General features: G+C 37.6%; 1 protein-coding gene and 1 long non-coding RNA gene across 2 annotated transcripts; both read left to right on the top strand.

The window, feature by feature from the left end:
- Nucleotides 1-21392: 21392 nt before the first annotated feature.
- LOC123312769 lies at nt 21393-114285 on the top strand. Its single transcript, XR_006537680.1, has 4 exons — nt 21393-21800; nt 62092-62124; nt 97161-97214; nt 114243-114285. It is a non-coding gene; the product is annotated as an uncharacterized LOC123312769 (long non-coding RNA).
- Nucleotides 114286-130481: 16196 nt separating this feature from the next.
- Nucleotides 130482-133358, top strand: LOC123312762 (early growth response protein 1-B-like). The gene has a single exon (XM_044897234.1). The coding sequence runs from the start codon at nt 130610-130612 to the stop codon at nt 132077-132079; it is 1470 nt and encodes a 489-aa protein (XP_044753169.1). The 5' UTR covers nt 130482-130609; the 3' UTR covers nt 132080-133358.
- The last annotated feature ends 10821 nt before the right edge of the window (nt 133359-144179 follow it).

The raw sequence follows: 144179 nt of genomic DNA on the forward strand, positions 1-144179 counted from the left end.
TCATCAAGAGTAGCTGGATGATTTTCTGAACTTCTCAGCCTTCTATTGAGGTTGTGCCAAACCTGCTCAATCGGATTGAGATCTGGACTTCTTGCTGGCCATTCCATTCGAGAGACTTCAACCTCTTCAAGGTACTCCTGAACGATGCGCGCACGATGGGGTCTGGCATTATCGTCCATAAGAATGAAATTTTCACCAATGTATGGGGCAAATGGCACTACATGCTCTTCAAGAATGTTCCTTATATACTTATCAGCATTCATAGCTCCATTATCAACGACCACTAGGTCTGTGCGAGCAGTCAAAGATATTCCACCCCGTACCATTTTCGATCCTCCTCCGAAACCAGTAGTATTCAGGAAATTGCACTGAGCATATCTTTCATGTGGACATCTGTTTACAAGGGAACGTCGATCACAATGGTAGAGGCAGAATCTAGACTCATCTGTGAAGAGAACTCTTTCCCAATCGGCCTCTTCCCAATGGATATGCTCTCTCGCAAAATCCAAACGCGCCCTTCGATGGGCTGGGGTAAGAGCTGGGCCTCTTGCCGCGACACGAGGCCTTAAATCATATTCTCTGGGGCGATTTCTTATTGTCTGAGTGCTAATTTGCGCCTCATGAGTTTGCTCAAACTGAATTTGAAGGAGGTGAGCGGTTGCAAACCGTTGTTTCAACGAAGAAACTCTCAAGTAACATTCTTGAATGGCAGTTGTTACCCGTGGTCTTTGGACATTCATACCAGTCTCCCTGAATCGCTGCAACATTCTGGACACACTTGTATGGGAAACTCCAAACCTTTCTGCAACTCTTGTGTATGTCCCTTCTTCTCGCAAAACTACCGCTTGGGCACATTCCTCTTGGGTCAAATTGCGTGATTCGCGTTGCATAGCGATCGAGTGTAGAAAATCAAACGAAAGAAAAACTATTGATCACTAGAATTGATCGAGAACAACTGATTTTAGAATGGAGCCAATAGATTCAAAATCTGATAATATCATCTTTTTTTATTCCTGCTGGGAAAAAACATCTGTATTGAAGAAAACCGTTGAAAGTGGATAACATATGCATGCATAATTCTGATAAAAATAATTATCATTGAGAGCACCTTCATTTGTAGAATGAATTTAAGATTTCCATAATGTGCGTTAATTTTTTTGCGCAGTGTATATGAAGGAGTATGGCCTCCTCGATCAACCACAGCCTAACAAAGCCTTTGCATACCTTCGATCAGATTGGTGAAGTAGCCTTGATCGATGTCTCCCCACAGTTGCGGTTAGGTGTCCACAAGGCAAGAATTCTTCTCTTGATGACAAACCTCTGGTCTTGAAAAAAGTCAAGAAATTAAAAAAAATTTGTTGCTTTGGCTAACAATAGCGAAGCATTCTGAGTCTGACACCAGGTGATCTACCCTAAAGTCCCTAGGACTTCCTCAGTGTCTACGGCCATTCTTTGGAGGAGATGCTCCTCCATGTCTTCTCCACCAAGATGTGACTTCGAATACTTCACCTCGCTCATCTAACGGCAGGATTTCCATGATTTAATTAACCCAACCAACGTCATCGCATAGTGACGACTGTCGTTGGCCAGTTTTGACCGATATCGATAAATAATAAAGCCAGTCCTATCTCCTCGTCGACAATTCGACATCAATGAGTACAATATTAATCATTGACGTCAATTATAACATACCAGTTCACGTGACATTTGATCTCGAATCGTACGATGTATCTAAATATTTCTACATCGACACGAATTTATCGTCGTCGGGAATGAATGAATTGACATTCGAATTATTATCATTGTCGACGGTATTGATGTCTTAATTTCGAGTGTTAGATGCGAAAAATCTTGACCGTAGTCGCCACGAGACTGGGAAACGCAATTTTTCAGATTTGGTGGAATGGTGAATGTCCAGTCGAATTCGAATTTGAAAGATGGTACTCTCTCTCCATGCATTGTTGCTCCGGTAATGTTGTAGCAACTTGTTTCAGCAAAGTCTGGCGTCTAGATGATGTAGGAAGGGTTATACATATACAGGGTTAGTCTATGACTCGTACAAATATTTTAACAGTAGATTCCTGGGGTCGAAAGAATCACTTTTTTTCTATACCATGTTTTCCGATACGGCCCTTATAGAAAGATATGGCCATTTTGAGTTTTCATAATGAGCTGTGCCAGCCCTAGAAAAACAATAGGAAGTTTCGTGTCCAAAAATCTGCTAGAGAAGTTCTTGCTTCAGGGTAGAACAATTACCGGAGATTACTATTCGACATTACTGACCACTCTGCTGCAAAATGGATCCACAAATGTTTAAATGTTGACCGAAAGCGTGTAAGGGTAGAAGCATCGTGTTCGATCTGTGAAAACGATGTAGACTTCTTTATCCGAATTGTTACTATGGATGAGATTAGGGTACATTTCTACGATCCAGAAATAAAGCAACAATCGAAGAAATGGCGACACTCTGGTTCTCCAAGACCTAAGATGTTTCGTGTCCAAAAATCTGCTGGAAAAGTTCTTGCTTCAGTTTATTGGGATTGCCATGGAGTAATCATGATTGATTTTTTGGATAAGGGTAGAACAATAACCGAAGATTACTATTCGACATTACTGACCACTCTGCTGCAAAATGGATCCCCAAATGTTTGAATGTTGACCAAAAGCGTGCAAGGGTAGAAGCATCGTGTTCGATCTGTGAAAACGATGTAGACTTCTAAGACCGAATTGTAACTATGGATGAGACTTGGGGGTACATTTCTACGATCCAGAAACAAAACAACATTCGATGGAATGGCGACACTCTGGTTCTCCTAAGAAGTTTCGTGTCCAAAAATCTGCTGGAAAAGTTTTTGCTTCAGGTTTTTGGTATTGCCATGAAGTAATCATGATTGATGTTTTGGATAAGGGTAGAACAATAACCGGAGATTACTATTCGACATTACTGACCACTCTGCTGAAAAAAATTGAAGACAAAAGGCGCGGAAAGCTATCCAAAGGTGTTTTGTTTTTGCAGGACAACGCCCTTGCACACAAATCTCATGTTGCCATGCAAAAACTTCGTGATTTATGGTTTCAGTTACTAGAAGACCTCCCTTATACACCAGATTTGGCTCCATTCGACAATCATCTTTTTCTTCAACTGAAAAAAAGTTTAAAAGGTCGTAAATTTTCTTCCAACGAAGAGTTAATAAAAGCTGTGGAGGTCTGGTTTGTAGAGCAAGAAGAAATTTTTTTTCTAAAAAGTCTAGAAACGTTGCAGGTTCGCTGTAATAAATGTATCCCATTGAGAGCAGAATTTTATTTAGACCCGTTTGCACCAAACGCACTTAGTGTTAAGTGTCCCTTAAAATGAACCCTTAACTTCAATTACGTTGCACCAACTGTTAAGTGTCATTTAAATGGCCAAAGCTAGCCTTAAATTCAAGCGCTCCTGTAATGACCACTTAGATATTTAAGGGCGGATTCTAACCTAAAATAATTCGTTGAACTCATAAACTAGCTGCAGAACTGCTGTGGTTTTTCTAATAACAATTTATTTGACAATCCATTTCATTATCAATCATAATGCTAATTCAGCAACAAAACTTGTCACTCTTTTATAATAATATAATAGTTTACTTGACACTGACTCACAGGACAATAAAGTTAGGTTAATGAAATGACAACGATCATCGGCAACCGGCCAACCAATGAAATGGCTTTATTGGACTAGGATGAAGTTGCACCAAAATAAAAAACTGAAATATCACTAGATATAAAAACTTAAGGGACCCTTACTTAAGATTCTGTTAAGCCGCAGTCGTGCAACTGACAATAAAATTAAGCGTCCATTAACTTTAAGCTACGCTTGGTTCTAAAGTAAGTTGGTTCTATAGTAAGCTAAGAATTTTTCATATATTCTCGTGTGTATGTAATAGGTATGCAATTGATTAAGAAACCTCTCTCTCTCTCTCTCACTATGTTACATTATACATAACGAAAAGAAGTTGTCCTTTGGTCGTAGAAGAATTTACTCTTTTCGGTGTCCTACGAAAAACCGATTCTGGCATAAACCAGTGGCGTTCGTCCATCGTACCGTTACGTAGACGACAGTCGACAATCGAAATCTCGGATCGAAATAAATGGAGCCCCCTCCCAATGCCGCGCTTGTTGACACGAAAACAGCCTCTTCTTTCCGCGCCAAAGGGGGTCGTCTCACCCTCACATCCATCAACGGAGCTACCTCAGAGCTCGGTTCTGCTATCCCACGAACGGACTCTCGCCGTCAGGTGCTTGTTAGTTAAGTAAATACACGCGGTCTTCGCCTGCCCGATGGATATCCATTAAAAATAATGATCCGAAGCTCAAAGTTCACGCTCGTACACGTCGGCATGGTAATTTGTAGACGATATATGATCGAACGTACCTCGACTTAACAATAATACGAAAGTATTGTAGTTTATGTTTCCTGGAAGGTTCATTTCGCCACCGCTGGAAACGCTTTGAGGTATACGGGCGGAAAGTATACTTGTCCACATTGATATTTCTATCGATTTCACGAAATTTAATAAGGTGTGGATGACGGGAGGGGCGTTAGTAGAAAGTTTCGTTCTTTTTTTCTTGTTGGGAGATTTTCGGTCACTTGTACAATAGTTGGGAACCCAAGAGGGAAATTAGGGATTTACGTCGGGATTTACTCGAGCATGTCAGATTAATATAAAGGGAGATTTGGACCCTCTAGAGTACCTTTACCCAAAATTAGACCTGTATATATAGGGTCAATCGTCTAGGACAGCCTGCAGAATAGTAAAAACAACTCGAGAGAGTCAGATTAAGATAAATGTAGTTAATTACATGTTGAAAAGTTTATATCCTCTTAATCTGACAATTTGAGCTTGACCAATATGTGTGGGAGGGCGCCAAACTTCCAAATAAAAAACTTTACGTGTACATTCTCGAGCGCGGTACCTTCTTTTTTCATTTTGGAGCTTATGATTCAAGAATAACAGAAAGAATATAATCTGACTGTTTCAGCTGGCCGAAACAATAAAAATTGGCCATAAAAGTCACAAAAATCAGTTTTTTCTAATTATCTCCTCTCCTGGGCTTCAAATTGTTTTTGCATTCATCATAAAAGTTGTAGAGTGTATCATTTTCAACAAATTTAGTCCGAAGCATTTTTTTCTACGTTTGAACTTTTTTGAGATATATGGGTTTCTACATTGACCTTCCGCATGTATGGCTAAGCTCCTCGCCCTTATCGTCCTCTAACTCGAAAACGGTTAAGAGTATGTAAAATTGCTTTAGACAAATGTTGTATAGAATTTCTTTATCTACAACTTTCATAATGAATACCAAACGATCAGAGGTACAGGAAGGAAGATACGTAAAGAAATGCCTTGTTATCAACTTCAAACTGTCAGATTTAGAAAACCCCCCCTGATTGGTGTCAGAATAATGCTTCAAAACGTCTGCAACATCGAGATTAACTATCTGACACGCTCGAGTATGTACAATTAACGATTTTTTCGCATTTTCGAAATTTTCCAAATCTTCCGTACGGCCAGTCCCACCACGCAAACTGTCAGATTAACATGAAAATATCATCAGAGAAAATATCATCTACCATCTAATCTTAAAAATTCACTAGGTGTCCACGACGCTAGAGCTAATCCTGATTTAGTTTCCGCTTCGGAAAGCTCTGAAAGCTCCAGAGTGGGGCTGCTGCGTCGGTCAGCTCAGAATTAGCGTATAGTAGTGTAAAGTTGACATCTGGAATCAATCGATAGCGTAGTTCTAATTAACATATCCTCTAAAAATCAGACACACTCGAAAAATTTTTCACTCTTCCAGATGCTCAATTCGGTAGATTTTTTCTATTCAGATTACTGTACGCTACGGTGCGCTACCTGGCGTGATTTTTCAAAACACTATTTAGTACTTAGTTCGGTGCACTCTCTCTAGGTTTTGCAGCAGTGCAAACGATTCACTATTGACCACTTCGATGCTATTCTAGAACAATTGAGTTGGTCGATCGTCCAGTTTGTGTGCTCTCTTGTCGTGTACATTGGATATTTCTGGCGACATTCAAAACCTGCTGTGTTGGCAGGTTTGGTGGATCCGACCAACACTCCCAACAATCTCTAATCTGTAGTACTCAGTTGTTTGTTTACGTCAAGAACTACACAAGATTTTTGGTGTTTCAATGAGAGATTTCATGAATTTATATGAAGCTCCCCATAGGTTTATACCAGTGCATTTAAGCTACTTTCTTCTGGTCCACTTTTGGGGTAGATTCACTTCTCATCTTTTCGTCACTCAATAGGCGAATCCAGTTAACCCTATGTATTGATTCATGTATATTACAACATTACTATTTATGAATTGAGGACTAACAACTGGTATTGCTAGTTGGATTCCGCCATTGCCATTATCTTGAAGTTACAAGAAAACTAATGATTTTTCAAGGAACCTCAACAAACTTGTATAGGGTGCGGCAGAGCCTATTGACGAATTTGGAAGGGTCATTGCTCCGGCTGTAGTGGGGATAGGTAGGTGTGGAAGGGGCCTTTGTGTTTCTTAGGGTCTGTTGTTTTTATTCCGCATCACTTCGCCGATCATAAGCCCGTACTTTTTCGAGGAAACAAATGTCAACGTCACAATAAATTCCCAGCGTTACGTTTTGATGTTGGAAACCTTCCTATAACCTGAATTGAGAAAATCTGCTGAAGAACACTATCTGTTTTCAATAAATGTGTACGAAAACTATATTTTCTACATCTTCGAATAAATAACACTGTTTTTCTCCAACTTTTACCATTATTTTAACCCTTAAAAACTCGTCGATGGACTCTGCCACAACCTGTATTTCGAAAGATGGCAATTCAACAACAGTTCATTGTGGAGAAGCAATCAAGCTATTAGAATAACCCCAAAGCTTACCTCGCCTGCATAACTGGACTACATCATCTGAACACGGAGAGAAATATCTCTAGAATCGAAACTTCATCAGCGTTACTTCAGCTTCTCGCAATTGACCATCTAAATTGAACCGGAATGGAAATGAAGGGGTCGATAGTGATCAGCCAACTGTCACTATCGTGCCCTCGAGATTGGCCACATATAGCCACAACTCATTAGACGGGCCTCTACGGCATACGCCTTATAAATCAGCTGTGCTATCTGACCGATGTCATACGACACATACGTGTTAGAACTACATATGGAGGATGATATCTCGTGGACGACGTAGACGTGGTGTCACTTCAGAAATTGATGCCAATGATCGGTGGCCCTCAAGGAGAAGACCTTGAAAACTCTTCTGAAATTCAATTCATCAAAATCATACAGTTATCCAGAACAATTTTCCAGAGATGATCTCTATATCTACCAGGATAAATTGAAAAATTCTTAGCCATTATAGAACCAAACAAAATTTCGATGTCAAAACATTTTATTACTCAACATATTCTTCTCTTAATTTGATACATTTATTGCAGCGAACCTGCAACGTCTCTAGACCTTCAAAAAATGTTTCTTCTTGCTCTGCAAACTAGACCTCCACAGCTTTTACTACCTCCTGGTTGGAAGAAAATTAACGACTTTTTAAACTTTTTTTCAGTTGAGGAAAGAGATGATAATCGGATGGAGCCAAATCTGGTGAATAAGGGGAGTGTTCTAGTATTTCAAACCCTAAATCACGAATTTTTTGCATGGAAACATGAGATTTGTCTGCAGGGGCGTTGTCCTGCAAAAACAAAACACCTTTGGATAGCTTTCTGCATCTTTTCCCTTTAGTTTTTTCCCGTAGAGTGGTCTGTAATGTCGAATAGTAATCTCCGGTTATCGTTCTACCGTTATCCAAAAAATCAATCATGATTACTTCATGGCAATCCCAAAAAACTGAAGCAAGAACTTTTCCACCAGATTTTTGGACACGAAACTTCTTGGGTCTTCGGGAACCAGAGTGTCACCATTCCATCAATTGTAGCTTCGTTTCTGGATCGTAGAAATGTACCCAAGTCTCATCCATAGTAACAATTCGGTTTAAGAAGTCTACATCGTTTTCAAATCGAGCACAGATCGAAAGCGATGCTTCTACTCTGGCACGCTTTTGGTCAACATTCAAACATTTGGGGATCCATTTTGCAGCAATTTTTCTCATGTCCAAATTGACGTGAACTATATGATGAACGCGTTCGTATGAAATAGTCAGTGCTTCAGATATCCTTTTTAGCCCAATTCGAAGGTCTGATAAAATCATGTCATGAACTGCATCGATATTTTCGGAGAGTGACACAGAGACTGGCCTTCCCGATCGGTCATCATCTTCAATGGAAAATTTACCTCTTTTGAAGCTTGCAGTCCAATTTTTCACGGTCGCATATGAAGGACATTGATCACCAAGCATATTAAGCATATCTTCGTAAATCTGCTGACCTCTTAACCCTTTTAAATACAGGTACTTGATGATGGCTCGATACTCCAAATTTTCGATTTTCACAATTCGGTGGACATCTTCTTTCTTTCAATTTATTGCGTAACTCTGGTTTACTTTTTTGACCTCAAACTTCACACTGTCACTTCTATTGAGTTATTGTTCGTCGCTATGGTAACGCAATATTTTTTATGCATGGAACTAGTCTAGGCTAACTAGATATAACACATCCTCGTATATCTCTAACATCGTTAACACTGTTGACTCACCCTGTATAATTCAACCATCTCCGTGTCATTTCCCGTTTTATACAGATGCCAATAAGTTATGGCCTATATTATACGCAACAGTAGCTTTCAGTTACGCAAATCAAAGCTGAACATACATCTCAATAATCCTCGCGAAAAAAAAAAAACAATTACAAATCCAACAGGAATTATTCCACAACGGAACAATGACCGACTGCCCGAGGTCCATGAAACGCGAGCACTTATCTTACGCACGTCTAAAACGGAATGATTTGTAACTTCACCAGGAGACATATTTCATAGGTGGAACCTTTACTTGTCCTATTAACTCATTAAGGTCCCCATTTTGCTCGGATAAATCCGACGTTTTTTTCCTTAGCGAGTGAGTTATGAACTCCCGGCAATTATTTCATATCTGCGCCGCTGGCAGATGTAAAATCTGGAGCTTGATTTTTAAATAATGCAGATAACTATCGGTTATTACCGACTATTATTTCAATTAATTACCATTTGCATTTTAAATCCGCGATATTTACTGCGCGCTTGTCAAGAAATCCTGAATAATTTTTTCGCCGAGATGTATATCGGAATTTTATACAGGGAGGTCGATGAATTATGGACTCTGAATCAAACTCTCGGGTTGCTTTCTAGAACTGTCATTATGGCAAAAACTTTCGACATAATGAATGCAAATGCCTTTAATTGAAGTTTTTTGTTGCTTTGGTTCGTGAAAACTGCCAGAATATATATTCTTCTTTATTCTTGAATAATTTCTTTCGCAATACAAGTTTGACGAACTTGATTTTGGTATGACCGGATTCTGGGATAAAAAGAAAAAGCTGATTTCAAGATAGAGCCTCTTGGCAAAAACCAAAATTAGAATTCTTCTTAATTTTGTCTCGATAAACTGTGAGTTCATTTTGTTGCATTCATTTCGGGACACCCTGTAGACCATTTCCTTCTGCAACCACAGCACCATTCCGATCCTCAATCTCGACCAGAGTCGGGAGATAAGTCCTTCAAACGCAGCCACGATAATGAAGAGCATGCTTACTCTGCGATTATTATTAATTGGGTTTAGTATTTTTTTCTTTGACGGTGCAAACCCCGTAAAAATCACGATTTAGCTATTATCGTTTAATTAAATCGATGACAAGGACTAAAAGAAGTTCCATTAGATGATTGAGTTGCGAGAGTACTTTGCCGAGAAGTGGAAAGTACCGAGAGATCGAGATAGCCGTTCCGATGATCGATCTCTTCCCGACCGCGCGATCCTGTTTTTTGTTCGCGTTGCGGGGTCTAGCACCTACACAATGCCGGCAGACAGTACCTACGTTGCATAAAGGTTGATCGAACGTTCAGTGAGAATAGCCATTCCATATCCCTATTCCTCCCAGTATGCTCCATCATCTTCCCCTAATAATACAGTTTTCTGTTCTGTGTCGTTCGATTCGAATTTTCCAAGCAGTATACAGGGTGATTCAACGCGATAACCTATTAGACGTTCAAAGAACTCATCAATATTGTCTTCTGAAAATTAGCATGCAGGGGTTTTCGACCATTTTTAACTGAACCCATCTTTTTCAGGATTTTTCGATGGTAAGGTTTCGAGTCGTTTATCTCTCATTGAAAGTAACCGTAGATGGAAATATGATACATATTCTGAAAGAGCAACTCTTCTAGTAATAAATCTAAGAATTTGATCCATCTCGGCGCAACCGTTCGGTCTTGAAGAATTTTTAACTGAACCCATCTTTTTCTCATAATTTTTTGGCTTCGAAGTTACAGATCTGAACTTTCTGCAGGCACTTTTATACTATATTTTTAATCTACTGACGAAAGGTGATTTTCTAATTCGAAAAGAACAAATTTCAGAAAAGTTCGCATTTAAAAAAATGGAAGTTCGCCTAATGATTCGAAATCAAAAAACATTTCGAGCTCGTCAGTGGATTCTACGTATAAAAGTGCCTGCAGAAAGTTCAGATCTGTAACTTCGAAGCCAAAAAATTATGAGAAAGAGATTGCTCTTTCAGAATATGTATCACATTTCCATCTTCGGTTAGTTTTATTGAGAGATAAACGACTCGAAAGCTGACCTTCGAAAAATCCTGAAAAAGATGGGTTCAGTTAAAAATTCTTCAAGACCGAACGGTTGCGCCGAGATGGATCAAATTCTCAGATTTCTCACTAGAAGAGTTGCTCTTTCAGAATATGTATCACATTTCCATCTACGGTTAATTTTATTGAGAGATAAGCGACTCGAAAGCTGACCTTCGAAAAATTCTGAAAAAGATGGGTTCAGTTAAAAATTCTTCAAGACCGAACGGTTGCGCCGAGATGGATCAAATTCTCAGATTTCTTACTACAAGAGTTGCTCTTTCAGAATATGTATCACATTTCCATCTACGGTTAGTTTTATTGAGAGATAAACGACTCGAAAGCTGACCTTCGAAAAATCCTGAAAAAGATGGGTTCATTTAAAAATTCTTCAAGACCGAACGGTTGCGCCGAGATGGATCAAATGCTCAAATTTCTTACTAGAAGAGTTACTCTTTCAGAATATGTATCACATTTCCATCTACGGTTAATTTTATTGAGAGATAAGCGACTCGAAAGCTGACCTTCGAAAAATTCTGAAAAAGATGGGTTCAGTTAAAAATTCTTCAAGACCGAACGGTTGCGCCGAGATGAATCAAATTCTCAGATTTCTTACTAGAAGAGTTGCTCTTTCAGAATATGTATCACATTTCCATCTGCGGTTAGTTTTATTGAGAGATAAACGACTCGAAAGCTGACCTTCGAAAAATCCTGAAAAAGATGGGTTCGGTTAAAAATTCTTCAAGACCGAACAGTTGCACCTAGATGGATGAAAGTCTCAGATTTCTCACAAGAAGAGTTGCTCTTTCAGAATATGTATCACATTTCCATCTACGGTTAATTTTATTGAGAGATAAACGACTCGAAAGCTGACCTTCGAAAAATCCTGAAAAAGATGGGTCAGTTAAAAACTCGTCCTAAACGGATGAAATTCTCAGATTTATTACACCCTGTACATTTTCCAATTGAACGTCTCACCGCAATCAAAATAAAATATAGTGAAATAGAAGCTCGCTATCTCCTACTTTTACAATAATCCAAAATACAAAAACCGCCATAGGGACACGATCAAGATAAACCGATATAAGATCCGACAGCGGCCCAATGTAACGTTCCTTGCCGCACAAATAACTTAAAAGGTGCACAATAACATAATAAGATATACTCGAGGGTCCTGTCTGGGGCTCCTTTCTGTTGCAGTAACGCGTCCCGGATCCACGTGCCCCATTCTTATGTGGGACCTTTCACTCTCCTCCTCGAGACGTTTGTTGTTCGGCTCATCGGTTTTTTAACGTACTATTTTGCCGCGATTTCTCCCGTTGTATCATCGGACACTTTGCATATGAATGACGCAGGGGCGGGAGGGTGCCCGCAGAATTCGGTGCGGGGGAGATCGGATTGCACCGGATTTCGTGGTGTGGGGGATGCAAGAAGGGAGAATTTCTACTTGGGACCTAGTTATACAAAATATTTTTTTTATCGGTATTTTGGTCATAATGACAATGATGTATATCTTGATAATACTTCTATTTCATCCGGAAGCAAGTTTTTATCAAGTTCAATAATTTTTTTGTCCATGTTTGGGGAGTCCGGGAGAGTTAAACCCCTTTTCACTCTGAAGCCACTTGAGTTGTATCTGTAGATGGAAGCAACTCATTTTTTTGCGTGAAGATATCATGCCCAAATAGGTAACGATAGATAACACAGGCCAACAAAATGAAAAAAAAATTTGGTGCCGGAAATCTATTTTATCTATCTGATTTTAGATGTTTTTAATGTGCTGATTCCAAAAATGCCACCAGATTTCTTTCTATCAGCTCTAGTTTCTGAGATACACGTTACAGGTTAGCTTAGGTTATTGACAGTTCAAAACGTAGTTTGAAATGTGTTTTTTTACATAACGGTAACAAATATGGCTCAACTCCTATTGGTCATTCTACTACCATGAAGGAAGAATATGAAACAATAGCATTAGTTTTGAGAAAAATTAAATACGAAGAACATCACTGGTCAATTTGTGTTGATTTAAAAATGATTAACTTCCTCCTTGGACAGCAGAGTGGTTATACAAAATATCCTTGTTTTTTGTGCCTTTGGGACAGCAGAGCTAAAAATGAGCACTGGGTTAACAAAAATTGGCCTTCAAGAGATGTCATGATTCAAGGAATACAAAACGTGATCAACGAACCTTTGGTTTCAAGAGAAAAAATCTTACTTCCGCCCTTGCATATCAAGCCTTAAGAAGCAATTTGTGAAGGCTTTAAATCGAGATGGAAATTGTTTTGGGTATTTGTCACGTAAATTTCCTGGCATTAGCAAGGAAAAACTAAAAGCTGGTATATTTGATGGTCCTCAAATAAGGCAACTTGTTAAAGATCCACAATTCACCACATCAATGAACGAGACTGAATCTAACGCTTGGAGTTCATTTGTTCAAGTAGTACAAAATTTTCTTGGCAATCATAAAGCAGAGAATTACGTAGAATTAGTGGAAACTATGCTTTCAAATTTTAATATTCTCGGCTGTAACATGAGTATAAAAGTTCACTACCTCCACAGCCATCTAGATCGTTTTCCAGAAAACTTAGGTGATTGTAGTGAAGAACAGGGGGAAAGATTCCATCAGGATATTTAAACTATGGAAGATCGTTATCAAGGACGATGGGATAGCCACATGATGGCGGACTACTGCTGGAGCCTTCAGCGAGACTGCCCTAGTAAACTCCATTCTAGAAAATCGTATAAAGGAAAATTTTTATGTGATTAGTGACTAATGTAATTATGTAAATTAAGTTTTTGCAATAAATACTTAAATCCATGTGTCTTTGTTTTTTTTAACTGTCAATAGTAATCTTATATATTATAATAGTTATAACCTAAATGATATACACAATTTTTTTTAAAATCTCAAAAGCAAAATCTGAGAACTTTTTTACATTCTGCATCCAAAAATAACTCAGGAACAGTTAAAAAATCGCAGGCACCAAAATGTGTGTTGGCTTGTGTAATAGTAGAGTGATGATTAGATGAACATGAACATCTATTCATGCAGTTTCCGAATCTTTTCTGAATTGGGTAGTGAAATTTAGGTATAGAACTTAATTTTTTATCTCACATTTTTCTGCTTTTGTTTTTTTTATTTCGGATGAAATTTTCTGATAACTTGGAAAAGACTCCCTGGATTTTCTTTCTCTTCTAGGAAAGGATCAATTTTTGATGTGCGAGCCGCCCTTCAATATGAAATATTTCAGCTTATTTTATCAACAGTTTCATCTCTTACAATCCACTACACTCAAGGGGAAGAAGGGTTGTTTACTGGGGTTTTACCCTAAGCTTTTGTATTTCATGGTACCCCGTTACGCTAACCTCTGCTAAAAGTGTTTATATACATGCAATACATATTTCATAGAACACAAAAGATGTACGAACACAACTGTGTTCTTCTTCAATATAAAACCAGCGACGCTGCTATGGACCATTTTGAGGGGCTCCAAGATTTCAAGTAACCATTATGTATATCTAAGCTCAGGAATTTTCAAAGATTTCTCCGAACTCGACAATCCAATGTGAAAAATTGATGATTTTGGCTGAAGCATGAATAGACACTCAAAAAATGATTTCTTTTTCTTTGGCTTTCAGGGAACGAGACAAAAACATTCGGGCTTCAGCCCCGAAGTCATCTCAGATCAATCTGAGATCGGGAACCGTTCCTCAAACACCCGACGAACATATGTTCCTTTCAGAGGACATAAATTATTTTTTATTCTGTTTGTGCGCGTGCCTTCGGGATCTATTCAAAACAGACAATAGACTCAGCGATACCCTCCAACGACCCGTAAAAGAGCAAACCAAGAAGGCAGCAGCTCGTAAGAAACGCGGCGGTCCAGCTGAGATGCGCTCGCGCCCGCAGCCTCCCCGTGCCGACTAACGAGAAGGGCCGTTGCCCATAGCACGCTTTGATGAATCGTACAGTTTTGTGAATCGATGATTTGTATTTGTGTTTCGTAGGAGGCTAAGCCTGTTTCTTGCGGGGTTCCTTTGACCGGTGGTCAGTCGTGTATTTAGCGAGCTTGTTTGCAAGCTGTGTTACACAATTTGACGAATGTTAGTCGCTAATGCCCCTTTTCTGGAAAACGTGTGGATATTGTCGTGTCGAATTTGGAGATTTACGGGTGATTTCTTGGGTTCGGGGGTGTCAGAATAGCCGTCAAGAAAGTCAAGAAACATTTTAGACCGACCCTTTTTGGTATTTGTTGATTGGGGGTTTATGGATGATGTACAGGGTGTTTCGGCATTACAAGACTCTTTCTCAGGAGTGAATGAAGTATTCAAGGAGTCTTGTGAATCAATGTCTGCATATATACTCTATTGACTTGTATTTCAGCAGTCGGTTGGCCATGAAATAATTTTCTCAAGTTTTTGTGACTAGAACGGAGTAAGGTTGGCACTCATGAAATGTCGTTAATGTCATAACGCCGTTGCCACAACTAATATCAATTTTTATTACGAAAATGCCGAAAGTGATTGAAAAAAGAGACAGGGTTTCAGGAAGTGCTATTTAGAATTCAGGTCCGCTCATTCAAATAGTTAAACCTTGATATTCTAAAATCCACAATACGTCAGTGGGTAGCGAACATATTCAATGTAAAAGAATTTATATAATGTTTCATCTGAATCTAAACGACTTAACCACAATCAGAAAGATTGTGAATGAAGAGGATGACAAAGAATTTCCTTCTATTGGGAGACCCAAAAAAGTGGTGGCATTTGAAAATTTTGTGTTTGAGTAAATTAATGCGAAAAGTTTACTACAGGATTTTCGATGAAAGTCATTGTAGAATAAGTTTCCGAAAATTGATTTTTCTATTTTTCATTTGACTTGTCTTATACATTGCAAGTGTTTTAAGGTACCAATAAATACCTAATTATTATTATTATATCAATTTATTAAGATGAACAGCCACAAATACGCGCCAGTTGTCTTGTTAATTGTCTATTCATGTGAAATTTTTGTTCAAAGGTGAAGTTCATCTTGACTTGAAACTTCCTTATATTGATGCAAGATGATTTTTGTTGAAGAATTTAACATTCTTGTAATTATCTGTTAATTTCTTCGGGAGATACCCATTCCCAACCACAGCAACATATGCATTTCATTTTCGGGTTAATATTTTTCAAATCTACATCTGGTGTAACGTATTCAAACTTTAGCCAAAGAAGATAACGAACATTCACTCTCCTCAAGCTAGTGCATATTATGATATTATAGTGATCTCTTGTATTTTCCATGCAAATAACTGGATTTGGTATGCCTTCAATCAGTTTGTATAAACTTCAATTATGTTCGTCACATATTTTCCGAAGAGATTCGACATTGTGATAAAATACGTAATAACAGAAACTTTTACTTTTTACGTAGAACGGGCAACATAGCGGTGATTTGAAACCCAAAAATATTTCGACAAGCGTCATAACTCTACATTTTCATACTATACAGAATGGAATGTGACAAATTTCCATGGCCAACCGAGTGCTAAAATAAAAATGAATGGAGTATAGATACCTATCTATACGAAAAATGGTTGTCTACTTCTACTAATTAGTTGCCTATTTCTATATCAAATCAGCCACGGGTTTCATCTCCGCAAGTTTCACTTTCCAACCAGACGCTACCTCGTAATTATGGTTTGTTTAAGTCAATAAGAATAGCCAGAGGGCGCCACGCACTATATATCAACGTAAATTGGCAGCAGCGTTCTATTCTTAAAAGCGTCGTTCGGAGGCATGTGATTGTGATTGTGATTTACTATAACAACGTCCAAACCGGGATCGCTCCTTTGAAACTTGCGGCAAAGCAAATAGAACACAGACTGCCACGGCCGGCCGTTTAATGACTATTCAACTTGGAACACTTCGCGGCATAATCGGGAACAACCATTGTACGGAGTCAAATTTCACGTCACAGTTCAATTTTTCATTGGGGATTTGCTTTTTGGATAAACTGTTAGTATAATTACGAGGATATATTGAAAAATTCTTAACCTACTATATAACCAAACAAAATTTCAATGTCAAAATATTTTATAACTCAACATTGGAATAGTAAGTTTGTGGCTTGAGGACAGGGTAGATTTCATTTGCCCTGATAACTCCATGGCAATCCCAAAAAACTGAAGCAATAACTTTTCCAGCAGATTTTTGGACACGAAACTTCTTAGGTCTTGGAGAACCAGAGTGTCGCCATTCTATCGATTGTTGCTTTGTTTCTGGATCGTTGAAATGTACCCAAGTCTAATCCATAGTAACAATTCAGTTCAAGCAGTCTACATCGTTTTCAAATCAAGCACAGATCGAACGCGATGCTTCTACCCTTGCACGCATTTGGTCAACATTCAAACATTTGGGGATCCATCTTGCAGCAATTTTTCTCATGTCCAAATAGTCGTGAACTATATGATGAACGCGTTCGTATGAAATATTCAGTGCTTCAGATACCGTTTTAGCCCAAGTCGACGGTCTGATAAAATCATGTCATGAACTGCAGCGATATTTCCGAGGACTGACATAGAAACTGGCCTTCCCGATCGGTCATTATCTTCAATGCAAAATTTACCTCTTTTGAAGCTTGCAATCCAATTTTTCACAGTCGCATATGAAGGACATCTGCTTACCTCTTAACCCTTTTAAAAACAGGTACTTGATGATGATTCGATACACAAATTTTAAGAAAAAAAAGTCTCATGGACCGCAAAGGATACGTCTTCGAGATACAGAGTGTTAAAGTTAGAATTTATTTTAAAGCTTTTCTCTTATAGTATCTACACTCTAAACTTCACAAGATATTCAACTGAAATTTGGCATAAATATTAAAATTGATAGTTCACACCATGTGACAGGCCAATTTCGATAGCAAATCTACAGTGATATTTTTTCTGTAATACTGTCGCCTATTTTCCTCCAGAACTTTTTTTTGGCGAGCCACTGTGAATTTGAAAAAAATTTTGAAAGATTTCAGCGAAATCCTCAGAAAAATCCAAATTGTCATGAAAATTCAATTAGTGAGCTGTGGTGAATATTTTCATTGTTATTTTTGACACATCGAATTAAACTTGGTATTCCTAATAATGATGTGTTTTCACGACTTGTTTCTTGTTTTGATGTCAATCCAAAAATTCAAACTTTAACACCTTATGATTTCCACAGAACTTCATATAATAGCTCCTTTTGCGTTGCGAGCACAAAGATTGTTACAAGGGCTACAAGGCTATAAATAAACCTAATTAATATCCTATTCATGTATGCCACATAGTTCCACAAGTGACAACAAAAACAAGGAAGGCATCAATATCTGGCTTCCATTCTACCAAACTAAATAAATCTCATTCATGTGTGAGGTGAAAAAACATTCTTTCATCATAAAAGTTGTTGGCGTCCGAATGAAACATACCTATTCGATATTGATGTGTGAAGGCTACTTGGTAGTTACGGAGCCTGTTCTCCAAGTATTTAACGATTTTTTTGGTAGTTTTACGGTCTAGGTAGGTAATGATAAACGTTAGGGTAGGGGTACACTGGCGGGTGTCAGAATGTAACACCTATTAATTTCTCGAGATAAACGCTTGTTTATCAGAGTCCGGCATTCGACAAAGAGCTTTTTATTTTTTCGTGGCGTTCACGAAGGTGTTCTTATCAGGAATTTTTAGCACCCCACCCAAAGTTTCGATAGTGTTCGAGTATGGGAAAGGATTTTACGACCTTGGGGTCGTATATGGGGGAGATTGTATAGGCATATCTTAGTGTTTTAGATGTGGTAGTGTTCATGTATGGCATTTGATTCATTTAATCTTTTACTCATCATTTATGGAAATTTCACTCCTTTGCTTCTATTTCCTACTTCAAAAATTTTTATTGGGAGGATTAGGTATAGTTATATACTGTTGTAATTGTAAGTCTAACTATCAGCCGAGTGCAAACTATAAACATCTGATGGCTTCTTGAGGATGAGTTCAGATTCTTGAAGTCAAAAGAAACACATGAACACAGTTGAAAAGATATAGGCTGATGAAAAATCTTCGAACAAAATGTGATTTTCAGTTATATATCAGGATCCACAGGGTTAACTTCTAAACATAACACATTACAGATGTAATAGGTCATAAATTTAGCTTCTGATTCTTATAGGAACTTTGTTTAGGTAACTTTCTATGTTTTTCAGCTAAGAGTCAAAGAAAACAAACGTTTGAACGTTCAGAGATGATCTGAAATGAGATGGGTTATGTTTGAATCTAGTAACTTTTGTACGGAATGAAATGAACATAATAATAAATGATGAGATGAGAATGAAGAGAAGAATGCAGACCTAAAATGGGAGGTTGAAAGCTGAATTTTTTATAATTAACGAAAATCAAATACAAATGAAGAGGAAAATATTCAATATTAATCGCTAATCGCAGTCCATAACAAATTTATCGTGATACCTACCTACTTTGATTATTATTTCGTTAACCAAATGGAATGAAAAAAGTGAGTTTATGCTTTGAGCATTCAAGTTAATACTCAATGGTTTATGCATATTTTTCTTATATACAGGGTGAGTCCTTGACTTGTACAAATATGTTAACAGTATATTCTTGCTGTCAAAAGAAAGATTTTTTTCCAAATTAGTTCGGTTTAAAAAATACAGGCTTTTGAAAAACCATGAAAAAATGTTATTTTTAGTTCTATCTCACATATAGTTTCATAGAATGAATTTCGTAATATAGATTTTCTTTATTTGATTAATCTTCTAGATATCACCCACGTCTTCCAGTTTTCTCATTAGGGCTATTAGGTACCACAAAAATACCAGAAATTCAAAGAACCCAACTCTTGAAACTACTTGCACGCTATCTAAAGAAGATTTGAACGTTTTGTAAAATAGTATAACTCATATTTTCTCGTATAATGCACCGTTTTCGACTTATTCGATGGTGTGAAAAATATCTGTGATATTCGAAAAATTGGGTACTTTGGCTGAACACAATTCTGTTTAGAAGATCCACAGATTTGTAATGTCACAGATTTAGCTAGTTATTCTGAGGGTCGCTCATTATGAAAAATTTAAATTGCTATATCTTTTCATCATATCCGAATCGGAAAATTTTTTATGGGAAATTTAAAAAACATAACAAACTAAGTTGGACGTTATCTAATGAATATTTGGCAGTTTTGTGAAATAAAAGTATTCTTGATATTTTCTCGTATAAATGCACCGAGTAATTTGAAGTTGAAAAATAAAAAAAAATTGGTACTTTGACTAAATGCAACTCTGTTTGAAAGTTCCACAGATGTGTATTGTCATGCCAGTTATTCTGAAGGGAATTTTGTTTCTCCAGGGGTGGCATAGCTCATCATTGAAACTTAAAATGGCTACATCTTATTATCAGGGCCGAAAAAAATGGTATAGAAAAAAAGTGTTTCTTTTGATGTCAAAAATCTACTGTTAAAATATTTGTACGAGTCAAAGACTCACCCTGTAAAGTAGCTAAGGATCCATTTAAGTTTCAATTCAGGAATAATGTCTACCAACTTTCGTAAAAAGATACAATTGGGCCTGGCTCATTACCTTTTCAAAAAAAACCGATTACGCAGAAATTGTTTTAATCAAGATAATTTTTTGAGCTATTGCTGCTTGGATTCGATATACAGGGTGTCCCAAAACTAGTGAATCAAACGTCACACCACGAGATCAAATATACCTACTAACGAATGACACCAACATTAGTTGAGAGAATATGTACCGTTTCTGAAGAAACCTAACCTAAAGTTGCCGATTTTCGAACTATTTTTTCAATCACAATTCACAAGGCCAATTTGTGATTAAGGATAGCGTTTTTCTCCTATATTATCACCCCTTTAGAGGGGTTTATTCTGAGTAATAAAAATCATGTAGAAAAAACAATTGTTTTAATTAACAATTATTTAGGTTATCCATTAATTACTCAAAATAATTTCAATTAGGGGAGATAAAACAATAATCTTAGTTCAATATAATTTAAAATCGATATACTTTTTCACAAACTGGCCCTGTGATTAAGAAAAATAGTTCGAGAATCGGAAACTTTAGGTATTTCGATAAAATTCTGATTATTTTGGAAACGGTACATTTTCGTTGAACTAATGTTGGTGTCATTCGATAATATTTGGTCTACTCTATGGTGGTGTGACGTTTGATTCACTAGTTTTGGGACACCCTGTATACTCAATTAGTAAATCCGAACATTTTGATCAATTAAGTATTCAAGACCGAAATTTTTGCCAGATTTGAGCAGAGACAGTGAAGTGCTAATGTTTTTTCTTGCTCGTTATTTTTTTATTTTCACCTTTACCCTGCATTTGGAAAATTTCCAGATGAATTCATAACCGAAAAATGAAGACAGCACTACGGAATTTCCACATTTTGCATTAGAAAAATTCCCCAGGTCATTCAACCATCAATTTTTCGAACGCTCATTCTCATGACCCACTGATCCCGATAGCCGCCGCGTCGCTAGATCCAGCCGAATATACGTTCGCCCAAACGCTACCTCGAGCCCGTCGTGACCCCGTCCCACACGCGCGACGAACCTTAGCTTAGTCGGGCTAAGGTAGCCCGACGCGATCTGCCCCAAACAATCCTCGCACGGTCGCGCCGGATGGTGGGGACCGCGTGTCGCTCGTAGGCCGTGCCCGGCTCGGCGAATCACCGCGCTGCGTCCACCACCGCGCGCATACGTCCGGCGGTGGGCGCGAATACGTCCACCAGCACGGCTCAGTTCAAACTTCGACACGCTGTCTGACGAACGCGCGTACGTGTTTGAGCCCGAGCCGAGTTACGAGGTTTTACGCACACCAGTGATGTGACATCGTTTCAGTGCGATATCCTATTTTTTTTTTATTTATTTCTCCCTTATGCTGGACGTTGGACACGTTCGGGCTGGTTTTTTTTTGTACGAATATTCTTGGTGGATGTCGATGTTGATTATTGGTGTTTTTCTGTGATAAGAGACTGTTTTGATGTAAGTACGGGTGGAAATTGTTTATTTGGTGGAATGTTTACGTTGACGAGTACTTGAATGTCTTGATGTTGGGAGGATTACGTTGGATTTATTCGTGCTGAGACGAGGTCATCTTGGAAAAACGATCGTTGTATTGTAGTATGTGGAAGAAAATTTTTTCTATTTCCCTGAGATCGTGGAACACTGAATATACTCAGTCATGACTGAATTTATTCAAGATCTGTATGTCAATAATTTAAAAAATTTTCACGTTGAAGATGCACGTAACAAAATCTAATCGAATTGATTTTGTAGAGCTTGACCTATAGAAAACTCACAAGATCTTTTTACCAGAAAGTCAGTCGAAAGATGTCATTTATTAATTCATGATAATTATTAGGTTAGCCTTGCTCTTTCAAAGATAAATATAACACGTTGTTATTTCCTGGAACTTTTTAGGGTTTCCACTCCCAATCTGAAACAAAATTAATTAAAAAAGTGAACTCAACAATTTTCTCCTGCGTAAATTCTTGCACTAATTTGTCTGGAGCAAATCAACTAAAAAAAATTGTTGCCTGACAATAAACTGAAAAATAAAGAACTTTGAAATTATAATTTCAAATTGTAACGTTGTTATGATTTTACATAAATTAAATGAATATTGTCAACATCGGGGTTGATTTCGAACATAGGTATAATTTTTTTTAATTGAATTAAAAATCATATGTTCAATGATAATAATAAAATATGAAATTATACGAATTGAAATTAATTCAGTTTTTATATGATGAAAACTCGTATGGAAATATATCCCAGAATTAAAAATTCTCAGTATCTCCTGTAATTAAAAAAATTTACTCAATTATATGATTCGAAGATATTTTTTAGGGAAACACTTTTATGACAACAAATTACTGATCTAATATTATAATATTATAAAAATCTTGTTGATTACGATTCATATTCAGAAAACTTTTTTAAAGCCACTCAATTAAACGTAGATACATATAAAATCATTCGTTGACCTGAAACATTTGCAGATAACAATTGTTTCATGAGTTTTACCCAATTCAGTTGATTCCAGATTTTTTTAAAGTTATTTGTTTTTTTTTCTGATTTATTGTACCTATTTACTGTTGTCAGATTCAAGCTTTGCGTTTAGAATTCAATTTTCTTCGAATATTCAAATAATAAAATAATATTTTTGGTATTCCAATTTATAATTATCATGATCAACTTTTTCAATTATACTTCCTCAACGATACATACAGAATATTTTTCTAGTTCAATTTTAAGCTTTGAAATCAATTTATAGGCGAAATAAAATTTTTTCAATTTTTAAGCTTTTTCAAATAGAAATTATTCGTTCGAAATATCATTCGTGTAAATTAAAATATGTGAATGTAATAGTGGATATCCCTATGAAAATTCATCATTTCAAACTGGAAATAAAACGCTTGGATTAAAAATCAAACTTTTTTCTTGAAAGTTCGAAAAAGTCCATAAGCGCCCGTTTTCGCCAAGTTTGCCAAGTCGCCATTTTATGTTTTGACGGCGCACGAGTAGATAAATAAGTCTTATTGAAAATGTCTGTTCAAACCTTGGCCTGTACAAACAATCTGCTCTATTTGAATAAGTTTTATCTGTCCCGAGACAGTTGCAGTCGTTTTCAATATTTTGTCATCGTTGGCGAAAATCTGTGTAAGTACATAATCCGGTACGATTTTCGTTGTGTTAACATTGTGTGCGAATATCTAAGTTCGAATATAGGAGAGAATGGGTGATTTCATGCTGCAGTATGCAGGTATGATAAGTCTCGGTGATATCTAGCCTAAGTTCATCACGATGTCCATATTATAGATCTAAATTGAGCTTATGCATCTCTGGATGCTTCCCGAACGTTCAAGTTGAATTTTTACACTTTAATTTATCTTTATTTCCGCGAAAACGTTTCACAGTTTTTATTTTTGTGCTTCTACTTTTAATTTCTCATTTTCCATTTCCCATTGTATTTTGTTTTTATTCATTAAGATTAAGAAATTCCATACCACACTTGTGAGTACTAAAATTCTTTGTTATTCTTTATTGATATGTTCCTGATGAATGTTACTGTACAATTGATCCTAACCTAAATGGTTAGGAAAGGTATCATTTCTGAAAAGTGTTATTCATCCATTTATTCATGAAGAATACCTCTTGCATAATTTGCACTTATACTTTCAAAACGAATTCATTCGATTAGAATGCATGGTAAATGAATGAAAATTTCAATTATAGCGCATTCCATTTGTTTGTCCTTTCATGGCAAAACAAACAAGGTAAATCAACAATCATAGGTAATTAACCTCAAGGCATGACATCGAGCGGATATCGATATTTGGTTATGCGGAGTTTTTTAAATGAGAAGATGATTTTACTTTCGTGGCTTAATTCTGGAATAATTAAAAAATGGTTCCTGATTTTCGTCATTTCGACTATATTCTAAAAAAGTGGACATTTTCATGAAGAAGGAATAATTGTCGATGCTTTTAAAATAGCTCTAAAATGTTATAGGATAATATAATATATTAAATTCATTACCGCTGTTTGCAATTTTAGTGAGTGGTAAATCCTTCCTTTATTTTTCATTGATTGTTTGATTATTGTTGGTATTTGATTCGTTAATGAAATGAGAAATATATCTCCTTGTCGAATCAAGAACTGATGTGAAACAAGACAAGTTCAAAAATAGTTTTCTTCGTAGGTTTCTCTGAATTTCCTTAAAAAAATTTCCGCTATTCAAGAGCAATAAATCAAGAAAATCTCTCAATGATACAGTTGAACCAGTTTCGTTCGGAATCCATAATAATTTCTTGAATTCTCATACGGATCACGCGTTGACCAATATATACCGATACCAATTATCTATTTATAAAATTCATTACACACTATATTTGGCCTTTGAATGACCTTATTCGTCGGATAAACGTAAATAAATCCAGTAGTTACTTCAGCATCGTGTATATATACGCTCCGCAATCTATAAAAAATTAAACGGTCAAAGTATTTCACTTTCATTACCACAATACTATCGGAAACATGGAATGTATAATGGATTTTTATTGTTCGCGGCATTCAATGCTTATTTCTTGCTACCGTTTTTTTCGATATTCATTATTTCGTAGCAACAATGCCTCATTGCCATTGTGGGTGAAAACCAGGCCTTGGCAGTCGATGAGAAGGACCAATTCATTGCGGCTGATTTGAATCGATTATTATCGATGCCAATGTCGACGTCGGTTTGGGTTTTTTACTTCATTGTTGGCTTTCCAGAGAGGAGAAGGATCATGTATCTCGGTGGCCAATATTGGGAAGGGAAGATGAGTGTAAATCAAAAAAGTGTTAATTGGAAAATAGCTCATTTATTATCTTGTTATACCAGGAGATCCACCTTCTCTGACCGATTTGCCTTGAAAACCATAATAAAATGAACTTCATAAATACAAAAACAGAAAACACTTATCTTCGCTATCGATGAGTTTGAATGCTAGGTTGAATGAGTATCTACTACCCACCCTTGTCTATGATCGATACTATTCTCATTTTTGTCAGTTTTATCAAACACACGACTGATGTAGATTTGTTCACGTTTGCATTTGGTAAAAGTAAAAAATCTCGATCGTCATTGTCGTTTTTGAAGGGGATTTTGAGATTTTCGTCAAATAAACCTTTTTTCTCAGTTTATAGTTGGTTTTTCTCTATTTTGAAGATTGGTTGGTTGGATTCAAGTGTGTTAATTCTTATAAATATCTGTCATGAAATATTAGTATTTATGAAAAAAATTCCGACTGTATTCTGAATCAGCTGATAAAAGAGAGTAAAATTTTTCGAATCCGAACTGCTTGGCTCTTCACACGATCATTATAGAAGGAAATTGATTATATGCAGAGCAGCAACTATGATATCTTGCCTTCTCCATTACATACAATGGCTAAAATTCCAAAATTGTTGCTGTGAAAAACTTGTCCAAGTTGAACTGGAATTCAGAAATTATTTTTTAAATGAATTTTGTGTGAATGTTATCGAAATTCATATGTTTATCAACTTACTAGGTGAAAATAGTCCTCTTTGAGGGAAAGAGATTTGTTTTGAGGTTATATATCCAGGTTAATTAATTCACCTTCTATTTTATTCGTAACCAATTTGAAATGTACAGAAACTTTACCGTGCTGTAAGGACGAGATACGTATGTCCTCAAACATTGACTAAAGGTTCATTTCATCGTGAAAAATAGTATAAAAACTGACATCTTCACAAGAAAGTCATAATCGAAGATTTGTTCAAAGGATGCAAATTGAAAACTTCACTAAGCTTTCCTCATTGTCACGAGATAGATTAAGATATTTTTCATGGAAACTCTGACTGAAACCACTCATACTCATCGAAAATATCGATCTACTCTTTAAAATGAATGTAAATAATGTATCCCTGGATATCCCATTTAATTCTGATCATGGGGACAGACAGACAGATGAGGGATTTATACGAGGATGTATTGATATCTAGTTAGCCTAGACCAGTTCCATGCATAAAAATATTGCATTACCGCATAGCAACGAACAATAACTCATTAGAAGTGTCAGTGTTAAGTTTGAGGTCAAAAAAGTAAACCAGAGTTACGCAATAAATTAAAAAAAAAGATGTCCACCGAAATTGTGAAAATCGAAAAATTGGAGTATCGAGCCATCATCAAGTACCTGTATTTAAAAGGGTTGAGGGGTGAGCAGATTTACGAAGATATGCTTAATCCCCTTGGTGATCAATGTCCTTCGTATGCGACCGTGACAAATTGGACTGCAAGCTTCAAAAGAGGTAAATTTTCCATTGAAGATGATGACCGATCGGGGAGGCCAGTTTCTGTGTCAGTCACCGAAAATATCGATGCAGTTCATGACATGATTTTATCAGACCGTCGAATTGGGCTAAAACGGATATCTGAAGCACTTAATATTCCATACGAACGCGTTCATCATATGGAAATGAGAAAAATTGCTGATAAATGGATCCCCAAATGTTTGAATGTTGACCGACAGCGTGCAAGGGTTGAAGCATCGCGTTCGATCTGTGCTCGATTTGAAGACGATGTAGACTTCTTAAATGGAATTGTCACTATGGATGAGACTTGGGTTCTACGATCCAGAAACAAAGCAACAATCGATGAAATGGCTACACTCTGGTTCTCCAAGACCTAAGAATTTGGTGTCTAAAAATCTGCTGGAAAAGTTCTTGCTTCAGTTTTTGTGATTACCATGGAGTAATCATAATTGATTTTTTGGATAAGGGTGGAACAATAACCAGAGATTACCGTTTGACATTACTGACCACTCTACGAGAACAAAATCAAAGAGCAAAGACGCGGAAAGTTATCCAAAGGTGTTTTGTTTTTGCAGGACTACGCCCCTGCACACAAATCTCATGTTGCCATGCAAAAAATTCGTGATATAAGGTTTGAATTACTAGAACACCCCCTTTATTCATTATATTTGGCTCCATCCGTATAATCCATTTAAGAGGAGAATATGTTGAGTAATAAAATAGTTTGACATTGAAATTTTGTTTGGTTCTATAGTGGGCTAAGACTTTTTCAATATATCCTCGTGATAGTAACCTTCTGGTCGCTGTGATAGCTATAAGAAATCCCTTGATATCCCTGGATATCTTGAAAATTTCCAAAATTGTGGCGTAATCACCTCAATGGACCAATTTATGCTGTGTTCAATATTTTTTTTTTCGGTTAATGTAAAAAACGTTGGTTTTGAGATATCTCGCTCGATGACGCCACAATTTCAGCCCGATCTACACCCGATGTAATCGAACACCCGCTCGCAGAAAGAGCCAAGAGCCAGTTCTCCTTGCGTGCGCGTACAAACGAAGAGATAACAACAACAACAACAACACGGTGGCGGGCAGGAGCCGTCGAAGAATGCAAAATTTAATACGACTCCCGTATATCCAGGACGGCCGACAGATATGATCTGATAAAGATGCGGCCGTTCGGAAAACGCCGCAAAAGATGAAATTACCACGGTTTGTAGCACCGAGACTTTTTTCGTATCGACAAGAAGGTGACTTGCGTGTTATGTATAACAGGTTTCTGTAATGGACGATACGACCGCGTGAGATTATCCGACGCGATGGCGAATAACAGACGGTATCGCTGGCATCGAAAATGTTCCGCGGGATGTCCGACCGAATTTCGGCTTGTACGTCGGCCGACGAGGTCTTCGGGGTGTTCTGGGAAGACGCCAACCCAGAAAATGAAAGTGGATGCCTGCTTCTGGGAGATTTCGTTTTTATCTCGAAGATTTGGGCTTAATATTCAACTCCTAGTTGTTATTTGACCTTCAGGGAGACTTCAGGAAGATTCGAAATCTACAAGAAACATGAACCCTCTATCTTTAACCTCCTAGTTAAAGGATTGATGTGGTTTTACTAGAACAAGAAGGCTGTGTCGGGCTGCAAATATTGCAGCTCAAATCTCTCATGATCCAACGTATTTTGAGCCTACTATACAGGGTGAGTCTTGGACTCGTACAAGTATTTCAACAATATCGATTTTTGAGGTCAAAAGAAACACTTCACTTTCCATTTTTTCCGATTCGGCCCTGATAAGAAGATAAAGTCAGTTTAAGTTTTCATAATGAGCTGTAGAGTCATTCGGGGTAACTGAGCGCAGTGGGTAAGTGTGCGCAGTGCGTATATCTCGACTATGTATGGAAGAGGGGTTCATTTGGGTGAAGCAAGAGAGAAGAATCGCCATATTAGTTTTTCATAGGAGTACGCCGTGCCACGTTTCTTTAACTTTTTATTTGCAATCAATCAAATTCAATAGTTTTCTTGTTAATTTTTAGCATCTCTGCAAATTCTGCCAGGTCCAAGTTACGAGTCCCTCAGTGTTGAACAATTTCTTATTCGATCATGGGCATATTAATCTAAATATATAATAAAAAATTTTAGGTTCTCTCAGCTGCTCTATAACTCTATAAGAACGTCAATTCAAATTTTGGCTTACTGGGGAAAGTGTGCGCATAGATTCATTATATGGGCATTAGTTCAGTGAGGAATAAATTATGATATTGTTGATTTTCTTGGTTAAGACTCGATCAATATTGTGCTATTTGTTCAGAAAAATATGAAGAGCCACCAACAGGTGAATGTATCTAGTGTTGTGTTCACCAGGAATTGTGGCACGAACAATAATGCACTGCTTGTAAAAAGGCACTTCTGTATTGACAATAAACAGTATTTCTCTAATATTGTAACATTTAGATAACATTATTTTGTAATTTGTTTTGATTATGTGGTTCACTAAGCACTGCGTTCACTTACCCCGTGAGGGTGCGCACACTTACCCGCAATACGGGGCATGTGAACGCACTCCGACTTTCTCTATTAAATTCTTTTTTGCGGAAAGAAAACGTTTTTGTTTGTTTGCTTTTTGATGTTTTCTTATAGATTAGAAAATTCTCTATCTTATGAGTATGTTTTAATTTTCCTAGCTTCAACATTTGAAACAGGGTATGGCTTGAAAGGCAAAAGTGCGCACAGTTGCCCCGAATGACTCTACCACCCCTGGAAAAACAGAATTACCTTCAGAATAATAAGATAAATCTATGACACTACACATCTGTGGATCTCTTGAACAGAGTTGCATTCAGCCAAACCCAAATTTTCGGTTTTTTTATTTTTGAACATCAAACGGCGCATTATACGAGAAAATGTGAAGAAGTGTAAATTACACCCAGTGTAGAAGAGTGCTACACTTTCTATGCAAACGAAAGGACCTATTCAAAGCAGTTTATTAGCGTTGAAAAATGAAATTGCAGCAGCGCCATGGCTGTATGACAGAGAAGGTTGTTATTGCTTTCATAACCTTAAAAGCTATTAGGTCCTTTCGTTTGCATAAAAAGTGTAGCAATTTTCTACACTCGATTTGATTTACACATGTGTGTAGAGGAATTGTAGTTTATCTACACATAGTCGAAAGGAGATGTAAATAAACAACACCTCTACACCTGGTGTGAATTCAATAAGCAAACGAATACTAAAATCGAGTGTAGAAAAGTGCCACATTTTTTATGCAAACGAAAGAACCTAATGTTCCATAATCGTTTTTCGAGTTTGTGTTCTGATCCGTGTTTTATTGATTAAAAATGGTAGTGAATATATATTTATTCTTTTGAAAAAGAGTGTTACAAATTTTTACAATCTGAAAAACAATGAAGAGGGTGTAAATAAATGGCAACAAGAGACAGATCCTAAAAACCTGTTCCCCGTTCCAGATCTTAGTGTAAGCAGAGGAAAAATGTCAACGGGGTACCATACATATCTTCGTGTGATACATGAAAAAACAGAGATAAAAACCTCAGACAAAACTCTCTGTTTGCCCGTACAAGTGTAATGATGATGTTTTTCTGTAAAGAATAAGCTGAAATTATTATATTGACATCTTCTTCATATGACAAAATCCAAAAACTTCCTTCCATTCTTTCTACTATGATGGTTGACGAATAATAATTAGCAAAATGAGATTGCATCAGAGCACAGTATGGCTGTATGACAGAGTGTGAGTTTTGATCCGTGTTTTGTTGATTAAAAATAGTAGTGAATAAGAATATAAAGACTAATGGTGAATATAACCAAAAAAGTGAATGCATCAAGCATTTCTGGGTAGATACATCTGCCTAGCTAGAACAACCTTAACTATCTGGAACAGGTTTTTTACGCTTTGCTGGATACTTGGGCTATTTTGTACCAAAATTTCATAATTTGTCTCATCGAAAATATGCCTTCAAGAGTAGAATGCTTTAGACAAGCTGGGGTACCAAGCACTAACCAGCTTTATCGAGACATTCAATTTCCTCTTCATTTAAAGTTTTTTTTTCTGTTACTCATACATAGAATTTCTCATATTTTGAATTGAAATTGTTTTCCATGAAACTCTTTATTCTTTCATTCATCGTTATTGTTTCATTCGCCATCACCGAAATCATGTGACAATGATTCGGATAAATTTTCACCCAAAAAATCGGTAAACAGGGTTAGTCTTTGACTTGTACAAATATTTTAACAGTAGATTCTTGAGGTCAAAAGAAACACTTTTGTTCTAAACCATTCTTTCCGATTCGGCCCTGATAACAGTATATAGCCATTTTAAGTGAGCTGTGCGACCCCTAGAAATACAAAATTACCTTCAAAATAATCAGCTGAATCTGTGACACTGCACATCTGTGGATCTTTCAAACAGAGTTGGATTCAGCCGAAATAGCCAATTTTCCGAATATCACAGATATTTTTTAAATTTTGAATTTCGAATTACTCGAAAACGACACATAATACGAGAAAATTTGAAGAATACTTTTTTTTTTGCAAAACGTTCAAATATTCATTAGATAGCGTCCAACTTAGTTTCAAGAGTTGGGTTCTTTGAATTTTTGGTATTTTTATGGTACATAATGGTCACATGAGAAAACTGGAAGAGGTAGGTGATATCTTGTGTTCGGAAAAGATTCATCACATGAATGAAAAAGTATATTCCGAACATCATTTCATTCGATACAACCGTTTGTGAGTTATAACCAAAAATAACATTTTTTTATTGGTTTTCAACAGCCTGTATCTTCTAAACCGAGCCGATTCGGAAAAAATGGTAAAGGAAAAAAGTGTTCCTTTTGACCTCAAGAATCAACTGTTAAAATATTTTCACGCTGTATATTTCCACAAAAATTTCTCCATAATTTGTTGAGGCCATCATGTTGGCATATTCCATCAAGACGCAGTGGGACATCGTGAAAACCAAGCACTACCATCTGGCATGTCGAGAATGTCCAACATCAGCGTGTCGGAGCTCTTCTCTTCCGACCGAAAATTCCTCGAAACTTGTTCATCAGCCACCTCATTAATTATCAGCACCTCTACGGGGCCGGTTAGATTTTTAATGTCAAATTAAGGCGGTTACACATTTTCGATCGAGAGACTCCTTTACGTCTCATGAATATTAAAGTCGACCGATAGAATCCGCTGTGCCAAGAATCAATATTTTTGATTTATGTCCGGAATCTCGGCGGTGTTGAATCATTTATGATAGGTTAATTAATGACCGTCCAATTTATTTCCCCGGGAAACATGGAAGAAGCGACGTTTTTTTTTTCGGTGTCTTAAAAACGGCGAAATTATTCAAAACTGTGAGATCGCGGTAAAAACGTATACTTTGGTAAATTTGTATTCAGTGAAGAGCTCAAGTCGTTTGTCGTACGCGACCATTTGCGTCGTGAAAGTGATATAAATAATGGTCCTACCAGTCATTTGTCTACATTAACATTCGTTTAATTTTTTTCGAGTCGTGTTCCCGAAATGTGTTTTCGATTGGAATGGCCTAGCAAGGACGTTTCTTTTTGTGTTATTAATGCTCGTGCGGGGAGCTCAATCATTATTATGTATGAGAACCGCTGTTGTATGTCTGATGGTAGATGTGGAACCAATTTAAGCTGATTTTATGTTGGGGTTTATGTCGGGATGAATTCTTGATTACACACATCAGATAACGTAATGAAATCGAAAAAAAAATGTGTTTGATTGAGCCAAAAACAGTTCATTCATTGCTGTATCCCGTTATCGAGAATCAATCTACAAAAAGACTCAAAAACAAAACTATCGGTGCGATCAAACTTATAATTTCTTAGGGCTACTTACGACTGTGTGCCCTCCTGTGACTGAAGAGACCCAACAGATCCTTCCACACTCCGGGCATGGATAGTCACCGACCAGATCTGGCCGCCGCTGTATTCTTCTCGAGTGTCCATTATAACTGTGGACCAAAGACCTCCACTGTGACCTGTCCAACGCTAGTTGTTCCCAGTTATGATTGGCATTAACTGATCTTAGGGATTGATGCAGTATATCCTTAAACCGCTTATACTGGCCGCCTGGTTTCCGAGCTCCCTCTGTGCATTCGCCATACAGAACTGTTTTGGGGAGTCTTGTATCTTGCATCCTCAGAATGTGGCCGTTCCATCTGAGTCGGGCCCTCGTTACTTGAGTCTCAATTGTTATACAACTCGCGCGTTGCAAGACTTCTGCATTTGAAACTTTGTGGAACCATCTGATGTGCATTATTTGTCTTAGATGACGTTGTTGCGATTGTTCAAGCTGTTTAATATGTCGCCTGTAGGGCGTCCAGCTTTCGCTTCCGTAAAGGAGCGTTGGGAGGACGACTGCTCTGTAAACAGCTGTCTTGGTCTTCAGATTGAGGTCGTAATTTTGAAACACTCTGTCCTTTAGCTTCCAGAATGCCCGTGATGACGAATTGATACGGTTGTGTATTTCCGTGTCCAGGTTAGCCCTAGTACTTGTATTTATGAAGCTTCCCAATTATTTAAAGTTTTGTAATCTTTTGAATGTGTCCCACATCTTTCAATTTATGTTTGAAGGCATCATCATCCAAATATCTATACGCAACCTGAAAGCCTCCTGAAAACTTATCGTGAAATAATTGTTGTCCCCTGTGGGTGTTACATTATAGGAGAAACTCCGAAGAGCAATTAGCGCTTGTAACTTACGCAAAAGTATCGGTAGATTATAGCCCGAGTTCGAGACATGTAAAACACGCGACATACTTTATAATTAAGCGATACAGATAACCGCCAAACATCTCAATTATTTCGGTTAGATCATCGGGGAGATTAAATGCTGGATAAAGCACCCATCAAGTCGTAAGTTTTCATAACGCCTTCATTAGTGGTACTTCTAATGAAGGCTCACAAAATGTTTGGAGGCGATCTGGACGCAGATACGCATAACACCAGTTATGGCTTACCCGTATACCTATAGGATGTTTACTTGGCTGATTGTCTATATCTCTAATATCGCATCTTATGGAGGAAGACACTGATTTTTTCATCTCTCAAATGTTTAATTACTTTTTATGAATTTAGGGAGGATTCACAGGGAAATGTAAAAATGTAGGTTCCCCAAGACACCTTGCAATGTGTTCGAAGGCACAGAAAAAAAAACGACAGGTTAAAATCCAGCCTCTACGGTCTTCAATACCCGTTTCCATTACGACCACAATATCCACACTAAATAATCGGTAATAGAGATGGAATTAGAGAAGATCTCCGAGACCAAGGTACATATTTAACAGTAGATTATACATGCTATTCTCCGAATTGTGCGGAAATATTTTCAGAGTCACGTGAGGCACTTTAAGCTCTCGAAGCGAACGCTAACAGCTACGCAGCACTTTATGTATTTAATAATAATAAAATAGAGAGACAACTCTTTCGTCAACGACAGGTTTGTGGGCAGTCTCGTCGGGTCGCAGCTTCTTCTGTTAGAAACCAGTATCGGGGTAATGATGGTTTATTATTATAAGAAGGTATAGCCGGATGGCAAAAAGCATAAACAAACATATCTGCTAACGATTCAGCTTGTACTTCGCCAGGTATCCTCTTGGACTTCCGCTAGAGTTGTGCTGGAAGAAGTTCATATGGGAAAATCGTATTTTTAAGAGCCTGGATATACAGGGCTAGTCTTTGACTAGTACAAATATTTTAACAGTAGACTCTTGAGGTCAAAAGAAACACTTTTTTCTCATGAAAATTTTTTCGATTCGGCCCTGATAAAAAGATATGCCCATTTTAAGTTTTCATAATGGGCTGTGCCACCCCAGGAAAAACAAAATTTCCTTAAGAATAACTGGCTGAATCTGTGACACTACAAATCTGTGGATCTTTTAAATAGAGTTGTATTCAGCCAAAGTACCAAATTTTCGAATTTTCACATTTTTGAACATATAGCGTCCAACTTAGTTTCAAGAGTTGGGTTCTTTGAATTTTGGTATTTTTATGGTACGTAACAGTCATAATGAGAAAACTGGAAGACGTGGGTGATATCTTGCCTCCGAAAAAGATTCATCAAATAAATGAAAAACTACATTGCGAAATTCATTTCATTCGATAAAACCGTTTGTGACTTTTTTTTTATGGGTTTTCAACAGCCTGTATCTTTTAAACCGAGCCGATTCGGAAAAAATGGTGAAGAAAAAAGTGTGTGTTTTGACCTCAAGAATCTACTGTTGAAGTATTTGTATGTGTCAAAGACTCACCCTGTATACTGTCATAACGTAATATACATACAGGGTTTTCTGACCTTCGGCAGTGGGTAATGGACCACATACGTATTCAGAAATGGGCATCTAAAATCTCATGCTTACTAGTTTTTGAGATACTGGGGGTGTCTTCTGATAATCATATAAAGGGTGTCCCAAAACTAGTGAATTAAACGTCACACAACGATAGAGTAGATCAAATACTATCGAATGACACCAACATTAGTTGAGCGAAAATGTACCGTTTCTGAAAAAACCTAATCTAAAGTTGCCGATTTTCGAATTATTTTTCCAATCACAAGGCCAATTTGTGATTAAGGATAGCGTTTTTCTATCATATTATCACCCCTATAGAGGGGGTTTATTCTGAGTAATAAAAATCATGTAGAAAAAACAATTGTTTTAATTTACTTTTACTAAGGTTATCGATTAACTACTTAAAATAATTTCAATTAGGGGAGATAAAACAATAATCTTAGTTCAATATAATTTGAAATCGATATCCTTTTTCACAAACTGGCCCTGTGATTAAGAGAAATAGTTCGAAAATCGGCATCTTTAGGTAGGGGAGACTGGGGAGGGTTGATAAGTTTTTTGGAATTTTTATTCTGGAAACTGAATTATATGAAGAAGCAGGACTTTTCTTATATTATATAATTCTTCAATTAATCGTTCAACAAAATAAATATAGAAGTCGCAAAACATAAACATCTTATTCTGTACAGAACGTTGAACACAAAAACATGCAAACTGTCTCAAGCCTCCCCACATATGGGAGGATTGATACCGATGTACCGGGAGAGTAATCGAGAGGATTATTCAGCTCAGTAGGTAGGTCAGCAATGATACTGGCTTGCTTTGGTCCCATAGGTGTAGAAAAATCAGGAAATTGTCAGTTAGTTACTTCCACACAAGAAAAGTCGGCCTCGTTAAATATATGGGGATTGTACGGTTTTTAAAAATCCCTTTGATATGTTGGATGGTGAAGACGCCTTCATGTAGGCCTATCCAACTAGCTACGGAATATTTTTTGAAGATGATACATGTACCAGGCCTCCCCACGACAAATGTCTCAAACCTCCCTGAAAGCAATTTTTAAAGGGATTTATGGTTTCATCTTAAACTCATATATTTTGAAAAGCGAATAAAACTGTAAATTGAGTAGTTTTATGCATATTTCCCAGTGAAATGTTTGTTTATGCCGAAGAATTGATGCATGATCATAAAACCCTTAGGTAACTTGAGTAAAAACTTACAATTCTCACCTCGAAACACTCTTCGTTGAATATTTCACAAACAAACTACTGTTAGCCTTACAGATTAACGTCACGCAATGCCCTCTGCCAAAGAATAGTGTTCACTAGTATAATACTTTTGAAAACGGCTACAGATCGCGGATATAAGCCTGTATCAAGCCTCCCCATGTATCAATGCTCCCTAGTCTCCCCTATTTTAATAAAATTCTGATTATTTTAGAAACGGTACATTTTCGTTGAACTAATGTTGGTGTCATTCGATGATATTTGGTCTACTCTATCGTGGTGTGACGTTTCATTCACTAGTTTTGGGACAACCTGTATAAAATATAGAAACCCCTGTAATATCTAAAAGTTTTGAACCATTTATGATGATTCTTTTTCTAGACATTCGGAAGAATCCAAAAGCGAAAACCAAGATAATAACAAGACCGTACTAGATCAATAATTCATTTCGTCTTGTTGCCAAAAAATTCATCTCTAAATGAAAAAAAAACATTCTCAGTTTCGTGAAGAAAAGAATTATCAATTCGAATGGCACAAAATGGAAATAAAGTGATAAAAGAGTGTAGCTACTGAAGCCGAAAAATTAAACCAGTGTGAAAATATCCTAGAAATATCAATTTACACGCATAGTGTATGAACTCTGGACTCTTACGTGAGCTAAAGAGGCACTTCCGTTGGAGTCCAGTTCGAAAACATGGAATCCCCATTAGAATAGGAAGTCTTTATCTCCACCACAAAACGCACACTAGAACAAGACCACTCGGCGAGTCAGAAGAGAAAGGTAGCCGTCTTTCATATAATTACCCACCTGCCAGTTGTTATTGCCCGAAAGAAGCAACCCACACCAACCCAACTTTGGTGGTTATACACAAAGACACAATTTGTTATAATAATCGAGATAACAATCGACTTTTCCGATGATTTACATCTAATTATGTTGTAGAATCGATTTGCTATCGTTCGCGACCAGATCGGTTTTGATTAATGATCGTGCGATGCTAATTCCGAGTAGACGTTACCCAATACGTGCGTGGGTGTAACCCTATCTAATCAGCGTCGATTCCTGGCCGTATCCTCCGGTGATAGCATCGGCATCACGGCTACTGCTGCTCCTGGACATTGTGTGCATATCTGAAAAACTCGTTAAAATCTAATAACCTCTCTTGTTCTCTTCTCTATGGGCAGCGCTCTCTATCTGTGGTGTGATCTCGGCCCGGTCCAGTAATTAAACTTAACATGGTCACAGGTGGTCCGGAATAGCCGAACGATGAGCGGCATCCTTTCCCTCTACGTGTCCACCTCCTCGTCTTATCTCGACTTTTTTCGTTTCCCATTAAAGGCAGAATAATTTAAAGTGACCCCGGGCTGGGACAAATTCATGCCCTGAATTATGAGGTCCAGTTCGTTCGCTACGTCGCTGTGCAGGACCTGCGACGTTGCCAACTCGTAACTAACTGTACAGGGTGAGTCTTTGATCGTAAAAAAATAATTCACCAAAACTATAAAAAAAATGTTATTTTTAGTTCTTTCTCACAAACGGTTTTATCCAATGAAATGAATTTCTGATTATAGTTTTCCATTTATTGGATGAATCTTTTTCGAACACAAGATATCACCCACGTCTTCCAGTTTTCTCATTATGACCATGTAAATACAAAATTTCAAAGAACCCAACTCTTTAAACTGAGTTGGACGCTATGCAGGGTGTTTTCAAAGGTGAGGTTTTTTTTAACAGAAGGTAGACCTCATCAAAATAAGTCTTTTAACGAAATATTGTCCATATAAAATATCCAAGATGGCTGAGATACAACCCCTAGAAGTTCGACAAAATTTCATTGAATTTCAAGTACGGGACTGTGGAGGGTGACTCCGGCACCGCAAAGACGAAACAAAACATAAACATGGCTGGACAATGAATGGTTCAGTACCAAGTTCATCGGATTAGATGCATCAGGTCACTTTTGATAGAATCATAATTGTTTTATCGTGCAATTTAGGGTGAAAAAAAAATGTAGAAAATCGAGGCAGTTTCTTGAAAGTGCTTATGTTAGTAATGTTGAAAAAGTGCTATGGTGTTTCCCCATTACATCCCCTTTTTACGACGATTGTTCAAATGTTCAAACAAGAAGATTGTGATGCACATTGTGAAAAAATTCGTGAATAATTTAGACGAATTTTATTGGTGAGATTTTGAAGTATTATTCTATTTTTTGCACTGGTGTCCTAAGTCTCTTCAGTCAGTTGGTATCGAATTGGGCCATTTCATAAAATCGTGTGAGTAACTAAAAAATAATGAAAACAATTCGGCAAACCTAAGTTTCCATTTTCATTAGCACGTAAATATCGAACGAGCCAATAATATCCTAAACGAAACCACATGGTCGAATCAGGATAAAATGTTTTGACAGTCCTAACATCCATACAAATTTTGCATTTCGTATCATGTGAAACAATTTAATCCAATCATGTCAACATTACACTTTAAATTGCATTCAGTGCAATTATCAATTACTATGACAACGCTTGACAACTTCATTCCAAATAAATTTCAAAATGTCACGATTTGAAGCAACGGTTAAGACAATGTGGAACGTTTCGTACAAACTTTTGCAAGAAAAGAACTATAATGATTGACTCATTAAAAAATATAGTATTCAAATCAGCCCGAAATGCTCGCGATGCAATCAGGAAGAAACTACAAGCTGATCCAAGTAAACGTAACTCCAGTTCAGTTTCGTTAAATTTGTCTGAAATTAACAAAATAATATTGCTATGGGATGAAAATACTCCTGAGGGACTTATGCGTAAATTTTACCATATTGCTGCTGCAGAATTGGCCTGGCGAGGAGGAGAGGCAGTTGATTGTCTGGTTGATTTTTTTCAAATCGAGAAAAATAACGACGACTCTCCAACAAATCGCATTGAATACAATCCGGTGTTTAGTAAAACGTGCCAAGGTGGTTCTAAAAGCTGTACAAATAGTAAATGGTTGGTTTCCAATAGTGAAAAACAAAGCTGCCCTGTACGTCTTTTTCGTAAACTACTATCAAAACGAGGCGACAATATAACTTCACCACGACAGTTCTTAAAACCAAATCGACTCTGGAAAAATAAAACTGACAAATGGTACGATAACGTACCTGTTGGAAGAAATACTATAAATGGATGGACTAAATCTGCTGAGGCAATTGGCTTGAATGTAAAGGACAAAAAAATAACAAATCACTCGAATAGATCAACTGCTGTTAGCGAATTGGCAAAAAATGGTGTAGAAGAACAACAATTGTTGAAAATTACTGATCATGGCAATCAAAATTCTATAAAACCATACTAGAATCTCGATAAAGAACACCACAACAAGATCATAAATATTATGCGTGGTAATAACAGCAACGACTATAATGTATAAAGTTAAATTTTAATAATTGCACTTTCACTAACTGTACTTTCAATAAATAAAAGAATGTTTTGTTGTGTTGAGTTATAAATTTTGTTGTAAAAAAAATTTCCGCCGAATATCCCTCGGACATTGACAAATTTCTCAAGCTCGTTGCCGGGTAACAGCCCTCAGCCTTCGGAAGGAACGAGCTTTCGATTGTCATAAAATTATCTCGTCTATTTATCAATATCCTAGGGATATTACTACTGATAAGTTTTTTCCCACTGCTTTGCGATAATTCAGCTAACAAACGGTCTAGGGTCGTATTAGGATCTATTTCAGTAATCATTTTCAATGTTTTACCTACTTCTATGATTCTATGACATCATATTGAGTATTATTCATTTTCCTTCTGGATTCCTCTGTGGTCATGACCCCTCCCCCAACATCCATTCATAACCACGGCAGCATCCTCAATCCATAACGCCACAAGGTGACTCTCTCCCGAACAAACACCGTAAAAGCGTATTATTTACGCACGTCCTCCTTGCAAGAGGTGTTATGGACGATGTCTGGCGTCCGCGTCGTGAGCAATTATGGAAAACGTGCCTCCTTGTTAATCCATTCGGTAGATCGTGCACTGTGCCGAGTCACGAACCTCGTCTGATTTATCCCTTTCGAATATTCCCAATTAAAAACGTATTACTCCAATGATGTCCGATTCGTTTATCAATGAACGTCGATTCTTGAGAATGGAGGAGCGAGGGACCTCACAGTTTGAGCTTCTACACGTCCGTCTTCACTGAAATGCACCACGCTCTGGACCTGTCTAGAAAGTTGTTGTGATAATTTCGGCTGATTTTGAGTTTTGTAACCCGAAATTTGGTCTGCATGGAGGTTGAGCTTATTACTCTGTATACTCCATTCGCTTTTATTTCAGCAGTCGGTTGGCCATGGAAATTTGACACATTTCACTCTGTATAGTACGAAAATGTGGGGTTATGACGCTTGTCAGAACATTTTTGGGTTTTAAATAAATGCTATGTTGCCCGTTCTACGTAAAAGTTTCTGTTATTACGTATTTCATCACAATGTCGAATCTCTTCGGAAAATATGTGACGAACATAATTGAAGTTTATACAAACTGATTGAAGGCATATCAAATCCAGTTATCTGCATGAAAAATACAAGAGATCAGTATAATATATTAATATGCACTAGCTTGAGGAGAGTTAATGTTCGTTATCTTCTTTGGCTAAAGTTTGAATACGTTACAACCGTTGTAGATTTCAAACATATTAACCCGAAGATGAAATGCACATGATGCAGTGGTTGGGAATGGGTATCTCCCGAAGGAATTAACAGATAATTACAAGAATCTTAAATTCTTTAACAAAAATCTTTTTGCATCAATATAAGTAAAAGGAATTAAAGGAAGTTTCAAGTCAAGATGAACTTCACTAAATAGCACTTCCTGAAACCCTGTCTCTTTCAATTACTTTCGGCGTTTTCGTAATAAAAATTGATATAAGTTATGGCAACGGCGTTATGACATTAACGACATTTCATGAGTGCCAACCTTACTCCGTTCTAGTTACAAGAACTTGAGAAAATTTTTTCATGGCCAACCAACTGCTAGAATAAATGTGAAGGGAGTAGAATTATAGGGATTAGAGGTGGCTCAAAAGAGTCTTTCTGAGGGATTTGATGTTTCAATCCGTAGACCGTAGTATTGCGAGCGATTTTCAATAGTCTGCTTAACATTTTCATTGAGTCTATCAGTCGGACAAGGCACCTTTTCGATTTTGGTCTCTGCAATGCACCTTGCTCTGTTGACTCCATCAATTTTAAGATGTGAGGTCTTCAATTCAAGAATCTTTCGATTCGTATTGATGCAGAACTCTATGGAGCTCATAGTTTTGTCTTTAGGGAAAAAGGATGACGAAGTGATAACATCTGCAAAACTGACAGTATGGTTCTCTCGCTAAGTCGATGTTTATTATGGACCATGTGACTAAGAATCTCTGTGATCAATTTCCATCCGTTGTATTCTGCAGATTTTCCGCTTGCATCACCATCACCTAATAAAGAACGGCAATAACAAGGCTGAAGAAACAAGGTTACGTCAACCGAACATAACAAACAGAACGGACAAAAATTAATAGCTCTTAAAAACACATACGTCTTCCGATTCGCATTGTTTATTTGCCGTCCGATTCAACATCAAAGTGGACTATTTTTCTTTTTTCTAATGCCGCCAAATTCCGAGCGCTATACACCCACAAGCTGGATGACTAATGGCACGTCGTTGAGAAGTCGAAAGTGTTAATGAAAACGTTATTTCTTATAGGGATCATTACCTTAATAACTGTCATAAAAAGGCGAACCACTAATTAGTCGTATCTCTGCGTCCTCAAAGTTTATTTTAATTTGATATCAACTTACATACGTCGCGATATTTTATATTACATCTGTCATTCGGTATAATGGCTGACAGGACCGTAACATCTCCATTTTTTCAACCTAATAACGAAGAATTAATGAAAATAACACTGTCACCTTCTACACTCTCAAGATTCACGCACATTTCTGTACAAAGGTATGCAGGCAGCTTGTCATACATCGAATTTATCCGTTCAACAATGAATCAACATATATTAAATTTTAATTGCGACCAACATACTGCCCACGCTGTATATCGAAACTGCGGCGGCTCTGTTAATTAGTAAATAGCGATCGGGTGGGAAAAAATCGCTAATTTATCGAGTTGGGCTTGAGCTGGTCGACGTTAGTTCGCTAATAGGTTGTAAATGTGGAGGAATTTGTGATTTTAACTTTCGTTATGGTCTATCGGCAATATTGATGGACTTGTTTGCTGATGAACACGACACCGTATACACCTGAAGCCATGAGGTAATCCGAGAATAATGATTTTTTGATAGGGCGAAAGGAGCTTCTGGTTAACTTTGAGGTTATGGAACATCAAGAAGCTTGAATTGATCAAGAAGATAACACCGGTATGAGCTTCTAGAAAATGCAGTTTACATGCTCCAGTGAAAACGTGTGAACATGATGTAGCTACCAGAAAGATTTAATATAAGAATAACTAAACTTTTATGATCCTGATAAGGGTTGATATTCCAAGTTTGGGGAAAAATTTATTGAGTGCATCAATAACGTGCGTTCGAAAAAATTCGTCGTCAAGTAGGCTATGGAATTTTGTAGGTTGATTTTCTGTGACTGAAAGTAATTCTTTCCTTACATCACACTCATCAGTCATCACAGCCAAATGTAAACATTGATGACATTAACCTATTTATCGTAATTTTGTATGAAAAGGCAATTTCTCAGAAAAAATTACTTGCACATTCAATAATGATTCATTAACATTTTTTCATTGAATTAGATTACAAGAATCCAAATAATCTGAGCCGAATGGAAAAATTAACCTGAGTTCATAAGTCAAAGACATGAATCTTGAACGAATCGAGTATTATGGTTTTTGTACTTACAATTATGTGAAAAGGTTGTACCTATTGCAGTAGGTAATAGAAATAAATCACACTAAGAACCTCAGAATATGTTTATTTCTCAATGAATAAAATATTGAATTGACGCTGACAGTGAAAATCCATAACCAGAGGCAGTCTCTGACATAACTGAAGAAACTGAATTATAGGATTTTCATTACAATGAGTTTCACCTTTGAGAGTTCTATATAATTAAAGTAGCTGTTGGAAATGTCCTCCTCTTTGCTCCAAACACTTCCCACATCTTCTTTTGAGAGATTCAAAGACATTATTCAATATAAAAGGATCATCGTTAATTGTCTTGAGTTCGTCCAGATTAGAAATAGGTGATTGGAAGATAGAATTCTTCAAATGAGGCCATAAGAAGAAATCACATGGTGTAAGATCACACGATCTTGGAGGAAATTCATTTTCAGTATTGAGGCTAATGAGTCGATCCTGAAAAATATTCCTTAGTGTAGCCAATGTTCCTACAGCTGTGTGTGCTCTGGTTCCATCTTGTTGAAAATAACTATATGACTATTCTTCGAAATTCAATTCAGCTATGAAAGGCATGATAATATCCTCTTTATAGCGTTCTGCTGTTAAAGTTCCGTCAAAGAAAATAGGTCCAACAATTCTTCTCTGACTGATAGCACACCAAACTCCAATTTTTTGAGAATAAAGTGGTGTCTCAATGTAAAAATTTTCCGGTTTTTGACTGCTCCACATTCTCATATTTTGGGAGTTGACATATCCAGAAAGATGAAACCAGGCTTCGTCGGAGAAGAAAACTTTATTCAGGTTATCGATGAATTCGTTTAAAAACCACTGACAGAAAGCCATTCTACGAGGGTAATCAACATCTTCAATCTTCTGATAACATGTCAATCTATAAGTATACAAATTGATGTCTTCTTTCAAAATTGTGTAACATGTACCAACAGAGACTCCAGCTAGTTGAGATAAAACCCGAACAGAGGTTCGTGGAGCTTCTGTCATCACATTCTCAACATTTTCGATTAACTCGGGTGTTCTCTTCTTTGGTCGACCACTTCCTTTTTTTCTTTGAACGCTACCTGTTTCACGAAAAACGCTCACACATCGCGAAACAGTACTCTAGAAAGATTGGTAATCTACAGCAACGTTGGGATACTCGATCCTGAAGTCGCTGAGACATTTCTCAACAGAATATTTCCACTCGCCTTCTATTTTCTCCCCATTTCTGAAGTAGGATTCAATAATGAATGCTTTTTGTACGTCGGTAAAAACCATCTTTATTATTTGCTGATAATTTTAATTTAACAACAATCCAAAACGCTAACTTGACAGCTAACCTGTAATAATAATAGAGCACAAGCTAAGAACTACGTTTAGATACACAATATCGACGTTTAAAATTCCATAGCCTACTTGACGACCAATTTTTTTGAACGCACTTTAGAATGCAGTATATGGTAAAGCGCCTTAAACCCATAGGGATAACTCTATGCTTACTCCCCGATAATTCTCCTTCTGTGACCGCCCGTCAAGACCATAGATCCCCATTCATTATGGCAGGTGACCGCATCGAATTCTAATCGCGGCCATCATTAGGAACATCAAAATCCTTTTTATTGGTGACAACATGTGGGAAACTCGATTCGAAACGTCGATGTCGGACGGCTGAATATGCATTATATCCCATGCCGTTGTGTATCCGACGTAATTTATCGCGCAGCGTTGAATTACACACACAAAACACATTCACAGAAACTCAGGTTTATAATTTTCACATGTAAATATAACGATGACATCTCGCGTTTTTCGCTGCTTCTTCTTCTTCTTCTCCCTCTGCTCCTCGCGCGACCACGCAATAGCCGGTGATAATTGCTGTTATCTATGGAAGACGAGTCGGGTGTTCTGTGTTCCCACGGTCGGACGCGTTCCGTTTTTTTAATAATGTCCGAATCGATGTGATTTAATCGTGATTTTCGATTAGATTTTCGGCCGGTAATTGGATGCAAATCTCGCTGGGAGTCGTCGTAAAATATGCTTTAGGAGTGATTACGGGGGAATTTATCGACGGTATCGGTGCTTTTGAAGTTTTTCGGGTCGATTTGTTTCGAGATAAATGCGGAAAGTAACGTCATAGATGACGATAGTGCGTTCATTAATGTTCTCGTGTAAATTCGACCAGATTCCCCTCATATGGACGCTGGTTGCAGGCCTTTGCTATTGGCGAATCCAAAAATCTAGACGCCCTCTGCCGACTGAATTCCGAAACTACTTTGTCAGTACTGCAAAGTCAAAACAAGTTTTGTTTCTTATGTTTTCTCTTATGTCACGTTGTCCAACAAAGTATTATAATTAATATTTTCCCAATATAACTTATATTGGGATTATTGTCTGGGTTTCTGAATAGAAATATTGATTCAGAAAAAATATTGGTAAAGGTATTTATAACAGTGCTTTCAACTGGCAGGAGTTAGGTTGAAAAATTTTTCTTTGCAAGAGTTTTCCGCTAAATCAAATTGACGATTTAGAAATACAATTTCATAATTTTCATACTTCCAAATGAATGTTTTTTCTCATCTGTAAAACTTGTTCCATGAGCTTAACCATATTTATGTCCCTTGATATTTCAGTATCAGGAATACCTATATCATAACATGGAATCGAAATATTTTAAAAAGAAACTTCCATATAAACGCTTTACTTATCAAGATGTTTATTTTCTACCTCCTTCACAAACTCAGTATATGTTACCTCAACATTATTATCTAGGTTTACTTCAAGAAAGAATCTGTGGAATAATAGGAATTGGATCGCCAATATCATCGCTCGATTTTATTCCACAATTCATCCCTTTCAAATGAAGTATTTCCAATAAAGAATAATTGATCTTTCTTTACGAAACTAAATCAATCAATCCACTTCCAATAATTCAGATAAATATCTTGATTTACTAGAAAAACTCTGTTAGGCCGTACAAATCTCGAAGAGAGTACTGACAAACGTCAAAGTTTATTTACATTTCGCAGCGCCCTCAACGGTAATTGGATTCGCGAATTGAAAGTTGTGAATTTTCTATGGTTCTAACCTATATTCGGAGCAAGATGACATGTGGTTACGAAATGAATACAAGAACTGTAGGGTGGCTCTACGCCCACCTCATCCACTCTTTGGGAACATTAGAGAAATATTTTTTGGAATATTTTCGCGTTTCGAAAGTTGACATCCGAAAAATCCCCAAAAAGATGGGGCCAATTAAAAATTCGTCAACACCGAACGGTTGTACCGGGGTAAATGAAATTTAAAATTTTATTCCTACAAGTTGCTTTTTCAGAATATGTATCACATTCATATCTACGAGAATTTTCCTGGAAGATACGTGACTCGAAAGTTGACCTTGAAAAATTCCCAAAATGTTGGGTTCAGTTAAAACTTCCTCAAAACCGAACGGTTGTGCCGAAATAGATGAAATTCTCAGATTCATTACTAGAAGAGTTGCTCTTTCAGAATATATATCACATTCATTTTTCTGGAAGATACGTCACTCGAATTGCTCCTGAACCGCCACTGATTGAATAAGCCTCGGAATAATCCGATATACATCTAGATCATTTGAGGCTCCAACTGTCCATATTTGGGCATGTAGGTAACTGTTTTGATTTCAAAATATTCCCAAGCTACTGTCTCCGGATCCGATATATAATTATATTTTTCCTCAACTGTAAATCTAACAGGTTATTTAAACCCTTCTCATTGTGTCGAAATATTATCGAATATTAAGAGGAATTATAGGTTATGCATCTGTTTCCTTCTGAATATTCTAGTGGGTGTGAGAACATGCCAACAAAGCGATTTCCGGTGATGCACCCCCTTCCCTCGAGGAGAAAAGCCGTGGTTTTATCGGTTCACGTTTTCGAAGCACAGTGACCTACTTAGTTAATCGACCTGTTGCTGAAAGGGGTGTCGAGTTGGTGCTTAACAGGCCATTAAAACATGGTTGAGGGGGTGATACTGCTAGATGTGTACCTGTTGATGGAAAAAAAAACATGAGAATATAGCACATAAAGGTTCATCCGAGGGTTCATCTATATGTTTAACATACAATTAGTCGGTATTAGGCATGTTGGATTGATGTTACTTCAAAGTCAACATCCTTGGCATTTATGATAACCAAACTGCAAATTGTACGAGTTAGTATTGAGAATAGTCTGTTTCTTATCATACCGTACGTTCATATCAACACTAAAGGAAATTTGTGAAAAACCACTCGAAATCACAACAAGCTGAACCTTTTACCCCTCACTGGTCCCGCAAAAGTGACCACTCATTGGGAGGGGAGAAAATCAGCCGATTTATATGGTTTGGAAATCGCTCTATCTATATCCAAACCGCTGTGTTCAGTAACTGAACGAAAGTGGAATGATCAAAGCGTAACGGTAAGATAGAAAAAGCCGTAAGAAATTGAAGTATTATTGTTCTACCCTCATCCAAAAAATCAATCATGATTAGTCCATGGCAATCCCAAAAAAGTGAAACAAGAACTTTTCCAGCAGATTTTTGGACACGAAACTTCTTAGGTTTTGGAGAACCAGAGTGACGCCATTTTATCGATTGTTGCTTGGTTTCTGGATCGTAGAAATGTACCCAAGTCTCATCCATAGTAACAATTCGGTTTAAGAAGTCTACATCATTTTCAAATCGAGCACAGATCGAACGCGATGCTTCTACCCTTACACGCTTTCGTTCAACATTCAAACAATTGGGGATCCATTTTGCAGCAATTTTTCTCGTGTCCAAATTGACGTGAGCTATACGATGAACGCGTTCGTACGAAATATTCAGTGCTTCAGATATCCGTTTTAGCCCAATTTGACGGTCTGATAAAATCATGTCATGAACTGCATCGATATTTTCGGGGACTGACACAGAAACTGGCCTTTTCGATCGGTCATCATCTTCAATGGAAAATTTACCTCTTTTGAAGCTTGCAGTCCAATTTTTCACGGTCGCATACGAAGATCTTGATCACCAAGGGTATTAAGCATATCTTCGTAAATCTGTTTACCTCTTAACCCTTTTAAATACAGGTACTTGATGATGGCTGCTCTATACTCCAACCAAATTTTCAATTTTCACAAACTTCTTTATTTAAATTTATGGCGTTAACTTTTTTGACCTCAAACTTCACACTGACAATTCTAATGAGTTATTTTTCGTTGCTATGGTAACGCACATTTTTTTTATGCCTGGAACTGGTCTAGGCTGACTAGATATCAATACATTCTCGTATCAGACTTTCAGTGATTTATGAGAAAATTCGAAGGAGAGACGAGTTTTCTCAAATTATTTCAGAATCTACATAGAGCAGGACCTCTTTAATCCGAACTCCCTCTAATCCGATCCCCTCTCTGTGATCCGAACGCACCACACCCTCCCGCGTTTTTTTGTCGTCTCGCTTGTTGCGCACTGAAATTTTTATTTGTCATTAAATATCTCGCGACAAACTAAAATATTGGATTTCTTTGAAAAAGTTCCATGAATGTAGTATTTATAGTTGAATTTACATTTGAAATTTTATAAAATTCATAAAAAAATACCTCATAAATCCTCTATACTCCACTAATCCGAACAGGGGGTAAATTTTTGGAGTTCGGATTAACGAGGTCCTGCTGTATTTCGAAGAATGGACTGAATTAGTGAGTAATTTTTTCCGTGTCTCATCCAAGGTTACTATTGAAACCGAAAAACCCACCAAATAACCTGGATAATCAACGCAACCGCGCGCGTATCAGGTGGAAGCAGAGAAAGCGAAGAGAGAGTGCAACTCCATAAAACCAGATTTATCGCGGCCTCCCCCGATCCCGAGAGTTCGATTCGGTGGTTCCTGGTGCAGCCGCGTATCGCTACATCGATCGCGCCAAGTTCACTCGGTCCTTCGGGCCCGGTGTCAAGGTCGACCATGGGGTTGCCCCCCAGCAGCAGCAGCAGCAGCGGCAACAGACACGCAAGCACGGCTCTGACGTGACGGCACGTGGCCTCCGGGTCGACCTTGATCCCGGCCCTTCGTCGTCGCCTGGTTTTCAATGTCGACCCTGCGCCCTTCACGCCCCCGACGACACGGGTTCAGCTGCTGCGTTTTCCCTTTTGCTAGGTCGCGAGGGAAAGCTGCCCGAGCCGTGGAGCGCGTGGCGATCGATCGCCGAGAGGACGTTGATCCTGCAGCGAGGGAAAAAGGCGAGCTGAAAATTTCCGTTTTGGAAAAACTGGTTTTTCTTCAGTCGAGCTCCCAAAGCAACAAATCTCAGCCTCAAGTGATGAAAAACCACTTTGGAACACTTTAAAAAGTGAGAAATTTATTATGATGAAATAAGACGTCTGCATTTATTATTTACTAGCTGTGCTCGCCTGCTTGTGCTTTGCCTTACGACTTTTACCCAAATTTGCATTATTTCACTATTTATTCTACTCTACTATACACCACTCCACTGTAATTTATTCTACTATACTCTCGTTTAATCTACTCTATTCTACTTTGCTCTACTGTTTGTATTCAACTCTACTTTATTCAATTGTACTTTATTGTACTCTATAAACTCTATTCTACTTATCTCTACACTATTCTACCCGAAAAAATCGAACAGACAGACGAAAGGATCAAGAAGATTTGATTAGGTTTGATTAACGTGCAAGTAATATAAAAAAATCACAATAAGTCAAATATTGGAAAATAACAGACACTGTTAGTAGTGTACAGGGTGGGCAAAATTCGTTGTCTATTGAGCTAGAAGAAAATGGAAGGCAAATTTCCGAGCTTTTTTTCAGAGAAACAAAGAAGGGTGAAAACCGCAGCCTCCTACGATTATTGGTTTTTGAGTTATTTGAAAAAAATGAGATTTTGACGAATTCAAAGAGTTCTCATAACTTTTTTGTCTTCGAAGTTACAGATCTGAATACTGAACCTTCTACAGGCACTTATTTAATTCAAGAAGCGAGCAAAATATCCCTCGACATTCCGAAAATTTTCCAGTGTTTGGTTATCAGCACCAGAAACAATTACTCAGTTTGCACAAGCTCATTCGTGTATCCCCAGAGTTGGGTGTGCTCTTCTTGGAGACCAATTAACTGCGAGAGATCGAAATTCACAAACCCGAAGATGTAAAAACCATCAACGGTAGCTCCCATTCGGTAGTTTTTCTATCGAGACGCTACTCCACTGGCTACCACACCGCTGCTGTCGTTCGTTCTTCAAATAGGCTCGTGGGGCATCTCCTCCGAGACATTTTAATAACAACTCTCAGCGGGGTATGAAAATCGCCGGCCATGAAGGCTGAATTGAATCCAATCAGCCCGAGTAAAATATCTCCGATCACTCGGAATTACAAATAGAAATCGGTCCCCATCTCATTAATAGCATTATCACATTAGAACTAGTATAACTTCTTGTTTCTGCTCTCTGTTCCATTCCATTAATTGGATATTGGCGGATATCCAATTACTATCAGCGTCTCTCCGCTGACCATTTCGCCCGTTCCTTTATTTCATACATGATGAATGTGAGTAATCTTGTTCTCTTTATCTGTTGGGAGTTATTAGATGCTGTGGCCATTTCGCGTTCGGCTAGGCCTTTGAAGAAACCCTGCTTGTTAGGCAGTTTTACAGTAACAATTTTCAAGGGCTTAAGGAAGGAGTGATTGGTATATCACACCTCTATTAGGAAGCTTCTTAAATATACAGAGTGCGAATGAATAGTTGCAAATAATGGGGAATTCTCCTCAATTTGGGTTATCACTGCATATGCAAGTTTAAACTGAATAATTATGAGTTTCATTAATGAGTTTTTCAAATTCACCGCGGAAACTATTCAAAATCATCCTTCAAATATAGGGTTTTAAAATTTAAATCGCTTTGTGCGGAGTTTACGATTTGGCGACAGCGCATACAAGACAATGGAAAGAACAATGTCCGATCAGCTTGTTTATAAAATAACAGCTGTTGATCTACAAGCGCGTACTTACTGGCGAGCTTCAACTGCAACCGGCCATAAAAATCCCATAAAATTTTACGACCTTCCTCGTTCGTCGCAGACTTCATAAACAGCCATCTTTGTCTATCTCATCAAGATAATGTATTTGTTGTCCTTCATTATCAAGGCATATTACAGTCGATGTTGCCAACTTGTGCAATCCACATGAAAGGCTATAAATTTTAAATACCCATTTTTATTTTTCATTTTTAAGTGCTTAAAATAATGTTTTGTGGGAAACGGTTGAAATGGTTATTTCAAAATGTGACGTTTCCATAAAAAATACATCATTTACGTCAGAAGGAGTATTCCCTATTCAAGGAATGATCCTTTGTCAAAAACGAGGTCATAAAGTAGTGTGGATATTTTTTTCGAACAGTTCTTGCTTAAATACCTGAAAATGGCAAAATCGCAAATGTTACAAAAAGCAACAACTAAAATTTGTTTTCAGAGAAACTTTTTTAATATTCCTTGTTTCTTCTTTCCAAGAGTTAAGGTTCTGAGTAGACTTTGAGGGAAATATCGACAAAATCTGGGAAGGGAGTCATAAAAGAAAATAATATTTTTAAAGGCGTTGGATCTTGGAAAAAAAAGGAGATTTTTCTTGGGCTTTAACAGATCTATCACAGTGTGAATCGGCCCTTACGCCATCGGCCTTATACATCGTGACGATCGCGAACACGGTGGATAATTAAAGCGTAATTTTATTATGAAAATACGCCGTAAAGCGTCATGTGAACCCACGCTGCAGCATTTCGGTTGACACCAGAGTCAGCGGGCTGAGATGAAGATATTAATCTGGCGTAATAATGGTAATTTATATAAACCAGGTGAGTCAAAACACACGGCTGCGACTCGTCTAGTCTGAGTTGGCTTTTTTCTTTCCGCGGCGACGACGCTGTAGTGTACACAAATCACCGCGTCCTTAGGAGAAACGACGCCGCTGATTTAGTGGTTTTCCGGCGATTCTAGTTGCTTTAGTCGGTAGATTGCAAAAAACGGTTCAGTTCTTCGTCCGTTCGGGTTTATCCTCTGAAACTTCTGGGAAAAATATCATGTTTGCGAAAGTATTGATGCTTGATCTAGCAATTATCCTTTCTTATACAGAGAGCTTCGTACAAATATTTTAACTGTAGATTCTTGAGGACAAAAGGAACACTTTTTTCCTGTACCATTATTTCCGATTAGGCTCGGTTTTAAAGATACAGGCTGTCGAAAATGAAATAATGTTATTTTAAATTTTTTTAAATATCTCACAAAGGGTTTGATCAAATGAAATTAATTTCCGAATATAGTTTTTCATTTATTTGATGAATCTTTTTCGAACATAAGATATCACCCATATCTTTCAGTTTTCTCACTATGACCATTACGTTCCATAAAAGTACCAAAAATTCAAAGAACCCAACTCTTGAAACTAAGTTGTACGCTATCTAATAAATATTTGAACGTTTTGTAAAATAACAGTATTGTTCATATTTTCTCATACAATGCACCGTATTCGAGTAATTTGTTGTTCAAAAAGTGAAAAGTATGTGAGAAATTAGAAAAATTGGGTACTTTGGCTGAATACACCTCTGTTTAAAAGATCCACAGATGTGCAGTGTCACATATTTAGCTAGTTATTCTGAAGGTAGATTCGTTTTTTCAGGGGTGGCACAGCTCATTATGAAAACTCAAAATGGCTATTATATCTTTTTATCAGGGCTAAATCGGAAAAAATGGCATTGGAAAAAAGTGTTTCTTTTGATCTCAGGAATCTACGTTTGAAATATTTGTACGAGAAAAAAACTCAACCAGAAGGTAATCAAATTTTGGAATTATCGTCAATTTTCTTTCGAATCGGATATTTTCGAATTCATTTCCGATTTTCCATTAAAAAAATTGAATTGACGTCCCGCTTTTTCTAAAAAAAAAATTCCACGTCATAAACACATGATTTACGAGCCACCTTCCCAACAGCCCGTGAAAATAGCAAATTAATTGGAGCTTAAACATCGTCAGAACCCAAGAACCCGTGACCCAACAACAATCGATTATTATCGCTCTTCGTTTTGGCAACAGCGAGAAACGCAAATTAGATGGAATTATGATCGTATCGTCAAACGCGACGAAAAACGCGGTGTGTCGACTGCGTAAGCAGAGGACAATTCGAAGCCTGGAACGTTTAAAAACAGATTAAGGATCGTCGGAATTCAAATGGGCTTTTAGCGGATCGCAGAAGAATCCGTGAAATTTCGGCGCCAAAAAGTAAGGGGACTGAACAAAAAATCACCGTTTTTATCCGCTCCAGCTCTAGCCACAGTAGGGCTCATAGAAGTCAGATTTTCTACGACGATATTGAAAAATTCTTAGCCTACTATAGAAACAAACATAATTTCAATGTCTAAATATTTAATTACTCAACATATTCCCCTCTTGATTGGATACATTTATCACAGTGAACCTGCAACGTCTATAGACCTTTAAAAAAATTTTTTTCTTCTTGCTCTGCAAACCAGACCTCCACTGCTTTTATTACCTCCTCGTTGGAAGAAAATTTACTACCTTTTAAACTTTTTTTCAGTTGAGGAAACAGACAATATAGTCGGATGGAGTTAAATCTGGTGAATAAGAGGGGTGTTCTAGTAATTCAAACATTAAATCACGAATTTTTTGCAGGGCAACATGAGATTTGTATGCAGAGGTGTTGTCCTGCAAAAACAAAACACCTTTGGATAGCTTTCCGCGTCTTTTCTCTGTCGAATGGTAATCTCCGGTTATTGTTCTACCCTTATTCAAAAACTCAATAATGATTACTCCATGGCAATCCCAAAAAATTGAAGCAGTCTTGGAGAACCGGAGTGTCGCCATTCCATCGATTGTTGCTTTGTTTTTGGATCGTAAAAATGTACACAAGTCTCGTCCACAGTAACAATTTGGTTTAAGAAGTCTACATCGTTTTCAAATCGAGCACAGGTCGAACGCGATGCTTCTACTCTTGCACGCTTTTGGTCAACATTCAAACATTTGGGGATCTATTTCAAAGCAATTTTTCATGTCTAAATTGACTTGAACTATATGATGAACGCGTTCGTATGAAATATTCATGCTTCAGATATCCGTTTGAGCCCAAAAACTAAATTCTAGCTAGAGATTCTAGCTAGATATCAATACATCCTCGTAGACCACAAAAAAAAAATTTTTCGTTCGATTCATCTCCTCCGACCAAATGAAGTTGTTCCATCCCGTACCTCTGTCATTGGCACTGACAGTACAGCAGGGACTCCCGCTTCTCGTCGCAGCTAATAATGTCAAAAACGTTAGCCTTTTGATCTATGTGACAGTTGAACATCGTGGAGTAGTACACGGAGTGAAATGACGTAAACGTTTTACATAACGCTTTACTATAACGTCCACCTGGCCGACTTGATCGCCACTTTAAAATTAGTCCAGCGCTGTATTTAAATAGAAACGATCCAGAAAACAGGGATGGACCTGACTCTGAACACTCTCCCAAGCCAACATCTCATGTTTCTCACGATAGATGACTTACCAATTATTGAAATATGAACATGGAGATACATTTCCCTATCTGTTAGAATCCGAACTTCAATACTGAAGATTGTTGTCCCCAAGACAAAAACAAGTCATTAGCACAGATTATACAATTTAAATTAGCATCGTATGTAAATCGAAGTCAACAATCCGTGCAAGATTATAAATTACTACAATGTTATTATTGTGATAAGTATGATAGTTGGACATAAAAACTAGGCAGTTTTGATTTTTATATCGAGAATGTCAACAATATGTTGGCGGAGAATGCGTGAGTAGATAAATTTAATTCAAATGTCGAGTTGAATCTGATCTGAATATTGATAGGTAGGAAATAGTGAGATTGACGTGAAATTCTTCAGATTCTTGAACGAAGAACGACAAATAGGAACTAACCTACATTATCTCTCTTACGAATTTAAGAAATTGATCTCCAATAATTCAAAAAGAATGAATCACATACAGACACACTCTGTTGTGAATATTCCAAGAGAACAAAGTTTTTTTGTGCTAGATTTGGAATGTTTACTTCATAGGAAATCTTTCTAGGACGGCCCTGGTGCTGACGTCAGACGGCAACAATTGAAAAATAACGCATCAGCTGTTTTGTCCAGAAAAGACACCGCGACGCTAGAAAGTTGGTTAGTCTGGACAGAATCAGAAAACAACGTCGGATAAATCGGGTATTTTCCGAAACCTGGCGCATTCCTCTTGATTTACGTTCATATTTTGACGTGGGAGATGTCTGTAAAAATTCCCGCTTTAATCTAACCGTGATATATGTGTCGCATATTTTATAAGGCTCATTTATTACCTGGAATCGTCGGTGTTGGTTATACGTTGACGTCGTCGTTGGGCGTCTAATGAGAACGCAGACTTTGTCATGCACCGATGTCAGATAGATTTGAGATGATGTTGAAGGATTCTCCACAGGCTACTTGAAAATTTTAGGAATTTATGAGTGAGTCACTTACTTCGTTCTATACGAATAACAGAGAATTTCAATCTATACGCGCAATATTTCATAGTGACACGCTACTTTAGATATCATTAGAAATGAAATCAAAAGACAATAATTAACAATCAGCACTGAAAAAAATTGTTTACTGAAATTGCCTGAAAATTGAAATCCTGTTACATAAAAACCACGTTTGTAACAGAAACTGGAAACATACTGTCGACCTAACATTTCGATTCCTGTTAAACTAGAGTATGTTGTGTGAACAGGAATAAATGACGTTACATTAGTTGTAGATTTCAAAAATATTAACCCGAAGATGAAAAGCATATGATGCAGTGGTTGAAAATGGGTATCTTCCGAAGGAATTAACAGATAATTACAAGAATGTTAAATTCTTCAACAAAAATCATCTTGCATCAATATAAGTAAAAGGAATTAAATGAAGTTTCAAGTCAAGATGAACTTCACCTTTGAACAAAAATTTCACATGAATAAACAATTAATAAGACAACTGGTGCGTATTTGTGGCTGTTCATCTAGATACATTGATATAATGATAATAATTTGGTATTTATTGGTACTTTAAGACATTTACAATCTATAGGACAAGTTGAATGAAAAATAGAAAAATCTATTTTCGGGAACTTATTCTACGATGACGTTCATCGAAAATCCAGAAGTAAACTTTTCGCATTAATTCACTCAAACATAAAATTCTCAAATGCCACCACTTTTTTGGGTCTCCCAATAGAAGGAAATTCTTTGTCATCCTCTTCATTCACAATCTTTCTGATTGTGGAAATATTCAGCTCAAATATAAGTCGTTTGGATTCAGATGAAACATTTTATAAATTCTCTTACATTGAATATGTTCGCTACCGTCTGACGTATTGTGGATTTGAGAATAACAAGGTATAACTATGAGCGAACCTGAATTCTAAATAGCACTTCCTGAAACCCTGTTTTTTTTTTCAATCACTTTCGGTATTTTCGTAATAAAAATTGAGATTAGTTGTGGCAACGGAGTTATGACATTAACGACACTTAATGAGTGCCAACCTCACTCCGTTCAACTTCAAAAACTTGAGAAAATTATTTCATGGCCAATCGACTGCTAAAATAAATGTGAATGGAGTATAGTATACTATTAGTGTATTGCTGAAACTTTCACTGCAACAGTTGTTGACATTAACTGGATGACAGATATGAGTATACTAATATACTAATTCATTTTTTTGAGCATTCATAGTCTTGAATGGCTTCAGATGATAACCATCTTTCATTATTTTCTCTAGTTAGCAAAGAGCGAATGAACATAGCCCTCTTGTTGGGAATTACATTATTGCTGAATTTGAGCCACAAGCAGAAGGGGCATACTCCTAACAAGATATTCGATTTCCATTTGAAGTATTTTCCCAGGCATCTTGTAACTCATGTCGAAGTGCCGCTAGGACGTGGTGATTGGTGTAACCTTCTTTCCATAGTGTTCCATAGTGTTCTATGGATGATGGATCGGGAGATCTAGAGGGCCAAGGCAACAAATCTACTTCATCGACTTTGAAATGAGGCAACGAAATTCTGGCAGTCATGATCTTGTTGGGAAAGAAGCAGGCATCTTCTCCAAATGGCAACTCTGAGATTCAACCCTACGGCTAATATGGAGTGTATACTAGGTTTACCCCTTGTACACCACGCAGTTACAAGATGGCTCTCAGGGACAATGGCCTGCTCTGAACTACGCCTAAAAGTATCGTCGATGAAGTAGTCCGAATAAGAAAAATCGCTCAAATACGGACGTGGAGGACGGAATGGGCAAACAGAACGGACTGGCCCTGCCGCAACCTTCAGAGGACGATCGCTTACGGCCAGAGTGGAACACCTAAGCAAACATAACACATACCTAATGCGTTTATGGCAAGAGCACGGTAACGCACGGAATATTAATGAGTTTCGCTCTCGCTAAACGGCCTGCATGTTTGGAATGGTCGGACGTATGCTCGTGTGGGAGGTCGTAATTTTCTATTTGGACAAATTCATTGTGGACAGAACGGTACGGGGACAAAGACGTGGCCGAGGCACTTGCGAAACGTGCCTTTCTCTCTTGGGCGGTAAATGTTGAGACGTTTTGAATGGTTTTCCCGACATACAACGGGAGAAAAACTGTTATAAGCAACAGAAATTCCATATGAAAACTTAATTTTCCACCTAGTTTTGAAATGTATGTATGTAGGTAAGTTTCGTTCTTTTGAAATATATGGGTAAATACAGGGTGAGTCTTTGACAATATTTTGACAGTAGATTCTTGAGGTCAAAAGAAACACTTTTTTCCTCTACCAACTTTTCCGATTTGGCCTTGCTAAAAAGATACAGCCATTTTAAGTTTTCTTAATGAGCTGTGACACTCCTTCAGAATAACTAGCTTAATCTGTGACACTACACATCTGTGGACCTTTTGAACAGAGTTGTATTCAGCCAAAGTATCCAATTTTTCGAATTCCACTGAGATACTTTTTGATTTTTGAACATCAAATTACTCGAAAACGCCGCATTATACGAGAAAATATAAAGAATACTTTTATTTTACAAAACGTTCAAATATTCATTAGATACCTTCCAACTTAGTTCAAGATTTGGGTTCTTTGAATTTTTGGTATTTTTATGGAACGTAATGGTCATAATGAGAAAACTGGAAGACGTCTTGTGTTCGAAAAAGATTCATCAAATAAATGAAAAACTATATTCCGAAATTAATTTTATTCGATAAAACCGTTTGTGAGATAGAACTAAACATAACATTTTCTTATGGTTCTTCATCAGCCTGTATCTTTCAAATCGAACCGATTCGGAAAAAATGGTGAAGCAAAAAAGTATTTCTTTGAATCTCAAGAATCTACTGTTAAAATATTTGTACTAGTCAAGGACTCATCCTGTATAATATACACTCTGTGTAATTATTAAATTAAATATGTATTTCATTTGGTTTTGAAGTATCAGGCCTGAAAAACTCTATCGATGAAAACCGCGAGAAAAATGAAAATTAAGAAAGTCGAAGAAAAACAAAGAAGGTAAATACATAGAAATGTTAAGAAGGAAAAAATTCAACTTAAAGAAGCTAAAACCAACATAAAAAGGGTACAAAAAGGCAGGCCAAAAGCAAAGGATTGAGAAATTCAACTCAGGTTACACAGAAAAAAAGAATTTTACTGTATGTAAGGTATGAAGCCCCACCAATGGAGGATTGGATCATTTGAGATACCTGTAAACTCTGGGCACATGAAAAATTTACTGCAAGAGAAATAAGCAGTGGATACTTGTGTGATACGTGCCATTTTTAATCTAATATATAAAATTCTCGTGTCATAGTTTTCGTTACCATACTCCTCCGAAACGGCTTGACCGATTTTGATGAAATTTTTTGTGCTTATCCGGTATCTATGAGAATCGGTCAACATCTATTTTTCATCCCCCTAAATGTTAGGGGTAGTCCACCCCTAAATTTTCTTTTGTATTTTTTAGACAAAATTTTTAATTTCTATTTTTTTATGATACAACATACAAAAATACATACAATCCCCAATTTTCACCCTTCTACGATCAACCCTTATTTTTTAATAGCCATTTTAGTAATTTAATCATTTGGAAATTATTTATATGGCAAAACAACGTTTGCCGGGTCAGCTATCTATGAGAATCGGCCAACATCTATTTTTCATCCCCCTAAATGTTAGGGGTAGTCCACCCCAAAATTTTTTTTTATTTTTTAGACAAAATTTTTAATTTCTATTTTTTTATGATACAACATGGAAATTATTTATATGGCAAAACAACGTTTGCCGGGTCAGCTAGTTATCCTAAATAATGCTTATTTGCCATGGGATTGTTCACAATTAGCCATAGGGTGTCGGGTAAATAGAAACGATAGTATTTCTTGTTTTCGTTGATATTTCTTGTTTTCGTTGATATTTCTTAGAAACGTTGATTTTTATAGTTTTTTGTTTCCGATTGGTACATAAATGAGCAAAGTTCATTATTTAATGAAAGTTTAATATTTTTATTGATTTTTTGTATAATTTTTCAGCGTTTGAAATTGAGTGTCCCCCATTCCCCTACCGTGGTTATTCAATCGCACCCCATTTCCTCCCGTTGATCGATACCGCTGTTTGTTCGAACGTTCGAACTCCGCATTTTCAGTCCAGGTCAACAACGACGAATTCGTGGAATACGTAGGCGGCGTCGGCGTCGAAAAACAAGAGTGCATCCAGGCGTCGAAGGTCCCCAGCGCCGACCTTGACCTCCAGCGCGGTTTGGGAGGAGAACTCGTGGCGGATCTACGTGTACGGGAGAAAAAGGGGAGTACGGGATGGGGTAGGATCGATAACTGGTGACCGCGAAGAGCAAACTCCCGAGGACGGGGTCGGTCGATGCTGATGGAGAGGTTACAGGGTCAGGGTGAAATCCGGTCGATCGGGTAGCGAGGCTGGGGGTGAAATATGCTGTATGATTTTTGACCGTTATTTCGTCCTTTCAGGAAACTAACATTGACGCTTAAGAAGTTACGAATTGAAATGCGAATCTCTTCGAAAATTTCACAGTTAATATATTCTGAAAATCTCATAAGAAGTTTTGTTAATAAAATTCCCAATTCCGAGGGTTGAAAATCGAAGAATGAATTCGAAAATTATATACTCATATACGAGTATGTATTGATATCTAGTTAGCCTAGACCAGTTCCATGCATAAAAAAATATTGCGTTACCATAGCAACGAACAATAACTCATTAGAATTGTCAGTGTGAAGTTTGAGGTCAAAAAAGTAAACCAGAGTTACGCAATAAATTAAAAGAAAGACGATGTCCACCGAAATTTTGAAAATCGAAAAATTAGAGTACCGTATAAAGTACCCGTATTTAAAAGGGTTAAGAGGTTAGCATATTCACGAAGATATGCTAAACACCCTGGGTGATCAATGTTCTTCGTATGCGAACGTGAAAAATTGGATTGCAAGCTTCAAAAGAGGTAAATTTTCCATTGAAGATGATGACCGATCGGGAAGGCCAGTTTCTGTGTCAGTCCCCGAAAATATCGATGCAATTCATGACATGATTTTATCAGACCCGTCGAATTGGGCTAAAACGGATAACTGAAGCACTAAATAATTCCATACTAACGCATTCATCATATAGTTCACGTCAATTTGGACTTGATAAAAATTGCTGCAAAATGGATCTCCAAATGTTTGAATGTTGACCAAAAGTGTGCAAGGGTAGAAGCATCGCGTTCGATTTGCGCTCGATTTGAAAACGATGTAGACTTCTTAAACCGAATTGTTATTATAGATGAGACTTGGGTACATTTCTACGATCCAGAAACAAAGCAACAATCGATGGAATGGCGATACTCTGGTTCTCCAAGAGCTAAGAGGTTTCGTGTCCAAAAATTTGCTGGAAATGTTCTTGTTTCAGTTTTTTGGGATTGCCATGGAGTAATCATGATTAATTTTCTGGATAAGGATAGAACAATAACAGAAGATTACTATTCGACATTACTAACCACTCTACAGGAAAAAATAAAAGAGAAAGGACGCGGAAAGCTATCCAGAGGTGTTTTGTTTTTGCAGGACAACGCCCCTGCACACAAATCTCATGTTGCCATGCAAAAAATTCGTGATTCAGGGATTCAGTATTCTTCTTGCTCAACAACAGTAAAAAATGGAAGAAAAAAAGCTACCTAGACCACTATTATCATTATAAATCAAATTCGACTTTTTTTCCAGTAGAAGCCGAAGATTGCTAGTCGAATAGAGTGCGTGGTGTAAACCAGTATCCAATACCGAATCGGATACTTTGACGGATAAAATCAAATCGTAATAAAACCGATATACGGAACGGATATTCCGTGAAATGCCGCCTAGAATAAAAAAAATTTACGACTAGATCATCTCCACGATATCGGTCGATATGTATCCAAACATTCGTATCGTTAAAGGACAAACCATAAATCTTGGGTTTATGTGAAACAAGTCCATAAAAATCCTCCTATCGATCAGCGAGAATAATTACGTATGCCGCATAAAAAATTCGGATATATAGCTCCTTTCCTCGGAATCGGCTGCTTTTACTCGACGGCTCTGGACTTGAATCTGGGGCAGCCATGATGGGCATGTCTTAATTTGCAACACCTAAAAATAACCATGTTCGCACGTACTCGATGATGAGTTCAAGTAAACAGCGCTCTGGGTGTCAGAATTTTTTCCTGTCGAGAGTGACAAGCTTGCGAACATCGAAAACTTGGTAAAATTCATAAATGTCACCGTGCGAGATGTTCCAAATACTGTTGGGCGTTTATTCTACAACCCTGTAACAGCGCATTTGGACTAGCATATTCAATACTAAGCACGTTATACACGTGTTATTTCAGGAAAGATTTCTAGTTGTTTTTATCATACTATATTTTTACTTCATCAATCAATAGTTTATTAATGAATTTCTTTTTTTTTTCAGATTAACTGTTGATGTTTCTATTATCGTTGCACGGTAAGTACAAGAAAAACGCTATTTACTGACTCTATTCCCCACAACTTTGATATAAGTTCAAGCTATTTCGTTCGTGGAAATGTACGATAAACTTTGCAGGAAACCCATACTGTATATAAACACATCACCTCGCGGTTCTTGTGGGACGAAGATGGACCTGTTGACGCGTCATATTTCACGATGACATATTCTCGTGGTCGTCTTCATAGATCTCCGGTAGATAAGCCGGTTTTTAGGATCGCCCGAGAATAGTGCCTTCATTTCTGCGAGTTGAATATTATACGACTTGATTTACGCGACGATAAGGAGCAGAGAAGTTATGGTCGTGGGCAAAACTGTTAGCCGGGCACTCCCTAGGTAGAAATTAGTGGCTCTGTACCCCGGAGGTGTTAGTTCTATGGTGATGAGTCGATGTCCGTCAGTGTGATGCGAAAATTGACCTCGAAAGATTGGGTTGCCAAACGATATCACTGTATACTACATTCACTTTTATTTTAGCACTCGGTTGGACATGGAAATTTGACACATTTCACTCTGTATAGTACGAAAATATGGGGTTATGTGCTTGTCAAAACATTTTTGGGTTTTAAATCAGCGCTGTGTTGTCCGTTCTACGTACAGGTTTTTGTTATTACGTATTTTGAATCACAAAGTCGAATCTCTTCGGAAAATATGTGACGAACATAATTCAAGTTTATACAAACTGATTGAAGGCATACAAAATCCAGTTATTTGCATGGAAAATACAAGGGATCAGTATAATATCATAATATGCACTAGCTTGAGAAGAGTTAATGTTCGTTATCTTCTTTGTCTAAAGTTTGAATACGTTACATCAGTTGTAGATTGCAAAAAAATCAAACCAAAGATGAAATGCATATGATGAATTGGTAGGCAATGGGTATCCTCGAAGGAATTAACAGATAATTACAAGAATGTTCAATTCTTCAACAAAAATCATGTTGCATCAATAGAAGTAGAAGGAATTAAAAGAAGTTTCAAGTCCAGATGAACTTCACCTTTGAACAAAAATTTCACATGAATAAACAATTAAAAGGACTACTGGCGCGTTTTCGTGGCTATTCATTTTAATACATTGATATAATAATAATAATTAGATATTTATTGTTACCTTAAGACATTTACAATATATAGGACAAGTCGAATGAAAAATAGAAAAATCAATTTTCGGGAACTTATTCTACGATGACGTTCATCGAAAATCCTGTAGTAAACTTTTCGCATTAAATCACTCAAACATAAAATTCTCAAATGCCACCACTTTTTTGGGTCTCCCAATAGAAGGAAATTCTTTGTCATCCTCTTCATTCACAATCTTTCTGATTGTGGAAATATTCAGCTGAAATATGAGTCGTTTAGATTCAGATGAAACATTCTATGAATTCTCTTACATTGAATATGTTCGCTACCTTCTGACGTATTGTGGATTTTAGAATATCAGGGTATAACTATTTGAATGAGCGGACCTGAATTCTAAATAGCACTTCCTGAAACCCTGTCTCTTTTTTCAATAACATTCGGCATTTTCGTAAAGAAAATTGATATTAGTTCTGGCAACGGCGTTATGACATTAACGACATTTCATGAGTGCCAACCTTACTCCGTCCTAGTTACAAAAACTTGAGAAAATTATTTCATGGCCAACCGACTGCTATAATAAATGTGAATGGAGTATAGATAGAAATTGAACCAACGGATTTTGAGTTTGTTCGCAGATTTTTTCCTTTTTTGTCTGGTTGGATCTCCTCTAAACTATTGTTGTTCTCTGTCCAGTGGGAGCGATTGAATTACTGCTGAACAACCTGTATATCTTTCTATGCAGCGATTAGAAGTTCAGATCGACATCTGCGGAAATTGCTTGTTGTCGATCCTGGATATCAAGAAAAATGGCTCTACTCCCCGGCTAGCGTGAAGGAAAAGCTGTGCAATAATCCAAGTAACGATGGAATACTCGCTGCGCATTCATCTTTCAACGTATATAAATTTCGATCATTAGCATTTCCCGCGTATATACCTCCTTTATCAATTACACGGTAATTAGAACCATTCATCTATTCCTAATACGTGACTTATTATAAGTTATAAAGATAGTTTATTTTACTTCGCAATACGATTTGATTCTCGGTATCGCTGTCGACTTCGGCTTCATAGATCCAACCAATAATGAATTGGTGATACTTTACAATAAAATGCCTAATAATATGTCTGAAATATCCGATTTCTCACATATTGATATCATTTAAAGAACAAAAAGAGCTGTATTTTAGCTATAAGAGGTTCATCCTTGGCAGTATATACAGGTTGAATCTTTGACTCGTATAAATACTTTAACAGTAGATTCTTGAGGTCAAAAGAAGCACTTTTTACCTTTAGCATTTTTTCCGATTCAACCCCAATAAAAAGATATAGCTATTTTAAGTTTTCAAAGTGAGCTATGATGGCACCTCTGAAGAAACAGAATTCCCTTCAGAATAACAAGCTAAATTCAAAGTACTACACATCTGTGACTCTTTTAAACAGAGTTGCATTGAGCCAAAGTGCCCAAGTTTCCAAATATCACAGATATTTTCAACTTTTGAACATCATATTTCTCGAAAACGGCGCATTATACGAGAAAATATCAAGAATACTTTTATTTCACAAACGTCCAAATATTCATTGGATAGCGTCCAACTTAGTTTCAAGAGTTGGGTTCTTTGAATTTTTAGTATTCTTATGGTACGTAATGGTCGTTATGAAAAAACTGGAAGACGTGGGTGATATCTTGTGTTCGAAAAAGATTCATCAAATAAATGAAAAACTATATTCCGAAATTCATTTCATTCGATTAAACCGTTTGTGGGATGGAACTGAAATTAACATTTTTTTATGGTTTTTTGACAGCCTGTACCTTTAAAATCGAGCCGATTCGAAAAACATGGTATAGGAAAAGAGTGTTTCTTTGGACCTCAAGAATATACTGTTAAAATATTTTTGCGAATCAAAGACTCACCCTAGTATTATTCTGAAATTTGAGCTCCTTGAGGCACTTTTGATGTCAACCTAACAACCTACCTGCTATTTGAATTAAAATCGATATGAAATGAATTAGCTGTTTTCCTAAATTTCAAAATAAATGTCATGAAAATTCTTATAACTCAAATATATCGTAAAATATCTCTTTTCAAATTTTTAAATACATATTGCATTTTGTCTGTATTCACTTCTGATTTCAGAAGTGTTCTCTTAAAAACATTTTTTACGTCTTTTTCACAATACGGGCACGGCAATGGAATCATTGGTCAGAAAAGTTTTCTGATCACAGACTCGCTAAAAATTGAGTTTGGTGATCACATTCAAAAAGAAGAACAGACAATGACAGAAAATGCCATCTGTTTTGAGAAGGTATAGACACAGATTACAGGAACAATTTTTGGTAATCTGTGGATATAAAATTCTTCATCTTCTTGATGAGCTCCATTGTTGTAGAATTAAGAAAAATTACTATAGACTAGTAAAGGCATTCTTTGTACGTCACTGACTGGACAAAAGGAAATAAAGATTCGATAAAAACTCTTTACAGTGATATTCTACCCATTTTTTAATTATTCTTTTTTGCCGGTGATCGGTATGGATAGAACTTGTTCTTCAAATCTTTACCGTTTTGTCTCCTCGTTATCTAGTGCTCTCTAATGAGCTGTAAGTGGTATCCTTCCGGATTTTTTTATATCCCCATTCGTCCGACACAAACAGGATACGTAACAATCGATTTCCTGCGGAATATACACCGACGAAGAAAAAAACACCAGTAACTATTGTTGAAACCGTTATAAATTCGATGCTTAGACGGACAGAATGTGCTCAGGGATATGGATTCCATTCTGCAGAAATTAAAAAACGATTTAAAAGAGATCAAATCAGACCATACGAGTGGCCTTTCAACGATGGTAGTAGAAATTATGCACCATTTTTTTTCGTTAGTGTTGGAATGGCAATCGAACATGATATCTTAGTCGTTAAATCTGAAGCATAACGAAGGAATTGTGCAAGTTAAATCGCTCTTATATCGTTGAAAATTGAGGAATGTAAGGCAATACAAGTCCCTTCAAACTATACTCCATTCACATTTGTGGTTGGCTATGGAAATTTGACACATTTCACTCTGTATAGTACGAAAATGTGGGGTTATGAAGCTTGTCAAAACAGTTTTTGGTTTTAAATCAACGCTATGTTGCTCGTTCTACGTAAAAGTTTCTGTTATTACGTATTTTATCACAATGTCGAATCTCTTCGGAAAATATGTGAAGAACATAATTGAAGTTTATACAAACTAATTGAAGGCATACCAAATCCAGTTATTTGCATGGAAAATACAAGAGATCAGTATATTATCATAATATCTACTAGCTTGAGGAGAGTTAATGTTCGTTATCTTCTTTGGCTGAAGTTTGAATACGTTACATCTGTTGTAGATTTCACAAATATTAACCCGAAGATGAAATGCATGTAATGCAATGGTTGGGAATGGGTATCTCCCGAAGGAATTAACAAATAATTACAAGAACAAGAATGTTAAATTCTTCAAGAAAAATCATCTCGCATCAATATAAGTAGAAGGAATTGAAGGAAGTTTAAAGTCAAGGAGAACTTCACCTTTGAACAAAAATTTCACATGAATAAACGATTAACAGGAGCACTGGCGCGTATTTGTGGCTGTTCATCTTAATACATTGATATAATAATAATAATTAGGTATTTATTGGTACCTTAAGACATTTACAATGTATAGGACAAGTCAAATGAAAAATAGAAAAATCAATTTTCGGGAACTTATTCTACGATGACATTAATCGAAAATCCTGTAGTAAACTTTTCGCATTAATTCACTCAAACATAAAATTCTCAAATGACACCACTTTTTTGGTCCCCCAATAGAAGGAAATTCTTAGTCATCCCCTTCATTCACAATCTTTCTGATTGTGGAAATATCCAGCTGAAATATAAGTCGTTTAGATTCAGATGAAACATTATATAAATTCTCTTACATTGAATATGTTCGCTACCGTCTGACGTATTGTGGATTTTAGAATATCAGGGTATAACTATTCGAATGAACGGACCTGAATTCTAAATAGCACTTCCTGAAACCCTGTCTCTTTTTTCAATCACTTTCGGCATTTTCGTAATAAATATTGATATTAATTGTGGCTACGGAGTTATGACATTAACGACATGTCATGAGTGCCAACCTTACACCGTTCCAGTTACAAAAACTTAAGAAAATTATACAGGGTGTTCCTAAATTGAACGTACAAACGAAAAGGGGAGATTCCTTAAGTGAGTTTAAGAAAAAAAAGTCCCATAAACATGGGGTCGCAAACGTTTAGTTTTCGAGATACAGAGTGTTGAAGTTTGAATTTTTTTTCTCGAAATCGTTGGTAGATACGACAAAACTACAAGAGACCGAAAAGTTTAGTATAAGAACAAAGCTTCTTTTTACATTTTTTCAAATTAACAGTTGCTCACCAAAAAAAAGTTCTTCAGAAGAACAAGTGGCAGTGTTCCAGAAAAAATATCACCCTGTAGATCTTCGATCGAAATTGCCATGTCACGTGGGGAGAACTCTAAAATGTAATATCTATGCCAAATTTGAGTTGAATATCTTGTGAAGTGTAGATACTATGAGAAAAAAACTTGAAAAAAATTCAAACTTCAACACTCTGTATCTCGAAAACGAAACGTTTGCGACCCCATGTTTATGGCACTTTTTTTTCTTAAACTCACTTAAGGAATCTCCCCTTTTCGTTTGTACGTTCAATTTAGGAAGACCCTGTATACAGGGTGTGGCGTAATGAATGGATAATATTGAGCCTGGGGGTAGAGGACTCTATGGCGGTTCAGAAAAATATATTTTACGTTTAGTAAAAGTGCCTTGGTTTTCGAGATATTCGAGATTTTCGAAAATTCAAGAGAATTACACACTTCGCCACTCGTTTTGCTGGCAAGACTACAAATGAGGGAATTTTTTCAAACTATTTTTTGGATAGTATTCCTGGATAGATGATCTATCGAATGTAATTCATTATTTTTGAGGCGCATGAATAGTTCTTCATGAAAAAAAGATCTAACTCAACTTTTCCGTTTTGCTAATTTTTTTTCATAAGTTCAACCCAGCGCGGTGTAAAAAATAATATGGTTACCTGAGAGCCAATGCAAGAAAAAACATGCCAGTTTCATTGAGATTCCGAAATGGTATAACTCTCTGTATTCTCAGCATTAAATACAAAATAACTATTACAATCAGTTGAGGCCTAGTTTAATGTGAACAGTGTTTCTAAAATTTTTATTAGCTAAACTGGGAAATGCAAACAGAATGAAGCAATCGTCTATAAAAAGGTATTGAGCATTTACTGAAGCTCATGGTGGCCTCTTAGAGAATCTTTTGTGATATTTAATTCAATGAAACGATACTCATTTTGAAATTGTTGATATCCATGCAATATAAAGCTATGATTCATTAAAAAATGTAGACTATATAGAGCATGTATCAGAACTCATGGTGGCCAATTTAAGCATCATTTGTGATTTGTGAAACTTTATTCAATGAAAGGATATTTTAAAATTGTTATTTTTTCTCGTTTTCTTTTATTATTGAACCCCAACGTTGTGAAATCAATATTTTCAAGTTATGCAATAAATTTCAGCATTTTTGTAACAAGGGTCTTGACTCAATGTAATGAAAATTACCTAATTTTCAGCTTTTTTTCTTAATTACATAAGTGCTGAAATTCACTTCGTTACTTGAAATTCGCTTAACAACTATCAACTTTATAACTATAGGGCTTAATAATGAAAGAATACGAGGGAAAAAAACCAATTTTAAAATATTGTTTAATTGAATCGAGTTTTACAAAAAGTGTTCAAAGTGTGAATCAGGAGCTGTACTAGATGCTCTACAACTTCTTATGAATAATTGCTTTATTCTGCTTGCAAGTCTCATTTCAGTTGCTAAAAATTAAAGAAAAAGGCTCACGTCAAACCCTGATGCCTTGACTCATTGTAATAGAAATTTATTTTGTATTTAATGCTGAAAATAGAGTGAGTTATACCATTTCAGAATCTCAGTGAAACAGGCATGTTTTCTCTTGCTTTGGCACTCAGGTAACTATATTATTTTTCACACCAGGCTGGGTTGAACTTAGGTAAAAAAATAAGCAAAACGGAAAATTTGAGTTAATTCTTTTATTCATGAAAAACTATTTATGCGCCTCAAAAATAATGATTTACATTTGATAGCGCATCTATCCAGGAATACTATCCAAAAAACAGTTGGAAAAAATTCCTTCATTTGGAGTCTTGCCTGCAAAAAGAGTGGCGAAGGGTGTGATTTTCTTGAATTTTCGAAAATCTCGAATATCTCGAAAACCAAGGCACTTTTACTAAACGTAAAATATATTTTTCTGAACCGCCATAGAGTCCTCTACCTGCAGGCTCCATATTATCCATTCATTACGCCACACCCTGTATACGATGTTTTTCAAGAAAAATATCTAAAGGCAGGGTCGTCTCAGATTTCTATATTACGAAATATGCACGTATGTTTATCCCCATTGTGAAACACCTCGTAACGTCCCGACGCCGCATATACGCAAACGGCCAGGTTCGTTGTTTTACATTGACGCGAAGGCGATCGCAGAAATAAAATATTTTTGTCGAAAGTGATCGGCGACAAAAATACGCCCGACTGCGATAAATGGGTACTTTGTGGACAAACTGCATTATTTATAACTCGCGGACGTCAGTGATTTTTTTTTCGCGTGCTATTAGAGGACGTTCCACTAAACGGATCGGAGTTGCTTGCTGCTCATTAATTAAATGCTGATATAAGCGTACCTGGTCGGCGAAATGCTGCACCGTTTGTGAACCGGGCTGCCAGAGATGACTCATATTTGGAGTTCGATTCCTTCGCGTCTGGTTCTGTCTCGATAGAGGGTAAGGTCCCTTGAATCGTTTCGTATAACTAGATCGATTTCTTCGTTTTTTCCTATTCCTTCATTCATTGGTGTAGAGTCATTCGGGGCAACTGTGCGCACTTTTGCCTTTCAAGCCATACCCTGTTTCAAATGTTGAAGCTAGGAAAATTAAAACATATTCATAAGATAGAGAATTTTCAAATCTATAAGAAAACATCAAAAAGCAAACAAACAAAAACGTTTTCTTTCCGCAAAAACGAATTTAATAGAGAAAGTCGGAGTGCGTTCACATGCCCCGTATTGCGGGTAAGTGTGCGCACCCTCACGGGGTAAGTGAACGCAGTGCTTAGTGAACCACACAATCAAAACAAATTACAAAATAATGTCATCAAAATGTTACAATATTAGAGAAATACTGTTTATTGTCAATACAGAAGCGCCTTTTTACAAGCAGTGCATTATTGTTCGTGCCACAATTCTCGGTGGACACAACACTTGATACATTCCCCTGTTGGTGGCTCTTCATATTTTTCTGACAATATTGATCGAGTCTTAACCAAGATAATCAACAATGTCATAATTTATTCCTCACTGAGCTGATGCCCATATAATGAATCTATGCGCACACTTACCCGCGCACACTTTCCCCAGTAAGCCAAAATTTGAATTGACGTTCTTATAGAGTTGAGCAGCTAAGAGAACCTAAAATTTTTTATTATATATTTAGATTAATATGCCCATGATCGAATAAAATATTGTTTAACACTGAAGGACACGGAACTTGGACCTGGCAGAATGTGTAGAGATGCTAAAAATTAACAAGAAAACTAGTGAATTTGATTGATTGCAAATAAAAAGTTAAAGAAACATGGCACAGCGCACTCCTATGAAAAACTAATATGGCGATTCTGCGCCCTTGCTTCACCCAAATGAACCCCTCTTTCATACATTGCATAGTCGAGATATACGCACTGCGCACACTTACCCACTGCGCTCAGTTACCCCGAATGACTCTATGCCGTTACCGAGAATAAATCTACAGAAAGACCCCAACGGCACACCCTGTATTGCATATCTTATTCGAACCTGAAAAAGCCATTTTTTCCTTATTTTATTAGCCTACTTTCTTGACACCATGAGCTTCGTGCTTTACAATGGTTTCTCCTCATGTTCTGACCGCTCAGGATCTTCCCTTTTAGTGTTATCGCGTGGCTCACAAAGAGTCATTCATTGCTGTATCCCGTTACCGAAGATACATCTACAAAAAGACTCAAAAATATAACTATCGGTGCAATCAAACTCATCATAATTTCTTAGGGCTAGTTGCGACTTTGTGCCCTCCTGTGTTTGAAGAGACCCAACCATGACCTATAGATCCTTCCACACTCTGGGCATGGATAGTCACCAACCAGATCTGGCCGCCGCTGTATTCTTCTCGAGTCTACATTATAACTGTGGACCAAAGACTTCAACTGTGATTTGTCTATCGCTAGTTGTTCCCAGTTATGATTGGCATTAACTGATTTTGGGGATTGATGCAGTATATCCTTAAACCGCTTATACTGGCCTCCTGGTTTCCGAGCTCTCCTGTAAATTCGCCATACAGAGCTATTTTGAGGAGTCTTGTATCTTGCATCCTCAGAATGTGGCCGCTCCATCTGAGTAGGGCCATCGTTACTTCAGTCTCAATTGTTATACAACTCGCGCGCTGCAAGACTTCTGCATTTGAAACTTTGTGGAATCATCTGATATGCATTATTTGTCTTAGATGACGTTGTTGCGTTTTTTTAAGGTGTTCAATATGTCGTCTGTAGGGCGTCCAGCTTTCGCTTCCGTGAAGAAGCGTTGGAAGGACCACTGCTTTGTGAACAGCTGTCTTGGTCTTCAGATTTAGGTCGTGAATTTGAAACACTCTGTCCTTTAAATTCCAGAATGCCCGTGATGCCGAATTGTTACGGTTGTGTATTTCCGTGTCCAGGTTAGCCCTAGTATTTATGAAGCTTCCCAAGTATTTGAACTGTTCGACCTAGAGTTTCATCCTTCAGGCTGATATCTGTTTGAAGGCTTTCTGGAGGACTTACCAGGATTTTGGTTTTGTCAATATTGAGTCTAAGGCCTTAAGCTTCGTGTATATGTTTATAGGTGTCCAACATTATCTGTAGCTCTCTGAGCTCCTAGCGAAGTGCAGACTACCTACTGAGACCTTTTTTCTTATACCTTCAACTTCAGTATCGTTTCGAACTAATCAATTTCCAGATTGACCTTGGAATTTGGAAAATGATGTGGTCATTCAAGAATTCGTCCAAACGGTGGCACTGGGGTAAATGAAATTTTGAGGTTTATTACTAGAAGAGTGGCTCTTTTAGAATACGTATCACATTTAGCAGCTCTGCATTGATTTTTCTGGGAGATAAGCGTGTCTAATGTTGGGTCTTTTAAAAATTTGTCAAAACCAAACGGTTGCACTGAGATCCGTAAAAATTTCAAGGGATGTTTTTGAATATGCTTTCTAACTAAAAAAAAATCCAGAGTTCTCTGCGAGGGATAAGTGAAGTCGTAAACTAGTCTTCTCAAAATCTCCAAAGAAGTGATGAAGTTGATTGTAATTCTGGAAGAATTCGTTCCAAATTATTCAATTTCTTTAATCTACGATTCAAGCCAGTGCAAAAGAGTGTTTAAATAATCCAAATCGACCAAAAAGTTAGAATTCTATGAATATCAGGTATGCACTCTGGAATATTGAATCTACCACATTTGGAACGAGAGTTGAACTTGCTAATTCAGAAAATGTGTCACTTTTAGCTTTCCTCTGTCGATTTCTCATAGAAAAATATGTCAACGCCTGAATTTTAAAATTAACTTAATCTCAAAAAACTTTTACCAGAGCAGGTAATTGAAAACCCTTGGCTATTTCAGACGGTGGACACAGTTCCCGTGAAGTATCAATATAAGGATCCAGATTTGAGATCCTAGGCGGTCTCTGATAAACCGCACTAAAAACAAACAACCGATAAATAAACAACTGTCAAACAATTAAGATATCCTCCTCGGTAGATTCGATAAAGGACTGAAAAACCACCCCAACCCATAAATTCGACCGTTATCTGAGCGTGAGAGGTAAAGAAAAAACGAGGATTCCGTTGTGTTATCATTATCTGAGCCAAAATCAGGACCGCAATAGCGGGGGCGCCACTAATTAGTCGGTTGGTAGCCCCTGAGAAATGTAAACCTTGAAATTATTAACCTACCAGTGTTTGGGGATTTTTGGATCACCGAAAATCAGTTTCCTATGTTAATCGAAAAGTTTCGAGAAATTTTTCCCTGTCTCAATACTTTGGACCCAGTCGATCGATAACTTTGAGCTCGATCCTGAACCTGTTCGATGGTTTATTCCGAAAATATAATCATCGGAGCCCCCGAGGTCGATGCAGGGGTAATAAAATTAGAACATAATTAGTTCTTCGCTAGTTCTGATTCGAGGCGCAATTAAAAAGTCATTTAAATTATTCGTCATGCCACGATGGATGAAGTTTTTCAAAACGGAATTCTTTCGCGAAATGTTCGACCGTATAATGAACATGATAATTATACATTCCGAAAACAACGGCTTGCGCCCCATTATCTGGGAGGAGTTGTCATTCATCAATCTGGGAAATACATTATATGCACGTGGCGTTCTTATTGAGTAAGAGAATATTACTTCATTAGAGATGGCTCGTTTCTGTTCGAATGGCTACGTCAAGTTGAACTAAAGCTCGCCATTGTATACTCCATTCACTTTTATTTTAGCAGTCGGTTTGCCATGGAAATTTGACTCATTTCACTCGGTATAGTACGAAAATGTGGGGTTATGATGCTTGTCAAAACATTTCTGGGTTTTAAATCAACGCAATGTTGCCCGTTCTACGTAAAAGTTTCTGTTATTACGTATTTTATCACAATGTCGAATCTCTTCGGAAAATATCTGACGAACATAATTGAAGTTGATACAAACTTATTGAAGGCATACCAAATCCAGTTATTTGCATGGAAAATACAAGAGATCAGTATAGTATCATAATATCTACTAGCTTGAGGAGAGTTAATGTTCGTTATCTTCTTTGGCTAAAGTTTGAATACGTTACATCAGTTGTAGATTTCAAAAATATTAACCCGAAGATGAAATGCATATGATGCAGTGATTGGGAATGGGTATCTCCCGAAGGAATTAACAGATAATCACAAGAATGTTAAATTCTTCAACAAAAATCATCTTGCATCAATATAAATGAAAGGAATTAAAGGAAGTTTCAATCAAGATGAACCTTGAACAAAAATTTCACATGAATAAACAATTAACAGGATAACTGGCGCGTATTTGTGGCTGTTCATCTTAATACATCAATGTAATAATAATAATTAGGTTTTTATTGGTACCTTAAGACATTTACAATGTATAGGACAAGTCAAATAAAAAATAGAAAAATCAATTTTCGGGAACTTATTCTACGATGACATCCATCGAAAATCCTGTAGTAAACTTTTCGCATTAATTCACTCAAACATAAAATTCTCAAATGCTACACTTTTTCACTTTTTTGGGTCTCCCAATAGAAGGAAATTCTTTGTCTCACTCTTCATTCATATGTTCGCTACCGTTTGACGTATTGTGGATTTTAGAATATCATATAACTATTTGAATGAGCGGACCTGAATTCTAAATAGCACTTTCTGAAACCCTGTTTCTTTTTTCAATCACTTTCGACATTTTCGTAATAATATTGAAATAACATCAAAAAAGTATGGTTTTGTTTTGTCATCAGGATTTTATTTTTCATCTGAACTTTGTTTGGAATCAATTGATATCAAGAAAATACGCTGTCGGATGTGTCATATTTCTATTTGCAATTCATAAACTATTATCTACAAATATTTAAATTATGGACAACAAATAGCGCTTTGAATAGGACACCAATGTATATGGTGAATTTTCAGTGTTGTTTCTTCATGCCTTCTCATGATTCCTTTATGATATGGCACAAAATACAAGTGATTAATAAATGAACAAAAGACTTATAACAGGTTTCATAAGACTTTGACTTTCCAAACAACAATTTGACATTCAATCGCTTCCCTTAACGAAATCAATTAAACCTTTGCATTTCTGAATATATTGAAGGAGTGGCAATTGAGACTCATTAAATGGACGTAGTTTTCCCTAAATGAGCCCTTCATGCAAGGGATGCTTCCTACATACCACAATTTATGTGGATGAACAGTTCTCAATTGACTGGCAGTAAAACGTTCATTGCTCGTGGTGTAGTCAGTAGTGTTCGCTGAAGTCATTGTCTTCACGCCTTGAAAATGTTATCAACTTCAGAGCAATGAAAATAATTTCTATTTGATCCACAGTTTTCACCATGCATAAAAAGTATAGCACTTTTCTACACTCGATTTGATTTACACCAGTATAGAGGAAGTGTAGTTTATCTACACACATAGTCAAAAGGAAATGTAGATAAACTACACCTCCTCTACACTGATGCAAATTCCAGCAGCAAACGAAAACTAAAATCGAGTGTAAAAAATTGCTACACTTTTTATGCAAACGAAAGGACCTATAATTTTCGAACGAGATTTTGACGTTTTGACCAAGAAATTTAATAAACAACAACTAAAGGAATGTAGATGAACAAAACGTGGTACAGGAGTCTAAACATACAAAACCTCTCTGATCAAACTGACCGTCTGAAATCTGAAATTTCTGCAAATAGCCCTGAAATTAAAGTCTCGGTAACACATTTGACACACAGGTGGCGCTCACATCACTTCAGTTAGCCGCTTCGTTTCCCATCTTTCTATTCTATAATCTTTGTTAGTCTAAGGATAATGAACCAAGACGTCATCAGAACAGAGAGAATACCCTGAACAAATGAAGATCGACGGATGGTACCGACATTTGTAACCGTCCATCGCGATAGCATCGCGATTATCGATATGGGCCGTAAAATGAGGATCCGGGCAATATCCCATCCCCGGACTCATCTCATTTAACGACGCCGGTCTCCTGAGAATGGCCGACATCTACAAACGACCAGCATCCATCTCGGCTCAAAGACGATCCCCCATCGGCCGGCGTAACAGCAGGATAACGTACCTAGAGCAAAGAACGGGCTTTTTATCGTCCACCGAAGAATTTTGATGAGCCGATGCCAATTCCTGCTACCTCCCTGGTACATACATATATATATTTTATATGGTCCGCTCTCCGGCTGCGCAATGCACGCAGGCGGCATTCCTGCGGCCGCATAGCGGACTACTAAGTAACGACTGCACGGCGGCTACTATCTCGCATCATTTGCTTATTATAACGAAAGTTATTTATTTATGATAAATAAGTGGAATAGTTTGCGTGTCGCTCTCGGATCGATCCGGAGAAGTATTGAGTCGATCTCTTTAATTCATTTCAGGTGCACTGTGGCCATGCACCTTGCATGATAATTTCCACGATGTCTCATGGACGTGCGACGTTTCAACTAACCTCATCTTTTTGGGAATTTTTCGAAGGTCAACTTTCGAGTCGCGTATCTTCTAGGAAAATCATCGTAGATCTAAACGTGATACATATTCTGAAAGAGCAACTCTTTTAGTAATAAATCTGGTAATTTCATCCATTTCGACACGATCGTTCGGTCTATAGAAAGTTTCAACTGATCCCATCTTTTAGGCAATTTTTGAAGGTCAACTTTCGAGTCGCGTATCTTCCAGGAAAATTATCGTAGATCTAAGCGTGATACATATTCTAAAAGAGCAACTCTTCTAGTTATAAATCTAAAAATTTCATCCATTTCGGCACAACCGTTCTGTCTTGAGGTCTAAGGAGATTTTAACTGACCCCAACTTTTAGGGAATTTTTCAAGGTCAACTTTCGAGTCGCTCATCTTCCAGGAAAATTATCGTAAATCTAAACGTGATACATATTCTGAAAGAGCAACCCCTTTAGTAATAAATCTGAGAATTTCATCCATTTCTGCACAACCGTTGGGTCTAGAAGAAGTTTTAACTGAACCCAACTTTTTGTTAATATTTTGAAGGTCAACTTTCGAGTCGCTCATCTTCCAGGAAAATTATCGTAGATCTAAGCGTGATACATATTCTAAAAGAGCAACTCTTCTAGTTATAAATCTAAAAATTTCATCCATTTCGGCACAACCGTTCTGTCTTGAGGTCTAAGGAGATTTTAACTGACCCCAACTTTTAGGGAATTTTTCAAGGTCAACTTTCGAGTCGCTCATCTTCCAGGAAAATTATCGTAAATCTAAACGTGATACATATTCTGAAAGAGCAACTCGTTTAGTAATAAATCTGAGAATTTCATCCATTTCTGCACAACCGTTGGGTCTAGAAGAAGTTTTAACTGAACCCAACTTTTTGTTAATATTTTGAAGGTCAACTTTCGAGTCGCTCATCGTCCAGGAAAATTATCGTAGATCTAAGCGTGATACATATTCTAAAAGAGCAACTCTTCTAGTTATAAATCTAAAAATTTCATCCATTTCGGCACAACCGTTCTGTCTTGAGGTCTAAGGAGATTTTAACTGACCCCAACTTTTAGGGAATTTTTCAAGGTCAACTTTCGAGTCGCTCATCTTCCAGGAAAATTATCGTAAATCTAAACGTGATACATATTCTGAAAGAGCAACTCGTTTAGTAATAAATCTGAGAATTTCATCCATTTCTGCACAACCGTTGGGTCTAGAAGAAGTTTTAACTGAACCCAACTTTTTGTTAATATTTTGAAGGTCAACTTTCGAGTCGCTCATCTTCCAGGAAAATTACCGTAAATCTAAGTGTGATACATATTCTGAAAGAGCAACTCTTCCACTAATAAATCTGAGAATATCATCCATTTCGGCACAACCGTTCGGTTTTGAGGAAGTTTCAACTGACCCCATCTTTTTGGGAATTTTTCGAAGGTCAACTTTCCAGTCGCGTATCTTCCAAGAAAATCATTTTAGATCTAAACGTGATACATATTCTGAAAGAGCAACTCTTTCAGTAATAAATCTGGTAATTTCATCCATTTCGACACGATCGTTCGGTCTATAGGAAGTTTCAACTGATCCCATCTTTTTGGCAATTTTTGAAGGTCAACTTTCGAGTCGCGTATCTTCCAGGAAAATTATCGTAGATCTAAATGTTATACACATTCTGGAAGACCAACTCTTCTGGTAATAAATCTGAGAATATCATCCATTTCGGCACAACCGTTCGGTTTTGAGGAAGTTTCAACTGACCCCATCTTTTTGGGAATTTTTCGTAGGTCAACTTTGAAGTCGCGTATCTTCCAAGAAAATCATTTTAGATCTAAACGTGATACATATTCTGAAAGAGCAACTCTTTTAGTAATAAATCTGGTAATTTCATCCATTTCGACACGATCGTTCGGTCTATAGGAAGTTTCAACTGATCCCATCTTTTTGGCAATTTTTGAAGGTCAACTTTCGAGTCGCGTATCTTCCAGGAAAATTATCGTAGATCTAAATGTTATACACATTCTGGAAGACCAACTCTTCTAGTAATAAATCTGAGAATATCATCCATTTCGGCACAACCGTTCGGTTTTGAGGAAGTTTCAACTGACCCCATCTTTTTGGGAATTTTTCGTAGGTCAACTTTGAAGTCGCGTATCTTCCAGGAATATCATCACCACCGATTCATTTCTGAAAAATTGCGATCTTCCCGGAAACAGGGGGAATCTTGAAAAAGATCGTTCAACTTGTGGCCTTCCTCTTCATCTTTTATGTATTTCGAGTTCAATATACCATCGATCATCTCATCAGAAATCAATCGGATCTCCTGTTGATTGTAGAATCAATAACGTGAATAAGGTATGATCATCGCGGAGAAAAAAAATCGATCGATGAATATTTATGTACCATCGGAGCCATAAAAGAAACCAGTTTGCGAGATCGTGTGTCATCTTGAATGATTACATTAATACGTTAGTATGGTCAATATAAAACAGAACGGATATCTGAAAAAACTGATCGTGATTATTCATGGATGAAAATTATTCATTTTCTGTGTCACATATCAGCTCGAATTGTTTTTCAATTATATACGAGAATATTCAGATAATATCGATCTTTATCTGCCACAAAATCAGTTAGTTCAGAAAATTGTTTATTCTTTAGATCCGGTAGAAATATATTCATATCATATGGTCTGTGATCCGAACTTTTGCATGAGACGAAGTTTATGGGTGAATGGAGTTTTATCACTTTGAATGAACTCAGATATGATGTTGTGATATCTACAACTTGTCAGGAATTTAAAATATTAGCTACTCATTTGTTTTTCACTAGTGAACTCGCGCATTCGCCATTTGGCGGTTTAGAAAAAATTGCCACGTGTTGTCATCAAAATCCTCCGATGCGTAGTTGATGGTAGGTAGCAGTTGATGTCCGTGACTACTGCTGAAACAGCCACCGCAGTTCGGTTAATATTCGCATCCACTTTCACCACAAAGTCTATGCCAAACTGGCATCGATTCCGAAACGAAATTTGTATGCTACGTAGAGAAAAACGTTCCAGATTACGAAACTATTAGTTTCTGAAATAGTTATTTATGTACCAAGAAAGAGAAACTGTTTACTAAAATAGAGCCTGCAAAGCAAGCTCATATTTTCGTCGACCTCAAATACTTTCATGAAAGTAAGTACTCTCCTATTTGCTGGCCTCCGCTACGTCGCTGTAATGGTCACTTCCCTCAGCTCTGGAGAAGCGTTACTGATATCGCTATCACTATCCATACTTATCGAGATACTTATTATTATGAACAGGATATTCAGACCATGTTCTTGATTCACTCGTACGAGGATGTATTGATATTTAGTTAACCTAGACCAGTTCCATGCATAAAAAAAATATTGCGTTACCATAACAACGAACAATAACTCATTAGACGTGTCAGTGTGAAGTTTGAGATCAAAAAAATAAACCAGAGTTACGCAATAAATTAAAAGCAAGAAGATGTCCACCAAAATTGTGAAAATCGAAAAATTGGAGTATCAAGCCATCATCAAGTACCTGTATTTAAAAGCGTTAAGAGGTAAGTAGATTAACGAAGATATCCTTAATACCCTTGGTGATCAATGTCCTTCGTATGCGACCGTGAAAAATTGGACTGCAAACTTCAGAAGAGGTAAATTTTCCATTGAAGATGATGACCGATCGGGAAGGCCAGTTTCTGTGTCAGTCCCCAAAAATATCGATGCAGTTCATGACTTGATTTTATCAGACCTTCGAATTGGGCTAAAACGGATATCTGAACCACTGAATATTTCATTCGAACGCGTTCATCATATACATATTTCACGTCAATTTGGACATGAGAAAAATTGCTGCAAAATGGATCCCCAAATGTTTGAATGTTGACCAAAAGCGTGCAAGGGTAGAAACATCGCGTTCGATCTGTGCTCGATTTGAAAACGATGTGGACTTCTAAAACCGAGTTTTTACTATGGATGAGACTTGGGTTCATTTCTCAATCCAGAAACAAAGGAACAATCGATGGAATGGCGACACTCTGGTTCTCTAAGACCAAGAAGTTTCGTGTCCAAATATCTGCTGAAAAAGTTCTTGCTTCAGTTTTTTGGGATTGCCATGGGGTAATCGTGATTGATTTTTTGGATAAAGGTAGAACAATAACCGGAGATTACTATACGACATCACTGACCATTCTACGGGAAAAAATTGAAGAGAAAAGACGCGAAAAGCTATCCAAAGGTATTTTGTTTTTGCAGGACAACGCCCCTGCATACAAATCTCATGTTGCCATGCAAAAAAATTCGTGATTTAGGGTTCGAATTACTGGAATACCCCCCTTTTTCACCAGATTTGGCTCCATCCGACTATCATCTCTTTCCTCAACTGAAAAAAAGTTTGAATGGTCGTAAATTTTCTTCCAACGAGAAGGTAATAAAAGCTTTGGAGGTCTGGTTTGTAGAACAAGAAGAAACATTTTTTTTGAAAGGTCTAGAGACGTTGCAGGTTCGGTGTAATAAATGTATCCAATTAAGAGGAGAATATGTTGAGAAATAAAATATTTTGACATTGAAATTTTGTTTGTTTCTATAGTAGGCTAAGAATTTTTCAATATATCCTCGTAAAAGTCAGAGGATTTGGCGAAGAATTAATTTGTTATTTTATTAATTAATTTATTTTTATTGAATCTCTGATTCGCGAAAATGCCTGAAATTGCCGTTCTGTACCTGGCTGTATTATAGTGACAACAGCCGGACGAAAAGAGTTTGCGGACGAAAAGTGTCTGCGGACGAAAAGTAGTCGCCTTCAAAAATAGTCGCCTTATCGCTAAATTTTCATTTTTCGATTAACTCGACGAAAAAAGTAGATATTTTCCGTTTTCTGTCCAGTAGCTTCGAAATCTCGGCGATCGTCACGGGGCACGCAGCGCATACGGCATCGGCTACGTACACAATCCATCAATAATAGCGAAGAAAACCAGTTTTCCCGAGAAGGTGTGACGAACCACTTTTTCAGAGCCATCTCCGATACCCGAAGCCGCCGTTCCCCCCATTCAGTTTATGTTTCTAATTGAAGACTAAACCAACATCGTTACCAAACAAATATACCTTTCCCATCTGTCATCGAACCCATTCAACAACAATCACTGCTACGGACGACGATGCCAACTCGGACGGATTTCTCTACGTCCGCGTGGACGCGTCCACCGACCGCTCTGATGTCGTCGCAGGTGTTTCGCGTCGCTTCCAGCAGCGGCCTCTGTGCCTCGGGGGTTGAGGTCAATTAGAACTGGTCCCGGCCGTCTCGGATGTTTCACGAACGTCGTGGGTGGAGATGATGGCTCGGAATTTCGGGCTTATTAACACAAATTCTTGTTTGGGTTCGCGGTTGGACATTCCGAGAAGTTCGAGATTCTTTTTAGTCTCCATAACTATATCGCTACTGAAGAAAGTTTCCTGCCTCATAAAAGAATCTTAGCAGGGTGCCAAAAGATGATCACAACCAGAACTGTATGGTACTACGAATTGTAGGGGAGACTAGGGAGCATTGATACATGGGGAGGCTTGATACAGGCTTATATCCGCGATCTGTAGCCGTTTTCAAAAGTATTATACTACTGAACACTATTCTTTGGCAGAGGGCATTGCGTGACGTTAATCTGTAAGGCTAACAGTAGTTTTTTTGTGAAATATTCAACGAAGAGTGTTTCGAGGTGAGAAATTGTAAGTTTTTACTCATGTTACCTAAGGGTTTTATGGTCATGCATTAATTCTTCGGCATAAACAAACATTTCACTGGGAAATATGCATAAAACTACCCAATTTACAGTTTTATTCGCTTTTCAAAATATATGAGTATATGATGAAAACATAAATCACTTTAAAAATTGCTTTCAGGGAGGTTTGAGACATTTGTCGTGGGGAGGCCTGATACATGCATCATCTTCAAAAAATATTCCGTAGCTAGTTGGATAGGCCTACATGAAGGCGTCTTCACCATCCAACATATCAAAGGGATTTTTAAAAACCGTACAATCCCAAGTATTTAACGAGGCCGACTTTTCTTGTGTGGAAGTGACTAACTGACAATTTCCTGATTTTTCTACACCTATGGGATCAAAGCAAGCCAGTATCATTGCTGACCTACCTACTGAGCTGAATAATCCTCTCGATTACTCTCCCAGTACATCGTATCAATCCTCCCATATGTGGGGAGGCTTGAGACAGTTTGCATGTTTTTGTGTTCAACGTTCTGTACAGAATAACATGTTTATTTTTTGCGACTTCTATATTTATTTTGTTGAACGATTAATTAAAGAATTATATAATATAAGAAAAGTCCTGCTCCTTCATATAATTCAGTTTCCAGAATAAAAATTCCAAAAAACGTATCAACCCTCCCCAGTCTCCCCTACTATGATAGAGAAGTTCAGTCCATTCGAAAAAAAATACTGAAGCTCTGACGAGGTCAAACGAGAACGAAACCACGGTCAGCGCCTGCTCCTTATGATATTTCTGTTGATACTTTGATTGATGGTAGTTTGTTAGGTCGATTCAGATGATACTATTTGTTGATTTAATATCATCGAGTGAATTAGTTCAGTTTATTGCCAAAGGTTCAAGGAATAAGGAAAATATGTTATTGAAACGCAAAACACCCGTCAATGTAAATATGAGCAAACTATATTCCTGAAACCTTTGATGACCAAAATAATCTACAGAGCGTGTCTTTGTTTCGTACAAATATTTCAACAGTAGATTTTTGAGGTCAAAATGAACCCTTTTTTCTTATACCATTTTTTCCAATTCGGCCCTGATAAAAAGATATAGCCATTTCAAGTTTTCAAAATGAGCTATGCTACCCCTGGAGAAACAAAATTCCCTTCAGAATAACGAGCTAGATCTATGACATTACACATCTGAGTATCTTTTAAGGATAGTTGCATTAAGCCAAAGTACCCAATTTTTCGAATACCACTTAAATTTTTGAACTTCCAATTACTAGAAAACGGCGTATTATACGAGAAAATATGAAGAATACTTTTATTTTACAAAACGTTCAAATAGTCATCAAATAGCGTCCAGCTTAGTTTCAAGAGTTGGGTTCCTTGAAGTTTTGGTATTTTTATGTTACGTAATCGTCATAATGAGAAAAATGGAAGACGTGGGTGATATCTTGTGTTCGAAAAAGATCAATCAAATAAATGAAAAACTATCCCGATGAAACCGTTTATGGTTTTTCAACACCCTGTATCTTTTAAACCGAAATGATTCGGAAAAAATGATGTGGGAAAATAGGGGTAAACAAGAACGCGGTCGTATGAAATATTATGGGCTTCAGATATCCGTTTTAGCCCAATTCGACGGTCTGATAAAATCATGTCATGAACTGCATCGATATTTTCGGGGACTGACACAGAAACTGACCTTCCCGATCGGTCATCATCTTCAATGGAAAATTTACCTCTTTTGAAGCTTGCAGTTCAATTTTTCACGGTCGCATACGAAGGACATTAATCACCAAGGGTATTAAGCATATCTTCGTAAATCTGCTTACTTCTTAACCCTTTCAAATACAGGTACTTGATGATGGCTCGATACTCCAATTTTTCGATTTTCCCTATTTCGGTGGACATCTTCTTTCTTTCAATTTATTGCGTAACTCTGGTTTACTTTTTTCACCTCAAACTTCACAATGACACTTCTGATGAGTTATTGTTCGTTGCTATGGTAACGCAATATTTTTTTTATGCATGGAACTGGTCTAGGCTAATTAGATATCAATACATCCTCGTGATACTTTGTCACCAAAAGCACCAGTACTTTCAATATAGTGTCACAATTTTTTTACACTGTATAACAATTTTTCCCAAACAATTATTTGGATGGAGTCAAATGTACTGCACCATTGTGAATATTTTATGTACGTCATTTCCGGTTAAATAGTTCTACCAAAACTGGACACATCTGAAAACCCCCTGAATATTTACTGAAAAAAGAAAGATGAAGAAAAAATTGACAAAACAAGCAAGCTTCAATTGCCACCACAATGGGAGAAACTGAAAATTTTGTGGTGGTATCGATATCAATATTAAAACACACAAAGACCGAGCTCCTCGTGAGTGTTTTCCCGCGATAGCAGGTTTAATTGCCGCAATAATTTTTGCGGAAGAATGCGTCCGTTATTAATAGGTGGTCGGGTATTATTGATGCCCATAAACGGACACGAAGATATATTTCAGATGGAAAGTTCCTGACGTAGGCAAGAACCCGAGGAGAAGACAAATTATGTGTAGATATTAGTAGAGCACGCGTTGGTCGTTGTATAGTAGCTGTATGTGTCCGATTCAGGTAGAGATAACGTCCGCGGTAGCGTACAGCGGTGCGAACACCGAGAGACGGGAGCGACAGCCAGTTAGGAGCCGATTATAAAAGGGTTTTTCACTTCCTTATTTGTCGTCGCCCGTCTCCGATTTATCTCGGATACATCGTCGGGATTTTCAGATCAGCGACTTTGATTGACGATGCATAACGCGCGTTTTATCAGCATTTTCCTTCAATATACAGGGTGAGTCTTTGAATCGTACAAATATCTCAGCAGTAGATTCTTGAGGTCAAAAGAAACACTTTTTTCCTATTTCATTTTTTCCGATTCTGCTCTGATAAAAAGATACAGCCATTTTAAGTTTTTCAAGAACAAAATTACCTTCAGAATAGCTAGCTAAATCTGTGACAGTATACTGCATTCACATTTATTATAGCAGTTGGTTGGCCATGAAATAATTTTCTCAAGTTTTTGTAACTAGAACGGAGTAAGGTTGGCACTCATGAAATGTCGTTAATGTCATAACGCCGTTGCCACAACTTATATCAATTACTATTACGAAAATGTCGAAAGTGATTGAAAAAAAGACAGGGTTTCAGGAAATGCTATTTAGAATTCAGGTCCGCTCATTCAAATAGTTATACCCTGATATTCTACAATACATCAGATTGTAGCGAACATATTCAATGTAAGAGAATTTATATAATGTTTCATCTGAATCTAAACTACTTATATTTCAGCTGAATATTTCCGCAATCAGATTGTGAATGAAGAGGATAAAAAAAAATTTCCTTCCATTGGGAGACCCAAAAAAGTGGTGGCATTTGAGAATTTTATGTTTGAGTGAATTAATGCGAAAAGTTTTCTACAGGATTTTCGATGAATGTCAACGTAGAATAAAATCCCGAAAATTGATTTTTCTATTTTTCATTTGACTTGTCCCATACATTGTAAATGTCTTAATGTACCAATAAATACCTAATTATTATTATTATATCAATGCATTAAGAAGAACAGCCACAAATACGCGCCAGTCGTTCTGCTAATTGTTTATTCATGTGAAATTTTTGTTCAAAGGTGAAGTTCATCTTGACTTGAAACTTCCTTTAATTCCTTCTACTTATATTGATGCAAGATGATTTTTGTTGAAGAATTTAACATTCTTGTGATTATCTGTTTATTCCTTCGAGGGATGCCCATTCCAACCACTGCATCATATGCATTAAATCTTCGGGTTAATATTTTTGAAATCTACAACTGATGTAACTTTAGCCAAAGAAGATAACGAACATTAACTCTTCTCAAGCTAGTGCATATTTTTATATTATACTGATCTCTTATATTTTCCATGCAAATAACTGGTTTTGGTATGCCTTCAATCAGTTTGTATGAACTTCAATTATGTTCGTCACATATTTCCGAAGAGATTCGACATTGTGATAAAGTACGTAATACCAGTAACTTTTACGTAGAACAGGCAATAAAGCGTTGATTTAAAACCCAAAAATGTTTTGACAAGCGTCATAACCCCGCATTTTCGTACTATACAGAGTGAAAGGTGTCAAATTTCCATGGCCAACCGACTGATGCTAAAATAATAGTGAATGGAGTATACACATCTGTGGATCTTTCAAAAAGAGTTGCATTCAGCCAAAGTACTCAATTTTTCAAATTTCATAGATACTTCATAGAACTGTAGAGTTAAATCTTTGGATTTTCCCTTTGACGTTCTTCTATCAACACCACATTATCTTCGAAAGGTGAGGAGAAATTAGACGACAGAGAATTCTTTAAGTTTTTTGTCTAGCAGTACTATACCTGACTCCATCACGTGGATCTGTCGAGTTGTTGGACTCTATACAAGCAGACAGGATATGCATCAGACTTTTCTGATAATCATGGCATGCCTGGAAGTTTTCTAGTTGTCCACATTCATCGTATTCTTCTTATACCATCTAGTAATTTATCACTTCATTTTAACAAAACAAGCCATTACAGATACCTCCAACCCTTCCTATTCAATACTATGAAGGCCGTCGATCGTTTTGAAAAATCCAACGAAGTCTTCTGGAGCCTCTATGATCGAGGCCATGACCTCTTGAGGATCCATGATTGGCTTCCTCGTATATCCATGGTTCGTTATTTTTTCAGCTCTGGACACTTGCACACTTCTCACACATGTTCAGCTTCTTTTCTTTCTAATGCATAGGAGACTATTTCATAAAGTACAAACAGCATTTTTCTCGACAGCGTCCTATCAGCCAGCAGTCCCACCATTACCATCCAAAGCTCAACTCGTTTCAAATTCCATCACTTTAAGAAGTTATGTACGAAGTATCATAAAAGCGATATCCTTGTTTCGAACTCCAATATTTCAGCATGAACACTCGAGTGATAAACCTACACAATATTGGATGCAAGGGACACTTCGATAAATTTCAGAGTGACAATGGTTTTCAGTCTTCTTCGCTCCACAAGAACCCCTTTGTACGGTACAAAAACCACATTTTCCCTTCTCGTTCGATAGTTGAGTTAGCGTGTTCGCTCGTTCAATTAAAACCACAATTTAACCGCATTCGTTTCGATATAGGTCGAGTTCATGCAAAACAAGACTCAATTTCGCTTATGGAGGCGTCCATTTGCATCAATTACAAGATAATTTCTTCCGTCGCGCCACTTGCGAAAAACCCATTCATGAATAATGGATACCCCCGGGGGACGTAGTTGGAAAAATTAATTAATGTTTCGTGTAACAAGGGAAAAAACATAATTATGAAGTTGGAAAAAAACAGTTGAAAGAGAGCATAAACGGAAACATTGTGGGTGTGTGTTTCACCTGTGTGTGTACATGTGTCGTGAGTGCGCCCATGAATATTCATGCTTGACGGCCGGTGGTGGAATGGGGAATCTCGACGGAAAGCTTAGAAATGAAGCCACAAGAATTGTGGAATCTATTTAGGCAGGGTGATTCCTGCTTTGGCCTATTTAACGATTTTAGAAAACTGAATACTAGGGTGCGCACCCTCACGTGGTAAGTGAACGCAGTGCTTAGTGAACCACACAATCAAAACAAATTACAAAATAATGTCATCAAAATGTTACAATGTTAGAGAAATGCTGTTTATTGTCAATACAGAAGCGCCTTTTTACAAGCAGTGCATTATTGTTAGTGCCACAATTCTTGGTGAACACAACACTTGATACATTCCCCTGTTGGTGGCTCTTCATATTTTTCTGAATAAATAGGACAATATTGATTGACTCTTAACCAAGAAAATCAACAATGTCATAATTTATTCCTCACTGAAGTAATGCCCATATAATGAATCTATGCGCACACTTACCCGCGCACACTTTCCCCAGTAAGCCAAAATTTGAATTGACGTTCTTATAGAGTTGAGCAGCTAAGAGAACCTAAAATGTTTTATTATATATTTAGATTAATATGCCCATGATCGAATAAAATATTTTTTAACACTGTCGGACTCGGAACTTGGACCGGGCAGAATTTGAAGAGATGCTAAAAATTAACAAGAAAACTAGTGAATATGATTGATTGCAAATAGAAAGTTAACGAAACGTCGCACGGCACACTCCTATGAAAAACTAATTTGGCGATTCTGCGCCCTTGCTTCAACCAAATGAACCCCTCTTTCATACATTTTATAGTCGAGATATACGCACTGCGCACACTTACCCTCTGTGCTCAGTTACCCCGAATGACTCTATGGCGTTTATCACACCTTTTTACTTCCCCATTTTTGCGAAAAACTACCTACTGAACTTATATCTGAAAATCGTAGTTGGCAGGCGTCACGTAGGTTCATCTGAACTTTTATTTTCTTTTTAAATACAGCCTGTCGTATTTTCTCGACTACGTCTTTTCAGTTACGAAAAAAGTCGCCAATCCTCGAATACAATTCATTCCACGATAACTACGCAGATATCATCACGCACTCCGCATTTAATAACCCATCACTCATTCCCGAAATTTCATAACTGGTCCCCGGGTACGGCACCTAAAAGATACCGTACGTCCAATTTTTTCTCAACCGGCGATCTGGCCGCGCCGCCAGCGGAATCTGCGCGATTTTTTCGAAATTCGGCGTCTGTCCCCGGGGCCCGGCCGCTATCTGATGATGAATCGAAAACAATGAGAATTTACAGGTTGGCGAACCGGAACGGCGAGAAACGGAGGTAATTCCCGTCCTCTCGAAATGCAATCGGTCCCCGGCAAAAACGATCATATTATTCGACGTGGTCGTCTTTCTCGCCGAGACTCTCTCCGGGCTATGCGACGTCCGACGAATGCCAAAGCGGAGCGCGGCAGTGCCGATCCGATGGCCGCCGCAATTACCGAGACTGACACCGATGGAATTTCGGGTCCGAAGGTTCGAAATCGAAGCGGTCAATTTCCACCACAATAATATGAGTCATTCAACAGTTTCAACATGAAGCGTATAGGGCGCTGAACATTCCGGAGGCTTCTGTATTTTTGCAGCCCTCCAGAAAGGTGGTATAAACAGATTGAAATCGGAACAGTGGCTCTTTAGGTCGAGAGAACCGAATGAAACATATAAAAAACACACACAAAACAAAGTTTCGTTCTTGAATACGCGGGGTCTCACAAAGATTTGATTGCCCGATCAACGATTTGATCGAACATTTGATTTCCTGAATAAAATCATTGAAACACTTTCATTTCTTGATATATTGCAGAAGAAGCAGTTGAGAATCATTAAATAGACGTCTGTAGATAATTATTTGGTGCAAGAATGATGTTCAGATTGCTCACGACCGATTATCGATTGAAAACAAATTGACGCTCATCCGTCAATCGAGCGTTGATTCTCCGATCAGCTTTGTGAAACCGAAAGTTACTACAAGCCCAAACCCTGAATTTGAATAGGGACGATGGTGTAAGTGATACCTCATTTGAAAGGCCTTTCTATTCCGAGTTCAGCATTTCTTATTTATTTTCATTTGATCCATTCGTTTTTGAGTGAATAAATCAAGTTTCAACTAATTTATTCTATGATTTCGTCTGCCATGCACCAGACATCAAAATATTACTATTTGTTTTTTTCATTAACAATAAACGTGCAAAGAATTTATTATTCATTGACGGGTAGAATTGGAGTAAATTCTTAAGGTCAAAAAAAACACTCTTTTCCTTTACCATTTTTCCGGTTTTTCGGCTCGATTTAAAAGATAGGTACAGGCTGTTGAAAAAACAAGAAAAAATGTTATTTTTAGTTCTCACAAACGGTTTTATCGAATGAAATGAATTTCGGAATATAGTTTTTCATTTATTTGATGAATCTTTTTCGAACACAAGATATCACCCACATCTTCCAGTTTTCTCATTATGATCATTACTTACCATAAAAATACCAAAAATTCAAAGAACCCAACTCTTGCAACTAAGTTGGACGCTATCTAATGAATATTTGAACGTTTTGTAAAATAAAAGTATTCCTCATATTTTCTCGTATAACGCGTCGTTTTCTAGTAAATTGATGTTCAAAAATAAAAAATATCTGTGAAATTCCAAAAATTGGGTACTTTGACCGAATGCAACTCTTTTAAAAATATCCACAGATGTGTAGTGTCACAAACTTAGCTAGTTAGTCTGAAGGTAATTCTGTTTTTCTTTTTCTTTTTTCCTTTACCGTTTTTTCCGATTCGGCCCTGATCAAATATATAGCCATTTTGAGTTTTCATAATGAGCTGTGTCACCCCTGGAAAAACAAAATTACCTTCAGAATAACTAGCTGAATATGTGACAATACACATCTGTGAATCTTTTGAAAATAGTTGCATTCAGCCAATTTTCCGAATATCACAGATATTTTTCATTTTTGAACTCAAATTACTCGAAAACGGCACATTATACGAGACATGAATAAACTTTATAGTGAAACACGTTATAATTGAGGATCGTATTATCTTATGTTCAATTTTCACCCTCATTCCTATCTAAAAATATCGAAACACCACGAAGTACTGTTTATTTTCAGTAGAGAATGAATAAAACTCGAACAAAACCGATTGAATTATCTCTCCGCCGCCGAAAACCACATCCTACGTTGCCGCAATCCGTAATTTACAGTTCGGATCGAAAAACACTGGTAGATACCAGTGTTTCCGAGTATTTCGGAAGTAAAAACCACCCGCCCGCATGTGACCGCATGTGTCCAGAACCGCATAGACGTCGAACGGTCGGCGTTGTTGGAACGTCAGCGAGTTTCGTATATTCCAATTCCACGACGACCGGACTGCAACCGATCGGCTGTGAAATCGTTGTTAACACGCCGAGTTTTTATCGGAGCTGGCTTTGTCGAGGACATTGATTAAGGTGATGGTCGGCGTTGTTATGATGGGTAGTAACGGCGGACGTGCGGTCAATCTGACCGCGCGAAAAAGTTCGAAGCGACGGTGCGATGTTTTTGTGCGAGCTATCAGGAAGATTTTAACTGATTACTAACTCTGGATTGAAAATTTTTCTGAGCCGGTTTACATTTTTAATCTTTAGGTTAGTGTAGCAGGAACAGATCCTTTATGCGGTGTAAGAAAACAAAGCTACAAAGGAGAAGACTACAAGAAGAAGGATGAATCTTACAGAGCGGCTCTCAGATGGAGTCTTCCAGGTACAGACTTCAATAAATTGCTTTTGATTTCGAAATCGCAATCAAAAAATGAATAAGAATAAGCAACACCTGCTCATTAGCCTTTTCGCTGAGTATTATCGACTCAAGAAGAGGAATTCGGTTTCGCAGAAAATGACAAATATAGATTATGTGAGAAGGAGTAAGGAATTGATGTTGATCGCCAAGATACTGTAGAAGAAAAAAGATAAACGCTTTGATACATGCCAGACATGAGAATAATCTTATCCAATTTTCTTGATTTCAGATTGACGGAACAATAATCAAAAGTTATTCCTAGAAATCAGCTACAGTTGCTTGTTAGATATTATTCCGCGTTTGATTCTACGTTTGGGATGATTTTTGAAGACACAAGCTGAAAGAATTGTGAGCGAATGGAACTGTTTTTCCCTTTTCATTTCACAGAAGTCTCGTCTAATATTTATAAGAATGTCTCGAAGAATGTGTTTCAGTAGAACCATCAACGTAGCCTACAAAGCTTAACTACAATATTCATTTATAATTTATATATTGGCTTTCTATAATCACGATGGAAAGTTGATTGAAATTGATACACCTCATTACTTCCTTACTTTTCACGAAAACTAGGGGGATTCCCGCCTAAACGCCCTCTAATAACATAACTGAATTCTTCTTGGTCCTCTCCATTTTGCCTGAAATTCCATAACAAAATTCTTTATTCACATAAACGATAAGTGAAATGTATAGCGTAATGTTCTTCTCAGTTGGTATTTCCACGCCGAGTACGGTCCTGATCCCGACAAGACAATAAATTTGTCTTCGGGCAGCGGTATAATTCGACAATCAACAAAGAGAAGCTCCTTTCGGTGATCGGAAGACCAGAGAGACTAACCGCTCTGGCTCTTCGCCCTCTACTCCCCCGCTAAGTACAGCGCAACAGGTAGATGACTTTGAGGAGCGTCTCTGTCTCTCCGTCGCCTTTCTCATCTCGTTCCGTTGCGATGTCTTCGATAGAATTCGAGGAGGCGAGAGCCCCGTTTCTGTTACACGTTATCGGGTCATTCGGACGAATCCCAATTCGATAAATAATTCACAATTCGCTGGGAAAACACACATTGTACATTGGAAGCTTACATTGAGATTGATATAAACTAGTTGTTGTGGAGAAAAGTCCTACCAAATTTCATCAATATACCAGTTGGCCCACCCCAGACGCGGCTCTCATTTTGAGGGAGTAAATAAAGATATTTTCAAAATCTTTTCTTGTGCTGTGTGTAGGGTGTTCAAAAGCACAATATAAAATTATTGTCATACATACAGGGTCTTCGAAAACAAAGATATAGACCAAAGTTACACTTTTTCAAATGTAACACTCTGTATTTGACCTCAAAAATGGAATAGCAAGCTTAAATTATGATGATTTTACTCCTTAGAAGGACCATTTACGAGATAATGGCGGAAATGATTTACTAGTTTTGAATCAAAAATCGAAAATTGCTCAGAAACTATCAGGTTTAGATGTAGCAAAATTTTATGAATATAGTTTCCAAATTAATTTTTACGTTCAACGAGATATGGAGATACCGGGTGTGCCATTTGAAATAAGAAAGTTTTCGACGATTATTTGTAGTTGATGTTTGAGAATTAATTATTATTACTCTGTGTATTCCAGAGTTGAAATTTTCTTCTATATGTAAGAGTAGCCAACTTGTCCACTCGAAAAAATTCTGTCTGTATCGCTGGCGCAACTAGTTTCTTCATTAATTGCTATTTGAAGAAACTCCATATTTTCGATTTTTCGCCATTATCTCGTAAAGGGTGCTTCTAAGCTATAAAGTAATCTGAAGAAACTCATCATAATTTGAGCTTGCCATTCCAGTTTTGAGATCAAATATAGGGTGTTACATTTAAAAAAGTGTAACTTTGGTCTATATCTATGTTTTCGAACACCCTGTATATATGACAATAATTTTAAATTGTGCTTTGGGACATCCTACACACACCACAAGAAAAGATTTTTGAAATATCTTCATTTACTCCCTCAAAATGAGCGCCGCGTCTGAGGTGGGCCACCTAGTATACAGGGTGAGCTTGGATTGGTACAAATATTTTAACAGTAGATTCTTACGAGTCTGTACGAGTCAAAGACTCACTCTGTGTACCAAGAGCCTCCAGACTTCGGAGCTCTCCACCACCGGACGCTTCCTTGGAGAGCTCTGACCTCCAAACCTTCAAGTGCTCTCAAACTTCCTCGATCTACACACCATTGACCCACGGTATTTAAGTCCAAACCGAGTGGATCATTCTAGTAAATAAGAAACAGACAGATTCTATCTCCGCTGTAACGAAGAACACCTTTTATCCAACCTTCCCTGTGCCCACAATCGCCATATCCCATCATCACAATGTCATCGCGGCAGGAGCTGCAACAATGGAAACCGCCGTCCAACTTTGACGGATCCACGACAGGAATTTATGGCGTAGCGCGTGTGGCCGACCTTGCGGGTTTGCCGACCGACAAGGCTGACTCTCGGGTATCTTTCATCGGCCACGATTGCGTTTTGTTTATGTCGTTTCACTCTCCACCTCCTCGGCGACTGGGCCCCGTTGTCTAATTGAAATTTTATGGAAATCCGGGGTTCCGTACCCGCGCGTCGAAATCGATACAGCGGCGAGAGGTCCGGTCGGATTGATGGATCACTCGGATCCCGCCGTTTACGTAGGGATATCGAGGTTTGGCTGTCATCGCTGATCGATTGAGAAGTTCGGGCCTCCGTTGATCGGAGATTCTAATTTTCTCGTCCTTTTTCTTGCGAAGATCTTTCTTCGATTCAAAAGTAACCATGACATGACGCAGGAGAAGTTTGAACACGTAACGAGGATATGTAAAGGCAGGAGCAGTATGGGTGAGTCTTTGACTCCAACGAATATTTCAACAGTAGATTCTCGAGGTCAAAAGAAACACTTTTTTCCCTTACCATTTTTTCCGAATCGGCTCGGTTTAAAAGATACAGGCTGTTGAAAAACCACAAAAAAAAGATTTTTTAAGTTGTATCTCACAAACGGTTTTATCGAATGGAATGACTTTCGAAATATAGTTTTTCATTTATTTGATGCATCTTTTTCGAACGTAAGATATCACCCACGTCTTCCAGATTTCTCATTATGACCATTACGTGCCATAAAAATACCAAATATTCAAAGAATACAACTTTTGAAACTAAGTTGGACGCTATCGAATGAATATTTGAACGTCATCTAAGACAAATAATGCACATCAGATGAATTCACAAAGTTTCAAATGCAAAAGTCTTGCAGCGCGCGAGTTGTACAACAATTGGGACTCAACTAACGATGGAGCGGCCACATTCTGAGGATGCAAGACACAAGATTTCCCAAAAGAGCTCTGTATGGCGAATTCACAGAGGAAGCTCGGAAACCAGGAAACCAGTATAAGCGGTTCAAGGATATACTGCATCAAACCCTAAAATCAGTTTATGCCAATCATAGATGGAATCAATTAGCGTTAGATAGATCACAGTGGAGGTCTTTGGTCCACAGTTATAATGAAGAAAAGAATACAGCGGCGGCCAGATCTGGCTGGTGACTATCCATGCCCGGAGTGTGGAAGGATCTGTAGATCTCGGCTGGGTCTCTTCAGTCACAGGAGGGCACACAGTCGCAAGTAGCCCTAAGAAATTAAAAGTTTGATCGCACCGATTTTTTTTTTCAATCTTTTTTGTAGATACAGCAATGAATGAATGAATTTGAACGTTTTGTAGAATAAAAGTATTCCTCATATTTTCTACTACAATGCGCCGTTTCCGAGTAATTTGTTCAAAATTGAATTGTATCTGTGATATTTAAAGAGTATGGTACTTTGGCTGAATGCAACTATGTATGAAAAAACCCCAGAAGTATTACTCTGTTATAGATTCAGCCTGTTATTTTGACGGGAATTTTGTTTTTTTAGGGGTGGTATAGCTAAAAAAGTGTTTCTTTTGACCTAAAAATCTACTGTTAAAATGTAATGCACAAGTCAAAGACTCATCGTGTATAAATATTGAAGATGAATCACTATCCAGCTCCTTTTATCTGTGAAAGCGACGATCTATATTCTGTTTGATACTGAATACATAATTTTGAATTAGAAACCAACCTATTTTCAAAATCTATTGAGGGTAGGTGCAGTTAAGGAAGTACTTTATTTCTCTATATGCAAACGGAGTATATCCCCACATTCAAGGTCAGATTGCCACCAGAAAGACCTTAAATATACAGAGGCAAAATACTCCATGAAGAAGCTTTATAGTAGTTTCAAAATTGAGTGTAGGTGCAGAATACTCCACGAAGAAGCTGTATAGTCATAGAGAGATCCTTCAAACAATATCTGTACCAGTTGAAGAGATCCACAATCGCTTAGTAAGGTTTTCTTCATCAAAGAATATCTCTCTACTGTACGGAGCCTCTATAGGGTGACGCAAAGGCAAAATTGCGTAAACAGAGGGATAAACGATTTAGATAATTGATATTTCATACGTTAGCTTGGAGCGACTAACCAAGCAGCGTCCGCTCTCAAATGAAGTCCGCGGACTGCATGTACGTATGTAAATCGCATCTCCTATTGCTCCATAAATGTTCGCACAAAGCGTGTTATTTACAGTGTGCGAGCTGAAAACCTAACATTTTGCGCATACATTAGTGTTAGACCCTCTCGGCCGCTGATAAGTGGAACGCAGCGACACCTACGTACGCTTGTTGAAACATACGCATTTTATGTATATTTATGCTAATGCCCGGCCTGGGAAACTTGGTAGGTGTTTCAGAAAACTGTTTCTGATAAGGCGAATTTCAATTGCAAATCGATTATTTTATTATCTTAATTTTTATCTATCGACATAGATTTATCTTGTGCCATCGTACTATGTCGTCTATCATAATAAATGTCCCGACCACTTAAGTGGTTCAGGCAAATGGAGGAACTGGAGCATTGCTTTCTTTTTCTGTATCGCAGATGGCTGATGGGACTGTTCCACAAATTCGCTTCAGTTCCCTCCTAGATGATTCAGATCCAATCCTGGGGCTTCGGAATTTTTATTTTGAGTTCATCTGAAAGAAGATTTGAATTTAATTTATATTATTCATCATCAAATCGATACCCATTAAATCATGAGTCACATCTGATATGATATTAAGAAATCAAAGTCTAAAGCACTAATAATTCATTCACAGACAGAATAAAAACTACATGGCATGTATAAGAAAATTAAAATTAATTTGCAGAAGCCTACAATCTATATGCAAATACAGAACTAGAATGTTATAATTTTATCTACAAATCAATGTAAATCACGTGTACTTATGGTTCCAGTTTTGTTCGAAATATTCCATAAAAAGAAAGAGATATTTGTTTAAAAAGAAAATGTCAAAGGTTTAATGTGAATATTTTCAGGATTTTATAATTAATTTATCATTTTCACAACAAAGAATTTTCATTGCAGCTTCTATTATGTTATTTATATGTATTTCATTATATTTCCGTTGTTCATAATCTGAAGTTATTTTTTATTTTTTATTTCAGATATCTGTGCTTTCTTCAACGCTGGCGTTGTAGAAATTTTTTGTACAATTGGAGGTGAGTAACATTCCCCTTAATTTATACCAATTTGTGAATCTGAGAAAATAGCCTGATTTCACGCCCTATGAAAAAAAGTATAATGTGAATCGGTTTTGGACAAAAATTTCAAGACATCATGTGCATATTTTTCCCGAGCAGCTGTAAGCAAAACTGCATGGGGGTATATGATGGTCGGTTAATTCGCAAACAGGTGAATTCTGTCAATTCGTGCGAAATTGTCGAACGAAAACTAACTCGACGAATGCATTAATTTTTTGTATTTAACACCACTCGACAACTGCGCTGCCGTCATGATAAATATCATTTCTGAGCGATATAAATCAAACGACTAAACTCCGGGAAAAAAAATGTGAAGCATCGCGGTGCAACGTAATAGAGTTGAAACCTCTAGATGGAAATTAAGGCTGACCACAAAAGGAATATATTATTCCCCGAGTCGATAGAGTATTCACAGCGCAAAAATGGTCGTAGACTTTTTTGGTTTGGGCATAAATTCGAGTGCAGAACGTAAATTATACGGTAGGTAGTTTAACGGCCGACTATTACGTATACGTAGACTTTGAGGTTGAAAGAGATTGAAATGTATATCCGCCGTATTTCGCATACGCGTGCGCATACGCAGAAACGAACAATCAAAAATTTTCAGAGCGTTTTGGAATTGTAAACGAAAGTAATTCAGACAAATAACATCCATTGATGTAAAAACGAACGAATGTTGCGATTTGATTCGAATTAAATAACCTCAATCAGTCGGAGCTCCAACATAAAGGCCATTCTGTCGAGGAAGAGTAGAGGTCGACCATGATTTCGGTCTTATTTTACCTCGTCAGAGTATCACAATTTTCCACTCTACGGAAATGGATCAAATTGCCCTTTATTATTATTATTCTGTACGGTGTAGGATTGACCCTAGCTTACATACAGGGCGAGTTTTGGACTAGTACAAATATTTCAACAGTAGATTTTTGAGGTTAAAAGGAACACTTTTTTCCTTTACCATTTTTTCCGAATCGGCTCGGTTTAAAAGATACGGGCTGTTGAAAAATCAAAAAATTCATTTTTAGTTCTATCTCACAAACGGATTTATAGAGTGGAATGAATTTGGGAATATAGTTTTTTATTCATTTGATGAACACGAGATATCACCCACGTTCTCCTGTTTTCTCATTATGAGCATAACGTACCATAAAAATACCAAAAATTCAAAGAACTCAACTCATGAAACTATATTGGACGCTATCGAATGAGTATTTGAACTTGGGAAGCATCATAGATACTAGGGCTAACCTGGACTCGGAAATACACAATCCTATCAATTCTGCATCACGGTATTCTGGAAGCTAAAGGACAGAGTATCAAAATCACGACCTCAATCTGAAGACCAAGGCAGCTGTTCACAAAGCAGTCGTCCTCCGAACGCTTCTTTACGGAAGCGAAAGCTGGACGCCCTACAGGCAACATATTAAACAGCTTGAACAATCGCAACAACGTCATCTAAGACAGATAATGCACATCAGATGGTTCCACAAAGTTTCGAATGCAGAAGTCTTGCAACGGGCGAGTTGTACAACAATTGAAACTCGAGTAACGAGGGTCCGACTCAGATGGAGCGGCCACATTCTGAGGATGCAAGACACAAGGCTCCCCAAAATAGCTCTGTATAGCGAATGCACAGAGGGAACTCGAAATCCAGGAGGCCAGTAAAAGCGGTTTAAGGATATACTACATCAATCCCTGAAATCAGTTAATGCCAATCATAACTGGGAAGAACCAGCGTTGGACAGGTCACAGTGGAGGTTTTTGGTCCACAGTTATAATGGTAACTCGAGAAGGATACAGCGGCGGCCAGATCTGGTTGGTGACTATCCATGCCCTGAGTGTGGAAGGATCTGCAGGTCACGGTTGGGTTTCTTCAGTCACAGGAGGGCACACAGTCACAGGAGGACACATAGTATCAATTAGCCCTAAGAAATTACAAGTCTGTTCGCACCTTTTTTTTGTGTCTTTTTGTAGATTTATTCCCGGTAACGGGATACAGCAATATATGAATGACTGAATTTGAACGTTTTGAAAATAAAAGTGTTCTTATTTTCTGGTATAATTCGCCGTTTCTGAGTAATTTGATGTTCAAAAATTAAAAAGTATCTGCAAAATTTGAAAAATTGGGTACTTTGGCTGAATACAATTTTGTTTGAAAAATCCACAGATGTGTAGTGTCACAGGTTTAGCTAGTTATTCTGAAGGTAATTTCATTTTTCAAGGGGTGGCACAGCTCATTATGAAAACTTAAAACGGCTATATCAGGGCCGAATCGGAAAAAATGATAGATATAGGAAAAAAGTGTTCATTCAAGAATTTACAATTGCAATATTTGTACGAATCAAATACTCACATTGTATAATACGCATAATTTAGCTTCGGTTGAGTTACAATACGTATGAAATAGTTCATATTGCCAAAGACAAGAGAAAAAACACGAATAGGACATGCGCGCCGATACCCAGAAGGCATTTCTTCCGCAGATGTCCCGGCATGTCTCTTAACCGGGCAAAAAATCGAGATTCCTAACATGAATGCCCTGAAATAGTAATCGATTATGTTAATGCTAAAAATGGCGTGCGCAGCAGTTCCTTTCCGGCGAAATTTATAAACCATTTTTGCGTTTTTCACCGCAACTATTCCGCAGATCGTGATTTCATCCGTACAATCTGGCTCCATATCGGTAAAGTCGCGTACGATTTTTTTTTTGCGCCGTCCAGCGCACGCTAAAAACCGTCGTCGCGGGGTGGGAGGGAGCGGGGTTACGGTCCGTAGATAAATCATGAGTCCGGCAAGACGATAAAAATAGCTGAGGTCTTCGTGGACGCGGCCGAATATGGCTAAGCTGGTGTTATTCGTAATTAAGAGTGGCGATAATTATACCGGAATCGTAAGAATGCTAGTCAGGTGAAAAGTGTTCGCAGAAACGTCCGCCGGCCTCCCCATATGGCCGATATTGCCACTACGCATATGGACTAACGGCCTGCTCTGCCGCGTTGAATTTAGATACCGCGAGTCCATTTTTAACATAAATCAAGGTGAATTACATCGGTCTCGGATGGTTAAGGAGCGAACGGGCAAAAAACGTTTGTTTTATGTAGCAAATTGCGGCGTTTTGCTGCCTGACGGGATGCGGGGAAAAAACGCTAGGCGTTTTTTTCGCCGCTACCGTTCGAGACGCGCAATTAATTAGGGTTGCTAAAAAATCGCGCGTAAGTTAGGGTCGGACGGCCACCCATGTCATAAAGCACGAGGGGGTCCGTCCTAGGCGGTCATTGGTATACTTCTTCAGCTATATCCTTGTTTCTGTTGAGCCAAGAAAGTTCGCCAGGGGACGCCAACGATCTTAATAAAAAATTAGGCTATTCCACTTTTGTTGGGGACTACAGGGTATTCCAAGTTGCTTGATTTTGGCTGTTTCTGGTACTTCCATACTACAGGGTGTCCCAAAACTAGTGAATCAAACGGCACACTACGATAGAGTAAACCAAATATTATCGAATGACACCAACATTAGTTCAACGAAAATGTACCGTTTCCAAAATAATCAGAATTTAGTGAAATACCTAAAGTTGCCGATTTTCAAACTATTTTTCTCAATAACAGGGCCAGTTTGTGGAAGAGGATATCGATTTTAAATTATATTGAACTAAGATTATTGTTTTATCTCCCCTAATTGAAATTATTTCAAGTAGTTGATCGATAACCTAAGTAAATGTAAATTGAAACAATTGTTTTTTCTTCATGATTTTTATTACTCAGAATAAACCCCCTCCATAGGGGTGATAATATGGTAGAAAAACGCTATCCTAAATCACAAATTGGCCTGTGATTGAAAAAATAGTTCGAAAATCGGCAACTTTAGGTAAGGTTTTTTTCAGAAAGGTACATTTTCGCTCAACTAATGTTGGTTCATTCGATAGTATTTGATCTACTCTATCGTGGTGTGACGTTTGATTTACTAGTTTTGGGACACCCTGTATATCGATACATGACATCTCCGAGGAAAGATGAACATAAAAGTGAAATAATCACTAAATACTATGTAACTCACATACTTTATTCTTTGAATGAAGTTGACATAGAATATGTACTTCAATACATTGTAATAGTAAAGCTCATAGAATGAGAAGAATTTTCATAAATTTTTTACTCTTGATTGTTTCCAAAAGGAAGCATTTTTTTAATAACATGCGATCAAAAAAGATACCATCTATATTTCAAATAAAGAAGTAATTTTTTTTCTCAACCTAGTACAAGAGACCTAACCTAACCTAACCTAGTACAAGAGATAAAAATAAGTTGAATATAGTCTCGTATTCTCAGTAAGAGAATTACCCGTATAAAGTTATGGTATATTTTCCAAGATAAAGCAGGTATGGCATATTTTCGAAATCGACAAAATATCAAAATTTGGTTGTATCTTCAAGACAAAACAAGAATTCCTGAAACGGTTTCCACAAATGGACTTTTCACGAAAATCGAGCCCAGGACGAAAATTTCAATAGTAGATTCTTGAGGTCAAAAGAAACACTTTTTTCTTATACCACTTTTTCCGATTCGGATCGGTTTAAAAGAAACACGCTGTTGAGAACCATAAAAATGTTATTTTTAGTTCAATCTTAAAAAAGGCTGTATCGAATGAAATGAATAGCGGAATATAGTTTTTTATTTATTTGATTAATCTTTTCCGAATACAAGATATCACCTATGTCTTCCAGTTTTCTCATTGTGACCATTACGTACCATAAAAATACCAAAAATTCAAAGAACCCAACTCTTGAAACTAAGTTGGACGCTATCTAATGAATATTTGAACGTTTGTAAACTACAAGTATCCTTCATATTTTCTCATATAATGTGCCATTTTCCAGTAATTTCATGTTCAAAAATGAAAAATATCTGTGAAATTCGAAAAATTGGGTACTTTGACTGAATGCAACTCTTTTTGAAAAGTCCACAGATGTGTGGTATCACAGATGTAGCTATTCTGAAGGTAATTTTGTTTTTCAAGGAGTGGCATAGCTCAGCATGAAATCTTAAAATGGCTTTATCTTCTTATCAGAGTCGAATCAAAAAAAAATGATTCAGGAAAAGAATGTTTCTTTTGACATTAAGAATCTACTGTTAAATTATTGTACGAGTGAAAGACTCACACTGTATAGTCTGGAAGTACCAAAAACAGCCAGAATCAAGTAATTTGAATTTCTGATACCTTGTGTAGAATAAGCTGCTCATCAATAGTTAAGGATATTGATCTTATTCGTCTTAATATCATTTTTGTATTACATAAACTTATGATGATTATAGACACGTCGTCTGACACAAAATTGAGGAGTAAAATTGTGTTTCTAGATTTTGGTCTTAAAATTTTCTCCGTGTTCTACTAGCCCTTGAACCACAATGTATAGAAACAACGAAAGAAAACTCAACCAGCTGACAATAACAGCGCGGAAGAACATATCCATCGAAAGAGAATAAATCGACATATCAAATTGTCCGCGACCGCGAAACCGTTTCTTAGAAGCGCGAATTTCTTCGTGTTATATGGACGATGGGACATCGATAAACGTTAACGATTCGGCTGGTGAAAGACCCCATCGATGCGGACGACAACAGATCGAAAACGTTTACCATTGTTGTTGTGGGAGATAGCTCGCGCGTTTTACGACTCATAAAAACCGAAATAGCTGTATCTGTTTTTAGGAGTCACCTAATGGGCAGTAAAAACCCGAGAAAACTTAAAAGGTACACGTAAAGCTAATTAAATTCAGCGTAAGGCGTAAAAATGAAGCGATCGGTATTTCTCGGGACAGATATCTTCATCCACTGATTACGGATAATGAGGTTAGATTCTCATTTATATTTCGATGGCTTGTTATATCTCCGGCAGGTCTATTCACTTAGGAAGACATCGGAGAGGATACCCACGAGGAAAATATTCTTTTACTAGAGCACTTACGTAATAAATAAGATCAGCGTGTGTAGCTCGGTGGTTAGAGCGTCGGCTCAGTATATTGCAACCGCAAGGTCCTGAGTTCGATCCCGGCCTAGGGAAGAAATTTTCTAGTCGATACGGGTACGGACCACCATTCACTGTGCTGTGCCTGAGGTGGCGTAAGGACACAGTAACAAAGCCTACACGGAACACAGCTGGTTCTCCGAACTCGTACAAGATCACGGAGCTTCTGAGGGGTACTTCGGTACCTACAGAAAATCAGGATAATATAGTATATACCGTCTGTTCCGATATTCCTGAACAGTACTGTCAGTATTTCAGAAACGATGCCTATTGGCCCAGTCGTTCGAGTTCTATTGTTATTCGATTGCGGGCCAGTAAAACCAGCAATATCGGAACAGGCCCAGTATAGTATAGTATAGCTCGTGGTGAAATGGCTTCAAGGAGGATACATCTCCTCTCTTGCAAGTCGCTCGTCCAAAACATTCTTGGCGTCGGCTAGCAATGGCTAGGTGTTCTATCCACAGCTGATTTGGGGTATCTTTCTCCCCACAGGGCATAGTTTCTGCTCATTGGGCTTTTCTTGAGGCCCTGGTAAAATCCAGTGAGAGGTTGTAGCATATTCTTGCCAAGTTCCTAGATACTTCAAAGATCTTGCAGTGTTAATGTTCTCAAGGAACTTTTTGGTGTGTTCCAGTCTCACAAGATGCCTCCAGAGTTTGTTTTTTGCTTCTCCTGCTTGTGCATCGTCGATGCAACCTTACTCAACAGTCCTCTTCTCCCCTCAAAAAACGCTGCAAGAGAAGATTCATTACTTCCACCTCTACACCATTCACTTACCGATTGTAATCCTCTCCAGATGTTTCACGAGATAACATCGAGATAGCTCTCCTCTGGAAGGCCATCCTTTAAATTGCCCCAGAGTCTCGTGTTCAATTTTCCACTCGTCAATAATTCCCGGCGGAAGAGAACTGTTCCAGTGATGGACGTGCTTTAGTTTTGACACATGGCAAGGTAATAAGTTGAAATCGGAGGCAGCGGTGGCGAGTTGGACAGCAGCTCACTTGACAAACTGGGAGCTCCTAACCACACCCAGCCCACTGCGTTAGTTCGTTTCGATAAATATTCTATTAGAGGTTGAGCACCTCGTTTATGACGCCTCCTTCGTGATTGTCCCATGAAGGAAGATGTTAATGTACCAATAAATCATCGATTTAGGTGTGGGAGGTCGACAAACGATGATATGAACCTACTGTTGATATAGATAGGGTGAATCTTTCACCTGTACAATGGGGAATTCTTCTCAATTTGGGTTATCACTGCATATGCAAGTTTAAACTGAATAAGAATGAGCTTAATTCATGATTTTTTCAAATTCACCGCGGAAATTATTCGAAATCATCCTTCAAATATGGGGTTTTAAAATTTAAATCGCTTTGTGCGGAGTTTAAGATTTGGCAACAGCGCATACAAGACAATGAAAAGAACAATGTCTCATCAGCTTGTTTATAAAATAACAGCTGTTGATCTACTGGCGCGTACTCACTGGCGAGCTTCAACTGCAACCGGCCATAAAAATCCCATAAAATTTTACGACCTTCCTCGTTCGTCGCAGACTTCATAGACAGCCATATTTGTCTATCTCATCAAGATTGTTGTCCTTTATTATCAAGGCATATTTCTGTCGATGTTGCCAGCTTGCACAATTCTCACAAAATGCTTTGAACTTTAAATACCCATTTTTATTTTTTCATTTTTAAGTGCTTAAAATATTTTTTTTTGGGAAAAATAAATCATTTTGTATTTTTTATGAAATATCTTTGAAACGTCACATTTTGAAATAACCATTTCAACCGTTTCCCAAAAAAAATTATTTTAAGCACTAAAAAATGAAAAATAAAAATGGACAAACAAATTTTATTTCCAAACTCAGATGGGTTGAAGTCTATAGTTTTGCCATATTTTCTCTTTGTGCGGGATAGTCAATTTACTATTTTTAATGAAAATACTTTCGAATTGCCTTTATTTTCTTCATGAAAATCAGTAGAACATGACCAGATAACTTTGCATACTGGCCTTAGTCGAAGAAGCTCTGTTACATGCAGTTTCCGTAATAGCTTATCGCTACAATAGGAAATACTTCTTCTGACGAAAATGATGTATTTTTTATGAAGTATCTTTGAAACGTCAAATTTTGGAATAACCATTTCAACCGTTTCCCAAAAAAAAATTATTTTAAGTACTTAAAAATGAAAAATAAAAATGGGTATTTGACATTTAAAGCCTTTCGTTTCTATTGTACAAGTTGGCAACATCGACTCAAATATGCGTTGATCATAAAGGACAACAAATACACTATCTTGATGAGATAGACAAAGATGGCTGTCAATGAAGTCTGCGACGAACGAGGAAGGTCGTAAAATTTTATGGGATTTTTATGGCCGGTTGCTGTTGAGACTCGCCAGCGAGTACTCGCTTTATGATGGCTGTAAATCAACAGCTGTTATTTTATAAACAAGCCATTGTCCTTTTTATTTTCTAGAAGGCTGTTGCCAAATCGTAAACTAGAAACGAAGCAATTTAAATTTATAATTGAGGGGAATTCCTTATTGTGTCATATGAGTGCCCGTAAACGCAGCGACACCGCTCTCCTAGCCATTCTTTCAATAAATACAGCATCGCGAGTATTTGTACCGATTTATCGACAGGGTGTTACGCCCACCGACGCCGAGGCTGCACCGAGTGTTCCGATACGGAGCGTAGATGATCGTGTCGATAAGGAAATCTTATTGAAGATGTAAACAGATAGGGATACCGGCTACGCCCGATTTAATTAAAACGCGAAATATGCGTGAATACTGCGCTGCCAGCGATGCGGGATATAGGTAGTGGATTGTCCGCGATTGTCTTCCGCTGAACCGGTGTATAGGCAATTTTTTTTTTTCGAGTAGTAACGAGCGCGGAATTATTATCGCAGGTTTCGACTGCAAGATTCGTGCCATGCACGACTACTCCTAGAAGCCTGTCACCAAGAACAAATCGGTTTCAGTTTCAGTTTCAGTTTCAGTGCCGCACCCTATAGATCACTTCCACAAAAATGGACTCGATTTGAAAATATTCGCTCTTTTTATACTGATTGCACTAGTATACTACTGATGACAGAGGCTCCAACCATTGATTTTTTTTCACTATTTCTTATCAGTTTTCCATACAAAATCAACCTCAGCTAGATATATACTCAAATATTGAAGACATGTCCCACCATGATCCATAAAATCAAACTAAAATGATGCAGAAAAATGAATGTCTTATATATGTATTCTGATGTTATTCGATAGATAAGTATAAAAAATGAACCTACAAGAAAAAGTTTCAGGAGAAGTGAAAAACAGGAAGAGGAACACTCTGGTGGGATCTTCCAAGGATGGATCATTCCAAAAAGTTAGAATATCGCCGAAAATCTACTCACATATTTAGTCATTTGATTTCTTCAAGTGTATACAGGGTCTTTGACTCGTATTTTAACAGTTTCTTAAGGTCAAAGGGGAGACTTTTTTCCTGAACCATTTTTTCCGAATCGGGTCGGTTCAAAAGATACAGGCTGTCGAAAAACCATGAAAAATTGTTATATAGTGCGTGAGGTTTTTTTTCCACAGAAGGTAGAACTGGTCAGAATAAAGCGTTTCACCAAAAATCACCGATACAAAACTTTCAAAATGACAAATTTAAAAAAAAATTGAAAATGATCACTGAAATAGATCCTAATAAGTTACAGTTTGCTAGCTGAATTAGAACAAAGCAGTGGGAAAGAACTTATTTCCTGATTCGACCATGTGGTTTCGTTTAGGATATAGGCTCGTTCGATATTTAAGTGTTAATGAAAATGGAAACTTGGTTTTGCCGAATTGTTCTCATTATTTTTTAGTTACTTACACAATTTTATCAAATGGCTCATTTCGATACCAACTGACAGAAGAGACTTATGACACAAGTGTAAAAATAGAATAATACTTCAAAATCTCACCAATAAAATTCGTCCAAATTATTCACGAATTTTCCACAATAGGCATCACAATCTTCTTGTTCGAACATTCCAACAATCGTCGTATAAATGGGATGAAATGGGGAAACATCATAGAACTTTTCAACATAACTAAGCACTTTCGAAAAACTTCCTCGATTTTCTTGCAAGATACAACAATTATGATTCTCTCAAAAGTGACCTGATGCATCTAATCCGATAAACTTGGTACTGAACCATTCATTATCCAGCCATATGTTTATGTTTTGTTTCGTTTTTGCGATGCCGGAGTCACCTTCCAGAGTCCCGTTGAAATTCAACGAAATTTTGTCGAACTTCTAGGGGTTGTATCTCAGCCATCTTGTATATTTCATATAGACAATTTTTGGTTAAACGGCTTGTTTTGATGATAAGTTTTGATATCACCCACCTCTTCCATTTTTTCTCGTATAACTCGCCGTTTTTATGCTGAAAAATAAAAAACGTCTGTCATATTCGAAAAATTGGGTTCTTTGGCGGAACACAACTCTGTAAGAGATCCATAGATGTGTAGTATCATGGATGTAGCTTGTTATTTCAGGGGTGGTATAGCTCATTATGAAAACTTAAACGACTATATCTTGGCCAAATTGGAAAAAATGGTATGGGCAAAAATTGTTTCCTTTAACCACAACAATCTACTGATAAAATGTTTGTACGAGTCAAAGACTCACCTTGTATAACCCTCAAAAAAAATTAACGTTCAAAAGAATGCCACCTTAAGTCTTGAGATACCTTCAGGCAGGACGGTACTTATGTTTTTCAATGGATTTTAATAGAAATAGCATTATTATTCTTCCTTTCTTGAAAAAACAGGGCCTAGAAGAGAATTCATATTCTATACACGTCCGCCAACGCCATTCTCCCAAAAAAATATCGAAATAAAAGAACCCGGAAACTGGTCAACCAAAAACAGTTATCCAATTTCGGACACACCGTCGTACCTCTCGAGATACTCGCTCCAATTATTGTTCAATAAGGTCGAGTGAACTGGTGGGCCGCGTCTGCTATGTGACATAACACTCGAAACTGCGACAGTTCTAATCGGACCCCGTTCGACCGTGTGACGCAATCTTGGAAAAAAAATCGTCGCCCATAAATCAAAACGATAATAACACAAAGCGGATAAATTGAGAAATTTCGTCCAACTCGGAATCGACCTCGTAATAATGCGCATAGTTTAATTGCTTAGTCAGCGTCCAGGTGGATTAATTACGTTTAGAAATGGATCGACCCGTCGCCGATTCGGTAAACGGCGCTGGACGTTGCTTCTTTTGTTTTATTCCGACGAGCGAGCACTCTACGTTCTTTAGGATCGATCAATTGAGAACGTTAAGTGGATTGCGTGTTCTCCGGTTCGAATGGGTCGTTTGATGTTTGGTCCTTCGATTCTTTCGTATTTTGGAATATCTTACGATGTGATACTGAGAACCCTCGGAAGCACCATAAAGAAATGGCGACAAGGAATAGATCGTTCAGAAGATCAATTTCTCAAGAGCTCTGAATTAAAATCCGAGCGATAAAGCTCTGCAGATCCTAAGTGGGCCTCGAAAGATCGAAAAATGCCCTCCTAAAAACCTTTTTCTTCAGTGGTCTTCCAAACAATGATGTATAAAGAGGTCATTGTTTATCGAATATCGCTATCAGTCATGGTGCGTAAGCCCTTGGGGTACTGAAGGGAGAGTCCCGTCAACCCCCCTGTTCGCGTTCCGCGTCATAAGTGTTGAAACCGAAATCTCTTCTTTTCTATCAGTCATGGCGCGTAAGCCCTTGGGGTAGAGAATAAAAGATACCGCTCGTCGTCAGTGAAATCCCGTAGTTGCGCTAAAAATAGACCTTTTCTTCGCTATCAGTCATGGAGCGTTAGCCCTTGGGGTAGCGAGTAAAAGTCTCGAGTAGATCCGCCCTGGTTGTGTTTTTTTCATTTCTGGAGAAATACAGTTAATTATATCCCGATACCGCATAGCAAGTCATTTCACTTCGCCAGGTCATCATTAGTATCTATTTCGTCAGTTCTGGTTGGCGCATTTTGTTGAACAACCTTCGATTTTTCACTGTACCCGGTATAAACTTTACAAAGTGCTCGTGATCGGATATAATTTCCCGAATGTATGTTTGCTGATCGATTCGCTCATATTTCATACCTACACACATTTCCGTTGTATATATATAATCAGTTTCCGAAGGTGTGAATAAACTAGCACATAATTTGATTTTGACTACTTCGTTCTCGCTACCACTCTAGATAACAGCGAACTCCGTCTCCGACTAGAAGCTACTCTGGTAGGTTTGCTATTCTTCCTAGTGAAAAGAATAGCTGGCGCTCGAGATAAGTTTTCTCCGAGGTAACCACGTTACAATCTTTGAAATCTCAAATTTTAGAACAACCATTTCAACCATTTTCAACTACATATTAAAAAATGAAAAATAATAATGGGTGTTTAAAATTCAAAGCGTTTCGTTTCTATTACACAAGTTGGCAACATCGACTGAAATATGCGTCGATAATAAAGGACAACAAATACACTTGATGAGATAGACAACGATGGCTGTCTATGAAGTATGCGACGAAAGAGGAAGGTCGTAAAATTTTATGGGATTTTTATGGCCGGTTGCTGTTGAGACTGAGTGAGTACTCGCTTTATGATGGCAGTAAATCAACATCTGTTATTTTATAAACACGACATTGTTCTTTTTATTTTCTAGTAGGCTCTGTTGCCAAATTGTAAACTAGAAACGAAGCTATTTCAATTTTAAAACCTGATATTTTAGGAATGATTTTGAATAGTTTCCGCTGTGCATTTGAAGAATTCATGAATGAAACTCCTAATTATTCAGTTTAAACTCGCATTGAGGAGAATTCCCCATTGGTAAAAGGAGATTTGAACTAAAAATTTTTGGCTCTTTATCACCAATGTTATCGAGACACGATCCACGCGTTAATCATCCCCATCCTGTTAGAACGTTCGGACGCTTATTTGTTTTCCCTGCGGTGAAAAACCCTCGACGACTCGAGAAATCGTACCTTGACACGGCATCTCGGAAGCAAGATCTTGCACACCTCCCATCCGCGCTACCGACTACGGAGGCAGCATTTACCATAATCACTATTTAATGTTGACGCTCGGTCTTAATAGATACCTATATAGCTGAGCGAGCGAACATGATCCGAGACGCCCGATCGTCTTGCGCCCCGTTATATACACGGTCTATGCCGTACAGTAGGGATGTGTAGTTCGTTCAATTTCGAGGAACCAGATCGATCTAGATCCATTGCTGAGAAGACCCGGTTCAAAAGACCCGTTCAATTGACCCATTGGTTCTTTTAGGTAGTTGGGTTTTGGGTTGTGATCCAAACATTGCGCATGGTTCGAATTCGGATCCGTAGTCCCGTCTCGATCAGTTCACTGTTCTGTTAGGAATTTCACTTCAGTTTAGTTCAGTTGAATTAAATTTTGATAGAATGGAATATGGATGCTTCTTTAGTTGCAAACAGCTGTATTTTGTGGGCCATAATATTTTTGATCGGCTGAAAATAGTTAGTTGAGGTCAAAGTCGTGAGAGAACCGAGAGAAATATTGACCCCAGGGTAGAAAAAATTCAAAAACCAAAAGTCTTTCGAATTTTGAAATGGAGACGTCAATCATTGATTTACAGGTTCGAAACTCGTGAGATCTAGTCAGCTCATTAATTTCGTCAAAAACTGAAATTTTTGAAATCAAGATTATGTTATTGCTGCGAATCCAAATATTTTTCCCGAATTAATCTGAAAAAAAGTTGTAGAATTGACCAATCACATAAAATTTACTTTCATCAATATAGCCATAATAACAGAAATATAAACTTGTAATTTCTACTAGTCCTAGTTCCTAAATCTATCATACTTTCTTCAACAAGGAGCCGTTGATTCACTTGCGAAATGCAAGTAATATAAGTTCATTTTATTACGACTACCATCTGTTTCTTTTTTCTTTTGGGTCAGTCTGAAACCCGTCTAACTATTCGGGTACCTGGGTAATGAAAAGACGGAATTATGAATCATTCTTTCGATTCCAGATCTTCCGATCTCCAGATCCCATATCGATTTTGTGGGTCGCATGGAGCCGTTTGGCTCATTCGACCCAGTTGAACGAACGGGTCATTTTTCGGGTGAAGAACTGAACGAACCATTGGTTCTAACGAACCGGGTCTTTTGATTCGTTCGTTCGTGAACGACACATCCCTACCGTACAGACACAATTATAAGTTGGCGGAGATCTAACGCGAGATAAGGCCGCATGGGCAGACAACAATAGGGGGCACTTCTGAGCAATTAGTTCGAGCGATGGAACTACTGTTCGCTGCGTATTCTCGCGAACTACAGCTAATCGGACACTGGGATAATATAGGTGGATGAGGCAAGGTACCAATTCTCCCTTAACGGTAGTAGAAGAAGCTCTACGTGACGTATATCCGCCTGGCTTTTACAAAAGTTGGATATATATCGAAATAATGGTTGTTAGTTCAATGAATTACCTCTTCATGTCTTTAATTAAAACAACTACAACAAAAATATTTCGATTGTACTTCTGAATATTGTTTGTGTAATTACCATTGTATTGCTTTTCATGTGCAATTTTTTATGATCCAAAGAGAATAAAGGTTTAACCATATCATTCTATGTGTTATTCACATCGTTGCCTTATCCTGGGCATCCAATCACAGATATATGGTATAAAGGTATAAATGAAGATCTGCGAACGGAAGTTATCGATAGCTAACTGTAGATAGCACCACCTCCATTCATCCTGACTCACTGTTATTGCAGCCACGGCCGTTCAGACAGCATACCACGCTATCTGATCGCATCCGAAGATAGCGCGCGGTCTCTAAAAATAATAAAGAACAGAATTCATAGTCGATTCCCTAGATATAACTCCTGCCGTTGGTTGGTAGTCGTTTAGCTGCGGCAGAGAGGTATAGTAATAACGTCATCCGTAGAAGACCAAAACGAAAGCCTCGAGTTTGGCGTTACCATAAGGGATGTCAACGATACATCGTCAGGCGTCTAAAACGACGTGTCTGAATCGAAACTTTCTATACTTGCATACGAGGATGCGTTGATATCTAGTTAGCCTAAACCAGTTCCACGCATAAAAAATATTGCGTTACCATAGCAACGAACAATAACTCATTAGAAGTGTCAGTGTGAAGTTTGAGGTCAAAAAAGTAAACCAGAGTTACGCAATAAATTAAAAGAAAAAAGATGTCCACCGAAATTCTGAAAATCGAAAAATTGGAGTATCGAGCCATCAAGTACCTGTATTCAAAAGGGTTAAGAAGTAAGCAGATTTACGAAGATATGCTTAAGTCCCTTGGCGATTGATGTCCTTCGTATGCGACCGTGAAAAATTGGACTGCAAGCTTCAAAATAGGTAAATTTTCCATCGAAGATGACCTATCGAGAAAGCCAGTTTCTGTGTCAGTCCCCGAAAATATCGATGCAGTTCATGACATGATTTTATCAGACCGTCGAATTGGGCTAAAACGGATATCTGAGGCACTGAATATTTTATACGAACGCGTTCATCATTTAGTTCACGTCAATTTGGACATGAGATGAATTGCTGCAAAATGGATCCCCAAATGTTTGAATGTTGACCAAAGGCGTGCAAGGGTAGAAGCATCGCGTTCGATCTGTGCTCGATTTGAAAACGAAGTAGACTTCTTAAACCGAATTGTTACTATGGATGAGACTTGGGTACATTTCTACGATCCAGAAACAAAGCAACAATCGATGGAATGGCGACACTCTGGTTCTCCAAGACCTAAGAAGTTTCGTGTCCAAAAATCTGCTGGAAAAGTTCTTGCTTCAGTTTTTTTGGGATTGCCATGGAGTAATCATGATTGATTTTTTGGATAAGGGTAGAACAATAACCGGAGATCACTGTTCGACATTACTGACCACTCCATGGGAAAAATTAAAGAGAAAAGACGCGGAAAGCTATCCGAAGTGTTTTGTTTTCACACGACAACACCCCTGCACACAAATCTCATGTTGCCATGCAAAAAATTCGTGATTTAGGGTTTTAATTACTAGGGCTCCATCCGACTATCATCTCTTCCTCAACTGAAAAAAGTTTAAGAGGTCTTAGGTAGTACATTTTCTTCCAACGAGGAGGTAATAAAAGCTGGGGAGGTCTGGTTTGAAGAGCAAGAAGAAACATTTTTTTGAAAGGTCTATAGACGTTGCAGGTTCGCTGTGATAAATGTATCCAATTAAGGGGAGAATATGTTGAGTAATAAAATATTTTGACCATGAAATTTTGTTTCGTTCTATAGTAGGATAAGAATTTTTCAATATATCAGCCTCGTATCAGCTGAATATTAGCATCCTACGTAAGATAAACCATCGCAAATTTTGGAATAAAATGCGGAAAATTTAAATCTTAGGTTGGTCGCTAGGAGACATTAGTCTGGAAGTGCTTTTTCTCTTTTTTTTCTTGGGACCAAACGAATCCAAATGTTCATGAAAACTATTAATTGACCGAAAACATCGACACCTTGTTCATCTACGTTTAGCTGTCTTCGTCGATGTACCTCGATACGGGTCATCCCTAACCTCATACTTTGTAGCTATTGACGCCAATAAAACTTTGATGGATGAATGAATCCATCGCCACGGATTCAGTTCGTCGACTGAAAAAACATAAAAGAAATGGACACCATCGGATATGGACAGGTGTTGAAGTCCGACTTCTAACGGCCTGGCCATTAACTTATGAAGTTTTCAGTTTTCCCCGATTGTAAATTAAGATAGAGATTCCGCTCCACGTCAGGTCGAGATGCTGATTCCAATTTGAATACTTCTCTCTGCCCGTACCTTGTTAGTAGTTTATGGTCCGTTCAAGCTGTTTTTATGTATATAATTCCCCGCGTTTATTAGAATATATTTGTAGATTGGTAACGTGATTTATTTTTATTTCAGATCTTTCCATCCGTCCCCGGCAACAAGAATCGGAACAGATGGTGAGTTGATTGAATTCTTCTTATCTTTTTTCGTTCCTTTCGCTATTATTCCTCGCTCTATTATTCTTTTGGAAAGTATGGGGAGTGAGGGAGAGTTGAACCCCTTTTCACTCTGAGGCCACTTAAGTTGTATCTATAAATGGTAGCAACTCATTTTTTTGCTTGAAGACATTATGCTCAAAATGTAATGATAGATAATAGTAGAGTTATGGTGAGATGAACATTTTGAGTACAGTAATTGTCGTTTCTATTGCACAAGTTGGCAACATCGACTGAAATATGCGCTGATATTAAAGGAGAACAAATACAATATCTTGATAAGATAGACAAAGATGGCTGTCTATGAAGTGTACGACGAACGAGAATGGTCGTAAAATTTTATGGGATTTTTAGGGCCGGTTGATGTTGAGGCTCGCCAGTGAGTACGCGCATTACACAGGCCAACACACATTTTGGTGCCTGCGATTTTTTAACTGTTCCTGAGTAATTTTTGGATGCAGAATGTGAAAAAGTTCTCAGATTTTGTCTATCAGATCTAGTTTTTGGGATTTTTAAAAAAAATTGTGTATATAATTTACGTTATAACTGTTATAATATATAATATTACTATTGACAGTTAAAAAAAAAGACACATGGATTTAAGTATTTATTGCAAAAACTTAATTTACATAATTACATTAGTCACTAATCACATAAAAATTCTCTTTTATACGATTTTCTAGAATGGAGTTTACTAGCGCAGTCTCGCTGAAGGCTCCAGCAGTAGTCCGCCATCATGTGGCTATCCCATCGTCCTTAATAACGATCTTCCATAGTTTTAATATCCTGATGGAATCTTTCCCCCTGTTCTTCACTACAATCACCTAAGTTTTCTGGAAAACGATCTAGGTGGCTGTGGAGGTAGTGAACTTTTATACTCATGTTACAGCCGAGAATATTAAAATTTGAAAGCATAGTTTCCACTAATTCTACGTAATTCTCTGCTTTATGATTGCCAAGAAAATTTTGTACTACTTGAACAAATGAACTCCAAGCGTTAGATTCAGTCGCGTTCATTGATGTGTTAACAAGTTGCCTTATTTGAGGACCATCAAATATAACAGCTTTTAGTTTTTCCGTGCTAATGCCAGGAAATTTACGTGACAAATACCCAAAACAATTTCCATCTCGATAAAGCCTTCACAAATTGCTTCATCAGGCCTAGCTTGATATGCAAGGGCGGAAGTAAGATTTTTTCTCTTGAAACCAAAGGGTCGTTGATCACGTTTTGTATTCCTTGAATCATGACATCTCTTGAAGGCCAATTTTTGTTAACCCAGTGCTTATTTTTAGCTCTGCTGTCCCAAAGGCACAAAAAACAAGGATAATTTGTATAACCACTCTGCTGTCCAAGGAGGAAGTTAATCATTTTTAAATCAACACAAATTGACCACTAATATTCTTCGTATTTAATTTTTCTCAAAACTAATGCTATTGTTTCATATTCTTCCTTCATGGTAGTAGAATGACCAATAGGAATTGAGCCATATTTGTTACCGTTATGGGCGTTATGTAAAAGAACACATTTTAAACTACGTTTTGAACTGTCAATAAAAAGGCGCCAATCATCTGGAGTGTATTCAGGCAAACCCATTTTTTCTAAGAGCCCTTTTATATTGTTACAGAATACCAAGTCATTTTCCTGAGTGAAAAAGGCAGCAGATCCTTATCTCTTTTACGATAAAATGTAATATTAGTATCTCGACAAAGTATAATTTTTTCTTTTAATCTGGATGCAAGTAATTCAGCGGATTTGTTGTCCTTTATCAGAAAAAAATATACCATTTAACCTGTAACGTGTATCTCAGAAACTAGAGCTGATAGAAAAAATCTGGTGGCATTTTTGGAATCAGCACATTAAAAACATCTAAAATCAGATGTTGGATTTCCGGCACCAAATTTTTTTTGTCATTTTGTTGGCCTGTGTTATGATGGCTGTGAATCAACAGCTGTTATTTCATAAACAATCCATTGTTCTTTTTATTTTCTAGTAGGCGCTGTTGCCAAGTCGTAAACAAGAAACGAAGTGATTTAAATTTTAAAATCCCATATTTGAAGAATGATTTTGAATAGTTTCCGCTGTGCATTTGAAAAATTCATGAATTATTCAGTTTCAACTTGCATATGCTGTGATAACCCAAATTGAGGAGATTTCTCCATTATCTCATGCCGAAAAACGCAAAACTGAGTCTCTAATCCGTTGAAGTAGTGAAATTTAATATTGGTCAAAACTGAATGAAACTTTCTGTTATCAAAATATGTATGTGATGATTTGAACGTCTCTTTGCCTCTGCTGCCTTAGGAAAATCTACAAATTGAGCATCAATCTTTCGTTTCAATACAATTTCTCCGGAAGTCATGCAATCACATTCATTTTCATCGATCAAAAGCTCAGTTGTAGATGAAAACGTTCGGTCGCATATAAAGCAGTACTTTTCTCTGGGTCAGCGAGTTCCAACTCTGAAGAATCCATACGGATCGGATAAATTCGAGGCATTTTCAAGGCGGATTATTCCCGTAATCATTCTCCCCGAATGGAGCGGACGGACAACCTTGAAAAAACCATTCCCCGTCCGATCTATCGTTCCATCTAAGCGCCAAAGCTCCACAAGAGCCTCTTCCGTTCAATTTCCCGAGTAAAGATCAACGTACCGGCCATAATGACGACCCGAAGCGATACTAATTGATTTTATTAACGCCGCCTCCCTCCCCCGCGTAATGAACGTTCCCCGGGACGTGTATAGGAAAATAATATCTTCAGAGCCGAGATGGTCATTAAAACGTTAATTGTGCAGTTGTATCACGGGTATGATATTAAATTATCACGGTCCGGTGCGTTTGAGTGGGGCCATTACGCTACTCGGTTTACCATTCCTAATTTAGTTAATTTCAGGGCTGATTGTGGTAGTAATACCACTCAGGGTTACCTCGGGTGGTATTCGGAACGCGGTCCGGCTTTTTTCTACGGCAATGATCTTGTGTACACATTGGTCGACGGTAATCTCCAACGCAAGGTAATTGTTTCTGGGATATAATCGTTCATTCATATACCGACCGGTATTATCTTCAGTAACTTTTAAGAAATGCTCCTCTCACAGTTGACGGGTCTCAAATCTCATATCTTACATCGCCTTATGGCGTCAATCTGCTTCAATTCTCAAATCAATATCACGAACGAAATTTGCTCATCATGTCGGTCAAATACCTATTTAAATGCATACGAGGATATATCGAAAAATTCTTAGCCTTCTATAGAACCGAACAAAATTTCATTGTCAAAATATTTTATTACTCAACATATTCTCCTCTTAATTGGATACATTTATTGGAGCGAACCTGGAACGTCTATAGACCTTTAAAAAAAAAATTTCTTCTTGCTCTGCAAACCATACCTCCACAGCTTTTATAACCTCCTAGTTGGATGAAAATTTACGACCTTTCAAACTTTTTTTCAGTTGAGAAATGAGATGAGAGTTGGATGGAGCCAAATCTGGTGAATAAGGGTTGTGTTCTGGTAATTCAAACCCTAAATCACAAATTTTTTGCATGGCAACTTGAGATTTGTGTGCAGAGGTGTTGTCCTGCAAAAACAAAATACCTTTGGATAGCTTTCCGCGTCTTTTCTCTTTAATTTTTCCCGTAGAGTGGTCAGTAATGTCGAATAGTAATCTCCGGTTATTGTTCTACCCTTATCCAAGAAATTAATCATGATTAGTCCATGACAATCCGAAAAAACTGAAGCAAGAACTTTTCCAGCAGATTTTTGGACACGGAACTTCTTAAGTCTTGGAGAACGAGTGTCGCCATTCCATCTATTGTTGCTTTGTTTCTGGATCGTAGAAATGTACCCAAGTCTCATCCATAATAACAATTCGGTTTAAGAATTCTACATCGTTTTCAAATCGAGCAAAGATCGAACGCGATGCTTCTACCCTTGCACGCTTTCGGTCAACATTCAAACATTTGGAGATCTATTTTGCAGCAATTTTTCTCATGTCCAAATTGACGTGAACTATATGATGAACGCGTTCGTATGAAATATTCAGTGCTTCAGATATCCGTTTTAGCCGAATTCAACGGTCTGATAAAATCATGTCATGAACTGCAACAATATTTTCGGGGACTGACACAGAAACTGGCCTTCCCGATCGGTCATCATCTTCAATGAAAAATTTACCTCTTTTGAACCTTGCAGTCCAATTTTTCACGGTCGCATACGAAGGACATTGATCACCAAGGGTATTAAGCATATCTTCCTAAATTTGCTTACCTCTTAACCCTTTTAAATACAGGTAGTTGATGATGGCACGATACTCCAATTTTTCGATTTTCATAATTTCGGTTCACATCTTCTTTCTTTTAATTCATTGCGTAACTCTGGTTTACTTTTTTGACCTCAAACTTCACACTGACACTTCGAATGAGTTATTGTTCGTTGCTATGGTAACACAATATTTTTTTATGCATGGAACTGGTCTAGGCTAACTAGATATCAATACATCCTCGTACAGCTCCGTCAGAAGACCTGTACCCATCGTTTCTTCGCAGGAAGAATTGAAAACCAATAATCTCACAGTGACTCAATTATTCTGGGAAATAAATTCCCGCCGTAAAACCGTGCCGTCACACATTATTCGCAGTTTCCTCCTCGGGATAAATCAGCTGTCCGAATTACATTCTCGGCTTCTCGCGAACCGCCAGATCCCAGGACCGCAACACTGCACGCTGTCGATGTAGTTATCAATTATTCAACACTGATTAATATTTCGAACCGGGCATTTGTTGTTGGTGTAAAGGTGGCTCAATAAAACATCTCTTTGCACCCGTATATCATGTCGGCATTTATTATACCGAGGATAGTGGTGTTGTTTGCCAGAGTTCGATCGCGAAAAAAGCCACCAATAAGCGGTGTCGGCTGGCGTATAAATTATATTTTTGTTAGATGTTCGTTCCCTTTACGAGTTGTATTACATAATGGATGTGCTCGTCCTTTAACGCTCGTTTTTGACCCGATCTTCAGCGATGTTTTATGTAACGGATTGGTTCTCGTTCGCATTATACAGGGTGGAAAAAAGTGTTTCTTCGAATCTCAATAATCTACTATTTAAATATTTGTAATGGTCAAAGACCCACCGTGTATATCATATAATGAGGAGAAAATGATGTCGAAGAATGCCAGGGGTTAGCCAGAACAAGACAGGTACGAGTATGTATTGATATCTAGTTAGCCTAGACCAGTTCCACCAAGTGTCAGTGTGAAGTTTGAGGTCAAAAAAGTAAACCAGAGTAACGCAATAAATCAAAAGAAAGAAGATGTCCACCGAAATTGTGAATATCGCAAAATTGGAGTATCGAGCCATCTCAAGTACCTGTATTTAAAAGGGTTAAGAGGTAAGCAGATTTACGAAGATATGCTTAATACCCTTGGTGATCAAGGTCTTCGTATGCGACCGTGAAAAATTGGACTTCAAGCTTCAAAAGAGGTAAATTTTCCATTGAAGATGATGACCGATCGGGAAGACCAGTTTCTGTGTCAGTACTCGAAAATATCGATGCAGTTCATGACATGATTTTATCAGACCGTCGAATTGGGCTAAAATGGATATCTGAAGCACTGAATATTTCATACGAACGCGTTCATCATTTAGTTCACATCAATTTGGACATGAGAAAAATTTCTGCAAAATGGATCTCCAAATGTTTGAATGTTGACCAAAAGCGTGCAAGGGTAGAAGCATCGCGTCGATCTGTGCTCGATGTGAAAACGATGTAGACTTACTTCTCAAACCGAATTGTTACTATGGATGAGGCTTGGGTACATTTCTACGATCCAGAAACAAAGCAACAATCGATGGAATGGCGACACTCTGGTTCCCCAAGACTTAAGAAGTTTCGTGCCCAAAAATCTACTGGAAAAGCTCTTGCTTTAGTTTTTTGGGATTGCCATGGAGTAATTATGATTGATTTATCGGATAAGGGTAAAACAATAACCGGAGATTACTATTCGACATTACTGACCACTCTACAGGAAAAAAATTAAAGAGAAAAGACGCGAGCAGCTATCCAAAGGTGTTTTTTTTTGCAGGACAACGCTTCTGCACACAAATCTCATGTTGCCATGCAAAAATTCGTGATTTACGGTTTGAAATACTAGAACACCCCTCTTATTCGCCAGATTTGGCTCAATCCGACTATTATCACTTTCCTCAACTGAAAAAAAGTTCAAAAGGTCATAAATTTTCTTCCAACGAGGAGGTAATGAAAGCTGTGGAGGTCTGGTTTGAAGAACAAGTTGAAAAATTGTTATGAAAGGTCTAGAGACGTTGCAGGTTTGCGGCAATAAATATATCCAATTAAGAGGAGTATATGTTGAGTAATAAAATATTTCGACGATGAAATTTTGTTTGGTTCTGTAGTAGGCTAAGAATTTTTCAATATATCCTCGTAGAATTCAAGACCATGCCTGACAACTCTGGTTATAAACAGGGCCTTAAAGATTCACAATAATTTCAATGGTTTCTTTCTTCTTCCTTATTCATAGCCAATTGAAACCATGTTGACCTCTGTTCTCGCCTCTGTTTGAATGCCCCAATGATCCACATGTATCTAACCTAACACTGTCATCTGTCATATGTCAGACGTCAATGCGTATTCCATAGAAACAAATCAAACTGGACATGGCGCACCGCGATTTTCCTAGGTTCAGGCCTGTGGCCACACAGCGCATTCACCACGGCCAGTTTGTCATACGCGTTTATGGCCGTGCCGGCGATCATATGGGCCCGTTCTCGCCGGGGAGCAGCGCGACCGAGGAAAGTGGGTGGTTTGACCATTCATGCGACCGTCGCATAAATATCGCCCTATCCATTCAATTCGATTGCGATTGTTGTACGAACAGTCGTTCGATAATTGAACCGATACTCCCGCGGCCATATTTACGACCATATTCTTGTACTTGTGTACTTTGCGAAAGGACCGCGTGCATTTCGAATTAAATCGGCGTCGCAGAGGTACTGCGATTTATTGAACGAGCTACGCCTCTCTTGGTTCCTCGCTACGTGGCGAGATTTCTGTCTTATCTAACGGTCTCGAACATATGTTCCACAGCCAGGAAGGAATAGGGTTATAGAGGTCTTCAGATGAACTTACCTAAGGTTAGAAGGGGTTCCTCCGTCAATGAAACTAACGGTGGTGATATGGTGACAGATCGTAGTGTTACGACACTAGTGTTCAAATACTTGGGAAGCTTCATAAATACTAGGGCTAACCTGGACACGGAAATTCACAACCGTACCAATTCGGCATCACCGGAACTCTGGAAGCTAAAGGACAGAGTGTTTCAGAATCACGACCTCAATCTAAAAACCAAGACAGCTGTTAACAAAGCAGTGGTCCTCCCAACGCTTCTTTACGGAAGCGAAAGCTGGACGCTCTACAGATGACATATTAAACAGCTTTAACAAACGCAACAACGTCCTCTAAGACAAATAATGCACATCAGATTGTTACACAAAGTTTCAAATGCAGAAGTCTTGCAGCGCGCGAGTTGTATAACAATTGAGACTCAAGTAACGAGGGCCCGACTCAGATGGAGCGGCCACATTCTGAGGATGCAAGACACCAGACTCCAAAATAGCTCTGTATGGCGAAATCACAGAGGGAGCTCGGAAACCAGGAGGCCAATATAAGCGGTTTAAGGATATACTGCATCAATCCCTAAAATCAGTTGATGGCAATCATAACTGGGAACAACTAGCGTTAGACAGGTCACAGTGGAAGTCTTTGGTACTCAGTTATAATAGAGACTCGAGAAGGATACAGCGGCGGCCAGATCTAGTCGGTGACTATCCATGACTGGAGTATGGAAAGATCTGTAGGTCACGTTTGGGTCTCTTCAGTCACAGGAGGGCACACAGTCGCAATTAGCTCTATTAAATTATAAGTCTGTTCGCACCGTTTTTTTTGTCGACATGAATGGAACTAGCCAATTTGTCATCTTCAGAAGAATGAAAGGTAGAATTTTCCATTGTAGAAGAGTAGATGCTGACCATTGCTTCGGTCTCATTAAACCTTGCCAGAGCAACACAATTCACACTTCGATGGAAATCGCTTCTTTTCGACGGATCCTCATTCAAATACTAGTAGGAGCTTCTAAGTGGGTATTATTCAACCTCGAGCGCCATCTAGTATGCAACGAGATCCAATTCAATTTCCCCTAGATCGTTATTCACAAGAAGATATTGACCGTCTTGGTTCGAGTTTTCGATGGTTCAAGATCGGTTCAAAGCAGTCGCACATTTATTTATTCAGAGTGAGCTGGCGTGTAACTTCTCACACCATTGCTGTTCAACTACTTCGAACCACGAACCCAAAATTGGCATTCATTGCCTCACTAATAGGCGTTATTTTTCAAATCTGCCGTCAACTCGAACGCGTTCCCACATCCTCTCTTCTCTCATGCATGTTGGCTGCGAAAAGCAGTCCAGCGGATTCTATCAGAGGAAATATGGGTTATATGCCATTATCTTCGTCGTAATTCCGATCTATGGGAGAATTGAATTGGATCTCGTTGCATACTAGATGGCGCTCAGTAATACTCAGAAGCTACGTCGAGTATTTGATTAGTGTCCGTCATTTCCAAGCGTTTTTCATCGTAGTGTGACGAGCAACGGTCAGCATCTTCTCTTCTTCGATGGAACATTCTTCGTTTTGTTGTCTCGACGACAACAAATTGGCTAGTTCGATTCAGGTCTTGTAACACTTGTTTCCTTCATATCAGCGGGTGGTTTGTGTCCGAATTCATTCTTATCCTTGGCGAATTTTGTTGGTACAACTGTTTTTATAAGCGCGTCCGCCAACTAGATGTCTGCAGTATTCTATTGAGCAGGTATCCTTGATGGAGAAAAGGATCATGTCTTCAAAAATGCAGTAGTCTTTGGGGAAGATGACTGAAGAACCCATTGAAGCTAAATTCATTGAATTTAAGCCTTGTTTTCATTGACTTGTGTCACCAGTCATTGACCTGATTATTCTCATTTCCCTTCTAAATGGTCAATCTTCGATTTATTCCAAATTTATTAGATGCCTTCTTGACACAGTAGGAGTGATTGACATGGTGTCTTTTAAATATCCGTAACTTCTGTCTACTTGCGTTTTCACTAGTCAAACCATTGAGCCATACACATTGTCTAATCACTTCGTATGATGAGTTGTTATGATCTTCGGAATATTTCACGTACGCCTATTCTGAAAATTAGAAAACTGCAGATACGAAGAATGACCTAGAGCAATTTCCATTATAACCGCCATAATTCAGTAGCTTCACGCTTGAACAAGCATAAATACGTCCAGAATTATGGACGACTTCTTCGGTCGGTCTGCTGGCTTTGGAGGCACTTTGCCATCGGCCACCCTCGACGCAGTGCGGAGGAAAGTGAGGAAGGAGTCTTGAACATTTTCCAACAGAGGCGTACCGTTCGTATCTAGCCTCTAAATACTCGAGTAGGTTATTGTTATCCTTCATTTACAACTTCGAACCCCAGTTCTGATTGTAAACAAGAACTTAATGAAATGACAAGAAATAAAACGAAGAAATTCGATAATCATCAACTAGAACGAGCTAGATAAACAAAAAGCAAAACATTCAAAACCTCTTTGAGCAAAATTGACGTCTGAAATCTTAAAAAATTTCATATGTTTCAACAAATGGCACTCAAATTAATATTTTAACCAGTCCTAGCTTCTTGAAAATACACTTGACACACAGATGGCGCTCAAATCGCTTTAGTCGCCTCGTTTCCCATCTTACTACTTTACAGGGTGGCCATTTGAAAACGAAACAGACGAGATTACAGACGAAATAAATTTTTTCGATAGAAATGCTCGGGCAGGTCGATTTCTGTTTCGAGGGGGACAAATTAAGATGTAGGTTACGGACGCATAGCGCTTCAACCCTTGCTACTACAACCCTCACCCCCAATTTTTGAATAGGGAAGATGGGGTGAGTGATACCTCATTTGAAAGGTATTTTTATACCGATTTTAGCACAGTAATTGTTTTTTCATTTTATGCATTAGTTCTCGAAATATTCTTAACTAAGTATTTGAAAATGAAGTGGTGTTTTCATGGCACTTGTAGTGTTTTTTTGTGAAAAATCGACATTTTGAGCTTCAAAACAACCATGACTGTGGCTTCCTTCCTCCAATCCACTGACATAGAAATCTTTAATCAAGATGTCGAACAAACAAAGCGTATATCGCGAAGGAGCTCAATCTTGCTGAAACTCAATCTAAATTATCTTCGATATAATTTGCAGTATTTCCAATAACATGCGGTAACACTTGATCGATAGAAATCTCCAAAAAGTCCAAATACGTACATATCTCTAATCAGATTACCAGGTAAGAAAATCAAATCATTAATGATGCCACAGAAATATTCCAGTCCCAATTCGTGAAACGATTTCCGACTTAATTATCAAGTGTTTTCTCAGTTGGCTTCAATAATGTTTTCATTTTGTTGATTATTGAATCTGTGGCATCATTAATGATTTGATTTTCTTACCTGGTAATCTGATTAGAGATATGTACGTATTTGGACTTTTTGGAGATTTCTATCGATCAAGTGTTACCGCATGTTATTGGAAATACTGCAAATTATATCGAAGATAATTTGGATTGAGTTTCAGCAAGATTGAGCTCCTTCGCGATACGCTTTGTTTGTTCGACATCTTGATTAAAGATTTCTATGTCAGTGGATTGGAGGAAGGAAGCCACAGTCATGGTTGTTTTGAAGCTCAAAATGTCGATTTTTCACAAAAAACACTACAAGTGCCATGAAAACACCACTTCATTTTCAAATACTTAGTTAAGAATATTTCGAGAACTAATGCATAAAATGAAAAAACAATTACTGTGCTGAAATCGGTATAAAAATACCTTTCAAATGAGGTATCACTCACCCCATCTTCCCTATTCAAAAATTGGGGGTGAGGGTGGTAGTAGCAAGGGTTGAAGCGCTATGCGTCCGTAACCTACATCTTAAGTTGTCCCCCTCGAAACAGAAATCGACCTGCCCGAGCATTTCTATCGAAAAAATTTATTTCGTCTGTAATCTCGTCTGTTTCGTTTTCAAATGGCCACCCTGTATAATCTTCGCATAAAATAACATCTCGATAGTAGAAATTCGGAATTGAGTCTGAAACTCCATCACTATTGCAAAGGTTGTACAATATTCATGTCTCCTCAACATTTCCATTTATTTTCTATCAATTTTCTCACGATAACGCTTGGATAAGTCCGAGTATTCCTATTATCGCTTCTTCAATTCTGACGTATGTTAGAATGAATCGATGATTTATCAGAAATGTCTGCCATACTGTCTTCTATGAATAGAAGGCAGATATAAAGGTTTTGCCAAGAAGAAAAGTGGCAGGGGAGGTTATAATCGCCGCCACTGTAGGTGCTGGCGATTTGTACAAGAGAATATTTCGCGCGAATGCATCCACCCCCGCCGCAATGCACCACGTGGCTGCATTGGTGGAGCTATTTCGGAACTTTAGTCAGAATCGGTTTCATTAAGTGGTTGTTATCTTCCAGTGCGACGAAGGTTTTCCAACAGTGTGTTCGCGACTTCAGAGGTCTTCTACATCCTGAAACCATCGTGATATAGGGTATGTTTCTTCATATGTTCGCCCTCGCATCTTCCGCACTGAATATCTTATTCTTGACTGGGCGTGTTGATATCCGAGGAGGAATGTGTTGCTTGCGTCGTTTTCTTTCGGAGTAAGCTTCTCGGATATCCATTCATATCCACTATCGAGGTCAATCATCAGGTGCAATAGCACGTCTCCACCGTCTCATAATGATGCGTTCCAATATTTATCGCCTGCAACTGCACAGGGCTGTATTGGTGAAACAATTTCATTCGGAATTCACTCACACAAAGGCGAATTTTAGTGAACCAGATGATGAGGACTTTTGTCCGAAATTTTTACAGATTTTCACACTTGATGGTTCACTTTTTTCCTCAAGGAACAAGACACAAAATACAGTGGACTCGTTGACTCGTAGAAATATTTTAACAGTAGATTCTTCAGATAAAAAGAAATACTTCTTTCCTATTCCATTGTTTTCTTATCAATTCGGTTGAAAAGATAAAGGCTGTTGAAAAACCATAACAAAAATAATTCTTATATTCCATTCACTTTTATTTTAGCACTCGGTTGGCCATGGAAATTTGACACATTTCAATCTGTATAGTACGAAAATGTGGGGTTATGAAGCTTGTCAAAACATTTTTGGGTTTTAAATCAACACTGCCGTTTTACGTGAAAGTTTCTGTTATTACGTATTTTATCACAATGTCGAATCTCTTCGGAAAACATGTGACGAACATAATTGAAGTTTATACAGACTGATTGAAGGCATACCAAATCCAGTTATTTGCATGGAAAATACAAGAGATCGGTATAATATCATAATATGCACTAGTTTGAGGAGAGTTAATGTTCGTTATCTTCTTTGGTTAAATGTTGAATACGTTACATCAGTTGTAGATTTCAAAAATATTAACCCGAAGATGAAATGCATATGATGCAGTGGTTGGGAATGGGTATCTCCCGAAGGAATTAACAGATAATTACAAGAATGTTAAATTCTTCAACAGAAATCATCTTGCATCAATATAAGTAGAAGGAATTGAAGGAAGTTTCAAGTCAAGATAAACTTTACCTTTGAAAAAAATTTCACATGAATAAACAATTAACAGGACAACTGGCGCGTATTTGTGGCTGTTCATCTTAATACATTGATATAATAATAATGATTAGGTATTTATTGGTACCTTAAGACATTTACAATGTATAGAACAAGTCAAATGAAAAATAAAAAAATCAATTTTCGGGAACTTATTCTTCGATGACATTCATCGAAAATCCTGTAGTAAACTTTTCGCATTAATTCACTCAAACATAAAATTCTCAAATGCCACCACTTTTTTGGGTCTCCCAATAGAAGGAAACTCTTTGTCATCCTCTTCATTCAGAGTCTTTCTGATTGTGAAAATATTCAGATGAAATATAAGTCGTTTAGATACCAATGAAACATTATATAGATTCTCTTACATTGAATATGTTCGCTACCGTCTGACGTATTGTGGATTTTAGAATATCAGGGTATAACTATTTGAATGAGCGGACCTGAATTCTAAATAGCACTTTCTGAAACCCTGTCTCTTTTTTCAATAACTTTCGGCATTTTTGTAATAAATATTGATATTAGTTGCGGCAACGGCGTTATGACATTAACGACATTTCATAGGTGCCAAACCTTACTCCGTTTTAGTTACAGAAACTTGAGAAAATTATTTCATGGCCAACCGACTGCTAAAATAAATGTGAATGGAGTATAGTTCTATCTCACAAACGGTTTTATCGAATGAAATGAGTTTCGGAATATAGTTTTTTATTCATTTGATGAATCTTCTTCGAACACAAGATATCACCCACGTCTTCCAATTTTCCCATTATGACCATTACGTACCATAAAAATACCAAAAATTCTAAGAACACAACTCTTGAAACTGAGTTGGACGCCATCTTATGAATATTTGAAAAAAGTGTTCTTCATATTTTCTCATATAATACTCCGTTTCCGAGTAATTCGATGTTGAAAAATTTAAAAGTATATGTGAAATTTAAAAATTTGGGTACTTTGGTTGAACACAACTCTATTTAAAAGAAAAAATGGTATTAGGGGTATGAAACTGCGTTATTTTTTTATATGTCTGATATTTTGCGTTAAATCGACAACTTTTGTTCGATACTCACATATGCAATTCAATTTTTCTCTTACGTTACGTTACGCAAGAAGCTATGCAGAGCCTTTCTTCCCAGACTTCCGAGAAGCGAACTTTTTTTTGTCGGGCTGGGCGATTTTTTCGACGTAGAGCAGACTCAATTAAGTCATACCTGATTAGCCGATCGGTGCGGCGTATTAAGTAATTTGGCGGTTTAATTATGAAAATAATTACATTGTGAACATGCCGCGGATGAAATGTATGACATGCGGGTTCCAAGAAACGAACCGCGCTCTCAATCTGAACTGTCGTGGAGTTAATTACCGACAATTTCAGTTGTAACGAACACAAAAGGATCGGACTCGTTCGAATCTCGTCGGGTAGAAGCGAACATCGACAGCGATACGGCCCTGCCCTCTTATAAACGACGCGAAACATCATCGGGATCCATGGTTAAATGCATATTTCCGACGATCTTGGTGAAAAGTAATAACGAAAAACGTTGCAATTTTCTTTCATTATTATCATACAATCCTGAATATTTCACCTGCCACTAGTTTGAAACAAAATTAAAAGACAGTACTCGTATGATTACCTAAAGGATAAGAGACTTCCAAGTTCTGAGGGGTCATATACACTGCGCAAAAAAATTAACGCACATTATGGAAATATCAAATTTATTTTACCACTGAAAGTGTTCTCAATGATAATTATTTTTATCAGAATTATGCATGCGTATGCTATCCACTTTAAACGGTTTTCTTCAATACAGATGTTTTTTCCCAGCAGGAATAAAAAAAGATGATATTATGAGATTTTGAATGTATTGGCTCCATTCTAGAATCAGTTGTTCTCGATCAATTCTAGTGATCAATAGTTTTTCATTCGTTTGATTTTCTACACTCGATCGCTATGCAACGTGAAACACGCAATTTGACCCAAGAGGAATGTGCCCAAGCGGTAGTTTTGCGAGAAGAAGGGTGGACATACACAAGAATTGCAGAAAGGTTTGGAGTTTCCCATGTGTGTCCAGAATGTTGCAGCGATTCAGGGATACAGGAATGAATGTCCGAAGACCAGGACAGGGTAGACCACGGGTAACAACTGCCATTCAAGAACGTTACTTGAGAGTTTCTTCGTTGAGACAACAGTTTGCAACCGCTCGCCTCCTTCAAATTCAGCTTGAGCAAACTCATGTGGTGCAAATTAGCACTCAGACAATAAGAAATCGCCTCAAAGAATATGATTTAATGCATCGTGTCGCGGCAAGAGGCCCAGCTCTTACCCCAGCCCATCGAAGGGCGCGTTTGGATTTTGCCATTGGTAAGAGGCCGATTGGGAAAGAGTTCTCTTCACAGATGAGTCTAGATTCTGCCTGTACCATTGTGATCGACGTTCCCTTGTATATAGACGTCCACATGAAAGATATGCTCAGTGCAATTTCCTGAATACTACTGGTTTCGGGGGAGGATCGATTATGGTATGGGGTGGAATATCTTTGACTGCTCGCACAGACCTAGTGCTCGTTGATAATGGAGCTATGAATGCTGATAAGTATATAAGGAACATTCTTGAAGAGCATGTAGTGCCATTTGCCCCATACATTGATGAAAATTTCATTTTTATGGACGATAATGCCAGACCCCATCGTGCGCGCATCGTTCAGGAGTACCTTGAAGAGGATGAAGTCTCTCGAATGGCCATCAAGATGTCCAGATCTCAATCCGATTGAGCAGGTTCGGGACAACCTCAATAGAAGGCTGAGAAGTTCAGAAAATCATCCAGCTACTCTTAATGACTCCAACTCGGAGAAATCTGGGAAGGATTAGATCAGAACATTTTAAGATCACTCATTTTGAGTATGAGCCGTCGTTGCCGAGCTATAATTAACGCAAGGGGTGGAAATACCAAGTATTAAATCACTTATCAGCATTTCAGTATTTTGAAAATTGTTTATTTCTCTTCTTTCACATAAGATTCGGTGAAATCCTGAATTTTTTATCCATTTAATGTGTCTTGTTTCGTTCAAAACCTTCCCGAGAGAACATAAAAAATAAGTTATAAAGTCAATGTAGAGTTAACTTTCATTAAAATTGAGATTTTCAGAATGTGCGTTAATTTTTTTTGCGCAGTGTATATTTGCTAGATTAAACTGATTAAAATCTGCTTTATGCATGTTAGTTGCTAGCGAAGAACTTTCCAGAAGAGGAATTTTTTAATTTTCCCCTGAAACTAAGTCCTCCATTTTGGGTTTATAACTCACCTTCCTCCATACAATAGCGAAAGGAACTGTACAACATATCTCATAAACTTAAAACATTTATGTAGTCAGAAACATTACCAAATCTTTCATTTTCCAGGTACGACTCAGCTGTTGACCGACCAGACCCAGAAGGAATCCCAGATCGTCCACCAGAGCATGCCCATTGGACCACACGCTAGAATCCAGGACAGTACCGAGGCTCAGCGGCCCTTTGCCGCCCCGAACTAATGACTATGGCCGAGACTGCTATCGAAACCAATGCCACCCACGACAAGGCGAACAACAACCATCCCCTGGTGATAAACCACAACGTTCACGGCCACCGTCCCCTGGTCAAGCAGAGGAAACGCAAGAGACTGAGTCAGGTGCTGGACAAGCTGACCGGCGCCGGCAGCGAATCTCCAGATCCAGAACCGCGCAACGGGGTCGAGAACATCAACAATAACGTGCAACACCTGAACAACAACATCAGAAATTCGGGTAACGACGGTCGTCTGCATTCCAAAACGCCCAAGCACGACGCGGGTGATTTCAAGTTCGACCTCCCGGAGAAGTTGAGGTTAGGATCTGCAACGAACGCGAGCGAAGACGAGGACGTGTTCAGTCCTACCAGTTCGAGTAACAAGTCGCCGCATAGTTCCACGGAATCCCCAAGGATAAGCTTCAGTCCGTTGAGGCTCAAGGAGGAGGAAGCCAGCGATAGTCCGCCATTACAGAGACCTCCAACATGTCCTTGTTATCAGTGTTTTTCCGGAACGAGTCCAGGTCACCACACATCACCGTTGCATCCTTACGATCGCTTCTTTCCGGCCTCCCCCATATCTCCGTTAACTCCAGTATCACCGGCGCCACCAGGTGTCTACAATTTCGAACGTTACCTCCACTCCAAGTACCTGCCAGATTTCTTCCGGAGGAGAAGTCACTCGGATTCGGATCTTCCGTTTTGGTTAGAGAAGAACGACAGGACGAGGACTCTGCCGTCAACGCATCCTTTAACGATTTCCACGAACTTCCACAGCAAGCCATTAGAGTTGGACCCCAGTTTACCCCAGGAGTATCCCTTGGATCTGTCCATGAAGACCAAGGAGAAGATGAACAGCTTGGAGTGTTTCATTCCGCCGCCACTCCAGATGTTGCCTCCAGGGTTTCTACCGCCTAGAGGTGGGGTTTCGGTACCCGTGGTCAAAGGCGATGTGGCTTCTCCAACTACCAAGGAGTCTGTGGCGTCACGTTACAACCTCGAAGTGTCCCCTGTGGTGGAAGAAATGCCTCCTGGCTCAGACGTTGCCTACGTTTGCCCTGTGTGCGGACAGATGTTCAGCCTACACGACCGTCTGGCAAAACACATGGCTTCTAGGCACAAGAGCAGGCAGAGCTCTGGAGAGACCACGGCGAAGGCTTATTTGTGCGAGGTTTGCAAAAGGTCATTCGCAAGAAGTGACATGCTCACCAGGCATATGAGACTGCATACAGGCATCAAACCGTATACGTGTAGGGTGTGCGGACAAGTGTTTTCAAGATCTGACCATTTATCCACCCATCAAAGGACACATACAGGCGAGAAACCTTACAAGTGTCCACAGTGTCCATACGCGGCTTGCAGAAGAGATATGATCACGAGACATATGCGTACGCATGCCCGTTACGAACCAGACTCGATCAACCAAACTCCCGCGATCAAAAGTGAACAGTCTTGAGGATCTCAATCAGTTTCTCACGCCCAGAGGTATCATGAAGAATCCAGAACTAGGAACGATATATGTTGTCCTTTAATCGTTGAAATTTAATGTTTGTTGAAACCTATCGAAAAGTCTAGTCTTGCAGCCCTAGAGGGCGGAAAAAATTTGAAACAGTTCTGAAATGTTTCGTTTTGGTTCTTCCTGATGGCCTCGAATGAAAGCGGATACGTAGATTTTTCGAGATCTCATGTCATTCCAAGTCGCGTTGAATTGCCAAGGCCAGTGTGTTCAAATCCCTTCGCACCTTTTTGTGTAATGTGCCAAATGTAAACCTATCGTTCAATTATGGCCAGTGGCATCGAGATGTACACCCGTTTTCTGTACAATGTGTTTGATGTTTATACATCGCGAAATTGCCATTACTTACCATTTGAGGGTTTTGTAAAGCGAAAATGGTTCCAGGATCAAATAATAAGGTTCGATCAGAGAAAGCACATCCACTTGTTGATTTGTTTATGCTCATTGTCAATTCCTGGAATAATTATCGCGTATTAGTTAGACATGAAGTCGACATTGAAAGACAAAATGATTTTGAAGAGAAGGACGTTTGTAACCTTCAGGAACTTTGTGAAATTGTAAAATAATGATGAAGAATACTGTGATATTTGGACATTATGTTGTAATTTATTTTTGTGAAATGATAATTAGGTTGCCTATTTTTGATATGAAATTTTTTACGAAGCATTAAGAAAGAAGCGTAATATCTCTTGTCTTGTCTATTGACTTCATGTTGAGAAGCTCAATTTTACAGTGGGCATTATTAGAAGTAAATTTGGGTCACTTTTTGGAACAATGTCCAACTTTTGTCGATTTTCTCAAAAGCACAGATCCTACCTTGTTCTCAAAAAACATTATTGTTGTTCTATTGAAAATTGTTACCTGTTCCATGTTTGTAATGTTTGTCGAATGCGAAAGACAAAATTGTGCCACATTTGTTTTATATATGTTGATGTTAAGCATACTCATCGTACTTTATTTCTCACTTTGTACAGTACAGTGTGTTCATTCTGTTAACAATGAACGTTACGAATGATTGTTAACGTGTTTAATTTATGTATATTATTATTTATTATCCTTCGGAAAGTGATTTTTAATTTAATGCATGTACAAAAGACATAATTACTTAACTATTTAATTTGTTAATTTTCTATTTAATTTTCATTTTAGAAGGATTCCATGAATTCGTTTTTATAAATTTTTGTTATTGGTCGAGAAAATAAATTTGATTTAATTTTGACTTTTGATTTTCAATTTTACCCATGAGCCAGAAGACTATCATTGTCAAGCGACAAAATACAAAAATATTCAAATAAAGGGAACCACCCTAACTTGACTGGTGAATTCAAATGATAATCCTATATAGGAGCAGAATTCCAACGTATTCTTTTGAAATAAGTTGTCGAAATTATCAATGAAAAACTTTTTATGCACGATTTATGCATAGTCTATCCGTTTCCTAACCATTATGACATTCATAATCACTTGTGTTCAATAAGCTTTTATTCACTGGTTAACCTGGTGTAATAAAAATCACAAACATGCTCCGAGCAAAGGTGAGATATTTTGGGAATAATCTTTCAAAAATTATGGATAAGATACAGTATTCTACACCCTTATTATGGCTATTATTAACTTGGATGATTTACCAAGGGTGAAACAAGGTCATCCACTCAGTGAATAATAGGCATTATAATATGCTCATTGATTTATACAGGGTGTATGAAAATAAATAATGGCGAAAAAGAAACTGATAGGAATGAAATTTAGCATAGACTCTTTGGCAGCGGGAAAAATTTGGTGAACAACAGGTACATAGCGTGAGTCATAGAGCTGTATCTGAGCAAGTTCTGCTAAAAAAAAAATTGTATGAAAGACCCACAGTAGACCATAAATTACTCCTGAATTTTTCTTGCATCTATTCATTTACAGACTTTGAATTAAATGATTCAGGTGTAATTTATGAAGTATTCTGCGAAGCCGACTCTGTTCCAGTCAACCTTATGAACCTCGATGAAATTTCCAGCTACCTACTGGCTGCCAAAACAAGGACAATGTCGAAATATCGTCGATTTTGATCGAAAACAAATTAATCTAAATCTTGTCAGCCCCAAGCACTGTATACCTTTTCAAAGACAAGTGGTTATTAAGCAAGTTCAGGAATGAATGAATCGGTAATTATAAGACAGTTATCAGTATTGAACAATCTTGTGGGATCTGTTATGTTCGCGTAGACCACCGGTCTTTGGATCGAATTGTTCCATTGCATCGGTCTCCTTCGTTGCTGCCGGTCCATGGGAAAAATCTCGATAACAATTTTCGATTTGAATAGATCCTAATCGTAAACGGTAACATTTTGTCCGGTGGTTATTAGAGTGAAACCTTTTCGAAAACCGGTATTCAATTGACTTTCGTGTGGATATATGGCCGATGACATAAGAGAAAAATTCGGGTGTTGAACAGATCGTTGACCGTGATAACTAGTGACAAGTGGATCAATAGTTTCAAACATTCGATTCAAAGCACTCCTTCTCATACCAATTACTGTCCAAGACATTCGCTTTACATCTGACCTTCAGAATGCCCTTTTGCAAGGAATTTCCTTTTTCATATGTCACAAACGTATCCTCAAACCTATGAAATATCTGAAAATAGAAAGGAGATAATAATTCGATTCCTACATTCTCTCCTTCATAAGTAACACTTCTTGGCATGAGTGGCGGTCTCAGGAGTGAGTTTGGAGTCTTGGGGAGAATCCCCAACCCTTTGGGAATTTTTCGGAGGTAAATTTTCGACAAGCGTATAAATCATCGTAGATATCTAAATGTGATACATATTCTAAAATAACAACTGTTCTCGTAATTACTCTCAAAATTTCATAGAGTTCGGTGCAATCATTCGGTCTTGACGATTTTTCAACAGACTTCATCTTTTTGGCAATTTTTCGAAGGACAAATTTCCACAAACGTATTTTCCAGACAAATCATCGTAGATCTGAATGTGATACATATGAGGATGTATTGATATCTAGTTAGCCTAGACCAGTTCCATGCATAAAAAAATATTGCGTTACCATAGCAACGAACAATAACTCATTAGAAGTGTCAGTATGAAGTTTGAGGTCAAAGGAGTAAACCAGAGTTACGCAATAAATTAAAAGAAAGAAGATGTCCACCGAAATTGTGAAAATCGAAAAATTGGAGTATCGAGCCATCATCAAGTAGCTGTACTTAAAAGGGTTAAGAGGTAAGCAGTTTTACGAAGATATGCTGAATACCCTTAGTGATCAATGTCCTTCGTATGCGACCGTGAAAAATTGGAGTGCAAGCTTCACAAGAGGTAAATTTTCCATTGAAGATGATGACCGATCGGGAAGGCCAGTTTCTGTGTCAGTCCCCGAAAATATCGATGCAGTTCATGACATGATTTTATCAGACCGTCGAATTGGGCTTAAACGAATATCTCAAGCACTGAATATTTCATACGAACGCTTTCATCATATAGTTCATGTCAATTTGGACGTTAGAAAAATTGCTGCAAAATGAATCCCCAAATGTTTGAAAGTTGACCAAAAGCGTGCAAGGGTTGAAGCGTTCGCGTTCGATCTGTGCATGATTTGAAAACGATGTAGACTTCTTAAACCGAATTGTTACTATGGATGAGACTTGGGTACATTTCTACGATACAGAAACAAAGCAACAATCGATGGAATGGCGACACTCTGGTTCTCCAAGACCAAAAATCTGCTGGAAAAGTTCTTCCTTCAGTTTTTTGGGATTGCCATGAAGAATTCATGATTGATTTTTTGGATAAGGGTAGAAAAATAACTGGAGATTACTATTCGACATTACTGACCACTCTACAGGAAAAAATAAAGAGAAAGGCGCGGAAAGCTATCCAAAGGTGTTTTGTTTTTGCAGGACAACGCCCCTGCACACAAATCTCATGTTGCCATGCAAAAATTTCGTGACTTAGGGTTTGAAGTAGCTGTGGAGGTCTGGTTTGCAGAGCAAGAAGGAACTTTTTTTTTGAAAGGTCTAGAGACGTTGCAGGTTCTCTGTAATAAATGTACTAAATTAAGAGGAGAATGTGTTGAATAATAAAATGTTTCGACATTAAAATTTTGTTTGGTTATTTAGTAGGCTAAGACTTTTTCAATATATCCTCTTAGTTCTCCAATATATTCTGGAGTAAAACAAATTGAGTGATTCTATTCTGGAAAAAGAGTGACTATCGAAATCTTCGATTGGGCAATGGAGAAATTTTCAATCAGAGTATCTCTGCAAGGTGATTCAGCCCATATATTATTTTTGCGATTATTCGATAACGGTTTTGGTGCTTTTTTAACAGCATAGATATTGTAAAAACCGAACTCTTTCGTGAGGTATACCGTTCGAGAAATGGCGATAAGAAATCGCTCCGGTTGCTTATTCGAATGCTCGTTTCGTATATAGATTTTTCAACTTGTAATTTATCGAAGTGCCAGTGCTACCGATTACAATCTTCCAGTTGCTACCATTCATACCGAATTGTTCAATCAATTCTAGTCGGACACAATATTAATTAATGGTCCCCGATGAATATAAATCATAATCGAGGCAGCACCAAATCGATACGCGACCTTGGTCGATTCAGCGAGATAAAACTGTGCGTTCGGCCCACAGAAGCTCATTTTCTTTCACACGGTACAGTTTTTCTCCTTCCAGAAGCGGCGGATACTATCTAGAGCAGTGGTTCCTAACATTTTTCATTCATATTTCTGATAACCACTGCGAAAGTTTCGACAAAAGCCAGCTGCCATTATGAAATCGCTTGCTTTACATTTTATACCTTCGTGATCACAGCCATTTCCATCTCAATTAAAAAAAAAAATATGAAATACAGCAGTTAAATTTATTGGCGACTTCCTTATTGGCAAAACTTCGCCGTTATATTTTGAAAAATTTTTATAAGCATTGTTTTAGGAATGATATTCAGAATGCTCAAGACTGAATTATCCTTTGAAAACGAATGTTTTTTTTGCGATCTATTCAACTACTAAAATAGACCAAAAAGAGACGAATACCAATGTTTTCGAAGAAGAGGATAAAAACAAATCGCTCAACTCAAAATTTTCGACCCTATACAAGGTGATTCATTGGTAAATAGACGGAAGCTTAGGGTAGATAGAGGACATTGAGGTTAGTCAGAATAAATAACCTATATTTAAAGGGTCCATCTTCCTTTATTTTCAAGATACAGAGTGTGTTATTGATTTGGTCAATTTCTTCAATTACCTACCCTCAACTCTCGGACCAACCTATATATATTTTGATGATACTTTGATAGTTCATCCTCTGCAACAGCTAGTTCATACTGTCAATTTCTTCAATTACCTACCCTCAACTCTCGGACCAACCTATATATATTTTGATGATACTTTGATAGTTCATCCTCTGCAACAGCTAGTTCATACTGTCAAAGTAAATGTCATGACATTTTTTATCAGGTCCGGCCTAGATAAAATAGAGAAATAAGTTTAAACCCAAAAAATATCCTTCATATAAATATTCTTTAAATTTGAGGGAATATGCGATAATAGGAGAAAAAACTAAAAAGAACAAGTTATTTCTCCTACTTCGAAAGCGCTGGTCTTATATCTGATAAATATATGTTATAGTTTCAGTGGTAAAATTACTTGAAATTAATCCAAATACAAATCTGTCCGTTCCTTGTGTTTCAAGTTTGTGACCCAAAAATTGAGGGCCTGATAAGAAGCATTTAAATTAGAAAAATTACTCGATAATGAATAAAATTGTGTTTTATAACATTTTGATTACTTTGTTGTCTGAAAATTCAGATTTGACTAGGATTATTGATAAAATAACGTCCGGAAGTACGGAAAACAACTTGTTCCCTTTAGTTTCTTCTCCTTTTCTGGAATATCATTTCAAATATAATATGAATTTCGACATACACGGTGTTTTTTTTGGGTTCAATTTTATTTATCAGTTTTTTCTAGGCCGGACTTGAAAAAAAATTAGTTAGTATGTCAGTATGATCTAGTTTTTGCGGAGAATAAACGTACCAAATGTCAGCAAAATACAGGGTGTATTTAAAGGTGAGGTTTTTTTTCAACAGAAGGTAGAACTGGTCAAAATTAAGCGTTTCACCAAAAATCACCTGTACAAAACTTTCAAAATGACAAAGTAAAAAAAAATTGCAAATGATTGCTGAAATAGATCCTAATACGACCTTAGACAGTTTGTTACTTGAATTATCGCAAAGCAGTAGAAAAAACAAATCTCCTGATTGGACCATATGGTTTCGTTTAGGATATTGACTTGTTCGATATCCTTTACATTCTAAGTAATAAAAATGATGTAGAAAAAACAATTGTTTTAATTTATATATACTTAGGTTATCGATTAACTACTTGAAATAATTTCAATTAGGGGATATAAAACAATAATCTTCGTTCAATATAATTTTAAATCGATATCCTTTTTCACAAATTGGCCCTGTCATTAAGAAAAATAGTTCGAAAATCGGCAACTTTAGGTATTTTAATAAAATTCTGATTATTTTGGAAACGGTACAATTTCGTTGAACTAATGTTGGTGTCATTCGTCTACTCTATAGTGGTGTGACGTTTGATTCACTAGTTTTGGGACACCCTGTAGGTTGATTTGATAGTTTTGGGTGAGGAATTGGCAAAATCAGTAAAACACTCTATATACCCTTAGCTTCCGTCCATTTACCAATGAATAACATTGTATATGACCATCCTTGCTTTCTGTTTCCATTTCGAGCAATAACCAACACCTTAACCTTGATTCTCCGATACAATTTGAGAACCGCTGATCAAGAAGAATCGATCTCCAAAACCAAATATCGAAATGCAGAAGGAGCGCTGCCACGCACCCAAATAAATTTAAATAGTTCTAAACTGATGTAATGAATGTTAATTATCTTAGAACTGCGTCTCCGCGCACTGATCTCGACCGAGCTGTAGTTTCGGTGCCACAAACTATAATTACTATTTTGTGGTAACGTAACGGTGGTCGTAGTTGGAACACTTCGGGCTACGGTGATCACTAATTTCGATAATAATGGAACATTTAATGAGAGTCTTACTGGATTCCAGTGTTAATTAACGACTGTTACACTTCTGATTGCCGTATTTTGGGTTTTAAATATATGGTTTTGGCCGGATCCAGGCCATAGCTGATTATATTATAGGTGGAGGAGGAGAGTGCCTCTTGAATATGCTAATGGAAGTGCTGATGATAATAGCTCTCGAAAATAATGTCTACTAGGAACTGTTCAGCGCGTAGCTGATGGACTATGAAATTCCCAAGCTAACGTACATCAGCGGGAAGCGTTTTGTCTTGTATTACATTAGCATTCGACGCCTTCACAAAACTCCAACTTCGTGAGAACTACTGAAATAAATTGATAGATCTGGGGAAGAATAATTTACCATAAGAATCATATACCAAATTTCTTTTTGAATGTTAAATTATCTGGAACATTTGCTTTACATAATTTGTTCTTTTAGGAGAAACTGGGATATTTTGTCGTTCTTATCATATTTTTTTTTTCTTCAGCAAGCTCTTGTTCTCTGAAATCGATATGTTGTAGTAGGCTTCAGATGTCTCTTAGAAAATATGCTTCGAAGTTTAGAATGTTTGAGACTGAGTACCTACCAGCTTTTCCGAGACACTCTTCTAGAATATTCAAACCTAGAATTAATTATACGAGGATATATTGGAAAATTCTTAGCCTACTATAGAACCAAACAAATTTGCACTGTCAAAATATTTTATTACTCAACATATTCTCCTCTTAATTGTATACATTTATTACAGCGAACCTGCAACCTCTCTAAACCTTTCAATAAAAAATTTTCTTCCCACTCTGCAAACCAGACCTCCACACATTTTATAACCTCCTCGTTGAAGGAAAATTTACGACCTCTTAAACTTTTTTTCAGTTGAGGAAAGAGATGATTGTCAAAAGGAGCAAAATCTGGCGAAAAACAGGGGTGTTCTACTAATTCAAACCCTAAATCACGAATTTTTTGCACGGCAACATGAGATTTGTGTGCAGGGGCGTTGTCCTGCAAAAACAAAACACCTTTGGATAGCTTCCCGCGTCTTTTCTCTTTAATTTTTTTCCGTAGAGTGGTCAGTAATGACGAACAGTAATCTCCGGTTATTGTTCTACTCTTAGCCAAAAAATCTATCATGATTACTCCATGAAAATCCCAAAACACTGAAGCAAGAACTTGTCCATCAGATTTTTGGACACGAAAATTCTTAGGTCTTGGAAAACCAGAATGTCGCTATTCCATGGATTGTTGCTTTGTTTCGGGATCGTAGTAATGTACCCAAGTCTCATGCATAGTTACAATTCGGTTTAAGAAGTCCACATCGTTTTCAAATCGAGCACAGATCGAACGCGATGCTTCTATCCTTGCACGCTTTTGGTCAACATTCAAACATTTGGGGATCCATTTATCAGCAATTTTTCTCATGTCCAAACTGACGTGAACTTTATGATGAACGCGTTCGTATGAAATATTCAATGCTTCAGATATCCGTTTTAGCCCAATTCGACGGTCTGATAAAGTCATGTCATGAACTGCATCGATATTTTCGGAGACTGACACAGAAACTGGCCTTCCCTATCGGTCATCATCTTCAATGGAAAATTTACCTCTTCTGAAGCTTACAGTACAATTTTTCAAGGTCGCATACGAAGGACATTGATCACCAAGGGTATTGAACATATCTTCGTAAATCTGCTTACCTCTTAACCCTTTTAAATACAGGTATTTGATGATGGCTCGATACTCCAATTTTTCGATTTTCACAATTTTGGTGGACATCTTCTTTCTTTTAATTTATTGCGTAACTCTGGTTTACTTCTTTGACCTCAAACTTCACACTGACACTTCTAATGAGTTATTTTTCGTTGCATAGGTAACGCAATATTTTTTTATGCATGGAACTAGTCTAGGCTAACTAGATATCAGTACATTCTCGTACACTGCTGGATAAAAAACCGGACAAACAAAATATTCAGAAAATTCATTTTCAAATAACTTTTTGTGGTCTGCATCCATTTTGATCATTTTGCTGCCTAATTGTAGCCTATCTCATCTTGTTTATCACCTGATATCGAGTCTGCAGGATTTTCAATTAAATTTGATGGTATACAGGGTAGAACGAACAGTTACAATTTTCTCTAAATTTCTGAACGCCCTGTGGAGTTGATAAGTGACGCAAAGATGAGTCTTTGGATGAGTTTTTGAAGCCTGATCTTCTCTTAATTTCTTCTGAACGCATAATGAAAAAATCACTTGAAATTCAAAAAATCGTATTTCCTTTCAGGAAGGAGCTATAGGCATGAATTGAATTGGAAAATGTTAAGAGAAAATCAGGCTTCAAAAACTCATTTTAAAACCCATCATTGCGCCCCTTATTACCTCCACAAGGTGTTGAGGAGTTAAGTGCAAATTGCATCTTTCATGTCTACCCTGTATACCATCAAATACAATTGAAATTCCTGCATACTCGACATCAGGTGATAAACTAGATGAAATAGGCTACAAATAGACAACAAAATTTCCAGAAGTGTATCTCCACTTGGTACTTTCATTCTATGAAACTCTTCATTTTTTCATTCTTTCCTGGGAAAACAAGAATATGAACTAAACATACTCTGGTATCTGGTATCTGGTATCAAAATAAACACTTTGAAGCCTGAAATAAATTGATGAAAGTTGAGCGATCCCCTATCAATTGTTGAGCAGTGTACAAATAGGTTTTCCTCATTTCCAGCGAATTTACATATTATTATTAGATCCCCCAGCTAGAGGTCCAATTTATTTTAAAACCCCTCGCATCTGAGCAGCTTTCAATCAAGGTCGTTTCTCTGAAAAAAAAAACAGGCTAAAAGAAAGTCCATCATTCTTGGCGAAATGAATCGAGGTGAAGTACTCATATCTGGCCCCGCAGGCTGTGGAACTTAATAAGGTGAAATTTACCGCGTATTTATTATTTTTCGAGAATGTTTACATTCTCCGATGAAGCAGGCATAAGGAGGCATCTACCTTAAAGGTTAAACCAATAAATAATTCGACGCACAGCACAAAGTATACGTGATACGGTAATATGAATTATCTGTTTTGTCAGTTGAGTGGACGATCGAATTTTCAGATTTATTACGATATTTCCCGATGGGTTATTGAATTTCACCCGGAGGGGTTACGCCGGTGATTTGTTGGTTGGTTTATGAGTCGGGATTGTGGTGGTGGGTGGAACCAAAAATGCACTCCGAAATTCAGAACAATCCTTCGAATACACGTATCGTACTCGGAAAAATGAAAATATTTATTTGGCTGCATGACTTTCAGCTTCCCATTTTAGCGACAATACTGAGAAGATATCAGGATAATAAAGCTATTTCTGTTTTTGCAGACTTACTGGTCTGCTCATCGTACTCAATTATACAAGGATGTATTGATATCTAGTTAGCCTAGACCAGTTCCATGCTTTCGTTACCATAGCAACGAACAATTACTCATTAGAAGTGTCAGTGTGAAGTTTGAGGACAGAAAATTAAACCAGAGTAACGCAATTAATCGAAAGAAAGAAGATGTTCACCGAAATTGTGAAAATCATAAAATTGGAGTATCGAGCCATCATCAAGTACCTGTATTTAGAAGGGTTGAGAGGTAAGCAGATTTATGAAGATATGCTTAATACCCTTGGTGATCAATGTCCTTCGTATGCGACCGTGAAAAATTGGACTGCATGCTTCAAAAGAGGTAAATTTTCCATTGAAGATGATGGCCGATCGGGAAGGCCAGTTTCTGTGCCAGTTCCCGAAAATATCGATGCAGTTCATGACATGATTTTATTAGACAGTCGAATTGGGCTAAAACAAATATCTGGAGCACTGAATATTTCATACGAACGCGTGCATCATATAGTTCACGTCAATTTTGACATGAGAAAAATTGCTGCAATATGGATGCCCAAATGTTTGAATGTTAACCAAAAGAGTGCAAGGGTATAAGCATCGCGTTCGATCTGTGCTCGATTTGAAAACGATGTAGACTTCTTAAACCGAATTGTTACTATGGATGAGACTATGTCTACGATCCAGAAACAAAACAACAATCGATGGAATGGTGACACTATGCCTCTCCAAGACCTAAGAAGTTTCGTGTCCAAAAATCTGCTTCAGTTTTTTGGGATTTCTTTGGAGTAATCATGATTGATTTTTTGGATAAGGGTAGGACAATAACCGGAGATTACTATTCGACATTACTGACCACTCTACGCGAAAAAATTAAAGAGAAAACATGGGAAACCGATCCAAAAGTGTTTTGTTGTTGGAGGACAACGCCCCTGCACACAAATCTCATGTTGCCATGCAAAAAATTCGTAATTTAGGGTTTGAATTACTAGAACACCTCACCAGATTTGGCTCCATCCGACTCCATCTCTTTGCTCAACTGAAAAAATTTTAATCTAACGAGGAGTAATAAGAGCTGTGGAGGTCTGGTTTGCAGAGCAAGAAGAAACTTTTTTTTTGAAAGGTCTAGAAACGTTGCAGCTTCGCTGTAATAACTGTATCCAAATAAGAGGAGAATATGTTGAGTAATAAAATATTTTGACATTGAAATTTTGTTTGGTTCTATAGTAGGCTAAGGATTTTTCAATATATCCTCGGACATAAACGTATATTCTTTTCTTTCGTAATTAAAATTGTGTTGGTTGTTTTCAATTCGATTCTCAGGAATTATGCAGATGATGCACAACATCTTTCATTTTTAACTCAAACAGAATCACTAAAATACTTCGTAGGTACAGGAACACGTATATTATTCATTCTTCAATGTTTTTCTTATCACTTTGCGATTATTCACTTTGTCGATATCAAAAAAGGATCTTTGCAGAATTTTATTTCAATATTACCGAAAATTATGGCACAATCGTTGGTTTCAAAATCCAGAAAGATGATTTTGAAATCTGATAGAATCTCACAAACAGTTTTGATGCTTAAA

The sequence above is a fragment of the Coccinella septempunctata genome, chromosome 1, assembly GCF_907165205.1.
Source record: "Coccinella septempunctata chromosome 1, icCocSept1.1, whole genome shotgun sequence".
NCBI classification, from domain to species: domain Eukaryota; kingdom Metazoa; phylum Arthropoda; class Insecta; order Coleoptera; family Coccinellidae; genus Coccinella; species Coccinella septempunctata.

Bases quoted from the DNA above. Each gene is read 5' to 3' on its own strand.
- LOC123312762 (XM_044897234.1), top strand. From the start codon at position 130,610: ATGACTATGGCCGAGACTGCTATCGAAACCAATGCCACCCACGACAAG.